The 105000-nt window shown below is 44.8% G+C and overlaps 9 protein-coding genes across 18 annotated transcripts in view; 4 read left to right on the top strand and 5 right to left on the bottom strand.

Moving 5' to 3' along the window:
- Positions 1 to 3603: 3603 nt before the first annotated feature.
- Positions 3604 to 16453, bottom strand: LOC130379538 (MICAL-like protein 2). Of its 5 annotated transcripts, XM_056586446.1 has the most exons (17): positions 15987 to 16453; positions 14363 to 14411; positions 13908 to 14049; positions 13581 to 13768; positions 13191 to 13327; positions 11840 to 12994; positions 11043 to 11263; positions 10484 to 10553; positions 9521 to 9606; positions 9346 to 9410; positions 8995 to 9118; positions 8780 to 8882; positions 8416 to 8489; positions 8072 to 8186; positions 6458 to 6504; positions 5284 to 5370; positions 3604 to 4939 (listed from the first exon to the last, which is right to left on the bottom strand). In XM_056586446.1, the coding sequence occupies exons 1-16, from the start codon at positions 16127 to 16129 to the stop codon at positions 5291 to 5293; spliced, it is 2799 nt and encodes a 932-aa protein (XP_056442421.1). In that variant the 5' UTR covers positions 16130 to 16453; the 3' UTR covers positions 3604 to 4939; positions 5284 to 5290. The 5 variants fall into 5 exon arrangements, with proteins under 5 accessions (XP_056442421.1, XP_056442420.1, XP_056442425.1 ...); XM_056586445.1 differs by having other exon boundaries at positions 3604 to 5370; XM_056586450.1 differs by having other exon boundaries at positions 3604 to 5370; positions 8995 to 9115.
- Positions 16454 to 18438: 1985 nt separating this feature from the next.
- gaa2 (alpha glucosidase 2) lies at positions 18439 to 30475 on the bottom strand. Of its 4 annotated transcripts, none has more exons than XM_056586439.1 (21): positions 30222 to 30475; positions 29663 to 29784; positions 28924 to 29511; positions 28456 to 28601; positions 28174 to 28339; positions 26079 to 26175; positions 25237 to 25356; positions 24401 to 24519; positions 24136 to 24267; positions 23939 to 24049; positions 23569 to 23682; positions 23377 to 23461; positions 22843 to 22960; positions 22555 to 22688; positions 22151 to 22302; positions 21751 to 21899; positions 21251 to 21392; positions 20994 to 21092; positions 20514 to 20678; positions 19980 to 20126; positions 18439 to 19663 (listed from the first exon to the last, which is right to left on the bottom strand). In XM_056586439.1, exons 2-21 carry the CDS (start codon positions 29753 to 29755, stop codon positions 19598 to 19600), a joined length of 2943 nt encoding a protein of 980 aa, XP_056442414.1. In that variant the 5' UTR covers positions 29756 to 29784; positions 30222 to 30475; the 3' UTR covers positions 18439 to 19597. The 4 variants fall into 4 exon arrangements, with proteins under 4 accessions (XP_056442414.1, XP_056442413.1, XP_056442417.1 ...); XM_056586438.1 differs by having other exon boundaries at positions 30286 to 30473; XM_056586442.1 differs by having other exon boundaries at positions 18439 to 19660; positions 30286 to 30473.
- A 952-nt stretch (positions 30476 to 31427) lies between these two features.
- On the bottom strand, positions 31428 to 37813 carry LOC130379558 (zinc finger protein 345-like). The gene is made up of 6 exons (XM_056586488.1): positions 37592 to 37813; positions 36010 to 36143; positions 34738 to 35681; positions 34421 to 34592; positions 33975 to 34109; positions 31428 to 32911 (listed from the first exon to the last, which is right to left on the bottom strand). The coding sequence occupies exons 2-6, from the start codon at positions 36122 to 36124 to the stop codon at positions 32205 to 32207; spliced, it is 2073 nt and encodes a 690-aa protein (XP_056442463.1). The 5' UTR covers positions 36125 to 36143; positions 37592 to 37813; the 3' UTR covers positions 31428 to 32204.
- Positions 37814 to 39286: 1473 nt separating this feature from the next.
- LOC130379586 (bifunctional apoptosis regulator-like) lies at positions 39287 to 48498 on the top strand. Its single transcript, XM_056586523.1, has 9 exons — positions 39287 to 39477; positions 41045 to 41344; positions 41940 to 42038; positions 42285 to 42378; positions 44141 to 44316; positions 44500 to 44644; positions 46210 to 46392; positions 46707 to 46903; positions 47202 to 48498. Exons 2-9 carry the CDS (start codon positions 41052 to 41054, stop codon positions 47392 to 47394), a joined length of 1380 nt encoding a protein of 459 aa, XP_056442498.1. The 5' UTR covers positions 39287 to 39477; positions 41045 to 41051; the 3' UTR covers positions 47395 to 48498.
- Positions 48499 to 48586: 88 nt separating this feature from the next.
- Positions 48587 to 54924, top strand: txndc11 (thioredoxin domain containing 11). Its single transcript, XM_056587265.1, has 13 exons — positions 48587 to 49181; positions 49692 to 49788; positions 50040 to 50159; positions 50308 to 50405; positions 50526 to 50655; positions 50909 to 51002; positions 51268 to 51380; positions 51620 to 51823; positions 52197 to 52965; positions 53156 to 53346; positions 53437 to 53549; positions 53648 to 53728; positions 54369 to 54924. Exons 1-13 carry the CDS (start codon positions 49057 to 49059, stop codon positions 54922 to 54924), a joined length of 2691 nt encoding a protein of 896 aa, XP_056443240.1. The 5' UTR covers positions 48587 to 49056.
- A 2128-nt stretch (positions 54925 to 57052) lies between these two features.
- LOC130379528 (uncharacterized) lies at positions 57053 to 86401 on the bottom strand. 2 transcript variants are annotated; one of them, XM_056586426.1, is made up of 65 exons: positions 86291 to 86401; positions 84437 to 84536; positions 84179 to 84200; positions 84016 to 84049; positions 83288 to 83410; positions 82494 to 82699; positions 81257 to 81360; positions 80593 to 80705; positions 80115 to 80501; positions 79706 to 79780; positions 79304 to 79539; positions 78824 to 78905; positions 78577 to 78720; positions 78107 to 78309; positions 77848 to 77957; positions 77390 to 77508; positions 76714 to 76890; positions 76579 to 76610; positions 76356 to 76453; positions 76203 to 76225; positions 76067 to 76088; positions 75926 to 75953; positions 75741 to 75825; positions 75225 to 75371; positions 74631 to 74842; positions 74211 to 74311; positions 73906 to 74021; positions 73234 to 73410; positions 73033 to 73070; positions 72828 to 72925; positions 72630 to 72652; positions 72514 to 72535; positions 72398 to 72425; positions 72204 to 72288; positions 71976 to 72122; positions 71247 to 71458; positions 70564 to 70667; positions 70134 to 70249; positions 69720 to 69875; positions 69359 to 69573; positions 69077 to 69162; positions 68860 to 68996; positions 68440 to 68565; positions 67874 to 68064; positions 67585 to 67673; positions 67367 to 67494; positions 66654 to 66772; positions 66225 to 66342; positions 65829 to 66050; positions 65531 to 65701; positions 65214 to 65357; positions 65069 to 65121; positions 64769 to 64898; positions 64569 to 64654; positions 64261 to 64390; positions 63803 to 63993; positions 63566 to 63656; positions 63246 to 63375; positions 62211 to 62401; positions 61435 to 61596; positions 60585 to 60721; positions 59936 to 60075; positions 59728 to 59822; positions 58853 to 59591; positions 57053 to 58758 (listed from the first exon to the last, which is right to left on the bottom strand). In XM_056586426.1, the coding sequence occupies exons 2-65, from the start codon at positions 84489 to 84491 to the stop codon at positions 58667 to 58669; spliced, it is 8373 nt and encodes a 2790-aa protein (XP_056442401.1). In that variant the 5' UTR covers positions 84492 to 84536; positions 86291 to 86401; the 3' UTR covers positions 57053 to 58666. The 2 variants fall into 2 exon arrangements, with proteins under 2 accessions (XP_056442401.1, XP_056442400.1); XM_056586425.1 differs by having other exon boundaries at positions 57054 to 58758; positions 79304 to 79542.
- Positions 86402 to 88399: 1998 nt separating this feature from the next.
- Positions 88400 to 93530, top strand: ears2 (glutamyl-tRNA synthetase 2, mitochondrial). The gene is made up of 10 exons (XM_056586500.1): positions 88400 to 88855; positions 89018 to 89173; positions 89345 to 89534; positions 89853 to 90003; positions 90417 to 90738; positions 91540 to 91648; positions 91887 to 92040; positions 92498 to 92628; positions 93046 to 93181; positions 93392 to 93530. The coding sequence occupies exons 1-10, from the start codon at positions 88540 to 88542 to the stop codon at positions 93485 to 93487; spliced, it is 1761 nt and encodes a 586-aa protein (XP_056442475.1). The 5' UTR covers positions 88400 to 88539; the 3' UTR covers positions 93488 to 93530.
- A 122-nt stretch (positions 93531 to 93652) lies between these two features.
- LOC130379564 (ADP-ribosylation factor-binding protein GGA3-like) lies at positions 93653 to 103595 on the top strand. 2 transcript variants are annotated; one of them, XM_056586496.1, is made up of 16 exons: positions 93653 to 93897; positions 94484 to 94568; positions 94901 to 94976; positions 95423 to 95521; positions 96142 to 96265; positions 96509 to 96609; positions 96761 to 96841; positions 96977 to 97114; positions 98113 to 98320; positions 98844 to 99041; positions 99342 to 99412; positions 99548 to 99666; positions 99963 to 100123; positions 100647 to 100816; positions 101060 to 101170; positions 101870 to 103595. In XM_056586496.1, exons 1-16 carry the CDS (start codon positions 93840 to 93842, stop codon positions 101978 to 101980), a joined length of 1911 nt encoding a protein of 636 aa, XP_056442471.1. In that variant the 5' UTR covers positions 93653 to 93839; the 3' UTR covers positions 101981 to 103595. The 2 variants fall into 2 exon arrangements, with proteins under 2 accessions (XP_056442471.1, XP_056442470.1); XM_056586495.1 differs by having other exon boundaries at positions 99548 to 99675; positions 101870 to 103593.
- LOC130380080 (cAMP-specific 3',5'-cyclic phosphodiesterase 4B-like) overlaps positions 102328 to 105000 on the bottom strand; it is a 22708-nt gene continuing 20035 nt past the window's right edge. The window contains exons 19-20 of the mRNA XM_056587264.1: positions 104147 to 105000; positions 102328 to 102351 (exon numbers count right to left, since the gene is read on the bottom strand). The exon at positions 104147 to 105000 is cut by the window's right edge and continues 466 nt beyond it. Coding sequence (XP_056443239.1) covers positions 102328 to 102351; positions 104147 to 105000 — 878 coding nt within the window. The remainder of the gene's footprint in view (positions 102352 to 104146) is intronic.

Raw genomic sequence — 105000 nt, 5'->3', positions numbered from 1 at the left:
CACACACCTCTGTGTCCCCCCTCTCTCTCTCACACACACACACATACACACACACACACACAGATAAACAAATAGGACGCACACTCCAAAGGAGAGTGAATGGCATTTATTTATCAGTTAATATAGAAGGGAATGAGTCCTCAAATGGGAACAGAGTGACTGGTAATTGGCTGTGAACAGGGAGAAGAGAGATACGGGCCTGCACATAACGAAAGGAGGAATAAGATCTAAGGAAAATGGAGATAATCATAAGTCCCTATGGACAGATTGAAGCCGAGTGGATTCTGTCATATGCTATCTCTCATTTATATGCAAATGCACGCTATTACGCGCACGAGAGAGAGAGAGAGAGAGAGAGAGAGAGAGAGAGAGAGAGAGAGAGAGAGAGAGAGAGAGAGAGAGAGAGAGAGAGAGAGAGAGAGGTGAAATAGAAGTAAAGAAGGATAAAAGAAGAGAATTCTGTTGCTGCTGTTTATTAATATTTCCAACTGCCACAAAGACACAGAGCCGCCAGTCTTACGTTTCAAACGTAGTGCTCGGGATCAGGTCCGTTCAGATGACGTAGCACCAGAGTATTCTCTCATTTTGTTTGTTACTCTCGGCAAGACAAAGCCTTGGAAAATGTGTATATGTAAACACACACCACACACACTCTGACACACACACACTCAGAGAGAAAGTCTGATGTTATCAATGTAATTCAATTTGGATTAAAGCTGGGAACCGTCTCTCTTCCCCTCTGCACACCCTGTCCCTCCTTTCCTGTCCGTCCCTCCTTTTGGTTTACGATAGCCACTTGACGGTTCCTCTCATCTCTCATCTCGTCTCTTTAGCGTCCCCCCCCGCTACTTCCCATCCCCCCCCCGCCCCCCCCCCCCGTCCGCGCAATTAGCAGCTAACGCAGCTACGAGCACATCTGAACAGACACCACTCAACTTGTTCAGTGTCTAGGGCCCTCCATCATCGAACAGATCATATCAAAGACAAGGAGAATGGATCTCGCCGTTTCAATTTCATAACTGTTTCGAAGCTGCACACACACACACACACACACACACACACACACACACACACACACACACACACACACACACACACACACACACACACACACACACACACACACACACACACACACACACACACACACACACACACTTATAACATGTAGTGGTTCAAGAGATGCTTTGATCCACCAACAGCCCAGACTTCCCTTTCAGAGAGACGTCATTAAGGAGCATGTTGGGATGAAGGGTGTGGGTCAGGGATGCTGACGAGACTGATGGAGATGCCACATACTGTACATGCATGTGTTGCTTCGTATGTGTGGGTTGAGTATAGATGTTTAATCAATACTTTACCTAAATTCTCCCTAATTTCAACGCCACTCCATTCATGAAATGAACAAAATAATAAAATAAACCATTGTGTGTATTTATCCGTGGAGAAACTCTGTCTGTTTGAAAGTATGTTTTTTCTCTCCCTCTCTACATACACACTCCTACAGACTCCTACCTTTCACCTCCTGGCCTTTCACAGGCACTTAGAGAAACACAAAGAGAGGGACTAAAGCCACGTCCTTCTCGTCTTTGGGGAAACATTATTTTTACCCTGCCTGTTGCCAAGGTGTGTGTGTGTGTGTGTGTGTGTGTGTGTGTGTGTGTGTGTGTGTGTGTGTGTGTGTGTGTGTGTGTGTGTGTGTGTGTGTGTGTGTGTGTGTGTGTGTGTGTGTGTGTGTGTGTGCAGCCCAGAAGAGACCACATGCGTGGGGTTTCCATGGGCGACGTAGAGGGGCAGCTCGAGCGAGTCCCAGAACAGTATTGTTTTTTTTTCCAGTCACATATTTACAGACATGGGATTTAAAGGGATCCTTTGACGGATGAAAATAAAACCTTAGAGAACAGTGCGAGGCAAAGTTGGGAGTCACAAATTCTCTCGTTACGAAAAAACCCTCTGCAAAACTGCATTTCTAACTATTTATTACAGCCTGTGTTGTGAATAAAACATACACATGTGGATATGGATGCCAAGGGAATATCTTGCGCACAAAAACAACAAAATCACTTCAAATGACCCACCCTATGTGGTAAGTATCCTTCACACATTAAATTGTTGACAACTCACTTCCCTGGTAACTCGACCACTGTCGGATTCACACAGTCTTCCCTTGGGTGCCACCCACCGCTGTTTTTCCACAGTCGCAGTCCATACATTCACACAACAGTGTTTTAAACCCTCTGACAGCACCCGCAGTCTTTGAGAGGTAGCGAAGGTCCTGTTTTCATTAAACGTTCAAGTTATTTACAATACATTTGAGTCTAATATGTAATTTATAGAACCTCATCATTTTGACACATGGGATATGTAAGCTCCTGCTTCTGACATGTTAAGAATGTATGCAATTAACTAAAACTAGCAATAGAATACTTTGTATGAAATAGGAATTGAACACGTTTGATTGTATGAAAAACGATTGAGGCAATGAAATTTGGATCAATGAATGAGTGAGTGAGGAGGCGCACGAATGAGTTAGGGAAGAAGACGGAATCGGATGAACGAGGGTATAGAAAAGTGGAGAAAGGAAGGATGTACTGTGGGTTATTCTGAGCACAGCTCTTTAAAAGGGGAATTGAACAGGATTCTTAAACATGTCCGACCACAGCTGGAACAGTGTGAATGGTAACATTGAGATCACACGGTTTTACGCGGTTGGAAATAGTCCCCATGTAATAACCGGGCTTCAAGCTCATTACTAGAGTCACAAAATGCTCTTTAGAAGCTCGCCTCGCTAAAACTCCTTAAGCCAGGAGCCCCTGAATATGTTCACTTTGTTATGCAAAGACCTCAGATGTATAATTAGGACCGAACTGAATGTGCACTTTTCAAACATCCTAAATGTAGGCCGTCCTCATTCAGGAACCATGTACCACAGGAATACATGTATTTTTGTTGTTTCAGGTTGACCCGACTGATTTTAACTGGTACGGACACGGTGTTGGAACAGTTATATCACGCCACAATGGAGATATTTAAAAACTGCTTGACGTATGACTGCAACATGTGTCGCCTTTATTGAGTGAAATATTGCAGTATTGGCTTCTCACACCAGGAGATTAAAAACAAGCAGGAAATGAAGGCATACTTCCTCACTATTCCCGAATTTCCCGGTATTATATTTATCTCTTTCCAACGTCTATTGCAGTGGGAGTCATTAAAGTAATATGTGTACGTAGTACACGCGTACAAGATTCTTGTTGCGCTTCATGTGCCGTTGTGTGTGCTTTCAATTGAGTCAAGGCTGCTCTTTTCCTTCCTAAATGTACTGCAGGCGTTTTGGTTCACAATGTTACCCTCAGTTGACTTATTTGGTTTTGATAACATTAAATAAAACTAAGAGAGAAACGCATGTATACATTTTTGTATTACACAGACACATGCATACATACATACAGAGAGAGAGCTAGAGTGAGAGATAGGCCTACATACATACACAATATTTATTTATATAATATATAGATACAAATATAAATAAACAAATGTATTATATATATGTTATATTTATATATATATAGTACATATATATATAGTATATATATACACCCACCTACACATATTTATATATACATATACAAACACATGTCATACATAGATATATAATATATATGTGTTTTTTTACACTAGCTTGAGACCTTTTCAACTGGGATGAAAGGTATATGCTACCCTCTGTTGGTTGCTCTATAGAACTGCATCCTATTCCGTACTGTAACGCTTATGAATCCAAGGCCATAAACTAAATACTCCAATGTGAGTAAACACTAGATGCATTAGTTTCATTGCACTGGTGATTCATCCAACGTAGTTTAAATATTCACTTAGACTCTTGAAAACGTATATTAAATCATGTTGACTCATTGAAAGAATGTACTACATTTGACTTTAGTTATAGTCCTACATACAATACAGTCAACATTTGTACGGAAGTCATAAAGATTATCGGTGGAAATTGTATTATACATTCATTAATACATCAAAACATATTTATAGAAATGTTTTTATTTTTCAATAAATTCAATAAAGACAATACTAGCACAGCAAAAAAAAAAACGCAGAGACCAATTATAGAATCACATCACTTTAATGGTTAAGCAATAGAACCCATTTCGAACCAGCTTTAGTGTACGACTTTGATCACAGACAGAGAAACAAACACGTTTCCTAAGTGTGTTCCATGGGCTTTACTTCTGAAGACGTAAAGGCATGATCATGAATGTGGTATTCTTATCTGTGCAATGATTAATAATAAGGAATAATGATCTTTTACCAAAAATATTTCCTTTTTTTTTTTTAATGTACCGTAAGCGCGTGTTTCCACCTCCACGGTCCAATGTGGACCAAATCAAGCAATAATCATCACGTTCTCCCACAATGAAGCAGTTAGTGTAAACTGTACCTATTCACGATTTCATATTCAATTCTGTTCCTAAAATATGTTGAACATTAGTACTCAAGTCTTTGAAAAAGAAAACTCCAAAACGTCACCTTAAAAACACTAACATGGAACTGAATATTCAGTCAAGAAAACGGATTATTATTATTTTTTAACAAAAAAACGGACTGCATTCGAAACAAAGACCTTAAAGCCACTGGTTGCTGAATCCTGTTATCAATATTAACAAAACCAAAACGCATACACATCTAACGTGGACAACGTGTAAAATGGTCTTACTATAATGTCCCTAATTATGGCTTGTTATATTATCAAGCGCTCCCCAAATTAATCAAGAGAGATCGACAAAATGCTGTTTAGCAAGACGTTTTTCAACGCTCCAAGTGTGACCAAAGTGAATACCGGTCGGGGCTGGGGCAGAGGGGAAGAGTTGGCCCAGGGTCGACGTCGAGTCAAAACCTCTTTCGCCCACTTGGCGTGATGTGGCGTTTTCTATACCGTTGGGAATACAGACGTTGTAACAAGCAATGGACACCGGATGGGTAGGCGTGTGTCGTGTTAAATAGATTGGCAGGGAACTCGGCTAATATCCCGGGCAGTGGAACCCAAGCACGCGGCAGTCACTGAGCCAGGAAGCCCTCAGCAGTGAGCGTACACACAGACACGCGCGCAAATGCACGCACGCACGCATTACGCACACGCACTCACTCAATCACCCACCAACACGTTACCGACAGCCAACCGAGCAGAGCCGGGGACAATAATACAAATATAAAACACTAGCAAAAAAAGACGGCCACATGGGGGTGGGCTGTGTGTCCGAACATGGAGCTCACCCCAGCTTCACTTCTTGGTGCTGTTGCTTCGCCAGAGGAACATCTTGGCAATGGGGGACTTCTTCTTGGTCTTGTCTTTCTTAATGTCTAAGAGAGGGGGGCGGGGGGGGGGGGGGTGGGGGGGAGAAGGGACAAAGTTACCACCAAGGAGAATAAAAACCCCATTGAACCGAGTGTGGTGAGAGAAGACGTATTTTACGATGATACGTATTCCAAGTGGGGCAACGACACGGGGAAACTTTGTTTAAACTTCATGAATACATTAAAAACCACAACGGCTTTAGTCTTTTAGCCTGTTGACACAGTTCACGCGGCGCAACATTAACAACCCTTTTGCTGAAGTTCAATAAATCACCTCAATTTCAGCTCTGCATTGCGAGTCATGAATTGCAAATGAAGGCGACTCTGGCTCTGTTCTATCAGAGAGGTCAAATTAGCCAGACACATTATCCCATCCGGCTAATAGGAATGCCACTAACACACACACACACACACACACACACACACACACACACACACACACACACACACACACACACACACACACACACACACACACACACACACACACACACACACACACACACACACACACACACACACACACAGGGAGGGAGTGAGGTGCAGGGACGTTTTTTTGTTTGATGCTTTTCCCATTAGTAGCCGCTATATTAAAATGAGATGGAAACGCCGTGGCGCCCACCGACCAAGCACGCACACGCGCACCACACACATACACACACACACACACACACACGCACACACACAGACGGCCACAGAATTCCATCTCCTTTCAATTAGAGAGCCTCCCTTTTAGGTCAGACAATGTCGGAATATTCTGAAATTTGCTGTACATCTGCTTCCACACACGTCAGCTAGATTTTACCGAACCAATAGCAGGGCCCCGGTGAACGAATGCACATCCCCACACTCTGATCAGTTGTCGTTTGCTCATGGCTGTGAATCATAAGGCAGTGAGTTTGTATATAGCGGACCGTTACGAGGCCTTCAAAACCATTTCAAATATGTTTGTAAATGACAAAATATGTCATTAAAAGGACTGTTAGCTTATAAACTCGACCATCGCCCATGACACCACATGCATTATCAGGCGGGTGGGTCGTCCGGACCCTGCTGTTGGGGAAACCCTGGTGGGGGAACTGAAGAGACTCACCCAAGTTCATCATCATCTGCTCCAGCTGCACGTCCTCGTCTTCCTCCCTGAGGGGTACAAAGAAGACGACAAGGTGACACCTCCAACATGCTGGCTGGGGACACAAGCAGCAGGGACTCGACGGATGGAAGCACAAGGGAGCCTTTCAGTACAATCAGACACTGCCTGCCGGACAGTTTGGGCCCATGGAGCCTTGGTAAAAAGCAAATCCCCGCCCGCGCCTAATGTAGTGCTGTGGAGTGGCCCGGTTCTCAGGATGGCTAACTGAGGGTTCTGTTATCGAAGCATGTCTCCGCAGAGAAATTCTAGTTAGGGCTGAATCAACCTGTGAGCCGGCACAGGCCTACCCCTGCTGCATATAGGTTCTAGATTAGAGGCTTACGCGTCTTACATGTTTCTCGTCCACCCTGCCCCATCTAACCCCGATTCTGTCGCTGGTTTGGTGTGTTGCTGTGATTGTTTCTGGACGCCTGGACACCCCTGAAGGCTATCAGCCTGTTGGTCAGCAGCACCCAATCACCATAGGCCATACTTTTTCATTTTTCTTCTAACCATCCCTTAAAGGAGGGATCCCCCCCTTCTGCATCCTTGCCAAGATTTCTTACTGATTAATTAAGGGAGATGTATCTTGCCCTTTGCTGGGCAGGGGTGAGGGAGTTTGATAAATATGTGGCCTGTCAAGCCATTGGAGAATGTATCTGCCTTTCAGGTGCAGGGAGCCAGTAGGCGGGGCTGAGAGGGTCGTCAGCTGATGCAGTGCACCTGCACAGGTGTGGCCTGCGGGCTACCCAAGGTGTACAACATCCCCCTGATCTCTTATGGTTCGTTCCTTCAGGACTTGTTTGGTATAACATCCCCATGGCACACTTTTCATTCATTCTTACGCGACACTCAACATTGATTATTCTGATATTGTATTATAATCTTCAGTCTTTTCTCAAATATATATCAAACGGGGCATTCCCATATTCCTGTATATGGCTGAGGATAGGGATCTTTAATCGCATCATTGGCGAACACAGACTCTGCCAGCATTAGTCAACTGTAAAAATATATGTTTCAAATCAACACCATGTACAGTATACTGGCCACTGTAAAAATGCTTATTCAAATGCCCTTCTATGAACCTCATTCACACACACGCGATAAAGTTGATAGAATATCGCCTTAAGGAAACAGTAAACAAGCGGAACTCGATGTAACATAGGCTGCAGATTCCCAGATTCCTGGCAAAACCGCGTGTCTTGAGCCCGTGAAAATCAGAGCCGACTCCAGCCCCGATTGGGACTCTTTATCGGTAGGTTTGTTGCCTAGGGGGTAAGGGCTTTTAGCAACATGAATCTGGATCACTGTAAAGACTTAGTTCTGCTTCCACGACGACGCAACGCAAGGGGGTTTACGGAGCCATTATGTCCTTGTGTCCACGGCAAGGGCCTCCCAAAAATTGTGACCTACGGTCAAGGCGACGCAGCAGCAAGGGCTGTGATTGGTCCTTTAACTAAAACCCGACATTGAGTTGCGTTGACGTGGAACCATAACTGAGCCTTGAGTCGCTTTGGATTAAAGGCCTCTGCTAGATGACTGAATAAGAGACCGGTCTATCTGTGCACCCACCTGAGTCGGTCCTCATCCAGGCTGTCCACGATGGCGCTCCTGTCGTTGACTATCTCCACCAGTTTAACCATGAGCTCCTGCTCTCTCTGCCGCTCCCTCGACGTCTTTGCATTCTCTGCACATGGACAAACACCCGAGCATGTGTTAGCTTAATCTCTCAGTGCCATCTATGCGCAAGTTGTTGTATTGTTTGACCACACACACACACACACACACACACACACACACACACACACACACACACACACACACACACACACACACACACACACACACAGACACAGACACACACACACACACACACAGACAGACAGACAGACAGACAGACAGACAGACATCTTGACCTGGTTTAGCCATAAGACTTCTGAGCTCCTGTTCGACACTAGGCTGCTGTTCTTCCAGGTCCTGTGTTTTTGCTCTACACAAAACACACGCACAAAAATAGACACACACACAAAAAAAATTACATTATTTTGGGGAAATGCAAGTTTGGGAAATAGGAAAATTCACTTCCTTCTCCCACAGAATACTGGGCAATAGATCTTCAGTCTTAAACCTATTATGTGACTTGTGGAGCTCAGGTCCAGTGCAACCACAGTCTCCACCAACACGTCTTGTTGCCTCGTCTGAGAACCTGAGTATGTGGCGCGCCAGCACTGGTTGAGCGCTAGTGTGTGCATGATTTATTTTATTATTTTCAGGACTCACATGTAGACCAGCTCTGACTCTCGGCGCATGGCCACCTGCTTCTCCCTGATGAGGCTGAACCAGTCAACCATCACTTCATCCATGGCAGCGTCCTCTACTCCCTCTGAAACGGAACCACAACCCGGTTACTCTCACCCCTGGCCTGCCCGTCTTTATGGGGACCACAGAAGTGCGAGTGTGCGTGCGTGCGTGCGTGCGTGTGAAGTTGACCTTACCCTCCTCACTGCGGCGCAGTTTCTTCTCCAGCTCCACTCCTCGTTTCTCCAGCGCATTGAGGCCGTCTTCGATCTCCTGCAGCTCCTCCATGATCTTCTCCTTGGGGATGTAGTCGGGCTTCTTCTGATCACACAGACAGTCACAGCAAATTTAGTCATTGATGTTTATTTTTTGCACGTTTCATGAAGATCCAGTGCAAACATGACGTCGCTGACAAATCGCAGGAGACCCCTCGGCCTTGAGCAAACACACGCATATTCATTTTTCATGCATTGATTTCCCGTCCTTTTTTAAACAATAGTTTATTGAGTCCTAGCCTGCTTCTACACGAATGTGAAGACTTATCTCACCTTTGTGGGCAATGGTTCTGGCTTGGTACCGTTGTCATTCGGAGCTCTGCTTCCATTCTTAAACCCTGGGAGAAGGTCAGACCGAAACACGAGTGAGAAGAGGCAAAGGAAGTGGGTTGTGGGAGGCGTTGGTGATGTGCCTGGGGAACAGAGACTGGCAGGACTCGGGGCTCACCGCTAGTGGCTGGATTAGGACCGGTCTTGGAGGACACTGAAGCAGGAGACGTTCCTTCAGTGGAGGGCTTGTTAGGATCCGAGATTCTTGGTGGAAGATGCAGAGAGAAATGGGGGGTGAGACAAAAATGCAGTAGGGAACGATTATAAATAGAAAAGGAAATAGTAACACATATGGAATTGTGAACTAAAGATTGCACTTCGTTTGAGGAATTTAATCTGCTGCACACTCTCCTTCACCCGTCAAAGAAATGTTTTGATGCAAACCAGCTGCTGTGTATTTTCCCGGTCTAACCAGTAGGATACAATAACTAAGAACATCCCAGGCTCATCGAGGGACACAACACCCTCATTGTTCTTTTTGGACACTTCAGGAGAGTGAACAGTTCACGCTGCTGCTGGATTTAGACTCAAAATAAAATCCTCCCGACAACAACCCAGAAACAAATCTTGCGTATGAATCACAATGTCCTCATGAACTCAGCCTCGACGGCTCCGGCTCCTCCTCCCCCCACTTCCTCCTCCTCATCGTATCTCCATGACACTTTTTTTTTTTCCATGCAGAAAAGAAAAAAAAAGCCAGAGAGAAGGGGGTCACGTCGGTGGAGGGGCGAGCAGCGGCCATATGCCGCGCCGCGGAGCGCTTTACCCACGGTGCACCGCGGCCGAGGGGTTGACAAGGCGGCCGTAGGGGAGGGCTCGAACTCGGACGACAGATCGTGGCGGGGACATGTGGAGGATCAGCGGGCCGCGGCCCTGCTGGGCGGGCTCATGTCTGGCGAAGGGGGGGGGGGCGGGGGCGGGGCCCGCGGAAAATAATCTCAACAAAAAAAAGAAAAGGAAGGCGACACAGACACGTCCACGTGATGGATGATTAGGCTGTCAGCTCACACTGTTGAGCAGCCCCCCCCCCCCCTTCCTCCCCTACCCTGCTAGAGAGACAAATGAGGCCGGGCTGTCTTACTTGGTATCCTTGGCGACTTGTTTGAGTTTAGACCTCCACTGGGCGGGGCCTTCGCTGCTCTCTGGTCCTGCTGGGGGAGGGACAGTGGGGGGGGGGGGGGGGGGGGGGGGGTTGACAGCATTATGGTCACACATCCTCTGAATAGAGTCTCTGGACATTGTAGTTATTGTATATTGTATAGTTAGTTGTATAATAATAATAATAATAAAGATGTAATAATTATGTAGAATCGTTATGCATATTGGCAAATCATGCACATAAACCAAATGACAGAATGTCACTTTGATAGCAACCAGCTGCTTGGGTTCGGAGATAGGAGTAATAAGAAGTCAAAGATTAGTAAAATAAAGTGAAGTGTATTCATAGTCCCTTTAACACAGGATGTCTGATTGTGGTTTACAACAGTAAAAGAGGACAGGATGCAACATGGTTCAGTGTCAGATAATCTGCCACTTTGTCTTTTGGTGCCAGAGAATACTGAAGCACCGAGCACCAAAGAGGACGCACCACTCTCCAACGACAGAACGATGTCAGAGTGCCTGTTGTCGTCAGGCGCTACCTTGATTGCCCGGGGAGGAGGTGGCGGTCGCGGGCCCCACGGGGGCCCTCTGTGGGGAGGGGTCGGCCTGCCATGGCCTGCTGCTGGCAGAGCTGCTTCTGTCCGGTGAGCGGTCCACGATTGGAGTCTGCAGGTCAGCCAGGATGGAGCTGCTCACCTTCAGCTTGACTCTCCCTCTGCTGGGCACCGGATCCTTTTTGGGTGTCTCCACCTCAGAGACCCTGAGTGGAGATGTGGCGCATTACCTTCCATCACCAGAAGAGGGCAGCTCAAACACAAATGACGGGTCGGCCACTTTAATATGCTAGGTAGAGGACTAAACTAGGGACGATCAACATAGGTGTAGCCACAAAACATGTGGTAGGTAGCCAGTGGTTTCATCGATTTGTGTCAAAGCAACAGCAATTGTCAATGTAAATACCCTTATTTGGTTTAGTTTACTAGCAGTGCCCTGTTACATACAAGTAACAGACCCATAATTAGTCTGATGATAGACACCTGTGTCTGTCCTACAACGATGCCTCTGTGAAAAGGGGAGTTCTAGTTAGGATAATATGGAGATGTTAAGGTTTCATATTAGACTAGATCTAGACAAAATTTTACCTGTACCAGTGTGTACCTGCATGTATGCACACAAACACACGCACACACACGCTTTAGAAGTCAATATCTTAAAAGGATGAAATTGTTTATCATCTATTTTAACGTAATTCAAAACTCCATAAATATATAAGATATATGCTGGTGTGAAATCTAGCCGTCTCGAGTGTGCATGTGCATGCGTGTCCATCACTCACCGTTCTGTGTTCAGGGTTGGCTTGGTGTCCTTATTGTTGCTTTCCTTTACCAGCTTCCTGGAGATAAGAGCTGCTGCTTGGTTCTTGTTGCCGTCAGGGTTCCCCCCACTGACACCCCAACCCTTAGCGGCTCTGCCCAGGCCTGGGTCTGCCCGCACATCACTTCCCTGATTGGTGACCGCCAACCATTTGTTCCCAGGGGACTCCTTGGTGGCTGCCTTAATGTCACTGCCTGCCGTCATCGCCCCTTCAGGTTCCTTCTGCAAGAACCTGTCCTTGGCCTGCTGGGTTCTCTGTGCCGACAGGGAGGACCGGGGAGCTGCAGTAGGCCTGCTGGGGTTGGGGGTCGTCTCCATGGGGAGATGGTTGATGGTGATCCTGACAGGGGTGGAGTCGATGGAAGTGTTGGTGGTCAGGGTGGGGGTGGTACTGATGTTGCTCTTGAGGGGGGTGGTGCTAATGGTTGGGGTGGGGCTGATCGTTTTACTGATAGAAGTGTTATAGGTGGTGGTGTTGCCAAGTTTTTGAACACCGGGCTTGTTGGCTCCAGTAGTGGATTTGGTGATAAGTGCAGAGGTAGACGGTGGGGCTGTATTGACTGGCTTTTTTGTTATCCAGGAGGGGGCGGGACTTGGAGAGCTGGGCCGTTGTGTCTTATTGGCTAACGCAGAGGGGGATGGACTTGGAGAGCTGGACCGTTGTGTCTTATTGGTTAAAGCAGAGGGGGATGGACTTGGAGAGCTGGACCGTTGTGTCTTATTGGCTAACGCAGAGGGGGATGGACTTGGAGAGCTGGACCGTTGTGCCTTATTGGCTAACGCAGAGGGGGATGGACTTGGAGAGCTAGACCGTTGTGTCTTATTGGCTAGCGCAGAGGGGGATGGACTTGGAGAGCTGGATGGTTGCACCTTACTGGGGCTCTTGAAGGGGGATGGACTTGGAAAGCTGGATGGTTGCGTCTTATTGTTTAACTGGGAGGAGACCAGACCTGGAGAGCTTGAAGGTGGTTTCTTTGTAGTTAGCCAGGAGGAATCAGAGCTGAAGGGAGCTGACGTGGATTCACTGGGTTCAGGGGTCTCAGAACGAGATTTATGATTGGATGAAGAGCCTTGTTGTAGCAAGTCCCGGAGTGGGGCGTTTGCTTTTAAAGTAGACCTGTGAGAAGATGGAACTCTTAGTTGAACCAAACATGGTTAGATGCAACAAAGAACAGGGAAACACACAAAATGAGTTGTTGCGTTCTTCACCAAGCAAAGGGAATTGCAAGGAATAGCAGTTCCCTGTGCTCGGTGATAAACACGACAATATCTTTTTTTGTTCAAACGACTGAATCGTAGGGAAGGGTCCTTACTTTGCACAGCTCCTATGATAGAGCTTCCCATCCACCATATGACGCTGTACCAGGTGAACGAGCTTGTTGCAGGACACACACTTATTACTCTGGGTCCCTGTTTGACGGAGCGATGGGTTCTCATGTGCCGCCTCCTTCTGACCCAGGCAGAAAAGAGACACAGAGAGAAGACGGATCCAGTCATCAAACAGAGGCGCTTATGAACATGACTCAAATTGACGTTTGAATACTATTCAAACGTTTGTATTGCTAGACCCGATTGTTGTAATCGCTAGACGTTATTGCTAGGCTGAATCGAGGGGTTTGGAGAATCTATTGACAAACCCTTTTCGATCCATTGAAGGTCCTTTAAATTGGAGGTGTATAGTCTTTGACATTTGAGGGACTTACCTGGGCTGCTGGGGACGGCCTCGCCGGCGAGGAGCCCCGGATGGTGACGGAGGAGGAGGCCGGCGGACCGTTCTTCACCTCAGGTTTGGAAGCGGGGAACGACCTAGCAACCACAGGCAGGTTCTTCTTCCCAGAGGGTTCGTTCTCCGAGATCTCCGCTGGTCGCTTGATACCAGCCAAACCACCAACTGCATGCACACACACGTGAATGCAGGCATTGGTTTCTACTCAGAGACCCTCAATATGTCAATATGTGTACAATGCATTTGAACCCATAGACACATACAGTATAGAAAGAGAATGGGGTCAAGAGAGAGGGAGACTCACTCGGGGATCGTCCGTGAAAGTAGTTGTAGTACTGGGAGACGTAGGTGAGAATACTGAGGCGGTCGGGAACCTTGAGGGCCACCATGTCTTCTGCGTCCAGCAAGGCTGGGATACCCAACTCCTCCTCTGCAACTCTGAACGCCTGGAGGGGAAGTGAATGGTGTTAAATGACAGTAATTATGGACCACAACGTGGCTCTATTGGGAGTGTTTACAACCACTCCCCCTGCTCTACTGGTCCATCAGGCAGTGGGCTAAAGGATTAATGGTAAACCCATCGTTATTTTGGTTTCATGTGACCTTGGTTCACATTGAACCAATGATAGGTAATGGTTTCTATTCATATTAATTTCATATTATGAAAAAAAAACATTTCTTAGAATATAGTAGTAACCTAGAAATGGTACTATTTGCCTGAGAAATGTATTAGTATTGATATTACTAATTAGACCTTACCAGTTGATTGTTTTCAAAGACATCATTCTTCTTCAGGGAATCAAAATCTCTGCAAGATAAACACAGAAAATAGGAATATAAAAACACTGATATGCATAAGTGATTGGTCCATACAGTTCCCTGAGCTGTTTTCACTTCAATGATTGCTAATTTCTCACTGTAATCTTCATATTTTTGCCAAACAGTAGTGAATTCAATCATATTTAGTTGAGACAAAAAAAATTAATCTTTGCAATATGTTTATTTTTCCAGGTTTAACACATTTCAGTTAATCAATACGATAAAACAAAAGAATGGCAACAGCAAACATGAAATGTGTCCTTAGGTTTATCACTAAGGACAGAAGCAGCCTACAACATAAATGTTACCATTTCAGGAAAAGGTATTAATTGCAAATCACCATTATGATAAAAAAAGCATGGCAATATAAAACATGAAATAAGCTCCAACAATATGATATAAACATGATGCATCCGTGTCCGTCTCATCCTGATGAGTAAGAGCAAAGCTGGATGAAGTCTTGAAAACATTGACTCCTCAACTAATATCTGTCTTCTCATTTCTGTTGATGTTTTCTTCTATGTCAACACTAGATGGAGAGACACAAAAGAAAGAAAAATGTTAATGGTAGCTTAAATTGGCAGATAGTTATTATATAGTTATATATGTAATATATAGTTATTAATTGTGTGTGTACTATATGCCATTAATCAATTGAGAGAGATACACAACACCTACAGTTCTGTTAGCTAGCAAAATATTGTAAGCTGGCTAGATATGAAGACGACTGACTTCATTATATAAAAAAAAGAAAAAAGTAATGAATGTTCAATAAACGAATCCATTTGATAACAAATGTATGCCAAAACTGTCAAAAGTAAATGAGAAACTCACCTGTCAGGGTTAGTTATTCTCTTGGTGAGTCACAACACTGTTGACCTTTGGAAGTGCACTCAACAGTAAACATCCACCAGACCATATACATGACTGTAGAAAATAAAAATAAATAAAGAAACCCCTTAAAAGTACCAGAGAAACCGGAGTCATTTTGAAACTCGGGAAACCGAATCTGAAACCAACAGGACATTGATAAAAAGTGGAGGAGGATCGCCTGGATGGAATAACGATGGGAGCATCCCGATTGCAAAGATAAGGAAAAGGAACAACTGCCCAGGATACAAAAAAAGCTAGCTAAAAGTGAAGAATGTAATATTGTCTTCCTTAACACCAAGCTCGAGTAATGCTTACGTAGGTCGTTATTTCCTAATAGATATGTCGCTTTTACTTTTAAACCAACCTACAACACGAACTTCGAAGCAACTTTCTGTCACAATGACACTACACTTTGCATGTTTTAGACTGTCAAAAACAATAGTTTTTAGTAGCAGTGGTAGTTAAATAAATCAAATAAATAAAAGAAACCCTGGCGATGGCCCAAGTGAGGCCATACAAACCAGTTAGATATATACAATATGTACATCATAGATTTAAACGAACATAAGTATTGGCTATGACGTTTACATCAACGCCGTTTTGTGGGAAAGTGAAGGAACAAAACAGTGGGGGATTACTCGGTTGAGGACTTTGAAAAGTTTGAATCGACGGGTCCTCGCTTGGTACTCACATGAGATCTGGTCTGTGTTTGTGTATCATGGCGCAGAACGCCAGTCCGTCCCTGAACGACGTGGTCATGTTAGTGATGGACACATCCCGGTATCCGTTACATTGGTTCTTGCACCACTGCTGGAGACCTTTAACAGCCGACATCCCGAACTAAAACTATACTCGTGTGAGCTCAGTGGGAACCATGTAGCCATGCCCTCACCATGGACAGTATGAAGGAGGTTCCCGCGGCAGAACTGAAACGGTTCCCGGCGTCCCCGATAAGTCAACTGCGTCCGGAAACCAGAAAGATTGGTGTGACAAATGAACATGGGGACGTCACCTGAAAAGGTTCGCGATGACGTCTTAGCATATGGGAGGAGTTCGGGAAGTACCGATACAATTCCATGTGGATTTTGTTGACTCTTCACTTGTAATTTATTTATCTGTAGTCTTCTTTGTTTGTGTGTGTGTGTGTGTGTGTGTGTGTGTGTGCGTGTGTGCGTGCGTGCGTGCGTGCGTGCGTGCGTGTGTGTGTCTGTCTGTCTTTGTGTGCGAGAATTTTTTTACAGAACCTGAACGCAAATGTTTTTTGTGTTTGTTTGTTTGTTTGTTTGATAGAGAGAGAGAGAGAGAGAGAGAGAGAGAGAGAGAGAGAGAGAGAGAGAGAGAGAGAGAGAGAGAGAGAGAGAGAGAGAGAGAGAGAGAGAGAGAGAGAGAGAGAGGGGGCGTGTAGCGGTGTGTTAAGGGAAACTGGATCACGTTAAGGTGTGGCTGTGGTCCCAAAGGTAGCCAGCATAACCTGCTCTGTCCTGTCAAGAGAATTGAGGGATGATTCCATATGCCTGGAGCTAACGACCCAAATATGGCTCTTACCATATATGTAGGGACTCAAGGCCTTTAATTCATAACACTAAATGTCAAGTGCAGTGCTTATAAAAAATAGAAACAATTCTACGTCCATAAGCCTAGTTGCTATCACAATGCCTCATTAGGAGTTCAATTGAAATGTATCGTGTTGTGCAAGCCTTTGCACAACTTGTGATACTTAAGTGCTGACTTGACTACTTAATTCTTGAGATGAACGTACAACATTCTAAGCAATGTGTTTGTGTTTAATTTTTAGGCCGAGGAATGCTTTTTTTCAACAGAATCTCTTCCCCCTCTCTCTCTCTCTCTCTCTCTCTCTCTCTCTCTCTCTCTCTCTCTCTCTTTTTCAACAGAATCGCCTCTCTCTCTCTCTCTCTCTCTCTCTCTCTCTCTCTCTCTCTCTCTCTCTCTCTCTCTCTCTCTCTCTCTCTCTCTCTCTCTCTCTCTCTCTCTCTCTCTCTCTCTCTCTCTCTCTCTCTCTCTCTCTCTCTCTCTCTCTCTCTCTCTCTCTCTCTCTCTCTCTCTCTCTCTCTCTCTCTCTCTCTCTCTCTCTCTCTCTCTCTCTCTCATACACACACACACTTAATCCTTTCTAAATCCAGACAGGAAATGCTCCAGTCAGCAGGGCAGAATGCATCTGACAGAACCCTGCTGCTGTCCTCTATGCCGTCCAGCATAGTCGGTCGTTAAATGATACATACGTCCCCCTGAGTCCTGCATCTGGAAACAGTTAGCCTGTGAACATTTGGTCCAAGCCAATGAAAACATGTCCACTGTGAGCTCAGATTATCAGTAGTGTGAAAAGCTCTGGCTCAAAGCTCTGGCTCCAGGTCGGCCCTCTCGGGAAACCAGGTCCAACATTTTTTTACTTTCACTTTGGAAAGTTTCAAAGACCAGGGCGATTGTGAAATACACGTGTTTAGAAAACCATTTGAAGAACACAACTAAACAAGTTGAGACACAATTTGTAACTGCAAGGCTCAGCCAAACCCTCGCTTATCATTGTTATCATGCAGAACCAAACCCTCTGCCATCCCCCCACTGCTGGGGGCAGGGCAGGTAAGCAGAAGAGTTAAGCAGACATAAAGTAATTTTTTAAATATTCAATTTAGTTATTATTGTCAGTTTTTTCCTTTCTACATTGAGTCTTCTTTCTGGTATGACAATTTGATCCAGTGAAGTTTGTCACCTCAAGACTATTGTCAGGGGTGGTACCTCAAAGGTGGAATGAGTTTCCTGTAGTATATGAATCTGTAATCAGATAGATCCCTTCCCATCTAAAAACCAATCTCCTTGGAGATGAACTGACTTGTGTGCTTCTTTGCTATAGCACTCGTGTTAAAACCTTACGACTTCCCTTGACTGATATGCATTACCAGAAAACCCAAACCTGATAGAGCTACTCTATCAATTCATCCATGGTTTTAGGAACTTGGTCATTGATGTAGTTATTGTAGTTTCTCGAATATTGGTTGGATGTTGTCGTTGTTCCAAGCCTGACCTGTGAATTACTTAGAAGAAAGTTATACATTTCAATACATATCATCTATATTGAGGAAATCTGCATGCAGTTTATATGAATTGTTGAGGTAAGAAATATGAGAGTACCAGGAGAACGTTCAGTCAGAGTAATTAAGTCTTTATTAAAATAAACTCTTCTTTACAATTAAGCTGAACACCATGGGTTTGAAATCACTTAAAGCACAGTTATAATTTAAACATCCCAAACGATACAGCACATAAAAGCACAGCGACAGCAATACTAGCAGAGGTTTGAAATCAGCCATTCGATTGACAACATCAAGACAAATGACATTCTCGCAATGCATTCTGAATGTAATAAATCGTATGAAGCATACTGTATTTCTAGTTTCACATTTGTTAAATTATTACATACAAAGCCACTTTCCTAAAGCAATGTCAGAACTTGGCAGCGGTCTTCCAGCCATTACTTAAACGAATACGTGTCAATCAAATTGCAAGGCAGCTCTTCAAAATCAGCAGGCCATCAGAAAGCCCTACATACCGCACTTCATCTTAAAGATTCCTCATCTTGGGTGTCACTTTAAGGACAGCGATTTAAAATAACTAAAAACGATTCCATTGCAGACTAACGGAGAATAAAAGAAGAACACGTCCTAGCCTCATTGTGTGTCATGCGTTGATGATACCTAAACTCTCCCCGTGACTCACAACCATCCATGACAAGCAACAAAACCATCCTGGTGAACTGGTCAAGAACTACCTCTTTTTTTTTGGTACCATCGGAAGACAACAAAGAAAAGGTTAAGAAATCTATGCCATTTCAAAAAGGCATCTACATGCTGCAATTTAAAATCAGTGCAAAACAGGCTCATCAAGAAAATTATGCAATCCATTTGTCATTCTAAGAGCCAATGTGTAAAACTATTAATACTCTCTTTGCTCTCGTTCCATGGTAAGGCGGGGGTGGGTGAATATGACACAACTCATTCAAACAAACGTATCCAATTACAATTGATTACAGGAATTGAGATTGCAGGCCTTTTTCAAACAAGGTATTTAAATCGGACAGAGATTTTGTTTGAAATCAACTAATTTAGGTTTCTTTAATTTTAAGATGTAGCCCAAAGTTATAGACGAAGACCGCCAGCTTGAAATGGTTTCACAGCAATTAACCCATTTGGTTTAAGCTCTGTTCCACTGCAAATGACTCAAATGTATTGTGCAAATATACATTAAGTACATTTTCTCTGCAGACGTAAAATGCGAACAACAGTGAGGTTACATCCAGCTGATGGTGAAGTTCTGACTGAGGTTCAGACCGAGTTCGGATACCGTCAACACCTGCTGGGAAGAAAGCAAAACAAAAGAAAGCCAATCACTTCCCAGGTTCAGTAGAAACAAGGAAGTCTTTTCAACCTGAAAAGTTTTATTACGTAATTCAAAAGAAAGTTTTGTTCAAGCAACGTGGACTGATAACATTCAATAGATACACGCCCTTAAGGAGCAATTAGGGTTTGGCATCTTGCTCAGAGATGCGAACAGGTGTGCTGTGTGGACACTAGTGTGGAATCCAAACCCCTTTAAGCTGGGCAGCGCGACACATCCTAGCCACAGACACGATGCAGGGGGGCCCTCCCCCCTGTTACTAACTCGGCCTCACCTGATTAGCTCTGTAGGTGAAAGCTGCGTCCTGGGAGTTGACCAGCACCCTGTCGGGCTCTGCCTTCACCCCGTAGAAGGAGGCAGACTCCACCGTTATGTAGGTGGCCTCCAGGTGGCTGCGGAGCACCTGGGATGTCATCACGTTCTGGAAGAACAAAACGAAAAAGAGTCACACCCTGATATCAAGCCTTATCGTCAACGTATTGCTCCGACCTTTGGACGCCGAAGCACAGTGAGTAAGATTGGAGCTCAGCAATGTTTCATATTCACATGAATCATTTACTACTTTTATCCATTTGTAATTTACAACTCACTTTTTATCATTTAACTGACACTTTATCCACTTTCACTTTCCATTTCTGAGAGATAGAGGTCATTAAGGAGCAGGTAGAGGTTAGAAAAATTGGGGTCAAGGATGGCTACATGTAGACTGCAAGGCCGGCATTATGTTTTAATCTTTGGGCTCGAAGTCGAACCCCACTGTACTGAGAATGAGTACGAAACACGGAGGGCGAAGAGCAGCACAGCGAACCTGGGTGACATCGAAGACGATGTAAGCGTACTGGTTGGTCTCGTAGGTGTCGATGCTCTCCCCGTCGTCCCAGAAGAGATCGCCACTGGCGGAGCCGTCCTCAGACAGAGCCGACACCAAGTGGAGAGGCTGACCACTGCTCACCCATAGGGTGATGTTGGGCCTCTACGCGCACACACACACACACACACACACACACACACACACACACACACACACACACACACACACACACACACACACACACACACACACACACACACACACACACACACACACACACACACACACACACACACCAAACACTGATCAATTCCTGATAAGGTGACAAACATGCAGTTTCATTTCCGCCTTCGCAAGTCATGATGCCGTGCATGTTTCTGAACCGATTGCAGTCATTAACATTTCTCTGCAATACTACAGCACCACACTCGCTTGGTGAACAACTCGAACAACACAGCCCCCAGGCAGCCTGATTACCTGCGTTGGTATGATGACGCCCTCCCTCAGGTGCAGGTTGATCTTGTCCAGGGGAGCTTGGAGTCGTAGCTCCTCCCCCTTACTGGGCACAGAGTCGCCCTGGGAGAAGAGAGGTGGTGGACGGAGCAGGAGGGTTTGAGAGCTCATTGTAAATAGGTGTGCACGAGTAAGGACATCATAAAGGAGGGGATTCCCTTCATGACACCGTTAACGGCGCCGTTGTTCTCTGGGTGACGGTGGGAATGAGGGAGACTCACCGTGTAGTAGTCGTACCACAGGCCCGCCGGGAAGTAGCCCACCACGTAGTCCACACCGGGATCCACTACCGGTGTCACCAGCAAACCCTTCCCCCACAGGAACTGCCTGTCGATACCGTACGTTTTCACATCCCCGGGGAACCTGAGAGCAAAAGTGTGGGAAACATTTAACTTAAAATTGACACATTATTTCCATCCGGTGTTGAGTGTGGTTAGCCGTTGCAAGCCGTTTAAAAAGTGTGCCTCTTCTGACATCGGAAGTGGGCGTGTCAACCTAGGTTCATGACTGATAGATGAGCAACGTTTGCTACAGTCCACTGGGTAGGCTGGTAGACTGATCTATCCAGCACACATCTAGGTGGACACGCCCACTCGCGATGGGAAACTTTGCCCATATTCAAAACGGCTTGTAACGGCTCATCGCACTCACACCTGGTGCTATAATATGTCACCTTTAAAAAGAAAGATTGATGATAATAATATTTGTAAGCGGCACTCACTCAAACATGAGTGGCCGTGCGACAGTGTGTCCCTGTACGTGTGCATGGTGGAAGAGTGTGTAGAGGATCGGGAAGAGAGAGTATCTCAGCAGCAGAGCCTGCTTCATGGCCGTCCTGGCAAGGGGACTAAAGGCTGTCGGGTCCTGGGGCTGTAGGGACGCACACACACACACACACACACACACACACACACACACACACACACACACACACACACACACACACACACACACACACACACACACACACACACACACACACACACACACACACACACACACACACACACACGAGTTGCTCAACCCTCGTCCCCCATATAAAACGAGAGCATGATGGGAAAGATTTGCCGTCACACTGCCCGTATGGTGTGGATTTCCAGCTCTGCCTTTCGCCCACTTGCCTTCATGTCTATGCCGTTGTGGTTGCGTGTAAAGGGGTAAAAGGCCCCGAGCTGCGTCCAGCGGACGCACATCTCCTCCTGCGGCTCCTCCCCGAAGCCGCAGATGTCGGCTCCCACCAGGGGGATTCCCAGAAGGTTAAAGGTCATGATACCTGGAGGAAGAAAAAGAAGAAAGCAGGTCGAGAGAACAGTGAGAAATAACTAAGCCTAGTTATTATTATTATTATACATTGTGACATCACATCACAACGAGCGTCTCCATTTTGGGAGCATTGGATGAGTCCTCTCAATATGGCGGAGTATCGAAAACAAAACATCCCATGATGCATTGTGATGGTCAAGCCCTGAAGAAGGAGAATTCGTGGGATACATTTAAATGACGAAAACATAAGAGGGATCCGGACCTGCTATCGAGGCATACAAGTCTTTCCACTGGCTCCGGTTGTCTCCCAGCCAGTGACCGGAGTACATTCCCTGGCTGGGGAACGAGGAGCGCGAGATCACAAAGGGCCTCTTGCCCGCAATACGCTGCAGAGCACTGGGGAGCATAAAGGAAGGAAATGGAGGAAAATAAGTGTGGGTGAGATAACACAATGGATGGTTTGTTCACCCACACACACACACAAACATGTGCACACGGAACTCGCAACAAATATGAATTCATTTTGGTGTGTGTTTGTCTGAGTTTGGACCTTGCAGAGGCCTTGGCCTCCATGAGTCCGTAGAGGCTGTGCACGTTGTAGTGCACGGAGATCTTCTGTTGTGCCGTCGCGCAAAGAGTTTTAGATCTCAGCAAGCCCCCTAGGATACCTACGACAGATACATTCGATTAGATTAGATTAACTTTGATGTCCGTTTACACAGAAATTTGTCTTGCATTAGACATCTCTTCAATCCTCATAGAAAGACATTAAGACAGCACATAAAAACATATACACAAACATTAGTCATAGAGTCCAAGAGTCCATACACACAGATACGTCCGGGGTATCACAGTCCAATAAATGAAAGGCCATAGATGTCTCTGGGGTGTGTGAAATGATATTGGGAGTGTGTAGTGTGTTTGCATGCGAGATGTATGTGGAGTCTACTTTACTCTTCTTTGTTGGTTGAGCAATGATACGGAATCAGGGAGAAAAGAGATTAACACTCAACGGTTGTGTTTTATCAGGCATTTAGGGCATATTAACTTGCATGGCAGCATGCCTGCATTTGCTTCTACTCACCCGGTGTGTACGGAGGATCTTCAAGACTGCTGGAAGGACAGCCATTGGTCGAGCCATCCAGGAAGTTAGACGGCTCGTTCATGTCCTTGCAGAGGATTTGATGACCAAGCCGAGAACAGTTTAGAAACAGTACAGTATAAAACCCCCCTGCATGATGTCAGCCAACTCTAATCCCCCGTGCCCAGTACTCACGATCCACAGGCCGTCGAACGCGACCTTCTCGTGGAACCTCTTGAGGTTGTCGTACCACCACTCGTGGGTCACGTCCGAAGAGAAATCGGGATATGCCGTCAAACCGGGCCAAACCTGACCAAGCAACAGCGCAAAGCAACTCATGACAAACGTGTAGTGCCTTAAGGAAGGTATAAGACCTGTAGTTGGCCCCTAGGAGCTGCAACATGGCCACCGTCCTAGACTACTACGAGAGGACGAGACAGGTAATTAAACAACGTCCCGGTAAATCGTAATAATTGCCCTCCCTACCAAACGCAAGGGCAAGGAGATAGACAAGCATCGGCTTGATGTAGAGGTGAGAGATATCTCAAAGAGGAGAGTGTCCCACCTTGCCAATGAGTGTGTTCCCATCGGAGTCATTGATAAAAACTCCTCTTTTCAACCCTTCATCATACGGCGAGTAGGAGCCTGCAGGCTCGGTACTGCTAATGCCCGGGTCCTGGAAGAAAAAACCCACATAAGTTATGATTGCGAAATAGGATGAAAAAGTAGAGTGGAAAAGTGGCAGGGATGGGGTTATTGTACCAGAATCATGACATAGCGCTGGCCGTGAAAGTGCAGATCTTTGACAAGTTCCGGCAGCGTGGAAAACCTTGAAGGGTCATAGGTGAAGTCCATGAATCGCTGCATGTAGTCAATGTCATTCCACTGGACATCCTGCCAGCCCAAACACAAACAGGATAGGAATGACTCATGGAATGACTGATTCGACTTGTTTTACGGGGGATAAGGAGATCGAGACACACAAACTAAAAGAACACACCAATGCTGGTCTCGTGCCCGTTCATACCTGGGGTATGCCATAGTTTCTCATGCTCTTGACCACATCCCAGGTGGCGTTGCTGGAGTCGTAACCCCAGCGACAGAGGTGGTAGCCTAAAGCCCAGTAGACGGGCATCGCTGGGCTGCCTGAGAAAGGAGATTAGAAATGTGTTTTAAAGAATTGATTTATGTGGAGGTTATGCTATGAATCCCCCATTTACTGAATTAAACTATCCACATAAAAAAAAAAGATATGTAATATAAGAAATGTACATTTATTTCAAGAGTTTCTCCTGCAGACCTGATGTGTGGTTTATTAGCTTTCCAAAGTCCATCCCCGATAAAATGTACTTAAAGAAATATTCAACATGCTTCTGCGTGGTTCGTCTGAATGTTACACGCACGCGTCAGGCCACAGCAATGTGACCAACAAGTTTTCAATTCATACCTACGAAATGCACCATGACATCAACGTACATTAGAAGGTGATTGATCAACCAACGATACAACACAATCTCTGCATAATGGTTTGCTTCACAAAAAGTCTGCCTTTTTTTTTTTTTTTAAACAGTGACTGGTGAACACAAATCCTATGTTGTGTATAACTGTCACAAACTTTTCAAAAACAGGGGAATTACAAGCTTTCAGTGTATATTAGAGTCAAAGCTACTTTAGATTAGCTGTAACCTGCTACTGACATGTTATGCATGTTATGGACGCGACATCTAGGTGGACGCTGTCTCGCGCCTTTGATTTAATCAACATGTACGGGAGAGGGCTCCGCAATAACGTCCCCTACTCCAATGATGCTGCAGTCCCCTGGTTGCATTGTCTATGTGCTGCAGCCGTAAAAACAAACCCCACCTATGACCTCCAGGTACTGCGAGACTACTGAACTAGGATCAGGTCCTAGGAACACGTAGAAATCCAGGATTCCCCCGATGGTGCGCCACGTGAGAGCGGGCGCGGGCTGGAGGGCCACGTCTGACCAAGCATCGGCAAGAAAAGGATTAGATCTTTTTTTATAGCCAGTGGGTGATTTCATGTTACATAAACACAGTCGTAACTGCAAGTTAACAGAAGCTTTACAAGCTTGATTACTTTGAGACACTGTTCATTCGAATGAATTCAATAGCTGACTGAAACAGAGAGGCAAATGGGAACTGACTCAAGCTCACGAGGTAGAGCGGCTTGACCTGTAACCGGAAGGTTGCTAGTTCAATCCCTGGCTCCTCCTAGTAAAGGGTTGAGGTGTCCCTGAGCAAGAGACCTTGCATGGTTGACTCTGCCGTCGGTTGTAAGTCGCTTCGGATCAAATCTAAGTCTATGGTATCTGGACCGCATTTTGGAATGTCCTTTTCTAACCAGTGACCACGCAAAGGGCTTTACAATATTTCCTTGTCGGGAGCAGTAGGGCTAGGCGTCTTGCTCAGGGACACCACGACACTCACACTAGGAGGAGCCGGGGATTGAACTTCCTCCTGCTCTACCCCCTGATGCTTGACCCCATGCAACCCGCTCTTGAGTCTACAGAATAACTGATGTGAAAAAAACAGCAAGTCAATTTTAAACTTTTAAACTTCTGCTTTTATCAGGTGATTCATCTTTTTTTTTACTGTGCACGAGTCATTTGACATGACTCAAAGGGTTCAAAACAACCAAGAGAGTGTAAAGAGAACACAGAGGCTTTATAAAAACCATATCACCCATGGCGTTGCTGTTCAGAAGGAAGAAACCATGAGCATCTCCGCCCTCCTCCATGGCCAGGTAGAAGGGATGGGCTCCGTACAGATTGGTCATTTCCTTTATGGGAGTCAAGAAGACAGGACAATATGTATCAGTGCCAAAGCCACCATGTGGTGGAAAATGGGAAAGACTGAGGGAAGATTCTGAATAATATTCCCCTATCCTCTTGTCTGTCACCGTTCTAAACAAATAAGACGCAAAGTTATCTATCTGATAATTATTTCATAATTCAAGTTATTCAAATGATCCGTCCATACCCTGACTGAGATGTTTTCATGTATAGATCTCAATAATCAGAATCAGCTTTATTGGCCAGGTTTGCGTAAACAAACAAGGAATTTGACTTCGGCAACCATTTGCTCTCCAAGTACAACATTCACTAAAAATATAAAAAATACTGTTAAGTAAACAGTATTACAAAACAATACACAACAATTCAAGAGATTGTAGAAATGGTGCAGTCAGTCAGTTAAGAGTCAGATTTAAGATTACAATATAAATATAAATACAGTGCAAGGCAGATCAGTGCAGAGGTAGTGTTAACAATATTTGAATTGTAAGTTTGAGAGATATACGTGAGGTACATCACAGTTGTTAATGGACCACTCGACCAGCTGGTCCACCTCCTGCCTGTAGGCAGACTCATCACCATCCTGTATCAAACCAATGACGGTGGTGTCATCTGCAAACTTGATGACTTTTACGGACGGGTTCTTTGAGGTGCAGTCATTGGTGTAGAGGGAGAAGAGGACACACCCCTGTGGCGCGCCAGTGCTGATGGACCGGGTTTTGGATGTGGTGCTCGTGGATAGTTAGCGCAGGTGGGGGGGATGGGGTTGAGTGTTGAGGGAACACCTTTTCCGCGTGACGCGTGTGATGGTGGGTGCTTTTCAAAACCTGCAGTAAAAGTTGTTCAGGTCGTCAGCCAATCTGAGATTTTCTGCAGGGTGGAGGGGTGCCCTCTTGTCGTTTGTGATCTGTTGCAGGCCTTTCCAAACTGATGCATGGTCGTTGGCTGAGAGGCTATTTTTTTTTATTTCTCACTGTAGCTTATTTTGGCTACCTTGATCTCCTTGGTCAGATTGGTCCTGGCCTGCTTATATAGGTCCCGGTCCCCACTACTTTAGGCCTCCTTTTTGGCTCGACGCAGCCTCCTAAGACTAGGAGTAAACCAAGGTTTGCTGTTGTTGTATGTGCAGAAGGTCTTGGTTTGCACACAGATGTCCTCGTAAAAACTGATGTAAGATGTTACAGTGTCAGTGAGCTCGTTGAGGTCTGTAGCTGCAGCTTCAAAAACGCTCCTGTTGGTGCAGTCAAAACAAGCCTGCAACTCCAGCTTTGATTCCCTTGTCCATTTCTTTACAGTCTTTGCCACGGGTTTAGATGTTTTTAGTTTTTGTCTGTAGGTTGGAATGAGATGAAGCAGACGGTGGTCGGAGAGACCTAGAGCTGCCCGGGAAACGGCACGGTAGGCATCCTTTAAAACAATGTAGCAATGGTCAAGTGTATTTTTGTCTCTGGTGGGAATCTTGATATGCTGTCTGTATTTAGGGAGTTCCTGGTTGAGTTTGGCGCTGTTAAAATCCCCAACAATGATGGCGAGAGAGTCCGGGTGTTTTTTCTCTGCGTCTGTTATCTGGTCGGCCAGCTGTGGCAGCGCGTCTGCTACGCAGGCTGACGGTGGTATGTAAACACCGACCATAACAAACGAGGAGAACTCCCACGGAGAATAAAAGGGCTTGCCGTTTAAGAAGAGGGTCTCTAGGTGGGGGCTGCACGTCTTTTTCAGCACTGTAACATCTGTACACCAACCTTCGTTTAAGTAGAAGCAGATTCCAGTTTCCAATAAAATGAATATGAAGCGAAAGGTAGAATCATCCTTCTCGGATTGCTCTAATATCAGTAAGGCAACTACACATAATTATAATGAAAATGCACACCTTGATATCCCCAAATGATTATCTACATCTCGGAAAAGCAATTCAATTGCAGATTGTTTGTCGTTTTATTTGGCATTACATGACATGCATGCGTGCGTGCAGGCTTGGTCATTACCACGGGAGGCACGTCTCTGGCCCACATGGTCAGGGTGGTCCACTGGATGTTATGAAGGAAGGTGGAGCGATGCTCCCCTAGGCCGTAGATAAATCTGCTGGGAAGGGAGCTGGAGAACTGGAGGAACTGATCCGCGTAGAATAGCGGAGCCACGGTGGTGTTAAGACTGGAAAAAAAAAAAAAGGGAAACTTGGGACTTATTATCAAAATATATATTATAAATAAATGTTATAACACACTATCCACACTTTCTCCGGATACTCCAGCGACGGACACACTCACAGTACTGTTCCTGTAGAGAGCCTCTTCACAATGAGACCAAACGGCTCTTTGGACAGCTCCACAGAGTAGGTTGGACTATCTGCCTTCGTAGTGGCATTTGGGACAGTAATGGGCACCTCAAATCTCGAGTTAGAGGGGTCAGTAATCTAGATATGAAAGAAGCACATGTGAAACAATAATGTCTGTCACTGGAAAAACAGGAGCCACATATTAAGAGATATTAACTATATTACTCCTATTGATCATTTCATGACCCTTTGTCCCAAGTGACACATGCATTGTTACTTTACAGAGATACATGTCAATGGGGAGCAGGCTGTGGTATTGGGACTTTATTTGGGATGCCTATAGGTGGGCTGGGTGCATTGAAGTTTGAACCCAGAACCTTTCAGCTGGGAAGCTGAAAGGTTCAACTGGCCTATCCCAGAGAAAAAATCTTGTTAGTTTATAGTTTGCAGCTCCACGCACCCGAACCCGCAACCTTGTGTTTGTTTCATGTCGTATCTCCAGGTGAAGAGTCATGATGTCTCCTGGGTAGTAGGTCTTGGTGTCCCTCACCAACCTGCCTTCTTCTCCGAGAGCTGTGTCGTTTACCGAAACCAATGAGTATGAACCAAACCCCTCGGGGTAGAAACACCAAGGGATGCCGTGTCTGCCTGACGGGGATGAAGAGGAAGAAGAGGTGGAGGAGGATGACACCGGAATGAAGCAGCAGCCCCTGGCCTCACACATCTCCCTGGTCACGACCGCACGACTCTCAGGATAACAGTCGAACCTCCAGGATTCAGCGATTACTGCACATGCCTGAGGATTCGGGACAGTCACTGAAAGAATCTGCTCCTTTGATCCTTGTGCGTCTGTCCTATTAGCAGAGCTGGGTGTTGGAGGCTTGTGTGGTTGATCGCTGGGGACCTTGTGTAGCCAGAACATTGTGGCCAGGAGCCAGCCAGCACAGAGCACGAGCAGCAAAGAGCCCAGCACAAGGAGGCCGGTCGTAGCCGAGCATGCCGGCCTCGGTGGGATCAGGGGACGCTCACACTCTTCAGGGTCCCTTACCTTTAGACACGATCAAAACAACACACAAACATGTCAAGTAATTAGTTACAATAAATCCTCGGCTAGTCTAATTGTCAATTTGGCAAACGAGAAGTAGCTTAGGATTGTAATTGATCAGACCAATAGTTAAATGATATTGTTGTTAACTCACCGATTCGTTTTCCTGAGTGAGAGCAGATTCCCCCAACAAAGCTGCATTAGAAAACCGCACATTTTCAGGGTCCAAGCGCTTGTATGAGACCATTGTAAAAGCCTCAGCTGATTTGCTTCAGTCTTGTTGTAGATCCATTTGGCGTTCAATAAAAAAAGAGGAATAGAAAGTATGAACACAGTTAAGAGCTTTACACAAAGACCCGAGAACGGAGATCCTCTATATTTGTAAGTGGTGGGAGGTATTGGCTAACAGGCATCAGCTGAGATGTAGCTTCGAACGAATTGCCAAGAATACCTCTCTCTAATGGTCAAAAGTGTACTTTTAGAATGTTATTACCTGCCAGATTGGAATTGGCGTCTACTGGCCAAGCAATGTCTCTATTATTTAAACATTTTTTTACCTGCCGAGTTGTCAAATATATCTGCCTTTAGCTGGTGGCTGGTACATTTTGGACCCTGATCGATTAAAATCAACTGTCTTGAGGTTAGCGTCAATGACAGTAGCAATGGCTGTGTTGTTAGCTAACGCTATCAACACGGTTGTTCAGAATACGTACCAAACATTGTCATGGCAGATTTTTTAAATATTCAACATGCAGATGAACATACTATCAGATTTACCGTATTTTAACCTAGAAACTTGAGTTTAATAGCTGGCCATTGCGCTGTCGGTTTCACACGCCATCGTGTGTTTACTTTTCCGGCGCGTTCAAGAACAATCGTATTTTTGCATTTCACTGCTATGTCGACCAACATGGTGAATTTCCTCATTCACCCAAACTAAATCCTAAAATAACGTCATTTTGGTGTTTGACCTGAAATAGTGGGTCACATAATCCTATACATTTAACCTGGCCCAAATCTTAAATTAAATGAACAAAGTTTTTCAAACGTAATGTAAATATGAACTCAAATGGCCCCCTATAGGTTAAAACCTGCCATTGCATCTTCTTTCGTTAATGCAAGTTGTGTGTTACCAGTGACCTTGGGTTGCCTCCAGGTAACATCAACCACACTGTCTGGCTATGATATATATATATATATATATATATATATATATATATATATATATATAACATGTTGACAATGTATAAATCCAGGAATCTTTTTAATTTACATTGAATTGAAAGTGTTTGAAATTGGAAACCAGTGCATTTTAAATATGAGTTTTGCTTTAACTGTTGAATTGTGGGTCATCGAGTCATCACAGTTGAGTCGGCCTACTTTGTTATTTGGGGAATCCAAGGTAGGAGCATAATGTGTGAAGGTAGAAGACCTTCCCTGCTTAGCTCTCATCCACGTGCAGCAAATAATAAATCTTCAATACTCACTCGATTTTGAATTCAGCTTGATTTGAAAATAATCTGTCTGTTGAAATATAACAATACAAAGTAATTTGTTCAACCACAAATAATCTTTTAATGAGTCATGTTACAATACAACTAACCAATAAATAGATAAACAAGTTATAACAGTACCTTTATTCTTATTTGTAGTATTTCAGTTTCAAAGGTTTTAGGGAAATGGTGTGCATTGCCATTGGCTTGCTTAGACTGGTCCAATTGTTGTGAGGCTGTATGCTTAAATGACATACCAGTAGTAAGAGTAGTAGATAAGTATAGTAGTACAGTTTTATCTTCAGGACGTTATATTATTGACCCTACATTTACATAATTCTGCAGCCTGATATAAACGAGTTTTGGGGTAATTGTACCACAGAATAACAGACTGCATTTGCTTTATCTGGGAAATCTCTGGGATCCTTATTTTTTCTATTTTCTATTAATATCCTTCTGTTTATATCCCATATTCAGAAATATAGATAGAAATTCACATTGGTCAGTGGATAATTATGAACATCACGGAAATCCTACGGCTCTTCAGGCAAACCAGTGTTTTATTGTGTTATGCTCAGCTTAACACAGAGGCTGATTCGTTAATAATCTCCCTGCCTATTACCTGTCCACAATACATAATTAATGCACAGCTGCCTGCCTTACAACATAGATGTATTTCATGAGACTTGGTGACTCGACTTGAAAGGCTGTTTTCAGATTACCATTGTTATGCCGATGATAGGTGTGTTTGTGACAAATACCTTGATAGGGAATTGTTTAATAATTATCATAATTAATATTATTTCACCTGCTTAACCACTTCCCCTCTCATGGCCTGGCCGACAATGTGACATTTACATAACTGATTCAATAAGAATAAAGTTAATAAAGCAAATTTGGATCAACACAGGGCATAACATAAAGGAAGTGATTCAGTTGATCAACAGAACATATATTAGGTACAGAACAGGCACAGATCAGACACACAGGCAAACCATAACTTTGCCATGTAATGTTTACAGTATTTCCCATATAGGTGGTTGCCACAGTTCTTAGTCAAGTCCCATGTTTAAAACACTGTGAGGCAGATTGCATCAATTATGGATTATGAAGGTCCAATGCCTAAAATCTTGGAAACTGTATGACCTTTCAAACAACAATCACCTTAGTTCTATTGTTTATATAAATGTCTCTGCATTCATCTCAGTAATGATGTTCTGTTATACTCATATCTAGCGGAGAGGCGGTGTCACTCTGGGAGGAATCGTCTTCGTTCTTCCCACTGGACGCCGCCTCCTCCTCCTCCTCCTCCTCCTCGGTGTGAGGCTGCCCGTGTTTGCGTCTATGAAGTCTGAGGCTCTGGGACCGACTGAAGCCCTTCCCGCACAGGTCGCAGCGGTACGGCCGCTCCCCGGTGTGCAGCCGGAAGTGGTTCTTGAGACTCGACGCCCTGGTGAAACTCTTGTCGCACTCGGGACAGTCAAACTTCTCCCCAAAGTGAATTTTCTCATGTTCCCTCAAGCGGCCCGACTGGTTAAAGCTCCGCTCGCATAGGGAGCAGCGGTAGGGCTTCTCCCCGGTGTGCGTCAGCCGGTGTCTGTTCATGGCCCCCGAGTGTGCAAAGCTCTTGCCGCAGTCCGGGCACGAAAAGGGCCTTTCTCCTGTGTGGACTTTTTGGTGACCCTTGAGCTGACCTTTCTGCGTGAACTGCTTCCCGCAGAGAGAGCACTGGTACGGTTTCTCCCCCGAATGAATCCGCATGTGTATCTGCAGAGCCGAGAGCTTGTGGCAGTCCCGGCCACACAGCCCGCAGCAGTAGGTGGTTTTGGTTTTGAATGGGCACTGTATGGGTGATGTGGGACCGCTCTCCTCAACGAAGACCACGTGACCGGTGTCCTCTTCCGTGGAGTCTACGGGGACACAGAAATGGGTCCAGGTTCAAGACATTGTTATCCTTTATAAGCTATTCTTTGATGTGCGTGTGGACTCTGTCCCTGTTGAATGCCATCACCTAGTGTATTCGATCCGTCCAATGCAGGATCTTATGGAAAGCATCAAGCAATCATTCGTTCTCTGTATTTTTACTCTTTTAAACTTTTCCTATACGTAAAAGTGTAATCGCTGTTTATACTGTAAGCAACACAGGCAAAGTCAACAGAAAATGTCAAAAACATATTACATTTACATGCATACATTTGGCAGACCTGTAGAACATGGATGGGATCCATTACCCTCTGTGAAACCTGTTGTTAACCAATTTGAAATACAGACATACTAAGGTGGTCTTTAATGGAATAGAGCGGTAGAACGGGGAATGGTAGAACAACCCGAAAAAAAACTGCTTATCTTGAGTTGCTCAACAGAGAATGACAATGCATTTGTTTGGGTATGTTCAAAGTTCACAAACTAAACTGTGCTGTCGTTCTCTTCGTCCTATTTCGTCCAAATCTCAGCCAGCAAAGGAAAGTGAATGCAGCCTTTAAACTAAAATCTGCAGTGACAGAGAAAGGCAAATTCACAATTCTTAATGTGGTTTTGATAGAAGGTTAATGTATAAGCGGTCAGAAATGCAAAAGTGTATATCCTTGTTTCTCTGCTTCACGTTTTCTGTTTCACTTAGGTGGTGCATGGGAGAGCAGCGGTCTCTTCGATGTGTTACCGCATCTACACTATCGAGTCCAACGTTACAACAAACATTGTTGACCAATTAAAACATGGCTCAGCAGTACACACGATGGTGTCTTCATCTATTTCAAACTTCAGATTACGGAAGACAAATTATCAGTGGATTCAACTATTTTCCCGTCACTGTCTATGAGCATGCCTGCATTCTTGTGAGCTTGCGTGACCCTGTACTGGATGGGTGTGTGATGTTGTGCCTCTTTTTAATAAAAAAAAAAAAAACATTCACACTCGTGAATATCATGATATGATACTCATACTGACTCAAGTTATGATGTTTTACAAGCTTACTATTGGCTTCTCCTTCCTGATCGTCCTGTTCCTCCTGTTCATCCTGTTCATCCTTGACTGTGATTCGGATTTCTGGGCTGAGCTCCGGGAGAGGACATTCTTCACAGCTAGAGCCATCAGGGTCAAGGCCCTCTACTGAGGAAAACACAGAGAAACACAACAACATTAGCCAAGGCAACCACATTGGTCCAGATTGGTCAACTCTAATGGTAGTAAATAATGATAATAACAATAACGGGAGCAGGATACTCTAGGGTAATGAGGGTGAGCAAGCTTAAAGGTTCTGGGTTCAAACCCCAATGTCCTTGAGCAATATGCCAACTTCTACTCGCTCCTTAAATACTAATACTAATCAAGCGACAAAATGCAAAAAAATAAGAAATACAAAAAGACACACACGAGTTGCTTTGGATAAAAGGATCAATAGTAAAATATTTATTAAATACCACATAGGGGTTCCTCTTGCTCCTCTTCTTTCACTATCACATTCACTAGTGGGCTGGAGGCGACGTCTTCCATCCGGTCCTCAATGACTTCAACCTCACACCGAGACCCAACGTCTGAGTGAGGATCCTCGGAAGAGGGGTCCTCGCTTGCCGTACCCTGGCTGTGCAAAGCCTATTGAAATATCGGTGGGTCGTAAGAGGTGGTTATTGCATCGCCTTGCATTGGCCTGGATGTTCATAGCATTTTCTCTAAGCATTGTGTAAAAATAAATGTCCCTGATAAAACAAAAAGTAATCCCGCGTTAATATTGCATTACCTCTGGAGAGCTGGAGCTCACCAGCTCTGGTTGATCGGTTTCCGCGGCGATAGCCGTATCCACCGAGACACCGGGGCTGGGCGTGCTTTTGGCCTGAGTGCACGAGCGCTTGTGGTTCCTAAGAGTTCCCGCTAAGGAGAAGTGCCTCCCGCAGTGGCCGCAGGCGTAAGGCTTCTCCCCGGTGTGTATCCGGGTGTGCCTCCTCAGCTCGCCCGGCGCGATGAACGACTTGTCGCACTGGGTGCAGCTGTACGGCTTCTCCCCCGTGTGGGTGCGCATGTGCGTGGTCAGGGTCCACTGCTGGGCGAACGTCTTGCCGCAGTCCGAGCAGCGGTACGGCGTGATGCCCGTGTGGAGCCGCTCGTGCCGCACCAGCGTGCCCGACAGGGCGAAGCGCTTGTCACAAAACGAGCACTGGTAGGGACGCTCGCCGGTGTGCGTCCGCCGGTGGTCGCGCAGCTCCGCCGCCGAGTTGCAGCTCTTCTCGCACTCGGCGCACGGGAACTTCTTCCTGGTGAAGCCGGCCACCACCTCCGAGTGCATGGCGTCCAGGTGCGTCTTCAGGTGCCAGTGGCGGGAGAAGCTCTTGAGGCAGATGGTGCAGTGGTACGGCCGCTCCCCGGTGTGGGTGCGCTTGTGCAGCCGCAGCTCCCCCTGGCTGGCGAAGCGCTTCTCGCAGAAGGGGCAGGGGAAGGGCTTCTCCCCCGTGTGCACCCGCTCGTGGATCATCAGCAGGCCCTTCTCGGGGAACCTCTTCTCGCACACGTTGCAGGGGAAGGGCCGCTCCCCCGAGTGGGTCCGTAGGTGGCGCTGGAGCTTGGAGGCGTAGGGGAAGTCTTTCCCACACACTGAGCAGGTGTGCGTGGTGGCCGGGAACTTCCCATTTTCGCATGGATCGAATGCACTTGACTCCTCATCCACGAAGCTGCTGCTGACCCGCTCGCCTGTATTAATGATGTGCAGAGAATTAAATGGGCTGCCATTGAAATGTGGGCCCATACTGTCTCCTGCTAACCAATAACCAGTAAATCAGCCTTATGTTTCTATTGGAATAGCCCTCTATGTTGGAGGGAATATGACACTAATATGTTTGATGGATGGTAGCCAAGGTAAATGGGATGAGGTTTGTTTAGCATTAGCATGCGTTTTCTCTTAAGAATGGCTAGCTCAGGAAAGATTTGACTCTGATTCTATAGATCAAAACTGCAACTTATGATGTTATATATACCTGTGCCCACTAGTTTAGCATTAAAGCAGATGCTTTCCACTTACTTAGCTGTGAAAAATCCACCTCTTCCCCGTCTGAGTTAATCAGTCCTCCTATTTCTTGCTGATCTTCAACCAGCAACAGGACAGGGCTCAAATCCTCGGGGTTCTCTGAGCCCATCGTTCAAATGGTGAATCACCTTGTATAGCACAGCCAGGGGTAAATAAATAACAGTCAGTCAGTGAAACTCAAGCATTACTGTGTTAAGATGTGATGTACAGAAAAGAAGCTTTGCAAGATCAGGTGGTGAGTTTAAATGCACACTGTGTGAATCAATACAAGCTGTTGATTCAGTGCTAAACAAACTAAGATGTGCACATTAAGGTTCTGTATATGGAACGAATAATTAAACTCCCATAATTAGACATTATTCTCACACACTAGGCCTACATTTGGTAAATAATTAAATTGCAATAAGATGATATTGCAATTTAATCTGACAAATATAATAATAATTGGTATGTAACACAAAATGTTACCTGAATTTTACATATCATACTCTCATGGAAGTTGAAAAGTTCAACAAACCTCCATAGTATTAGATTACTGAAGAAGACAACACAGCAAAGATCCCTGCTGCTATATAGGTCAATTATATGCATGCTATAAAGCTTATTATGAGAATGTCAATCTTATACAGTGTTTGACAATGCCAACAATGTCTATCAATTGTGTACAAGTGTTTAACAATGTTTGGCAATCTCAGACAATGTCAACAATGTGTATGCTTTTGTGTGTATCTGCAAATGTATCTGCAAGATAATTTCTTTTTACTCAACAATAATTAAATACGACAGATATTCGATAATAACGTTAATGACCACACAGTGTTGTGTTGTATACACTGCAAATAAACAAAAATATACATGTAATGAACTCAAGGGCGGGTGAGCTTCATAAAAATATTATAATGTGCCGCACGAATGTAAACATATCCCCATTCCCCGGAAACAATCATTGGTCATGATGACAACTTGTATCTAGGAATATTTCAGCACGGAACGACTGATCCTGCAGGAGTGATATGTGTTTAAGTTGTATTATTATACCCAACATTTGAATTGTATCGAAGGCAACTGTTAGAGGCGAGGTGACGAGTAGCAAGGAGCGAACTAGAGTCAGATACTTCCATCTGACATCTGCAATAGTGCTGTTTGGATTGTTAGATAGAGCGGTTTAAGTAGACATTATAGCCTGATCTTAATCTCTCGTGTCTTTAGACCCTGACTAATCATTTGTCATCGACAATTAAATCACCATTTAAATGAGTATAATCATGCTTAATTTCCCTTAGCCATCACTCCCTGTAACCTTATTATTATTATTAGTAGTAGATTTATGATTATAACCTAAATGTCTCATTCATAATTTGGACCAGCAGTTACTGCCCACATTCTTATGAAGAAAATCAGGTTTATGCGTTCGTATTTTGCGTCGTCAGTACACTGTCATCTTTAGCACTTCTATGAAAAAGGGACGGGCAATAGAAATGACAACATCAGAACAACTTAGGATGCTGTTCAATGAAGCTGACATATAAAAACAAACGCTAAAACTAGCTAACAAGACAATAGAGCTTTGACCAACCTCAACATTGATATTCCTTGGACGGAAAGTACCCGACTGACATGCGTTCACTCATAAATAATTCGAAATATCCTCGTGTCGTTTCATTTTTATTTGTTACGGTTACACCATATATTGGTGCTTTTAGAGCTATCCAACATGTTATCTGCAAAGCGTTGAATGGTAGGCAACATAGCTCTAGCATACGTTAGCATAACAACTTCCGGATCACCTTCTAAATAAAAGCCTTGGCGTTTCCCTGCTGATTCGCCACATGCTGTTGCGAATATCTCTCATGTGCGTTCTGCACGAAGTTCTTAGGTATATGAATGCAACAGTATACAATGCACATGTATTACACAGTAATTATTTGCCTGTAGACTTTACTTGCAATAATGATCTTGTTCAGAGCAATATATGCATTCCCCTGCCAAATATACAAAGCCTAAATCGAATCTGTTCTTTCAACATCAGCAGAACCCGTTGGATAATAGGTCAGCAAAAACAACAAACACGTCTAAAACGAGCTATATAGTTTAACATGTTTTCATCACAGATTGTAGATTTAAGCGTGCGTCCTTGACAAACAGTTACCCTTCCAAGGAAATAAAAACCGTGCATTAATAGTTGCATTTCTAATGCCAGCATCATCGATCATTAAATATTAATTGAAAATCTTGATATTTTTTGCATGATGAGCATGGACGTATTTTAATGCCAACTGCGATTCATGTTTGCTGTCCCATTTAGCTGTGGCTTTACACTATAATCATTTCAGATTGTGGTTTGACCACAGTGTAGTTTTGTTGAACTTTGTCATCTGAAATAAATCTGGTATATATATATAAATAAATAAATTGCTACTTTGTGATAACGGACAGGCATGCTTGCCTACACGTTCTTTACCTCCTTGCAAAGGATGGGTGTTGTGATCTGGTGCCACCTACTGTTCCAGATTGCGGGTTACTAGTTTCTGAGAGAATATACATTTCTCAAATGCAAAATTTGGTAATAATGTGCCTGAAACTGCAAATGCGGTGTGCCGTCAGTTTGAATGGTATTAGGATAAATTCTTCTTGCAAACAATGTTCATAGAAACATAATTATGAAGCTGTTTTGTTTCCAAAGTAAGAATACTTTGACAAAGAAAGAAAAAATATGGAAATGGCATTTTATTTTGTCACTCAATTATACTGAAAGATGTACTTTTCTTTTTTCAAACATTCTGTAGAAGTTGGCTATGACTTGCTATCTATGTATGGAAGTAAATATTGTGTAGTAACCAATGTACTTGTGGTCGCTTGTATTCTTAACTACTTAACTTTTTTATTTAACCCATGTCGCATGGATGTAGCCTATATGTATCGTTCTGTTCTCTATTGAAGTTTGCTCTTCATGTTATTTCCACTTCCATAAAAAAAATGGTTTTGCGCAATATTAATTTCTGTATGCATATTTAACATTGGTGTACTGGAAAATATATCATGAATTATGGATGAGCAGCCAAGCACACAGCTGGATAAGTTGTTGTCACTACCCGAGCTGTAACTCCTGCCTGATCCGTACTGTACATTTGCACTCAATGTCTATCACGTGTGTGTAGTCAGAGTCCAGCAGGAGGTACCGATCGGGTATGGACAGAAGCAGAGCCATTTATCCTCTCTAAATAGCTCTGAACAGAAGTAACCGGAAAGTTGGCGCAGGCGCGTTGAGTCCAAACACCATGTGACGTACTGAGTTTACGTCGTGCTGGTGCTTCCCCTAGCACTCTCAGCCATGGCGACTGTCAGACGGAAATATTCTCTAGCTAGCTATTCAACTAGCTAGAATCTCTCCCAAATAGGAGTAATAGATAATTAGCCAAATGTGTTTATACAGTTTGACCCTTCACAGAGACTACTTCTGAGGTAATGTACTTTTGACAAGGGAAACCAAGATGAAATCCGTCCCTGAATACGAATGAGCAGATTTGTTTTACGCTAACTTGATATTGTTGATAGTAGCTGGTAGGCTTTTGGGCCATTTACAAATCTTTATTCAATGTTTGTTTTTAATATGTGGTGGACCAATTTTATATCGTCACAAACCAACTGCTTCGTGTATAACGTATCTTTTACATGATTGCTTAGCAGGGCCTGTGAGATAATATGGAATTCAGGTGGACAACGTTGAGGGAATGTGCGTTAGCTTCCACAGTTCACGGTTTCCACAGCTAGACATTAGTATGTGATTTTGGTGAATTTAAACTTGGATCAGGTCCAAAGGCTGCCATGTTTGGTCGTGACAGGTCAGGGGTTATGGACGTTATAAAATCAAGTGGCGTGACGCATCAAGTTTCAAAGGGGTTTAGGAGCCTAACGTTACTGCTGGTATAGTGTATCTTATTGAGTACTCTTTAAAATGGGATAGCAAAGCATGTAAACAGGAGACTCAAAGCTCTTAATATTGTATCAAAGCTATGTTGTGTTGCTCGATATATGTATTTATCATACGCAACATATCAGAATTATATATATTTTTTTATATTTGCGCAAACAAGGAGAGTAACTTGGTGAGGTTGTTGAATGTAAGAGAGAGATTAAAACGACACCATCAAAGTCTTAAAGAAAACTTAAAACAATATATAGTAACGATATTTGTGTGTGTGTGTGTGTGTGTGTGTGTGTGTGTGTGTGTGTGTGTGTGTGTGTGTGTGTGTGTGTGTGTGTGTGTGTGTGTGTGTGTGTGTGTGTGTGTGTGTGTGTGTGTGTGTGTGTGTGTGTGTCATGGATGGGTGGGGGAGAGTTGAAGTCCCGGAGTAAGTTAGAGGCAGGTGGCTTGTTTGTGAATATGTTCAGGTAGCGTGACTCAAGCAAGGTTTTGGTCTTGATCGACTGAACCCTTTTGCCAAATGGAAGTCTGAAAGAGGGGGAGACCAGGATGGGAACGATCAACGATGCTCTATCCTGCTCTCTTCCTGGTCTTGTAGTGGTACAGTTCCAGAAGAGGCATGAGGTTGCAGCCGATAGCTTTCTCGGCTGACCGATGTATCCGCTGTAATCTGCCGTTTTCCTTGGCCGTGAACCATGCAGAGATAGAGGTTTTGAGGGTTGAGGATGACTTTATGATGGCCTGTAGAACTGGATAATCATTTTCTGTGGCAGGTTGAATTTGTTCAGCTGGCAAAGGAAGAACATCCTCTGCTCCTTCTTGATGTTGGGGGATGATCTCCTCCCACCTGAGGTCCTATGAGATTATAATCAGCTCCAAATTGTCCTGGCTGCACCAGGAAGCCAGTTGGCTCATTTAAGCTATTTTAGAAAAAAGAAGGATCATCCGTAGCTATCATTTGTTAATGTCAACAATTACTCAGCACGGTTTTTTAAGATAAGCTTCCAAATAATCACTAAACTCCCACAGTATCTGTATTTCATTCAATATGGCTGTTCTTTGGTCCAATGTTTCATATTTTATTCCTTGTCTTCGTTTCTCCAGAGTGGAAATGCAAAACTATCTACAGATGGAGACAGATGATTACAACCTTGGAGAGTTAAGGGCTGGCCCTCCGGACTCATCTCATCCTTTTGAGTCGAGCACCACCAGAAGCTCGATCTCAGAAAGTGAATTCTCATGTCACTGTTGTTATGACATCTTGGTGAACCCCACCACCTTGAACTGTGGCCACAACTTCTGCCGCCATTGTCTCGCTCTGTGGTGGGAGTCTTCACACAAGAACGAGTGTCCGGAGTGTCGCGAGAAGTGGCAGGGCTTTCCAAAAGTAAACATACTGCTAAGGTACATTTATCCAGTTCATCCACTTTATGTTAACCAAGAAATGTACTCTGAAATCAAAACCATCAAGCTCAGCTAATAGATAGATAGAGGAGATCAGTGTTTCATACACATGTATGAATCACGGTCTGTAATATCAAAACAATTTCTGGGGGATATTTGCCGAAAAGATTGACTGTTGACGTCGTATTCTCCATTGGTTTGATTTGAAAATATTAGGTCAGAGGTCAAACTTTTTCCTGGACACAGTTGATGTTGCAGGCATTGATTTATTTTGTTTACATGTGTATGAAGCAGGACTTTCAACTTATATTTGAACATGACCCAACATGACGGTTCCCCTTTAATTTGGCTCCACACCCTTTTCTGGGACGGTCAGTGAGGAATCCTTGGTAACAGATAACACTTATTTGTCAGCAGCTGACGTTCTATGCTCTGACTATTGTGTGCATGACCCTTAGTTGGAGTTTCCCAAACTGTTGATCTGTGTCCCATTCATAAAGGGGAAAATGCACCTAATTCACCGGTTAATTTCTGTTTCTTATGTATTGTTTTACTACAGAATATAACTGCTGAACAAGCTTTTTTGTCTTCTTAGGGATGCAGTTGATAAGTTGTTCTGTACAGCAGTGGAAAAGAGGAGAGCAGAGATCCAGGAAAATCCCAAAATATCCCGGAGTTTGCTGGCATTCCAAAGGTTTGATTTGTTAATACAAAAACGATCTCTCCCCCTTTGCCCTTTTTGTTTTGTTCGTATCACCGAATCCCTTTGACATTGATTCTTGGAAGATGCATGGCACCTTCACATAATCATGCTGCTTTAAACCAAATGCTTTTCCCTCAAGAGTGTCTTACAACTAATTCTTCACTATCACGTGCATTCAGACACCAAATTTAGCAATGGTATCTTTGGATGATGTGAAAATATTGTCTATCCTTTTAGGTATGGTGATGCACAGGGGAGGCCCAAAACCCCTCAACATAGAGGAGCAGGCTTCTTCTTTTCTGGAGTACTGACTGCACTCACATGCGTGGCTGTAAGTTGGTACACATTGACCCTTGACCTATTTTTTTTAATTAATTATTACTTTTTTACCATGAATTCATATAAAGACGTTGTTCAGGATTCAGTTATGGATAAATTATCCATCAGTCTGCTTGCTTTAAATCGGTGAACTGCAATATCTAAATGATGGCGGCATAGATTGGTGCAGCATTTGTTGGTTTAGTTTTGTTTATATATTTCCGACATAGTTTCCTAGTCCTTCAAACACTTGGCACTGCATGCCATTTGGACAGTTTGGTTAGTCCATGTGGCAGTAGGGAGCAACGTCTCTGTATGCCTAGCTTCGTGGCAGTTATTTATTTGCATGTGTGTGTGAAGGACAGTTTGCGCAGTATGCAAACAGATTACCGCACTGTTTCCCAATGTCATGAAATGACATTTCATTTGAATGTCCAAGAAAAATCACAACTATGAGTACAAGGTAGCCAACCAAAATACATGTCATGTATCTGTATGAGTATAAGAATTAATCACAAGATATAATGATTTAGTGAGACTGACGGGTGGACCTCGGACCCTCTGGGGGGTGGGAGAAAACCGTGTACTTTTTAAAGTTAAGTGCATCAATCTGGCTAGATCTATGAAGAACTTAAGTGCTGTTGTAAATAAATTTGTGCTCTAGTAAACAATTTTATCCTAAACACATTGTATAAATATCAATGGTGATGACAGAGCAAAAATATCGACCCAATCCCATCTCGGGAACAGTTGCATCTAAACATTAAAAACCTGTGTCAATTCATTGTAATTAAGCTCATAAATAACTCCCTGTTGAGAATTTTATATGTTGTTTTATGAATTTATTTTATCACACTTTTGAATTTGACCCATAGGCCGTTGACAGGTTTAGATTAAAGTTTGGGCATTTATATTTCACACAGAAAACCTCTACTATCGATATTATACTATTCATTTTCTGATCAAATGATCAAATCTGTTTACCAAATGAATGCACACAATGCTGGTCCGAACTCCAGAAAATAAACAGGAAAATTCCACTTGGCTTGCTTGCTCTTAATCATCAACAGGGTTAGGGGTACAGCCCCCAAATAGTTAATTTGGACCTTCTGGAACACTATCCTTCTTTTTGATAATTATTTTCAAACTTATGGTTTTAGCAAAATGAGTCTTCACCTGCAAAACTATTCTGCAACACTAGCCCCAAATTAAACTGTTAGTGAATGCTCATCCCTCAACACCAATTAAATAGATATACATATTTTTTTTATAAATTTCAGCTTTAAGATATTTGGCAACATTACAAATGTGTCCAGTTGCATCACTACCACTGATGCCAAGTCGAATTCAGAACAAATGTTTTCTCCCAACTCTTACCTGCTAGTTACTCGAGCTATCAGCAGGGGTCGGCAGCAGTATTATTTGGCCCCCAGATCATTTCAAAAACGACAACAACAATTATCTTTGTATTTTTTCTGTCATGAGCTTGAATTCCGCCTTATGTTTGTAGAACGATATGGCTTTAAAGGAGCAATTGAAATTCATTGAAATTAATTCAGCGTTCAGTGTCTCTCCCGACAAGGCTGTATGCTTTGGACTTACACAAATATGTCAAAGTCAAACTAAACAAAGACTTCAGTTAATGTAAATGACCAATGGATCTCTGCCTCCATTTGTGTCCCTGCCTGCCATCCTGAAGCCTCGAATAAAAAAGGCTGAACCCCAACTTACTTGCCGACATTGAGTCCCTCCCTTGCCTGCTTGTGTTTTGCCAGGTGATGCTCCTGGTGTACCACTGGAGCAGTAGTGGGGAGGAGGACCAGCATGACGTACTGATCAGTAAGCCTGTGTCCCGCTGGACCCCTGAGGAGGTGCTGTCCTGGCTGGACAACATGGGGCCTTGGGCACAGCTCTACAGGGGGCCCATCCAGCAGGAGAAGGTCAATGGAAGGTACTGGCAAAGGCAGACCGTTTCTACAAATCCTCACTGTTTGTTTTTGTTCGGTGCAGACGGCCAAATGGAACCTGCATGGTTGTGTCATTGATTTAAAATGAGTCATGTACACCGTATGTCACTCTTGATGTCACCGGTTGGTTAAAGAGTGCTAAGGGTGTACTGTTTGTCTTTCCTCAGGTTACTATTGATGCTGGGGGATGAAGAGTTATCCAAACCGCCCTACAGCATAGAGAACCAGGTCCATCGACGTGCCATACTGACTGAACTGGACAGACTGAAGATCCTGGGAGTCAAACCACCCCAGAACCTCTGGGAGTACAAGGTAGTCTGACTACATACTTCACTAGCTTCACTGTATCTTATCCACTGATCAGTAGGCATTCCATGCATATCTATTTTGAATTGTGTGACTTGGGGGAAATCATAACACACAAGACCTGCAGCCTTTAAAGTGATAGCCAGTGCGCAATGTGAAGTATGTCTGGATAATAGGCTTGCGCCACATAACGGCATCTCCCATGTAGCTCTCACGCGAACGTTGCCGATCGCACCATCTTCATAACATAATCCAGACACACGCAGTCAATTCACTACACGAAAGACAATAAACTGTCTGAGTCCTTATTTGTTAGGCAAATGTTAGCAACAACACCACTCCTTCCCGGTAGCTGTCCTTTTCTCTGCCTGCGTTTATTGATACTCGCAGAGCTTCACATAAATTTGCGTCACTTGGGAGTCGAACCCACCGCGCAGAAATTCAAGACTGACGCGCTACCTCCACTCTAGCACTCTGTCACTGAGACACAATGCGCAACAGTAATCATTGTCTACATAAGGTCCAAAAGGACGATCAAATAACGAACACCCTCTGATGAGAATCTGTATCTCTCATGAAGAACCCCAATTTCGAACCCCAATGTTAGCTTAGTTCATGTTGTTTCGTCATGTTAATCGCTAGTAATAGTAAGTAATTTGTAGAAATATAGCCTATCATCACAGACTGTAGGAATGTCACCCACCCTCCATCGCACAGATCCCTGAGACAAACGGCTACGCGCACACATGCAAACCCATAGCGAGTGACGTAGGACGTAAAGTCCCGCCCAGGTCGAAGTGGCGTCGATTTAGAGAGTCCCTTAAAGCTACAGACACCAGAAACAGCGCGTTCTGAAGGGACTGAAACAGAGGGTTTTAGCGGTAGGCAAGATTTTTTTTCCAGTGTTTTCTAGAACTCAAATACTATGTTTACTTGTTGGGAAAACACCATAATATTCCTCCTTTAAATTTATTTCACGCTCCTTCATGTCTAAAGCTGTGCTTATTATTCTACCAGTTGCTTCACATTTGCTTCACACAGTCACATTTATGAACGTTTTTTTTATAAATGTTTTCTCCGAGGCAGCCAATTTCTCCCAACCAGGCCTGGAATTTCCTAATTTTAGAAGCAAGACCACTTGACCTTGAGGGCACACAGGCCAATTGCAAGGGCATCAAGGCCATAAGTAAAATAAATGTGATTTTGATTTCACTGAAATGTGCTAATCCATTTCTAAAAACATTAATGCCTTTCTAAGGTTTAAGGTTTAGAAGACGTTTATGGTCACATACCATCACAATCATCGAAGCTTCGATGATTGTGGCACTAAAATGAACAAGTGATAATGAAAAACATCTTCAATTCGATCTATCAATTACATTTTAATCAGAATCCTTTGGGGATGGGGAATCAGGGAGGTTCTGGTGCTTCTTTGGCCCATACAGAATTTATCCTGGCTTTCTTTTGGCAACTCCAGCTATCCACCGTCTTACCACAGATGTTTAACTCTGATCCTCGGCAGGAGAACAGCCCTTTGACCTAAAGACCCTGATTTTGTCTTTCCCCGGCAGGCGGTCAACGCAGGGAAGTCTCTGTTCCTCCTCTACGCACTCAAGAGCTCCCCTCGCCTCACGCTCTTCTACGTGTACCTCTTCGACTACACAGAAACATTTTTGCCTTTCCTGCACACCTGCTGCCCTGCCATCACAGATGGTGTCCAATCAGAGGACAGCGGCCGCCTCATCGACACGCAGGTACCGCCAACTTCAAACGCCTGTCGTGTCATTAGGTATTCTAGTCTTTTTCTTTAGCCTGTTTGTATCATAAACAAGATAAATCATGCATCTAGAAGTTGGATCTTATTAAGTCACTATCTTGGCAAATCATTTGATGGCACATAATTATGTTGGTAAAATGTTGACTTCAATGTCAAAGGTTAAACGGCAATAAATGTGTTATTTGATTACTGTATATTTCCTAAATCCACATTTAACCACTTAATCATTGTGTGTGTGTGTGTGTGTGTGTGTGTGTGTGTGTGTGTGTGTGTGTGTGTGTGTTCTACTAGCAACCACCCGACCAGCGACAATGGTCCGAGTTTCTGGTGAAGTACGTGCTGCTTCCGTACCAGCTGATTGCAGAGTTCTCCTGGGACTGGTTGGCGGTCCACTACTGGACGTCCCGCTTCATCATCGTTAACGCCATGTTGCTCTCCGTCCTGGAGGGCTGCGCCTTGTGGAGGCTGTGCACCGGAGCCCGGATCAGGTACAGACAGACACGTCTTGGGAAGGGGGGCCCAGGGTAGTGTGGGCACGGGCTAGGGTTTTCACCGCCCAGTCTAAAGGTACTTGGTTTGATTCCCTAACGTCCAGCGGCTTATACCCGCTTCTAATGCCAAGTATCTGAATTCACTGTGAGACCCTTAGGGATGATAAAAATTGGATGAAAATTGTCTGCGGGATAAAAGAAAATGAGAAATAGTGGCGACTGTTATTATGAAGTTCTCTGTCTACCAATGTAACTGCTATAAACGATTCTTAACGATGCCTTTCTCCACCTTTAGGACTCTACCCAGTCGGATGTGGAGCCACTTCTGGAAGATCTCGTCGCAGGGCTTTGCCTTTGCCCTCATGTGGCCTTTTATCCCGCAGTTTGTGTGCAACTGCCTCTTCTACTGGGCTCTCTATTTCAACCCCATCATTAACATAGACCTGGTGGTGCAGCAGCTGATCCACCCGGAAACCCACGCACTGTGAGGGCCCAACGCATGCTTCAGTCTACACCACGCCGCTGCCACCCCACACGTAACATAAGAAAGGGCGTAGCAATGAGACCCGGACTAATATCGCTGCTTCAGAGGACGTGCTTTTGATTGCCAGTCATGTTTTGGAACCCTTGCGTGAGACGGATTTGGTTGGAGAAAAAAAAAATACTTTCTTGAATGATGCACTGACTACAGAGAAACAGTATCATTATGAGGAAGAGATGAACTTTCTACTACTGTGATCAACTTGCATAACGCACATAATGTTCAGCCTCAATGTGCAGCAAAACTATTGTGTTGATGGTTATTCATTTTGCCCACTTTGTTGGATGCTTATTGTCAACAAGGGGTGTTTGCTTAAAGCTAAGGACTTTGCAGCGTTCAGTTTTCTGGGGGGTTGGGAAATGGATCACATTGTCCTCAACCTGTTCCTTTTCACTTTTAATGACAAATGTCTTAAACATAGAGGTTTGATAGCGATTGTTTGATCTACAGGTAAATATCAAGTTCCATGCAAACATTGTTTAATGTATGTGTCTATTACCAAATAATATACATTATATCGACTGCCTATGCAATTTTATTTTATAAAGGGGGTTTCATTAAAATTGAAAAGAAAGCTGAATTTGGCTAGCCTTATCCTTGAAGTCTGGCTCTGGGTGGTAACCTTAGTCGATTTAGATCAGGTGCTTAATCGGTGTATCTGAAAACAAACCTGTAAAATATGGGCAAGGTTGTGTTGCATCTTCACGTAAACCTGAAATCGTAGTTTATTTAAAGGGGATGCAAACAATGGCATTTTAGTGGCCGTTCTTGAATGTTGAGGTGCATTTTACACATCTTTTCATTCTATGTGAAATTCTGCACTTTTTTTAATCAGTGTAAAATATGTGTAATTTAAAAGTATTTTAAGTATGTAGTTATTGCATTGCACATTTTTTTGAAAATAATTTCCTGCAAAATGATGTTCCATTTATATTTTGTGGCAAGCAACTAGAGTTATTATATTTTTTACATGATTTACACTCAGCATTGAACTGTGATTATGCTATTGCGAGTAATTGGATGTTGGAAACAAATAAAAGGTTTATAAATATTGATCAGTGGGTGTGCTTTTTATGGTGTTATGTAGGAGCGATGATACGTTTTAAAATCTCCCTCTTCGAAGTTAAACATGAGGGCTGTCTCCACCTAGTGTCAACGGTGCGTTCGTGTTGTCGCTACAAAGTAGGGATAGTGTAGCAGTAGCATCCTTCCATTAAACGCAAATGCCCAAACAATGTTTCTCCTTAATACGTTAGAATGATTATTATTCGGAAAACCATCTTAACAATAGATTTTAAATGAAACCATTTTTTTAGCACCTTGTCATAACCGTCGTTCAAAACAAGTTAAATTATATTTCTGCGGTTTTATTTAGTATCTACAAAAGGTGACTCTCCCTTGCGCCGGCAGAGCGGAAGTTATAAGTATACGTAGGTAAGAAAGGTTGGTCTATCCGTGTTCGGAAGCCTATTCCATTAACAGCAGCAATGTCCAATCCAGGGTAACAGGATAATATGTCGCTCAGTGGCCCTCCCCAACCTTTCAGAATAATGGACTTGTTCCGCACCACCTGGCGCGTATAAATGGGAGGCAGAGCCAAAAACCTGTAATGCTGCGCCGGTTGTGGCAGTCTCTTCGGCAGGTGCTGTTTCTGATGGCCCGGAGACCTGATCTTGTCTGTGGGGCTGTCCTGCTCAGTGTCCTTCTCATACTGGCTGTCAAGTTCACATGCAGGTAACAACAGTACAGCAAAACAATATCTTAGGTTAGCTAATTAACAGAGTAACTAGGCGTTGTTATTTAGCTTGTTTATGGCTGGTTTAAACAGCTTCCTGTGTATACTTGTTACTCAGTTGTAGTAATAGGCTATTCATAAACTACTACGCTATGCTGAACGACCCTCTAGTATTTCCATTGATTTTATTGAATAGTATATAGGTTATTATTTACTTTGCAGTGTGTTTTGCTATACAGGATGCACACATGCATAACTAATGAGTCAGTCTATGCTATGCGAGGCAGCTGTCAGTTAGCATTATAGACTAGAATTTATACATTCATGTATGAGTTTGATGTCTGAATATTCAGTACAATACAAACCCCTCCTTTTTCTTTCTGAGGTTCCTCCATCATCATCTATTTGAACCTGACTTGTCTTGTACATTTAGAAAGCAATGGAAAGACAAACATCAGTACTGGGTGCATGAATCCTTTAATTTACCAAAACTCTTTACTGTTTTTCAGCCGTGCTAAAAATGTCGTGGCTGCAGCCCGGCCGCCAGTGCGGTTCTTCTCCGCTGAAGCACCGGTGGTGGACCTCTACTTGGGCCAGTTGGACCAGGCAAGGATGCAAAAACAGCATTAACAAGATGTGGTGTTGCATTACAAATGATTATATAGAGTCTTTAAAAGCATACCACCATACACCAGAAGTCGGTAATGCAAAGCCCAAAAAAGGATTGTCTAATGTTTAGGGTGTTTGACTCCAAGCGGAAAAGGTTGAGATCCTGATGTCTTTGATGATACCCATACTCTTGCTAGATGGAAATGGGATTGGGCCTTATTCTCTAACAATAAAACCTCCCTCAACAGGTAGAGCGACTGAGGAGTGTGGCCGAGGTGTCTCTCATCTTCTTCTATGCACCCTGGTGTGCACACTCCATGGCCGCCCGGCACGAAGTCCAGACGGTGGCCAAGAAGTTGGCCAAACAGGTAGAGCATGGACATGGAAGGGAATAGAGGATAATATTATCCAGCTAGAGTGGAGAGCCAGCTATAACAGACAATAATATAATTGATATGGGTGCTGTAAGTTTTGTTTGTTTTTAACCTCACTCTTTTTGATCAAACAACCACACAGGTGCAGTTTGTGGCTGTCAACTGCTGGTGGAGCCAGGGAAAATGCCGGAAACAGAATCGTTTATTTCAGTACCCAGTCATCCATCTGTTCTACAAAAGGTAAAGCAGAAGACAACAATGTTATTGCAGTTTATTGTTGCATACAGGAAATGTATGCAATTCATACTTCTCTTTTTTAATGCGTATTGTTAACGTGCATCTGTGATGTTTCTGTTCCAGATTTGGGCCTATCGACTACAGAGGGCCCTTTATTGCTGCCTATGTGGAGAGCTTTGTGCTCCGAGTGCTCACACCGCTAACCTACCTACCCTCAAGGGCCACGCTGAAAGACTTTCTCTCCTACCACGAGGTGGGTCCCAGAGTGATGGGTCACGTCCATTTAGTCTAGCTCTAGACATAGAAGTCCACGGAGTTATTTCCTCCAAGGGCTTTCTTTTTACCATCATTTTCTTAATCTATACTTTAAACAAACACCTGCCATCGATTTACACAGAGGTGGTTGCTTACCTCTTTGCATCAGGCTCTCGAGTCGCAACAAAGATATTCAAAACGTGCGTTTTAACCTTTTTCTATAATTTGCCTTTCTCTCTTGGATCTTCTAGCCAGGGGTAGTTGGATTCTTCCAGTTCAATTCCTCTCCTCAACCCCCAGGGTACCTCACCTACCTGTCATCTGCCCTACAGGCCCTCAAGAGGGGTAAGGCCAGCTCAAATCTACCCCTTTGAACTGGTTACTTTGCAGTACAAAGCTCTTGGACTTGACCTTACAGAGCTGTTTCTACCGGTTATTTTTATGGTCCCTTGCGTCCCTGGGTAAGACCTCAGCAGTGATTTAAATATCCATAGTCTTGCTGTGTATTAAACTCAATGTCAGCATTGATTGATTGAGGTACCGCTCCTTTTTTTAACTCTACTATGTGTGTGTGCACGTGTGTGTGTGTGTGTGTGTGTGTGTGTTGCAGATTTCCGTGGTGGCACACGTTTTGGGGTGGTGACCAACAGACAGGTAGCGGAGGCCATCTCCATCCAAGAGGATCAGACTGTTTACCTCCATCGGCGATTCAACTCTTCCTTGGTAAAAAAAAAAATAATAATCGAATATTTTTGAAGAGGCTCTCTTCAAGTTACAATAACATTGTCTCAACAATGTTGTGTTTCATTGTGTTTTTTTCTGAGAAAAAAAAAATAGTAATACCAGACAAATGCATCTTATTTAATACTTGAATCATAGTATCGTGCGGCCGTACAGCATCGAAAGCCCAGCACGGTCGTGCCCTTTGCCGGCGCGCTGAACCCAACGTCTCTCCTCCGTAGATCTTCCCCCGTCGGGAGCAGAACTTCACGTCGGAGGGCATCTGTAGCTGGGTGTTTCAGCACCAGGAGAGGGTCCTCCGCTGGCTGCAGCCCCCGGGCACCAAGTCCACCCTCCTGGAGCAGGAGCTGACCAAAGGCCCCGCGCTACTGCTCTTCATGCCCCACAATCCCCTCAGCGCAGAGCCCCATCCCCATCTGAAGCAGGTCAGTATCAGATGAGTGGATATAAGTAATAATAACACATTTGATTTTAAAAGCGCCTTTCGAGCTGCCCAAGGACAATGTACAAATAAAGTGCATATAGTCAATAAAAGGACATACATAGTCAATAGCAATCACACACATGATCAGATAACACTGACAATATGGACATAAAAGGGGATGTCCATTTCATATTTCTTGCGCCCCCTCTTCTCAAGTTCATTACTGTGGGGTTTCCACTAACGGGTCGACCCTCGCCTAGTCTTCACCAATCATCGGGGCACATTTAAAACAATCCAAAGTCCGCTGATGGACTTTGGCTTTAACACCCCCCCCCCACCCCCCCGTGGCTCCGTGGTTTCACGGTTTCACCCAGGTGGCGGACATCGCTCTGCGCTACCACAGCTGCGACCGAAGCGAGCGCCGGCGCTGGCCCGACGCCGGGGTCTCGGCGGGCTGCCAGTCGGTGGTGGTGCAGCCGGGGTCGAGCCGCGCCGACGGCAGCACCACCGTGTGCGAGCTGTGCCTCAACACGTCGCGGCCCGGCGCCCGGACCTCCGCCGCCACGCCCTGCTCGTGCCTCTCCAGGGCCCGGGGAGGGGGAGGAGCCCTGCTGCTCCTCCACCGATCGGACGGGGTCGCCGCGGCCGTTCCCGCCGTGGCCGCCGGGACCTCGCCCACCACCTGTAGCAACTTCCGCTGCGGCTACGACCCGTTCAGCCTGTACAGCGCCTGCTGCCGGAGGAGGCAGCTGGAGCCCCACGGCGCCCCCCTCCCTCCGGCGACCGACGCAAGTTCCGAGGATCACGGTGCGGACTTCGTCCCTCCCCCTTCGTCTCCCTCCTCCTCCTCCTCCTCTTCTTCCTCCTCCTCCATCCCTCCATCCTTCGGCGAGGCGGTGAACATCACAGGGCTCCGCTGCCGCACCAACAAGACGCTGAACTTCTACGTGCTGGACGTGGCCTTGACCTGGCCCCTGGCCGCGAGGCTGGGAGCGCCCGGCAACGCCAGCGGCTCCCGGCCCGAGGCGGCCCTTGGACAGGGGGGGGGCCGAGACTGGTCGTTTGCCACCATCGTCGACCTGAAGGATGAGGTCCACTACGTCCTGGACCACAGCCCGGCGCACAGCCTGGCCGAGGCCCTGGGTAAGACTAGGGCAGCGTTTTGCTATCTTTGGTCTCGTTTTGTATTGACAAGTCAATGTCAGCTGTGTGTGTGTGTGTGTGTGTGTGTGTGTGTGTGTGTGTGTGTGTGTTGTGTGTGTGTGTGTGTGTGTGTGTGTGTGTGTGTGTGTGTGTGTGTGTGTGTGTGTGTGTGTGTGTGTCCGTCTTCCAGAGGCCTTCATCAGGAACTTCAGCGCTCCTTACAGCCCCCTGCAGAGGCATCTGGTGGGAGAGACGGGGCCCGGCGGGACGGGCCCCACAGCGGGGTCTGGGCGTCCGTCCCAGGAGAAGCCCCAGAAGCGGCCCCTCATCGTGGAGCTCACCACCGCCTCCTTCGGCCCCTCCATCATGGAGGCCGACAAGGTACACCGGGAGCGGGGGGCCCCAGTACAGTACCATCTCATGGACGCCATTGGCTGTGTGGAAATGTTTTGTATTGTGTTGTTCCTCAAGGACGTGCTGGTGTTTTATTACACCCAGTGGTGTGGTTTTTGCACTGCTCTCAACCACGTCCTCATCCAGCTGGCCCGGTTGTTCCAGGGAAACGGCACCATGACCATCGCGAGGTAGGTTGTGCCGGCTCGGACGTGTCACTGTTGGGAGAGGCCGTAGTTGTGGAACGTTGCGGTTTAAAACGCGTGTCAAACGCATGTGCTCTGCGCAGAGTCAACGTCGCGCGCAATGACCTCTCCTGGGAGTTCATGGTGGACCATGTTCCGGCCATCCTGCTTTTTCCCAGACACAGGTGAGAGACACGCACGTACACGCACGCACACACATAAGGAGCCAAGAGACAGACTTTGTATTTGTTTAACCAGTTAGGTAAGAAACCTGGGGGCATAATACTGCAGCCTCTAGCTTGAAGGAAAGTCAATGCTTAGACTTGAAAATGTTCAGTACTTGTAAACCTACAAAACACGCAGAGGCAGTGTTGACTGTCTCTCTCTATATAAGATTTAGGTTGATCTATTTTTGGACAGGGGTGACATAATATCTCAACAGCAGCACTGATGTCATTTGATAGCTAGCTACTACTACTATGAACACGGCGTGCTGTTTAATCTTTTCGTGTTTGGTTTTAAAGGTCCCATATTATGCCACCAGATGTGAGTGTGATTAGCCGTTACAAGCTGTTTTTGAAAATCTGCCTCTTCTGACATCACAAGTGGGCGTGTCCACCTAGAAGTGTGCTGGATAGATCAGTCTACCAGCCTACCACGTGGACTGTAGCACACGTTGGTCATCTGTCCGTCATACATCTAGGTGGACACGCCCACTTGTGATGTCAGAAGAGGCAGATTTTCAAAACGGCTTGTGTCGGCTAATCACACTCACACCTGGTGGTTTAAAATGTCCCCTTTTTAATGATGATCCCACTCATCCAGGAAACACCAGAGCGTCAAGTTCCCCAGCGACGAGCTCATCACCCTGCCCAACCTCCTGCGCTTCCTCCTGAAGCACACGGGCCCCGCCCACCGCCCGGGGGGCCTATCGGGAAAGAGCCCCACCACTGAGGGGGCCCCGGGACCCGGCCCCGGCCCCGCCCCGGGACCCAGCGTCCTCCATGCCGAGCTCCACCTGCTCCAGGACGAGCTGCGGGCGCTGCACCTCGCCCGCAAGCGGCTGGCGCTGCAGCTGGCGCGGCTGTGGCAGGACCACCAGCCGCTGGTCCTGGAGGCGCGCGGCGTGGAGCTCCACCGGGAGCGGTTGAAGGAGCAGCACCGCCAGAAGAGCCGGCAGCTGGGCACGGCGGTGCGGCGGCTGCAGGAGCTGGCGGACGCCTGGGAGGGCCACCTGGGCCACGACGGCCCCCTGCTGCGCGCCCTGCTGGAGGCGCTGCGGGAGAGGGCGGAGCGGGAGGAGGAGCAGGAGGTGGAGGAGGAGGAGGAGGAGCGGGGCGAGACGGGGGGCGCGGAGAAGGAGGGGGTTCATGACCAGTAGGGATGGCGTTGGGGGATGGGGGGGGGGGGAGGGACGACAGGGAAGATGGGGGGTCTCCACGACGTGAAGGCCTGGAGCTGAGGAGGTATAGGAAGATTAAGAAAAAAGAAAAACATGTTGTTTTTTTTGGGTTTTTTTTAATGAAGGGTCGGTCTTGTGCGAAGTGGAACTATACAGCTGCTACCAGACGACGGAAATGAGCAGAGACCGCCAAGTGGAACACTTAAATAGAAGAACTCTAGGTCATGCTTCAACGGCAGTAACACAGATTTCTTTTGTTTCTACGGAGAACCGTCAGACGCACTACGAGGGGCAACCGACCAAAACGGATCACAGTAGTCCTTCATTTTCGTTTTCTTTTCTTTTTTCTTCTTCTTTTTTTTTTTTTAACAAAGCCAATGTAACTCTATAAGCCAATAAAGGTTGGAGGAAGTAACTAGAGCCGCCATTGCATTACAGAGACGCTGCTACCAAGTCCATAGCCTTCCTTCTCATATGCCCTTGCCGAGTACTGTGCGATCTAAACGTTGATTCAGGCAACCGATCCCATTCACGACAGACTCTTTTCACAGGGCGTGTCGTCGTTGGACCGTAGGGGGTAATCGCTCATGACACCGATCCTGGGTCTGTTACATAGAAACACTTGTGTTTGTCCTGCGACGACGCCTCTGTGAAAAGGGTTTATTGAGAGCCACTAATGAAGCTGTTATGTATCAAATATATAATATATGAAGCCTGCTCTTTGTTTATGGTTGGCCTAGGGGCTGTTGAACTAATTAATCACACAGTTTGAGGGGATGACTTTTATGACACATTTTTTTCTTTGGTAAATAAATCTATTTTTACATGAATGTCTGAATCACTAAAATGTGCTTGTATTTCTACTTACCGTAATAATTCAGGTTTGACAAATTGCAATTGTTTACATGTAAAATATTGCTGTTTTTATTGATAAAAAAAATACTTGATTTCAAGTTCAGTTTGCTCTCGTGTTTAATGGGAATTCTGAACAATATAAACTGGATGAGATCCAACTCTTTCACCATGGGTTCCTTAATTTTCCCGATAATGGAAGCTTCCAATTACCCTATCCACCACGGGGTGATACTTGGTGCATACATGACCCCAACCACAAATATAACACCAAGTAGGCCGATATGCGTTCTAATGTCATTTCATTTATTTCAAACATTTTGGAGTTTTCTCAGAATTGGCTTATAAGTGAGAGAGAAAGACCGACAGATATTCATTCAAGATCCAGTTTCAAAAAGACAATGATCGAGACGTTATGTGGGCGTGAGTGCCATGGACCTATTAAGTGAGTGCAGCCAGGTCCAGCGCTCCAGCGACTACATCCTGCGGATATCAAGGATCTCAAATTGGTGACGGTAGTCCGGATGTCGTCGCGAACGAGTCGCCTCCCGTCTGAGAGCTGATATATTTTTTATTAATTTTTTGAAAAATATTAAAAGACCATAAGGTTTTTATATTAACCATGTAAACGTAAAATGATTGTATTCTGGATAAAATAAGATTAAGTACAATTACATTGAATAATTTAAAGAGATATGCCCACACATACCACTCATAGCTCAAACTTTGCTAAATGTTGCTGAATTATTAAAACCAGAAGTGGTACTAATTGAAGAGCTGTTGGGAGTCAAATGTTCTGGCTCACCAAAAAGAGTCGGAATTCCAATCAATAGAAGGTTGGTAGGATTCAGCCATGATACTTTCAGAGATGTGGCAAAAATAACACGTGGTCAATGTGAGCAGTGACTGCCCGCCCTATACGCTGAATACACAAGTGCGTCCTTCATAAGCCAGTTGTTCATTGCAGCTCTTGCCTGAGCTGGCAACAACTCAGGGTAGATTCAAGATCCCTTCTAAAACGGTTGTCTCTCCCTCTTGTGGTGGTTTGCATTCAAAGCCCAGTGAGAGAATGCTTGTAGTTGTCCATAGTGAATGTTGATGTAATATACAGTTAAATGCAAAAGATGACAGCAATTGCATAAAAAAAAAAATCGTTATCCATTTATTGATTGTAGCTATATCTGGTTGGAAAAATAATACCTTCTATTAGGTTCTATAGAACTGTACTTTTATTTGGTTATAAATTATATTTTATAACCATCTATATAAAATAAACTGTGTTCTGGCATAAATTACAAAAAACATTTGCAGATGAGTCTGCGCAAGGCCAATGAAGAACATTAATCCTATCATATACTGTAGGGTGATTGAGAGGCATTGCAGCCTGTCAGCTGTGATATTGAGTTGTTGTGTATTACTGTTGTAAAATTGTGTGTTATTGTTTTTATACTTCAGTGTTAGGTTTCCCTTTTGACAGAGATGTTATTCTCTGTTTCCTGCCCAGGGACTACAGATGAAAATGAGCTTATAGCTATCTCTGGTACTGCTAATGAGCTGTGCATTGTCCCTGCTAAATAAACAAATAATAATAAATAAAAAAAAACACAGTGTCCAGCCATTGCAAGCACTGGGCAGAGACGTGCAGGACAGATCGCCTTAGTCAAGGAAAGGAAATGTGGCCTCAACCAATTATTTTCCTGGCAGCATAGAAAAAGCACGATTTTTTCTAGAAAAAAAAACAAGCTTAAGTACAATTACAGTTTCTTTACTACGTTTTCAATGTGAAGTTTAAAAGTTAAACGATCATCGATTAAAAAAACTGGATACGGTACTGTGACACTATCTGACTGCCCTTCAAAGTTTGAATGTTAGGAAGAGAAGCTAATGTTTGCCTGGTATTAGAAAACAACAACAATTTAGTTTTTGCAGCAATCTACACCAGTGTCAGATCAAACAACCAGACTGTAAGTGCTCATGTCCAAGGGTGGCACCACAACAGTTAATCAAAAGTATTGCCGTTATAAAAATGAAACTGTGCCTAACAAACATTTTGACCCAGTTGTGGGACCCAAAGACTGGAGGAAGTGCCTTGAAATGCATTTTATTTTAAATTTATTTCCCCCTATTTTTTTTCACCCTGATTTTACTTTCAAACCATGATTTATTTGTCAAAGTGCATTTAGTTTTTCACATCACATATATCTTAGTTTTTTTTCCATTCTATGCAGTTCCCTTAAGGGGCTCCGTAAATTCTTTCCTACCTTGAACAATAACCAAGGCGTTGGAGGGCGCCGGCTTTCTCCGATAGTTTTGGAACTGAGAATTGCCTGCAAACGTGCCAGTTTTTCACGTTTTGTATTTGAATAGATTAGAATATTAGAATATATTAGAATAGAGTAATTACACAATTTGACTATTTTTAACAGTCAAGACAATTTTAATAGTGAATTATTGAATCATAATTTAATAGGCTTAATCTTTTGCATTACATTTTCCATAACACCAACATTTTTTTTATATAATTAAACACTTTTCATAAGAAATGGAAGTACATTTTTATGAATTATGGTCCATATCAGAACATGACTTATCCATTTTTTATTTATAAAACGTTATGCCGACTATACATACACAAAACTGACTCCTGTGGAAAATAAATGTGCATCTTAGATATTTTAGATATACTATTTAAGTTACAGCCTTCCTACTTCGGGCAATCCCTCATCATGACGTAAAGCATATATTGAGGAAATACTAAGATGCAGTCTTGATTGCGTCACATATACCAAAATAGACCAGTAATAGGGATCCCTTTTCCTTTTATAATTTCATTACTACCCGGAGTGCCACGCTATACTTGAGTGCCGTTTCAGATGGACAGGATATGCTGGGATGTGAGGAAGACGAGGAGGAGGGTGAGGAGGCAGAAGATGTCTGGCCTTGTGCCATCACCACCGGAAGCTGAAACAGAGACGTGCAGATGTTAAAGAAACAGACCATCAGGGTAGGCCTATCAACCAGCCTTTCATCCATTCACATCAATCACATTACTTACCTGTAGTGGTGGTGGTAGTGGTGGTTGTCGTGGTGGTTGTCGTGGTTCCACCCGCTGGGGCTACTGTGGTTCCAGCAACTGGAGTACCAGCAGCTGTGGTAGGACCTGCTGTGGCTCCAGCAGCTGTGGTTCCACCTGCTGTGGCTCCAGCAGCTGTGGTTGGACCTGCTGTGGCTCCAGCAGCTGTGGTTCCACCTGCTGTGGCTCCAGCAGCTGTGGTTGCACCTGCTGTGGCTCCAGCAGCTGTGGTTCCACCAGCTGTGCTTCCACCTGCTGTGGTTCCACCTGCTGTGGCTCCACCTGCTGTGGTTGCAGCAGGCGTGGCTCCACTGGCTGCTGTTCCAGAAGCTGTGGTTCCACCGGCTGTGGTTCCAGTAGCTGTGGTTCCACCGGCTGTGGTTCCAGTAGCTGTGGTTCCACCGGCTGTGGTTCCAGTAGCTGTTGTTCCACCGGCTGTGGTTGCAGCTGTGGTTCCACCGGCTGTGGTTCCACTGGCTGTGGTTCCACCGGCTGTGGTTCCACCGGCAGTGGTTCCACCGGCTGTGGTTCCGCCGGCTGTGGTTGCAGCAGGCGTGGTCGTTGATGCCACGACACGACCTGTGAGTCCCGAAACAAGGCCATCGAGTTCTGTCTGTGACTGCCGACTAGCCCAGTCTTGGACCACAGGGTCGTCCTTATAGGCAGTTAAGTCGTCGGTGTTGGATCCCAGGAGACCTCTGACCTGGGGCACAGTCAGGCTCTGCAGACAGAATAGTGCAATGATGTTCACGCACACAGACATAAAAGACGCGATACGAACGACAGCGACTATAGACCTTATAAGTCTGTTAGTGAGTTTACTCTTGCGTGATTTGGTTTGACCACACGTCACTTACCGGGACAACTTCCGGGTCCAGGCTGGTAAAAGTAGGTAGGTCCATGTTAACACCGGAATCAGCCAAACGGTTGATGTAGCTCGAATCAGCACCACCTGTGAGCCAGAAATTACGGCGGCAAATTGTATGACCTATTGTATCGGCTTACTTTCGTGGTGTGCTCCCTCTTAATTGGGTGCGAATTGCGCGTTTGTGGAGGTTTACACACCCAAATAGGACGTGATGAGCTGGAACTCGGTAATTGGTACCATTACAGCCCGGGTCGCGCTGAAGGCTACCTGCGCAATGGTAAACAGCGCTCTCTTGTTCTCTATGCTGCAGTTGGTGATCGTCAGCTCGTTGGCATTTCTGCAACAGGAGAAAACAAGAATAAAAAACTAACGGTTTCACTTAACATTCCAACCTCAAAATATGTTTTTTGTACATTGACAAAATAATTGTTTCTAAAGAAAACCTAAAGTATTTGATTCATTGTGCTGGTATGTGATTGACGAGATGCCCCCATTGGTCAGAATTCAAAAATTGCCTCAAACAGAGGCAGGCACAGTTAACCAAAACAGATAGTGTCATAGTGTCACGATTAGCTTTTAACAAATAGCTGTATGAAGGCTATGGCCTTTGCAACAATTTGAACTCAAATGACAGCTCTTAAATCATACCTAATCTTGTGGATCTTTTTAAAAATAATTAAACACAACATTCAGATGTCTGAAAGCAAAGCACGACATGGAATGATGAATATTTGTGTCCATCTTTTCTTTTGTAACATGATATGCTTGTGGAGTCAATTAATATATCCAATTTTGCTTTAGTAGAACTATGAGTCCACTCAAAGCCAGTTAGCACTCCTCAGCTACCTGATGCTATTTGCAGAGATGTTCCTTAGCACACTGACGCTCAGAGCACACAGGTTGGCTCCTCCAATTTGGTTCAGCTCAGCAGTACCCAGACTGTTCCCCGGATGTGTCAGATACTTAGAGATGATAGCCTCAGCCTGACGAAGTAGAAGAAGGGAAACACAATGTGGGAAAGAATATTAGGGCAGATAAGGGCCCCAAAGTGATAAGTTAACTTTTATTTGTTTGCCAATGAAGATCTGTTTGGATCTTCATTGCCAAGATTGTATCTTCATTCAAGCCAGCTATTCATCAAAATTAGCTTGAACATTAAATTTTTTCTGTCTGGGATTTGGGGAGTACATCATATCGTAATCAAGCGGGCTTTAAATCTGAATTGTAAAGAAATGAACTTAATAACATTCAAGCTAGCAATTCAAAATATTTGTCTTTAATCTTTAACAAAGATTAATATTTCAACTGAATCGTCAAGAAGGAAGCTTCTAGAACAGCTAACGATAGGGCTTGTACTTTATAATGCCTCATGGGTTCTTCTTGTTGGTGATTCTCCGTCATTTTGAAGGGACTCAAGAGAGTTGTCGTAACCATGCTAATCCAATGAGAAACGCGGTGGCATTTTCATACAACACAATGTCTTCCCATAATGACGAATCATTTCACTGTTAATTGGTCAACAGTGACCAAAACAAAATTACTACTAACATAATAACCAACATTCCAATGCTCCTATGCTGCCAACATGGAGGCGGTCATTGCGACGTGACATAGAGACATACAAGCCCTTCTGGTCAAAAGTGTAAAGAAGTTAGCGTCCCCCACATTCAAGATGACTGTTAGTTGTGCTGCTCACCAAGGTCGGATCCCACTCCCCATTGGCGGTGTTCATCAGGTCGGACAGCGTGTCGATCTGGGTGATGTTCCACATGCTGATGTCCTCACTGGTGGCTGTTCGAGATGCCGGTCCGAGGACCTTGACCTGATCTTCTGGGATGGACGATGTGGAAGCGTATGCCTGAGGGTGGTAGAGCCAACATTAGCACAGGTTATTTTAAAGGGGTTGTTTTGTTGAAGGATCGAATCAGCGCTGTTATGGGTGGCTCAGCTAACGCGCCAACCACAAAGGGTGGAGGGCCTGGTAGCAACCCAGGATTGATTGCGACCTGCGTCCATGTGCTACATCACCTCTCTCGATCAACCCACTTTGCAGTCTTTGCAATCTCCTGTCCGTGAAGCCATAAAAGGCCCATAAAATATATAGTAAAGAAAAAAAAAAAAAACTTAGAGCACAGTACATTCATACACTTGTGATGATGGATTTGATATGAATAATACGTAACTCAATTGCAAACATATTTCCTGGGATATCTGCCAAGAGGGTCCTTTGACAGCAAGATCATCTCAGATAATGCGTTCTATCTGATCCAGTCCAATTGCACCAATGATCAGCTACAATACAGTGAAACGTTCAATCTGTGTCTTCATCAGCTTGGTTTGATTTGCTGGTACGAAAATTAGCTTGACTAATTAGGTCGAATTAGGTCGGCTTAAGGTCGACTTCCAAGTCAGAACATCACCAGGTCATTGTCTTCATGGCAACAACAACAACCAGCCAGCCCAATGGCCTACCTCTTGCAGCTTGTCGAGAACGATTCGGAGGTACTCTGTGTCATCCACTGCCTGCGTGATGGCAGCAAGGTTGTCTCTGGTGGTGGCCGCGCTGAGGCAACTGTTGAACTGGGCCGCGGTGGTGTAGTCGAAGGGGAAGGTCGCGTCGCTGATGGTGACCTGCGTGATCGCCCCCGAGGTGCATTCCTCGTCTGGAATCAAAAGGACACCAAGGAAATATGAAATAAAGGATGCTTTTATGTCCCTGTTTTTATGATGTTGTTGTAATTCAAATTATTTAATGTTTTTTGAGTACATTTCTTGGAATTTACTTATTTGTATTCTGTTTCTCATTGTCAAGCCACTAAGCAGGCTCCATCTATTCAGTGCGAAAGCGCTCTAACCCCATTATCTTTATAGTGAAACAAACTGGAGCTATAGCGATTTGCCTTTGTTACATGGAGAGAGCTTTTTAAAACATAAAAAGATCATATACTCCTATGCTGTATGGGTCAGCATAACTAAGTCTAAATTAAATGTATTATTATTATTATTATAACATATATTGTAACCTTTTTAGCTTTACATTAAATAAATGATTTGTTTATTAAGGACATGCAGTTATAATAGAGCATTTATGTGACAGCACAATTTCTTTTCAAATTGTTTTCGCACGATCTGATTGGCTGGGGTTTTTGAGCGTGTCTACCTACCTACCCACCCGGCTAACTTGTCCCATAAACTCATTGCGAATGACTGGAGTCTTCCACAAGGCTTGGAAGACCTATGCTAAAGCTAGCAAGCTAGTTATGTGTTGTGTGGTTTTGAAGGAGTATAGGGGTGGGATGTGTTGGTTGGATGCTGGATAATCGCCTGCGCTAGCTTTTAGAGACTAAGGCCCAATCCCATTCCTACCCCTTACCCCTTCCCCTTACCCTTCCCCCTTACCCCTTACCCCTTACCCCTTCCCCTTACCCTTACCCCTTCAAAACAAGGGGGAAGGGTAAGGGGAAGGGGTAAGGGGTAGAAATGGGATTGGGCCTTAGATGAACGTACCAGCGGCCCTCGTTCTCCGACTTCTAATGGAGGCCCTTATTTCTCTTTTCATCCTTCTTTTCCTTTGTCGGCTCACTCCATTTTCTCTGAGAGTTCTCAGGAAGGTTCTGAGGAATCTCCTCTTAGTTCTCTGAAAGTGTCAGGGAAACAATGGTAAAACTTCCGGCAAACGAATGGACATTGCTTGAGTTTGCATCCGGCTTTGTGCCGCTTTATTGTCTGTTTGATTTTCCGTTACAAAAGACAAAACTCTATACATTATCGGGAACCTTGAAATGCACACATATAAAAAACCATGACTCGTGTGTCACATGACATACCGTGTCAAACTCCTCATAGAATGGTTGCGTCAGGTAGAGTGGTAGTATTTCCAGGTCTTCCAAAGTCTGGCCATTCCATGTACTAGGAGCCCTGAGAACAACAAACAAACAATCAACAATAGAAAAACACATCAACAAAAAATAGTAAAGAACATGCCCCATATGGCTCAATTTAATATTCCTATTTAAGCTAAAAAGAAACCTGTTTTAGGATTTAGGAATGTCCTTCTAGATTACCCATAGGTGGTGTTCCCAGACAATAGCAAGGTCTCCATCGCAGTCACTTGTTGGCTAGTGAAGTCTTTACAGTTTTTGAGCTTCTCCAAGATCGACGGGTCTGAGTTTTCGATGACTGAGCGGTCAAGAGTGCAGCACATGTTCCCCAGAACCATCACGTTGTTCTCACTCAACCCAGTGCCCGTTATGCCCTGACGAGAAAATAAAATAGATTATATTACAGAGTCAAATAAGCATAGTAATATCTGCCAGACATCAGTAAAGCTAGAAGACAGAGAAATACATTTGTGATGACGTTTAATATAAAACTTCAATCCAGTTCCAAAAAATATCAAATATCAATGGACTATATAAACAATTGTGAGTGTGGTACATTTATCACATGAGATGACTGTAGAACACAATAAGTGTCCCTGCCTGCTGTGCTTGTGTTGTCTGTATATTGTTACTGGACGTACCAGACAGCTCCTGGCGTTGGTAAACAGTTCCGCCCGCTTGAACTGGAGTGTTGTTGAGAAAACAGAGAAATCTGCCTCTGCCAGCTCTTGAAAGTATGACTTGCAATTTGCTTGTGGCACCAAAGAATAGCTTGAAATCGAAAACAAAAAATTTGAATACATGATGCAATATCAAAATTAAGCGTTGATCTTTTCTTTCTGCTCGTTCAACAAGATCTTGCGGAGCTCCCATAAGTGGTAAAAGCTTTGACAGGTTTTTCTCTCGTCGTTCTCCGCCCAAAACGTTCAGGATTTAGGGGTGGACTCACTCGTAGTAGAGCAGCACATCAGGCGGGTAGAGGTTAAAGCTGGTCACATCCGTCTCATTTTTGATAAGGTTGTACATGCAGGTCAACTGGAGTGAGGCAAGCAAATACAATCGCATGGTCACCTCCCGTTGGGATAGACAACATCATTCCCTGCCATGAGTGGTTGTATCTGTGGGTCTGTTCCATGTGATCCCGCCTACCTGGGTCTCCTGCAGTATAACCCTCTGCCTGCCTCTCCTTCTGCAGGCCCTGACCAGTCTAGGGATCCTCGCCTTGGTCAGAGTCACTACTCGGGTGCACGTGAATCCTGCGAGGAGGGAAGAGGAAATACTACAAACGCACACACACAAACACAGATTCAGACAAACACACGCAAACAAAGATGAAAACGCACACACAAACACACACACACTCACATAAACCCAACATTATTGAGCACTAAAAGCTACAGATTAATTGCAAAAAAAATACAGAACATTGGTTTGAATTAAAAATCTCACTTGTTCTCTTGATTTTGCATTCCATTGGCAACCGTGTCAAAGAAGAGCACCGCCTAAAGAACAAAATACTTTTTTACTTTTTTTCTTCTTTTTTTGATAACAAATCTGTAATCAACATAGGGGTTTCAAATGTATTGGCTCCTACCTGCTGCTTCCTCCATGTCTTTCTATTGAGTCTCATGACAACCGTGGTGCTGCTGAAAACCAGAAAGAAGCGTGGTATCTCGGTCGCCAGGGCATCTGGTACGTTGTCTATGATTGCCGTGCTGCTACTGTTGACAGATATAATCTAGCGTGACAGGGAAGAAGTGTGGCAGGTATGACTGAAGTTGTCCAATCAATTTGAAAAATACCTGACCGACAAAACGCGATCCCGTGGCGTGTTTGTCCTCAGGCGACCACATGATGAGCGAAGGCTTGAGTTATGCAAAAGGTGTTATTGGCCGGAGCCTCTGCCTCTACCTGAGCGACGAAGGTCTGCTGGACGATCGCTGGTGCGCTGATGAAATGCGTTAAGAACGTGGGATCCTGGGAAGCGCTGATCAGCTCTGTGCCCGAGATGCTGCCGAAGACCGAGGAGGGAACGCCGACCACGAGAGATCCCAACACAGTTAACGTTGCTTGGTTGGTGATCTGGAAGTACAGAGGGACAGCATTCAGAGCATGACTATGATAGTAGTGCAGCTTTAAGTTAGCTGTTAAAAAAAAAACAGCACTTACAACAACACTCTCCGCCACACCCAACCCCACATCCTCATACCTGTAGCTCCCCTGAGGACGTCAGGGCCTGGACGATTGCCAGGGCCTGGCCTTGGTTCCAGCCAGTCGCACTGCTGAGGACTCCGAGGGAGGCCAGCAGAACTTGCGGACTAGCGGTGTTGATCTGACCGGCGGAAATGCTAGTGGCGCTCTCTGCGCTCAGTGCGGCGATGGCATCTGTCGTGAGGTCGTCGCCAAAGTTAGCGGCTAAGGCAGCAGAGATCTACAGGGGTTCAGGACAGAGTCTATGAGCACATGGTCATGTCTGTTCATAGTAGCCCACTGCTTCTCAAAATGTGTGTATTTTTTCTATGACGGTTTTATTTCCGTGAACCCGTGTTATACGGTGCATTGGATATTTCCGTTGCTTTGACTTTGTTGTGCTTGAAATTCATACCTGGGGGTCCAGATCTGTGCAGTGAGTTGTTAGATTGTGCAGAACTATGCTACTCTGGACTGCATTCAGTTGGCCAAATGAACCAGCTGGAGCAGAGCACCGAAACTGGAGCGGGAGTCTGTAGACAGTGGAAAGAGTAAGAGAGAGAAAGAAAGAGAGAGAGAAGGAGAAAGAAAGAGACAGAGAAAAAGAAAAAGAGTGAAGGAGAAAGAAAAAAAGAGGAGAGAAAGAAAAAGCAAGGAAAAGAATAAAGAGAAAGAGAGAAAGAGAAAGAAAAAGAGAGAAAGAGAAAGAGAAAGAAAAAAGAGAGAGAGCAAGGGAAAGAAAAAGAGAAAGAGACAAAGAGAGATAGGAAGAAAATGAAGGAACATTTTCAATGGGAGAATACTATTATCAACAGCTGTGGATGCGTGCTGGACTGGGACTCACAGCAGGGGGTTGAAGTTGCTGTCTTGCTGGTAAAGGAGCTCAGTGAGGAAGGCGGTCAGGTTGACGGGCAGGGACGACTGGTTGAACAGGGCGAGGTTCTGAACGTTCACTGTGAACACCTAAAAAGATATGATGATATGATGACCCGACCTGAGTTAGATCCATCTATTGATCTATTACCTCACATTCATCGAACCAATCGTCCTCCATCCATCCATCAAAGTGATAAGTTAACTTTTATTTGTTTGCCAATGAAGATCTGTTTGGATCTTCATTGCCAAGATTGTATCTTCATTCAAGCCAGCTATTCACCAAAATTAGCTTGAACATTAAACATTTTCTGTCTGGGATTTGGGGAGTACATCATATCGTAATCAAGCGGGCTGTTAATCTGAATTGTAAAGAAATGAACATTAATAACATTCAAGCTAGCAATTCTAAATATTTGTCTTTAATCTTTAACAAAGATGAATATTTCAACTGAATCGTCATTTATCATCGTCCATCATCGACAATCCATCCGTCATCCGTTTCCTCATTCATCCTTGTGACTCCATCCGTCCTTCCCACATCCATTCATCCATCTCCGTCTACACCATCCATGCATCTGCATATACACCATCCATCCCTCCTCCCATCCATCCGTCCATTACATCATCCATCCAACTATCCTCCTCCTCCATCCATCCACCCGCGACGTACAGCTCCAGTACCTGTACAGGGCCGAAGGTGTTGAGGTCGTTCAGCGTGAGGAACAGTGTGAAGGCCCCGATGTACTCAACGAACCACGCCGTGGAGTTCAACTCCGGGTCACTGGCGTTGTAACACTTGGGCACCGTTTCTGCCAGACGATTATTGACGCTTCATTTGAAAATCCAACAAATAAACAAAGACTGCAGTGCAATTAAGAACGTTGCGATCCACGACTGACCTGAAGTCAGGTAGGACCTGATGACACCGTACACATCCCGGGTGGTAAAGTCAGCGTCGGCGTAGTCGTGCGTCGCCAACGTGGAGACCCTTAAAAACCGAAACATCCTTTCAATGACACATGGGATGGTGCTCCTATCACAAACACAACATACACTCATCTAGCAGGACCTAGATGTTCTAAAGAGCCAGAAGAGTTCAGCCTTAACAGACCGACGGCCCAGTGGAATCATTGCACCCTGGAAGGCCAGCCTAGCCCACCCTCAGTGACGGTCGTATGAAAAACGTACACTCTTTGGAAGGCCAGGCAGCTGGCGTTCTGGGTGGCGGCGGAGGTGAGAAGGTCCTTTGTGAGGAAGCCCAGGTAGTTGGGGAGACGCCGATCGAACCAGGCGTCGACCTCCGACCTCTCCGTGCTGCTCAGAGCCGTGGGCCAGACGCATGGCAGCGTCTGACGCCCCACCGCCTCTGGGAGGGTCTCCTGTGGTTGGGGATGGCGTTATTTGTAGGTTTGTAGGTTTGTAGGTGTATGTGTGTGTGTGTGTGTGTGTGTGTGTGTGTGTGTGTGTGTGTGTGTGTGTGTGTGTGTGTGTGCGTGTGTGTGTTTGTGTGTGGTGTGTGTGTGTGTTTGTGTGTGGTGTGTGTGTGTGTGTGTGTGTGTGTGTGTGTGTGTGTGTGCGTGTGTGTGTTTGTGTGTGGTGTGTGTGTGTGTGTTTGTGTGTGGTGTGTGTGTGTGTATGTGTATGTATGTATGTGTATGTATGTGTGTGTGTGTGTGTGTGTGAGCACAATGGCACGCGTGTTTGTGCTTGTGTATTGGTGTGTGTGTGTGTGTGTGTGGGGGGGGAATACGTACAGTTTCCAGGAACACGGGTGTGTTAGTATAGAGGCTGTAGAGGAGACAGAGATTGGCTCCATCGTCCACAATGTCAGGACGCCGTAGCAGCTCTCCAAGTTCAGAGGGAGGCATGGAGTTCACCAGCTAGAGCGAAAACAGAACACATGGAGGAATGCACTCTCCGTCCAGGCATCGTTCTCAGGTACTGAGTAGTCATGTGCGGGTTGGGGTCGGGGTAGGAGCCAAACATCAGTGGGGTAGAGGGTGCCACTCAAATGGCCATAGCTCTACGCTTGCTTACATTATTATCTAAGAATCAGATGCTCAATCAGACACACACACACACACACACACACACACACACACACACACACACACACACACACACACACACACACACACACACACACACACACACACACACACACACACACACACCTCAGGCTGTCTGCTCTCAGGCATGAGTGACAGGAAGGTTGTCAGGTTGGGGTACTGGAAGCCCATGAACCGGCCGTTTAGGAAACCATAGAAGCTTTGGTTGTTGTTGTTGTCATAGCAGCGGAGTGGGGTCGGCTCTAGAATCAGATGTTTAGAATTTACTCATGAGTCCACCAAACTTGATTTTCTCGGTTTAAACCGTGATTGTGTTGGTTACCTCTCAGCAGCAGGATGATTTGGTCTTGTATATTATTCAGTGTGTAGTTATTCAGCGTTGAGATTTTTGAATTCAGGATCCCCACTCTGACGAAGACAACAGACAATATCTTAACTGCCTGTTTACCGTTCGGTTAAAGGATTGCATTCGTCAAGCTTGAAATATGGCAATTCAGTAACGCACACTTTTATTTGTCAATTTGCTAAAACAGTTAATAAATAGTTTAAGACAATCGTTTCACTATAACGATATGTAGTTCCAAGCCTACTGCTAGACTCTTACCCATCTTGTTCTGTACTGCAGTTCCTCCCGGCCACCAGACTGAAGAAGGGGGCGACGTGGGACGGAGACAGGTCCACCAACAGGGGGCGCAGTCTGTCGTTGAGCCAGACCAGCACCTCCGCATCGCTCACCGCGGGGTCGGAGAGGTTGGCGCGGTCAAACACTTGCTGTAACATGGCTGCCCTGACCGGGGAGGGGAAGCGATCCTCTTGACCCTGGAGAAAGTCAAGATGTTAGAAGAAGTTAAAAGCTGAGTAAAGAGTGTTTTATCTACCCATATTAATGCCATACTGTACCATACTACAGTACAGTACAATGGTTTATGATGCTAACTTGTGCATGGTTTATGATGCTAACTTGCCATTATTGCAGGCGAGACGTAGTCAAAGAAGTCGTCCAGCTGAGAGCTGGGGACACGGCCCAACACCATGTTAACCTGGTCGGGCGTGGTCAGCAGTCCTGGGGTGGAGGACACCTCTGAGAGCTGTCTCACTGTCAGATAGGGTAGGGCTTCCAGCTGCACGGAGACACACACACACACACACACCACACACAACACACACACACACACACACACACACACACACACACACACACACACACACACACACACACACAGACCACACACACACACACACACACGCACAAACACATTACAGGTTTAGGGAAACTGTCAAGATGGATTACAGTGAAGAAACAAACACAACAAATCTGTACTATTCTGTATATTTTTCATTTCAAAATGATGAAGGTAATTGCAGTATTGTAGACGGACCGGATCGAAGTCTGCGTTCAGCATCTGCAGGCCGCTGACAGAGATCAGCGCCGAGAATCCCCCAAAGTTGTTCAGCAGCCATTGTCCACTGGTTGTGTTATCTGAACAGTTTGGATCTGCGCCAGAGGATACACAGGCCATCAGTGAACATAGATGTGATATACATTATAATGAAGAACTGCCTATGGCGGTCAGAGTCATAAAACTGGTCCAAAATATGTTCCTGTGTTCATCGTTGTATTAGCAGAGAACAAGCCCATGAAGACAAATAATAATTACATTGGAATAAACAATGACAATACAATACATTGATGTCATTGTACATCATTTACATTATGAAATCACTTTAACATCGACACGTTAGTTTACCAACCGCACAGTTACTACACTACTGTATCGTATTAATTTTGAGTGATATTCCTAATCCCACCTTCAGTGTGGTTCCTGGTGAGGAAGGGCCTGATGAAGAAGACGTTGACATTGACCTGGGTCTCGAGCTCCATGGACGGCTGGTGTTGGCTGAAGATCTGAACCCTAGGGGACAAGAGGACCACGTTGCTGAACCACTTGACGCAACAGGAGGCAAAAGGCCCAGCGCCAGTGGACAATGAAGCTCAATTCTATTGGTTAAGCTCTATTTGTTTATTTCGATTCTACTGACTAAGCTCTATTCGACCCGTTAAGATCTATTGGTAAATGTCTATTCTATTGGTTAAGCTCTTTGTTATTTGTGTAGCTTTACTTGTTAATTTACATTATATTGGGTAAGCTCTATTTTATGGTTAAGATCTTCTATTGGTTAAGCTCTGTTGGTTAATGTATATTCTATTGGGCAAGCTCTATTCTTTGGTTAAGCTCTTCTATTGGTTAAGCTCTATTGGTTAATGTATATTCTATTGGGTAAGCTATGGTTAAACTCTTCTATTGGTTAAGCTCCATTGGTTAAAGCACATCCTGTTGGGTAAGCTCTATTCTATGGTTAAGCACTTCTATTGGTTAAGCTCTGTTGGTTAAGCTCTGTTGTATTGGATGTCTTGTTTACAGTACAGTGATGTATTTGCTCCAATGGCGCCCTGGGAGGCTACCAGCTGAAGGGTAGGGGACGGTACTCACAGGGCCTGGTAGGTGCTGCAGCTGAGGTTCTTGGTGCTGAGGCAGGACAACGTGTCGGGGGAGATGGCCGACAGGAAGGGGCGGAGTCTCTGGCCAAACCACAGGCGGATGAAGGCCTCGCTCTCATAGATTTCCGGGGGGAGCATTTGCAGCCGGACGTTGTTGATGGCCTCCAGGATCAGGGAGGTGGCAGGATAGCTGGGGTGGAAGGTCTGGACACCGGGAGGGAGCACAAGGTTATGTTCCATTGTGATACTAGGTTCCATTGTGATACACTCAAATCCATCTTTTTCTTGGACATGTTGTTCAAAAGTTTGGGGTCACTTATAAATGTCCTTATTTTTTAAAGAAAAGCACTGGTTTTTTTCTTGTGCAATTTTGTTGGCACAGCTGAATTTTTTCGAATCAAAGTGTGAGTTTTCATGGGAACCATGAAATTGTCTGAGTGACCCCAAACTTTAGAACGGAAGTGGATATACATTAAAAAAAACAACCCCTGGGTTTCCTGGAGATATATAAGCTAAAGGACAGCCCTTCTATTTCGGCATTAAGGCAGACACTGTGATCCAGGATCAGCCAGGCTTTTGAGTCATCCATCCCTAGTCTCATGCCTGTAGAGAAACATTACTAGACTAAAACCCTCACTAGACCATCCTGCCCAAGGCCGGTTCAAACTATGGATGAAGCGTCGTTCTTCTCCTCGTAAATACGTAGCACGAGCACGCTCACCATGTTGGCCAGGAGATCCAGAGCGGGTCCCAGAACCTTGGTGGTCTCGGAGAAGAGGAGCTCCCAGACGGCCAGGGGGGCCCGCGACGCACGGGAGTTATTGCACGTCAACACGGCTGCCAGGTCCTCCGCGGCCAGGTCCGGCAGCTACAAGAACCGCAGCGGTTAGACAGCAGAGCGCAAGGAGCGTAGGATCGTCTGAAGGTTTGTGTTATGGAGAAAGTTTACCGATGCGCAGGCGTATTCCTCGACGCTGAAGTCACACACACTTTGGTTTATCTTGCCCCGGTCCAGGTACTGCTGCAGCAAAGTGCTATCGGAGGGAACAAGGGACAGGTTTACATGGGTTGCTTTTTATCGATCTGGATTTAGGAATAGAAGTGGATCGTGCACTGGTCTACTATGAGGGTGAATTCATGTACCTGTTAACTTCTGCACAAATGCTTGTTTCTGGGGAGGAAAAACGATCAATTAATTTGTGATCTATTAATACGAGATGTTTGAGGTTAATTGAATGTTCAGATGTTTGGCTAATTACCATTCAGAACCAGGACGGGACACTGGTAAAGAGACAGTTTTAGGGTTAGACATCTTACATTGTATCTTGAGCCTTGATGATACCAAAAATACTAAATCCAAAGGACAGACACTTACTTGTCCGCTGTATATGATGCAGTCTATAAGAAAAAAAATGGAAGAGGTCTGTATTTAGTCTGAGCATGATCACAACTATACAAATAGATTCTGATTCAAAAAAATGCCCAGTAGCATCATTGTCACCATATAGGGCCGAGCTCTATATTGTGACAATGATGCTGCTGCTATTGAGAGCTTCATTTTGAGCCATCGGACCTCTGGGTATGTGGCTGAAGAGCCGCAGCTTGCTGTGGTCGATGGCTGCTGCTACATGCAGAGGCACCACGACCATGGCCCGGTCTAACTCAGTGAAACTGGAACACAAAAACATAGTATGTTCATTAGGTTCACCCAACGGCTTCCTGGTATTACTCGGCAGCGATTGCACGTCTTTACTGTCCAGAATTTAAACATGACTCACATTGTTCTGTATGTCGAGCAGGAGATGTTTCCCTCGAGCTGAAGAACAAAAACATGATTTTTAGCGGAAGCTTTTCTCCAAGACGACATGGACAATGACTTTGGTCAGATACACCTCATCATCATCGTAATCAGGTACGGGTCAGCCCTCTTAATCCAAGTTGCCTGTGGACTCTTCGAATCCAAACCCGGCCTAAATCACCTGTTCAGACAAGTCGACGAGGCGGTCGAGGACCTCCAGGAACCGCCTGTCCCCGGGCGCGGCGCGGAGGAAGGTGAACACCGCCTGGATCACCTCCCGCTGGGGCTCGGGGGAGAGAGCCGGCAGCAGCAGCAGCTCTGCAGTCTGCCCGGGGGACAACAGCGGCAGGGCCTCCAGCTGGGGACCAGAGAAACAGGCGTCCAGACAAGGCTTGGATATACTGTCTATAGTCCTGGTTAAACCATGGCTTATAGAGGGGTCTAGTTATGTCGATTTATGGTCCTGGTTGAACCACGCCATGGCTTATAGAGGGGTTTAGTTATGTAGATGTAAAGATGTGGTTTAACCAGTCCATGTATAGTCGTGGTTAAAGTGACTTCGGATAATAATCATAAATTCCTTCCCATTACTGGCCCCTTTGGACAGTAAGTGAACTGCAGCCTGCGCGCTCCATAGGTTAAACAGGGCTTTTCGCCATTATATGAGATTAGACGTCACATCCTTCCCTATTCACAAAACCACCCCGGGTCAAATATAACAAGCAGTCCCTAGGCGGTTCTACACAATATGACCCGGGCAACGCCTCGTTCTTATTGAGGCTTCTAGAGGGGTGGGAGAGCCGTGAAGTGTTCCCCTCCTACACTATAGTCCCCAGGACAGGATCCTACGTACAGGGGAGAAGGCTGGGTTCAGATTGAGGAGATCCCCCAGGGACAGCAGGGCTGAGAACCGCCCCAGGTTCCTCTGCAGCCACTCTGTGCTATTGAGGCCGGAGACACAGCCTCTGTCTGGAGGGGGTGGAGGGAGTGGGAGAGTCAGGGGAGGGAGGGAGAGAGGGAGAGAGAAAGGGAGGGAGTGGCAGGGGTGATCATATTAACAACATTTGAAACCATCTCATGAAGAAAGGCGTCTCTTGACGTACGTCCGGCGGTGGGATCAGAAGGCCTGACCGAGGCAGCCGGTGGGGCTGGGAGTACCTGGGTCTTGGCGGGAGAGGAAGGGAAGGACCAGACGTCGCAGCACCGTGTGCTGCTGCTCCGGGCTCATGTTGTCAAACTGCCCGCTGAACGCCTCCAGTCTGGCCAGGAGACAGAGAGGAGAGAGCTCAACACACCATCCATTGGATGGATCGAATCCATCTTATGTCCGGGGTCAGTTCACACAAAAACAAACAAACTGAAAAACAGGATTTGTTGGCGGCAAAAGACTGAATTGCGACAACCCGTTTTAATGTTGATAATGGAGGATAAATATTTTCTATTGTGTCTCAAAAGAACAGAAGGGTGAGGCCAAGTAGAAGGGAAGGGAGATAAAGAATAGAGACACAGATTAAATCAAAACTCTGTTTCTTTATATCGCTATACACCAAGGGAACACCAAGAAAACCGCTGTCTTACATCTGCTGGTAGGACTGGCAGCTGAGATTCCTGTCGACGAGGCAGTTGAGGAATCTCCCGGACGCGGACGGCAGGAACCCTTTGAGGCGTCCGGAGAACCAGAACCTCATCAGGTCCGCGTCCCTTAGCTGCTCGTCGCTCAGCAAGCCCACTCTCAGCTCTCCGATCACATCCAGGACCTCAGCGGCCGATGGGCCAATCATCACCGTGCTCTGGAGAACAAGAAGCCAAGGATCCCAAACACAACAAGGAACAAAAGTCAGATATTCACAATATATATCAATATCACAATAAGAGTATGGGAAATGTGGGTTATTTAGGGTGAAGAATGGGCAAGAATGTGTTTCACAGCAGGGGGTCCCATAGGATAAACTATTTTCTGGGTCTAGATTAACTTAATAATAGGAGCTACTTTAAGTGGATGCAATATATATGTAATATAAACTGTTCAAGTTCAAATCTATTACACATGGAGAATTTACAAAGTAACATTATATAGTCCAAATATAATGTTCGAAATTTGATTGTGAAATTTGATTTTGGCTGTATTCATAAATATACACACAGCATTGGTCAACCCGTCAGCCTACTGACCATGTTAGCCAGCATATCCAAGGCTGCTTCCAACACGGGGAGGTGCTTGGTGAGCAGCAGCTTCCACACCCTCCTTGAGTGGCTGTGGTTACCGGGCAGATCACACTTCAGAAGGGCCACCAGCTGACCGCCGGTGAAGTTTTCCAGCTGTGTAATTGGATGCAAAACGATGGTGATGGTGAGGCAGCTTTGGTTATTCACTCAAACAAACGACTATACACCACGCAATGCGTGCAACAGCTTTGTACCCTTAAACCCTGCCATTCTCGTTCAAATAGAATTTAGCCCCTTTAGTACCCTATTTCTTCCTTCTAATCAACAATTGCATGTTCTTTTTCCTTTAAATCTACCCCTCAAATATATTGCTGCAATTCAGATTTATCGTTATTTAAACTCTATTGATTTCTTGTTTTTTGGCACTTTGTATTGCATTTTTGCACCAAAAGCTTAAATAAAGTTTTAAACGTAATTGATAATACACTTCAATGCAATGGAGTTCCGCATTGATGGACATACCTTGGCGCATGCATATTCCTCCAGGGGGAAGTTACAGGAAACAGCCATTGAGTCTGACATGCTCAGGTAAGTCTGCAGCCCGGTGCTGTAAACAGATACATGAGTCAGTGGATTGAAAGGAGAACAAGTTTGGGGAATGTTTCAGATTGCTGGTTAAGCCAAAATGAATACAATCAATAGGCCACCTGTTAACTCCGATGCAGATGTGTGAACCTGTCCAATGACAAGGATAAGGAAACGATTAAATCACATGCAACTCTGCTGTCCATCATAATACAATGAGAAATGATAAATTGCAAAACCGAATGTGGCTTCATATTTCTTACCGTTGAACTGGGTGATTGGGCACTGTGGAAAATAAAGTGTAAAATGTGTGAGATTGAAATGGAATACAATATAGCAGTGATAGTTACAGTTTAATAGTAGCTGTACGATGGATTGACAATATACAAGAGATCTCACCGTGACATTCTGTGGCAAACAATCTATCCAAATGCATCGAAAGATATTTCGTTAGTACAAAGATAATGAACGTGAGGAAAGTCTGATGGCAAATTTTGTTAGCCAAAATGAATGTATTTGTGTGTGTGTGCATGAGTGTGCCCTGTGACTGACCTTTTGGGGCTGCTTGTATGAGTTTATCGATGTGCTCATAAGTGAATGGTTCAAACAATGGATTTAAGGATTGCAAAGCGGCGTACAGACGCTCAATGCTGGCAAATGAAAACAGAATCACTGATTAGAATATATATTTACATCTTTAATTCTCATAATGTTTAATCGGCTTAATCATCGAAGGGAAGTCATTTGAAATTGTCCAAGGTCTCAAAGTACTCACATGAGTCTTATCACAGCACAAGGTGGGTTGACCTGCAGGAAAAAGGGATTTTTATAATATTATAAATATTGTATTCTTTATTTAATAATAATAAATTCCCATATATAGTTATACATAATAGAAGATCTATCTTACCTCCCTGGCCAGCATGGCCGTGTAGTGCACAACCTCCTGGAACTGGTGCTCCTCAGGCGCCTCCAGCAGGTAGTCAAACACAGCGTTGACGATGACCTCCTTCCCCTCCGGGGAGGGGAGAGGCAGCACCAGCAGCTGGGCGGTCTGCTGGGGGCTCAGGATCTCCAGGGTCTCCAGCTGGAGGACAGTGGGAAGAGACATGTGTTGTCATGGGCTCGGAGGCCGTGGAAAGGGTTTAGGTTGGTTTTCGATCAGGGACTCAGCCTCTCTTCCTCCCTTTTAAACATGTTTTGAGGATTTATTTTGATAAATGATTTGCCTAAAATCTGTTTGATTTGTATTTTGAAGTGAATTTTTAATCACTGACATTGGTTATATATTTTTACTATAGTTTTGACACATAAGTGTCCTTGAACAAAAAAACTGCAATGAAAATGAAAGTATTGTTGTTATAATTATAATTATAACAATTCTAATAATTATTATTATGCATCAAGATGACTACTGTTATTATCAGCTGAGAGTGAGCGTGTGTGTGTGTGTGTGTGTGTGTGTGTGTGTGTGTGTGTGTGTGTGTGTGTGTGTGTGTGTGTGTGTGTGTGTGTGTGTGTGTGTGTGTGTGTGTGTGTGTGTGTGAGTGTGTGTCTGTGTGTGTGTGTGTGTGTGCGTGACTGACTGCAGCGAAGCTTGGGTTTAGTTGGTACAGCTCTCGTAGGGAGGCAAACACGGAGAAGAAACCAAAGTTATCCTCAAGCCATTCTTCGCTGTCCTCAGCTGATGAAACACAATGAGGATCTACGGAGACAAGAAACAAGCATATACATACGGGAGTCCATAAAGCAAGGGAAATAAATAAATAAACATAAAAAATATAAATAAATCCTTTGAGCACTTTTGCATTGATTATATAATAATTGTTGGTGCAGCTAAAACAAATCTACGATGGATGATATAAATATATTGTTGAAAATCTCTCTTTCTGGGGAGATGTGTCCTATATAAGCATCTTAGAGTATCATATTAAGCGCTATATAAATGTCATTTATTATTATTATTATTATTCTTTTGTAACTTGAGGTATCATTTGCATAGCTACCAGGTGGGTTGCTGTGACAGCTCATAGGCGTGGCTCACCTGTGTCGTTGTGGTTTAACAGGAAGGGGAAGATGAAGTGCTCGTACACCATGGGACTGTGCATCAGCTCTGGGTCCAGGCGTGGCATGTGCTCACTCAGCTCTTCCACGCTGATGTCCACCGGAGGCAACAAAAGAAGGTCATCATACCTCATCATAGAGCAGCCTTTACATCAGTCATATAGGACACAACAGTATCATATACGGTCAATTAAACCTGATGATGACGATGATTATGATGGTGTTGATGGACCACTCACAGTGCCTGGTACACGGGGCAGGTGAAGTTCTTCATGCTGAGGCAGGTCAACAGGTCCAGGGGCACGTCGGGGAGAAGGGGCAGCAGCTTGACCCTGAACCAGAGGCGGACGAAGTCTGGGTCTTCCAGGTTCTCCGGGGCCAGGACGGGGGAGTCCACCTGGTGGAAGAGCTCCCTGAAATAGTCCACCACCTCCTCAAAGTCCTGGGATGGCAGGGGGGGGGGGGGTGGGGGGGCATGGTTATAACACAGGGGGACGCAATGAAGTGCAATGTAAGAGGAAGTGCCTGAACGAATCACTTTATCACTCACTCACACAAGTAACTGCAATTGACTAGATAATAATGTAACCTGTATTGACATTAAAATAAATAATAGACGATGCACTTTACGCCTCTTTGATGTCAAATAATGAAACACATGTCCCCATCAAAGAATTACAAAAGGTGACACTAATAGGTCAGGTGTTACCGTGGTAGCGAGCTCCTGGACCAAAGAGCTGAGGCGGTCGGTCATCTCGGCCACCAGGGCCATGATGCTGTCCTCGGTCAGGGAGAGGTGGCTGGAGCTCATGCAGTGCAGGACGTGCGCTACGTCCTCCACAGCGTTGGTGAGCTGGAGGGGGGGGGGGGGGGGGGGGGGGGAACGAGCGCCACGTTAACACACAGAGAGGGGCGGTGGGGAGGGAAGCCTTGTTGTTTCTGAGGGGTCCACTCACCCCACACTGCGACTGGAGGCTGATGCTGCAGGTCTCTTCCAGCTCAGAGAGGGTGTCGTTGGCCATGCCGGAGTCCAGGTAGCTGAATAGCAAGCCCACACAAGACACAAGCGCACGCACACGCATGCACAAATGCGCACACACAAACACACGCACGCCACGCACAAGCACACGCACACACACAAACACACACCAGATAGACATCGGTTACAAAACTCAATACAAAACACAAAACACGCGCAGTAATACTTTTTCCCAGAATAAATGATAATATCAACATATATAATAATAATAATAATAATAATAATAATAATAAAAGATAAAAAATATATAACAGCATTACACGAGAGATTAAATGAAATCCAATATATTTTTGATTCAATAAAAAGAAAGATACATATTAGAAATGTCAAATCAAAATAACAACACCAAACCCCTACCCTATCTATCAGAAGCTCTAGACGACAGTGGTCCACTCACAATATGTTATGGAAGGCCAGCTGGATCTCCTCGCTGATCGAGTCCTCGCCTGGCTGCAGGAATGTGTGCAGAATGGGCAGCACCACTTGGCTGTACCACTCCTCCACGGTCAGGTTGAAGATCTCCTCTGGCGCGGGCTCATATCCAACCTGTGGCTGGTAGGAGCTCACCACCTCGGCCAGAGTCCAGTTCAGCAGCAGCTGGATCAGAGTGGTGCTCCTTATCTCCGACACATCCTGCTGCATGGGGGGACACAACGCTGACGCTTAAAGTAGAGTACGCCGTAAACATTATCCTGTAGGGATCTATGCAAGTGCGTGAGTGTGTGTGTGTGTGTGTGTGTGTGTGTGTGTGTGTGTGTGTGTGTGTGTGTGTGTGTGTGTGAGAGCTTGCAGACAGTACCGTGTGTGTGAGCGAAACAAAGTCTGACACCAAGTGGCTCAACGGTTTGATGGCCTTCGTGAGACCGTAAACAAACTGTGGATAATAAGGTGGGAACACGTTAGCGACAACTGAAGTCAGAACCGCCAGGAATCACATTGTCACATTCGCAGGTCCCCCCTTTTTTACAGAGTGGTTTGAATACAGTTGGCGAATTTACAAAAATTACACGAGACAAAATAAAATAAAATAAAAATTATAATAATTACAAGATAAAATGGAAAGATGGTATTGTAGAAGTGTTCCTAAAAACTATATTTAATTTTTATATAAATATTATATTATATCATATATATTATTATTATTATAGATATATTTTTTGGGAAATATATATACATTGTTTAAAGTTATAAATATAAATTAGCAATACCTCGCCAAGGGTAGGTGGGGATGAGTCAGAATAATCATATTCGTGATTATGCGAATACCCATTTCCAAAATCATCACTGTCTGGGTATCCCGACATGGTATAATTGTGGTCATGTCCATAGCCTGGGGGTCCCGGGGCTGACCAGGGGCCTGAGGTCACGATAGGTCCCGCGGGATGGCCAGGTGCCAGGGCTGTCCAGTTGCCCGGGCCAGCCCAAGGGCCTGAGGTCGTGTTGGGTCCCGGCCGAGGCCCAGGGTAGTGACCCCGGCCTCCCTCCATCAGGCTGTTGAAGACCAGGCTCAGGGTGCCGTTGTCCAGGCCCGCCACCTCCGGCCTCAGCAGAAGCTCCGCCTTCTGTTCGGGGCTCAGAAGATGGAGAACCTCCAACTGCCTCGGGGAAATGGAGTGAGGAGCAGGTGGGTGAGGCCCGACACACAGACATAAACACACACACAGCTCCAATACGGATTTAGCTTACGCCGTTGAACACCATGTTGAGCTGGGAGAAGTCCATGATTCGCGCCATGGCCCTGAAGGCGCCAAAGTTCTTCATCAGCCAGTCCTCACTGCTCTCCTCTGGCCTCGCGCAGCCTGGCTCACACACACACACACACACGCACACACACACACACACACACGCATACACACACATTCACACGCACTCACACATTCACACACACACACACACGCACGCACGCACGCACGCACGCACGCACGCACGCACGCACGCACGCACGCACGCACGCACGCACGCACGCACGCACGCACGCACGCACGCACACACACACACACACACACACACACACACACACACACACACACACACACACAAACACACAAAAACACACACACTTACACACACACACACACACACACACACAAGCACACACACAAACACACACACACAAGCACACACACAAACACACACACGGGCACAAACCGACAAATTAAACACTACAGTGTAATTAGTTGAGTAAGTTACACAGTAGCTGCTTTGTAAGTGATAACCATAAAGGGGTGTATTGCCATGTGGAGATAGTAGTGGTACATATACATGTACATATACTAGAGTGTAGCAGTAGAGCAGCAGTAGCAGTAGAGCAGTAGAGCAGTAGAGCATAAGTAATGTCATGGTTGTATACCGGCTATTCCTTCTCCGGACAGGAAGGGGTACATGAAGAACGTATAGATCCACTTCTGTCTGGCTGGGTTCATGTCAGAGAAGTGCTGGCTGAACTCTTGGACGCTGGAAACGAAAAGAACGTAGCGGTGTGAACACACGTGCCCAGAAGTGTGCAATGGATTGATGCTGTGTTGGCTGTACACGGCATGTACAACAAATACATTGATTTTGAATGTTACTGCATAGGTTATTACAATCATATTCCAATGTTATGGCCAAAATAACAAAAAACTAGCTTAATGGTTCGGCTGTAAGCGTGTGACAACACAGGGAGAGACAGACAGGGAGAGACAGACAAGGACAGGGAGAGACAGATAGGGAGAGACAGATAGTGGGAGAAAGACAAGGAGGACAAACAGCCAGAGACAGACAAGGAGAGACAGACAGGGAGAGACAGACAAAGAGAAACAGAAAAGGAGAGACTGATAGTGGGAGACAGACAGGAAGAGACAGACAGGCAGAAACAGACACCAATAAGATTCAGATTGAAAGCCAGACCACAGCCCGACCGAATGCTCAGGGCTGAACGGGGAACTTGGACGTGTGGGAGCACTCTGAGGCCCAATCCCATTTCTACCCCTTACCCCTTCCCCTTACCACTCCCCCTTGTTTTGAAGGGGAAGGGGAAGGGGAAGGGGAAGGGGAAGGGGAAGGGGAAGGGGAAGGGGAAGGGGAAGGGGAAGGGGAAGGGGAAGGGGTAGAAATGGGATTGGGCCTAAGGCCCAATCCCATTTCTACCCCTTACCCCTTCCCCTTACCACTCCCCCTTGTTTTGAAGGGGTAAGGGTAAGGGGTAAGGGTAAGGGTAAGGGGAAGGGGGAAGGGGGAAGGGGGAAGGGGGAAGGGGGAAGGGGGAAGGGGGAAGGGGGAAGGGGTAGAAATGGGATTGGGCCTAAGGCCCAATCCCATTTCTACCCCTTACCCCTTCCCCTTACCACTCCCCCTTGTTTTGAAGGGGTAAGGGTAAGGGGTAAGGGTAAGGGTAAGGGGTAAGGGTAAGGGGAAGGGGGAAGGGGGAAGGGGGAAGGGGGAAGGGGTAATAATAATAATAATAATAAATGAAATTTATATAGCGCTTAATATGGTACTCTAAGACGCTTTACAAATTGGCCTATCAAAACTATGACAGACTAGGAATTAGATTAGGGTAGAATTGGGATTGGGCCTAAACCAATGAGAAGGATGAACAGCCGTACACAGCCTGGTAGGTGGTGCAGCTGAAGTTCTTGGTGCTCAGGCAGGCGAGGAAGTGCTTGGAGACGGAGCGGAGCAGCGGACGGATCTTGACCGCCAGCCACATGTGCACCAGCTCCTCGTCTTGGTAGACCTCAACCACCTCCAGGGGGTTGAGCTCCAGCACCCCCTGCAGCTCCAGGAAGGGCACCCCGGTGAGGCTGGACCTCTGAGGGGAGGGGACAGAGAGAGCGGGAGGCTTGAGGTTTCACCTCGGGATTTGAATCCCGCCCTGACTTCATGCAAAGTGACCCACAGTGAATTTGGAGCTACATGCCGTTTATGAGAGGCTATTCTGCTAGGGGTTATCGTCGGGAACCAAGCGTTTTACGAGTTGAACGAATGTTACCTCAAGACAGAAAGCGGCTGATGTCATAGTAGGTTTAGATATTGTATGGTAGCCTTTGCCACAGTAAAAAGGCTTAAACAAAATAGGTAGTGTCATATGCCCTAGCCCCAAGGGACTATTGTACAGTCTAGTGATTGGAAAAAAAAAAGCAGCTGATCTCTGATTAAAAATAAAAACGAAATAGAGTTTAGGAATTTATGTTTCCGTTCATATCATGGAAACTCATAAAACATAAAACAGACAGAAACCTGTTTGTGCGGCTGTCTTTGCCAAGGTCGCTCGGTTTAGATTTTGAAGCACAACTGATTTGAAACAAAGGAAACACAATGCCACGGGGCCGCATTCCGTGCGTGCGCCCTTATGATTGCATTCCTTCTACGGCCGGGGTTGAATGTAAAGTAAGCGTACCATGAAGGTGTACAGGTCAAGGGTGGCCTCCATGATGGCTTTCAGCCGCTGCACGTGCTCCTTGCCTGTGTCGTTGGCGGGGAGACCGACGCACTGAAGGAAGCGACAGGGTCCGTCACACGCCTGGAGGTAAGGAGCAAAGGACCAACATGAATCACAACCCCAAAAAAAAGACAGGTCATTTGTGGTGTTATGTAATATTATGTAATTTTAACAACCCCCTGTTGTTAATATTATTAGTAGAAGGACAATTCATTGGACGTATTATTAAGTATAAAACGCTATAGATTAAGGGGTGGCTACATTAGATACATTTGAATATGATTTCAAACCCATTTGAGCCATTCCTGGTATCACTAGCAGGGCAAATGATTTTGAATGGTATATTTGGCCAGAGCTTAGAGAATAAGCAAAGCAAGCACGGTGAGCACACAAGAAATAAAGAGCCAGAACAAACACGGAGCCGCCATTGTCTTGTGCTTTGATCGTTCATCGTCAATACAAGAACAGAAAGCAACTCCTCAATGAAGCATAACTTCGCACTTGTTTTTACCTTACGTGTTTTTACTGCACTTACTTTTTACGGTTCTTTTGAACAAAACGTAAAACTATTTATGATTTATCAAAAACAAAACGATACACATGTGGCTATTTTGTGCGTAACTTGACAATTAGAAGAAGAACTTCAAAAAGGATAGAAAAATATCATACGGAAAATGAATACTCACTTCAACACATGTTTCTTTTGTACAGGTTCCATTGCTGTGAATGTCCACGAGCACATGAGGTTAATCGAGGCACCATGACACTTTACCCATACCTTTTCAATAAAATGCAATGATTGCTTTGTCCTACTTATGGCTGCTCACTGTAAACAATGTTGAATCTCACCTGCTGGGGTACAATTCTCCTGCTACAAAAAAACAAAGCAAAACAGAAAAAACAGTTGATTATTATTACTATACTCAAAGGATTTCCTTATGTGGAAACAAAACAGTATTTTTTTTTTTTAAAGGTGTGCATCAACTACTAGCATTATGTCAATCCTCCATCTCTTTGAGAGGAAATGCTCTGTGCTCTGGCTCAGAAGAAGCTGTGCACAGGTCCTTCTCTATGGTAAGGTGTATACATATCTAGCCTGGTCCTCACCCCGACAGCCTGCCCACAGGTACACAAGCAGGAACACATGTCCTAATGTCAGCATGTTTCCAGCGTTCTCATGGGATCTTGCTCCGGGAAATGACAGTCACTGAAAGGGAGCACAACAGAACTCTCTTAGGGCTGACTCGTCACACCCGTGGCTGTTGGTTTTTGCCGTCGTTAATGGTTCTGGGTGTGAAGCCCCATTTGTCCGTAGTCTACCTGCAGAGACAACCTTAGCCAGCGATATGTCTCACCCCTCTCAAACCTGCTGTTTCTTGACCAGTGACCGAAATTCACTGTATTTTTGCATTGGATCATAGAGTCGGCATTATATAAATAGACACTTAATCATAATTACAACCACATTGGAATGTAAAGTTGAAATTGAGCTCAACACTAGTTTTTATCCAAAGCGACTTACAATGAGTACATTTGACAGAAAAAAGAGAAATAACTAAATAATGCTTTCGGTACAGTAAAGATATTCATAGAAACAAGTGCCAAACACTTACAATTGCTATGAGTTAACCCATTCCCTGTATACAACAAAGATTGCTAGGATAAGACGCATCAATATGCTAAGTACTGTTTGCATTTATCTGTAACGTTCAACACAGCTTTGCGTAGAAAGGTTCTCACTAGAGGCTAGTCAGAGGCGCTCTGTGATAAGAATCAAGGTGTGCCTATTCATCAGAGGCATTTGTTGTCCTCAATGTTAATAAGGCGTGGGCAGCACAAGTCTGGTTGTATAAAGGTGATGAGAACACAGATGGGTGATTTAAAAGAATGCTGAAACCCTACCTCAGACTTACCGACTCACGCAACAGGCAGAGGAAACAAAGATGATGTCTAGCACCACAGTGTCAATCACTGAGGAGATATTTTTGACAATCATGTCAACCTTGGTCTACATATTTTGTGTGGATATAGTATTTTTTTTTTGTTGTTATTTTCCACTATCACATTTTCTCCCTTTCATGCACACATGCACACAGCCCCATATGTGTGTACGCAAACACACACACACACACACACACACACACACACACACACACACACACACACACACACACACACACACACACACACACACACACACACACACACACACACACACACATACAGACACACACACACAGACACACACAGAAACACACACACACACACACACACACATACACACAGGTAAATGTTGTTTGATGTGACAATCTGTGCTCTCTATGTTATCTAGGTCTTCCCCAAAATGTAGGCTAGTATATAACTTACTTATCATGTACCATTGATAAATATACAATACACAATTTTGTCATTTTCCTCCCTTCTCCTCGATGAATCTGACTGCACTTACACATTAAATGTCAAGCTGACAACTCTTTGCCGTCTCTGCTCTGTCTTACCTATGACTTCCCTCTGAGAAGGCTTTCACCGAGTACTTTAACTATAACAGGAATGAACGCGTGTTAGCTCCATGTTTTCCCCAGAACTTAAATTCCCAATTGGCATGTTGTCGTGGAGGACTCCCCTGACGCACAAGACAGCGATATCCTGGCAACAGCATTAGGACACATAGATGCTATTTATTACTGTTTAGACACTTAGACATCCAAAGAGAAATAGAATGATTATTCTCATTTTCCTTTGAATTGTTCGTGATGACCGATAATAATACAATAGCAGCAACAATAACAACAAATCGTAAAGGAGCAACACTTGAAATGGGAAATAATTGACATCTCAGACAATATATTTTATACCAGCACAGTGTCACTTATCACACATATTCTCAGTGACACACACACACACACACACACACATACACAAACATATATATATACTCATACTTTACACAAAAATGCTCACCTTATCTCCTTGAGAATTGCTGCGTATGTCTTTCAGCACAGCTTGGGTAACTTGCATTGATTCTCTGACAGTTGTGTCTCCCTCGCTCGCTCTCTCTCTTTCTCTTTCTCACTCTCTCACTCAGTCCCTCTCTCGCTCTCTCTCTCCCCCCCCCTCTCTCTCTCTCCCCCTCTCTCTCTCTCTCTCTCTCTCTCTCTCTCTCTCTCTCTCTCTCTCTCTCTCTCTCTCTCTCTTTCTCTCTCTCTCTGTCTCCCGCCCCTTCACCCTCAGTGTCACCTGAGATGCAGTAGAACCAGGAAACAACTTGTTAAGCGACAATGATATATGAAATAAAATAAATGAAAGAGAGAAAATGGGTAAAGCTTGGCCTTTGTATAAAGTAACAATGGGATCCATAGTGGGCTAGGCCAACACCTTAAAGTCATTGTACAGGACATCCAAGCCTTTAGCTTTGTGAAGAAAGAAGCAAGCTTAACTTCACTTAATATTTCTTACCTTGAATATCAGGTTTTCCAAAATGCCCAGTCACAGTGTAATGAACTTTCACATACACATCTATAAATCTGGTTGGACCGGTTTTTCAATTAAGTGGATATTATCCTCTTTATATGAGGTCATGTTTACTAAAATAAATACCCTATGTGTCAAGAAACCCAGGCCAGTCTTGACCCAATGCGAGAAAGAGGATAATAATAATAATAATAATAATAAATTAAATTTATATAGCGCTTAATAAGATAGGATAGGATAGATCGATAGGCAGTTTCCTCTTACATTTCTCGATGTCAAATGTTTCATTATTTTGTGTGTTGGTGTTAATCTCTGGGGTGGACGACCCCCTGTGGATATTACATTTGGGAAACACTAAAACAATATAATGTCGATCAGAGTTAGATTTTAAGTATACAAATCAAAGTGCACATTTAACATTGTACATTTTCCATGGGAGATGTTTTCTTGTACTAATATAGAAACCATGTCAAAGAAAATGGCCATTGCCAAAATACCAGCCGTAATAACAATTATTTGTCTTTATTTGTGAGTAGGCTGTTCACTCAATAATAGACATGTCCAATAGACAATAACATGTCTATTGGACATGTTAAAGGGGACATATTATACCACCAGGTGTGAGTGTGACTAGCCTGGATAGATGACTCTACCAGCCTACCCAGTGGACTGAAGTAAACGTTGCTCATCTATCCAGCACAGATCTAGGTGGACCCGCCTACTAGTGATGTCATATGGGGCAGATTTTCGTAAGCTTGTAAGGCTAATCACTCTCTCACACCTGGTGGTATAATATGTCCCCTTTAATCCTCTAATAAACAAGCGTATTTTTGTCATAATAATTGTGTTTTCTCATAAATAGCTGAATGGCGGCACGGTGGCCTCCCCATACTAAATCCCTACAACGTATGGGATACATTAGTTTAAAGGGCATGCCTTGAAGAAGGGATTATATTGAACCATGGCCTGTTCATCATGCATTCATCCTTTTTTTTATCTTTGTTAACTCTCTTTTACCGTTCTCTCTCTTGTTTGTTCTTTGTTGTTTTTTCTCTCATGCCTTCATTTCACCTTTGTCCCAGAGTACATTCTTTCTTTTGTTAGAATTTGAGTCACAATTTAAACACGCCTATAGGCAGACATATCCCTATAGCCTATTTTCTATAACATCAATGTCAACATCGGGTGACTTGAAAGCTCACTTGACCTTGGTAAATACTTAGCGATAATAACCTTAGCTTAATGTGAGAACAGATAAAGACATCCACAGGCAATTTATGACTCATTATCATCTGGTTTAAACAGAAAAGAAGAAGAACCAGTTGTGTCACTTCAACACCTCCCTCAGGACATAGTCTGAGGGAGGACAAAGATTACCCCTAGTTAGATTTGTGATGTTCCTACATTCTTGATTGATTGCCACCACCACCACCATCACCCTAGAGTAGACTGTCAGTGAAATCAACAGTAATATAGAAAGCCTAGTTCCTCCCCAACGTCCAACACTGAAGCACCAAGGTCAACAGCAGAAGAAATGTCCGCCAGATGGCGGTATAAGCTGTAGAAACACCCGGCACGCCATGACCTCTCGCGAGGAAGAACGGGTTCGCTCTGAAACTACATGGTCCGGGTAAAAACAACGATGCGTCCTAAATCGAACTATTAAATGAATGAATTAAGACAATAATGGAGCTCGACTGTAATGTTCGATAATACCTAAGCTGGTAGCCACGTGGTGTATGTGTGTGGCTGTGTTCACTAGCGCAAGTGTCTCTTCTTGTATGACCATGTTCTCGCTGTCAGTCTCCGCGGTGACTTCCAGGTGTCATCTCTTCACGGCGTTACATCGATTTGTCCTGACTAGTAACGCCGGGCTAACATACTCTTCTACCTGCATCGGATGCACGTCGTTGACGAATACACCGTTTAAGCAGGAGTCCAAAATATCAGCCGTTAGGAATTTATGTACAGACCAAGACTGCAACGTATCTGAGAAAACATGCCCATCCACAGAAAACGGTGAAGTCAGAGTGAGGTTTGCACCGAGTCCTACAGGTAAGCTTCCGGTGTCAAAAATAACAAGACAGCTTCAACTGTTATTAAATTGTTGTTATTAACCATAATCAATTCAGGGACAGAAGCATCCATAACAATTAAAAAAAAGTTGGATACCTAGTGCAATATAATGACTTAGCGAGGTCTGTCGACACATTGCAGGGTTCCTACATTTAGGGGGTCTCCGCACTGCTTTGTACAACTTCATCTTTGCAAAGAAGCATGGAGGAACTTTCATCCTCCGCCTTGAAGACACGGACCAGAACAGACTGGTACCGGGAGCAGACGAGGCCATAGAAGATATGCTGGAATGGGCTGGTAGGATCCTGTTGGTTATTACTGCTCAGTCTCTCAACCAATCTAAACGATTATAAACTATTGCTCTATTAGTATCGTTAAAATTTACACTGCCACAACGTGAGGTGATAATTGGGTTATTTCCGTGCCATGCTGGAGCCGTGTCTGCTGTGTCTGTAACCGTTGGTCCAGGTATTCCTCCAGACGAGAGCCCTCGTCGCGGAGGTCCGCTGGGCCCCTACCGACAGTCCGAGAGACTGGAGCTATACACACAGGCCGCCCTGGGCCTCGTGGACGCCGGTCACGCCTACTACTGCTTTTGTAGCACGCAAAGACTGGAGCTTCTCAAGAAGGAGGCGCTGCGCAGCGGACAGACGCCCAGGTAAACACTAGCCCCATGCAGCCCGCGCGGTCCGTATGGACCCTCATGGTAAGGTGGTTGAACCGATCGGTGTACTTCCATTGTAGAGATCAGATCTTCATATAGAGGGTACTCGTATGTACTTAAACCTTCAGGGGAGCCCGACACACTTTTTAGCCCATCATTTAGGTCAGACTATTCCAATCATTGGAGGCAATCTGTAATCCATATATTGGATCTTTAACCAGAACGGGAGTGAGTTGATATCTATAGGAGATATTTTGTTACTTCAGTGTTGTCAGTGTGTAAGTGTGGCTGATGTTCCATCTCGCTGGGCAGATATGATAACCGATGCCGACACCTGAGGGCGGAGCAGGTGCAGGAGAAGCTGTCTACGGGAGGTCCACGTGTGATCCGCTTCAGGCTGCGGTCTGGGGTCGAGCCCTTCCAGGACCTTGTCTTCGGCTGGAACCAGCATGAGGTGGCCCAGGTGGGAGAGGATTGTGTTGGACCTCGAGGGAGGTGTGAATGAACTACTGTGTTTAATGTACCACATTTTATGTTTTCAATATTTTCGTAACATTATTAATACTTGAGGCTGACTATTCTTATTCCTATTAAGATTTTTAACGATGACTCTACAGCTGTTTTTCACAATGTGCATCTTGTATTTTGATACACAACATACCAAGATAATTTCCTTCTTTTTACAAAATCCCATTCAATGAATCCCATTGAATAACGACGGCGGAGTCAACCCTACAGGGCGACAGCCTGTAATTACCATTCACGTTGGTTGTCAGTGCCTGTTCAGTCCCCTCATCTCTGGTTCCTCCTCCTTCCTCTCCATCCCCTCCTCCTCTCTTCCTGGTCCCCCCCCCCCCCCCCCCCCCCCCCCTGCAGGTGGAGGGCGACCCCGTGGTCATGAAGGCGGACGGCTTCCCCACCTACCACCTGGCCAACGTGGTGGACGACCACCTCATGGGCATCAGCCACGTGCTGCGGGGCTCCGAGTGGCTCATCTCCACCTCCAAGCACCTGCTGCTGTACCGCGCCCTGGGCTGGAGCCCGCCGGCCTTCGCCCACCTGCCGCTGCTCCTGAACCGGGACGGCAGCAAGCTGTCCAAGAGGCAGGGGGACATCTTCATCCAGCGCTTCCAGCAGGCCGGCGTCCTGCCCCAGGCACTGCTGGACCTCACCACCCACTGTGGCTCGGGCTTCGCCAGTAAGTGAGGGAGCGGGTGGGGGCTGTTGTTGTTGTGGTTATGGTGGTTATTGTGACTACCTGTGTCCACTGCTCGACAACAAGCCGTTTTTTTGCTCGCTTATGTGACAAAAAATGGAGCTTTGCTTACAAATCAGGATTTGTTTAAAAATGTAGTTAAGCAATGTATTATTCATTTCAATTAATAATACATCTCACCCAGTTGCGCGGGACACTTTAAGGGAAGTGATATATGATATCAAGTATTCAGTCTGTGGGGACAGCACCATCTGTTGTCAAACAAAGATTATTGCGATTGCCAATTCTGAATGGCTGCGATTTAGGCCAAGTCATGGTTCTCAGTTAAAATGAGATTGATATGTGACATCGTTTCAGCTATTATTAAACCAAAGGGAAACTGCATGACTCACCAATGCATGCTGTCTCTGTGGGATGAATAGAGTGTCTGGTATCGCATTAACAGTCCACATTAGGGATCCCTTTGGAATTCACTCCCCTCCCACATCAAAGTCTCTCCAACCCTCTCTTCTTTCAAATCTGCCCTCAAAACATACCTTTTCACACTAGCCTTCCCCACCTAACTCCCACCTTATTCTTCATGTTTAACCTCTGTTTTTCTTTTATTCCTAGTCTGTCTTACATAGTTTTGATAGGCCAATATGTAAAGCGTCTTAGAGTACTATATTAAGCGCTATATGCATTTAATTTATTATTATTATTATTATTAGCCATGGGTGACACATTGTGTTTTTTTATTTATTTACTAACGCGGACTTATGAAATGCTTCTGTCACCATGCAGCTAATAGAATAGGCAGGAAGATGGAGGACCTGATCTCAGAGTTCAACCCATCCAAGATCACAACCCACTCTGCTTTACTTGACCTGGAAAAAATCCCAGAGTTCAACCGGTGAGTCCGCCTTCTGTCTCTCGCTCTCTTTCTTACAATCTGAAAGTCTAGAAAGCTAGACTTTCTGTCTAGCTTTCTTTCTGTTTTTGTGTCAGAGCTTGTCGTGACTTCCCATGGCAAACTGTTTGATTCATTTTTGTACTGTCAGGTGTGGCTTCTCCCGAGCATGCTTAACTTCAGCCTTGGTTGACATGTGCCAGTAAGCTCTTTATTTGGTGAAACATTTTCATTTGCTTAGAATCCACCTCGAGCAGCGAATAGAAGACGAGGAGCAAAGTGATTCGCTGGTGAAGGATCTGCAGGAACACATTCAGAAGGCCTACGCAGAAGAGATCCAGGACAAAGACGTTCTTCGTGGGAGCTACATCACTCGCATCCTACGCCTTCGCAAGGTAAACACGCTTCACATGTTTTTACCAGAGAATCAACAGTTTAAGAAGAGAGATAAGGTGCCTTCTGTAAGATGATTCCCACCCTGAATGATTAGCCTACCTTGTGGAGAGGGGGGTGAAGATTCACAAGAGAGTTTGCGCACAATGACAAAACAGCCTCCAGATGGGATTCAATAACATCAAAGTCAGCTTTATTGTCATTTACAACAAGTGTACTAGACAAATAGAAGAACCGAAATTTCGTTCGTCTCTGACCCGCGGTGCATTAAGTATAAAGGATAAAAATAAAATGTGGTATTTGGAATAAAATTAGATAAGTAATATTTACAATAAATAAATTAACAAAGTTGGAAAGCTTGCGTTCTAGCAGGCAGCCCCCAAATGGGATCACTAGCATAGCAGGATCAGTGGTGGCTGTTTAGACCCGAGGCTTATGTTGCCTGTGTTACTTCTGCAGGGCCACATATCCTCCCTCAAGGAGCTGGTGACCCCGGGCTACTCCTACCTCTGGGTGCGCCCTTCTGTGTCCTACCAGCAGGTGGCAGCACTCACCTCAGAGACCCAGCACATTACCTCTCTTTTCCTGAGGTAAAGTACTGCTCCTAAATGATTTTTTTTTTTTTAACCAACATATGTTTACATGAGGAAGCTGCTTGGACCACACAAGTGTATCTGAAGAATCTAGAGGCATGTATGATATGCTGGGGTGGATGTGTGTATTCCAATCTGTGCCAAATGTGACTATTTTGGATTCCCAGACACTACATGAAGGTTGTACCTCCTTCCTAATGACATGTATCTGATTCACTGTACGTCACTTTGGATGAAAGGGAGAATGACTAAATGGTTCTAATAAAATCAGCGCGTGTGTGTGTGTGTGTGTGGTGTGGTGTGGTGTGGTGTGGTGTGGTTTGGTTTGGTTTCATCACAGGATCCCATGGTCTTGTAGTCACCTGTGATCTCTGAATCAGATCTGGTCTGTTTCTTGTTTTCCTTTCCGCACAGGTTCATTGAAGCGCAAGGGGAAGAGCTGTCTGTGGAGGCTCTCAGCAAGGACCTGAAAACTCTGGCTAAGAGCGCCAAGGCCACCAAATACAGGGACGTCATGAAGCTCTTGAGACTGTCCCTCAGTGGCCTACAGGTATCATAATGCTATTATAAGTGAATGATGCTGAAGTTATACAGACATGAGTGACATTGTAACAGCTTTATCATTTGACCACACTTAAAAGTTAAATTTAAAGTTGGATCTTGATTGTTTTATCGTCATGTCACAGGTACCGGTACATTGTTATACTGTCTAATCGAATCCCCCAATTCCCCTCTGTTTGTGTGTCCTGTGGCCATGCAGCAAGGTCCAAGTGTAGCGGAGATGATGGTGTCTTTGGGACGCAGGGAAGTCATTCATAGATTCCAGAAACTTCTCCTTCTCTCACCAATTAGCTGAAATATCCTCAGCATTTGAATAGCCTGCTGCAATTGTGTACATATTTTACAATAAAATGATTTTGTATAAAAGTTCGATTCATGATTTATTTATTTTTTAGCTCACCAAGTTCTGAAAGATTGTAAAAAATATATATATTTGACTTTGAAGGGCGAGTTTTTTTTCTTTAGAAGGGAATCGATTCGCATGATCCTGACTAAGCAGATAACGAGTGTCACATGTCGCTACGCATTGCTGCGCTGGGCTAGACAAGGACAACCCGAATAGCAGTTTGATAGCTGTACACTGAGTCCACAACCAGAGAAACTACGCGTTGTGTGTAAATAAAACAAGTCTGATCCCCGACAAGAGTATGCACAACGGCTCCATGGCGAAAAGAGACGGAGAAGAAAACCTGGACTCATGGCTCAGTAAGTGTCGGCTAAAAAAACATTTAAAAATGAATAAATGATATGAAACGTTAGAAGACGACTATAGGAAACGATACTTTCTTGGGTACGATTGCTTGGTTTCGAATGCACTCGTTCTCTATTAAACGATGTTGTTGTTAAAACAGTTTGTATAGTGCATGTGATCGGTTTGTTTGCATGAGTTATAAAAGACAAATTTACGCCAGACGACGGTAAAAGCCATTTACGAGTGAACAGGAAGTGTGAGGTTTCATAAATAACGGTGGGCAACAACAGTCAACCATAATTGGGACTGCATTTGCTACCTTTGATCACACACTCGACTATGCAACTGTGTAGTACTGTATAGCCTACCTGCGTTCAATGGTCACCAAGTGTTGTATGCGTTGTAAATCATACATTAGGGCCAATCGCACAAAGCACGTGATTTAGGAGGGTTTGTTTATGTTCCAAGTTGTTTAAGTTAAAAGTTGGTTTATGTTGACACACACACACACACACACACACACACACACACACACACACACACACACACACACACACACACACACACACACACACTGCTAAACTCCTACCTTCCTTTCAGATAAAGCCACAGACCCCAATAATATTGAAGACAGGTGGGATTGTATCCAGGAATTCTACCAACTTGTCAACCAGGAGACCGATGGGTAAGAGAGGTGTCACAGAGTAAACTTGTTTGAAATGAAGGGGCAATTTTGATGTGACCACCATTTTGAGGTTTAGAGGACATAACGAACCGGCAATGGTTCTTACTCACTCATTACTAGTTTTTCAAAAGTTACTTCCAGCCAAAAGGATAGGCAAAGGGGGTGTAGAATGAAATGAACATGAATGAAAGCCAACCTTCTCATACAGTACTCATGTCATACTCTTAATGGGTCCTTTTAACTCCTTAGTTATGTCCTCAATGGATCGGAGTCCCTTTTGTGTTTCCCCATGGCGTGTTTCCAATCTGAGTGAGCTGTCGCTTGTGTGTCAGTCCTCAGGTAGCGACGCGGCTTCTGGCCCACAAGATCCAGTCGCCCCAGGACAACGAAGCTCTGCAGGCTCTCACCGTGAGGCCTCACGCCACATGCAACAACACCCTTTATCCTATCTGGAGTCCAATGCTGAGCTAAACCTTCTCTGTTCTTCCTTTACCACTCCAATTAGACCTTGGTTTACTCATTACTTAAAAAAACAAAAAAGAAAACTAGTGGTACTCTTGTGTGTTTTGGAGACATTTAGTTCTTGTTTTTACAAGTGGTTTATGCTTTGGCCTTTATGAGTAACCATCATCACATGACAGCCATGACATGCTTTCATGCGCGAAGAGCAGTTTCATATTATTAGTAGTGTTTAGAGAAGCTCTTGACAGTGTCAGGAAACGCCCTTATTGAACTTGTGTTTGTGTGTGCGCGTGCATGAGTGTGTGAGCCATACACGTGTCAATTGAAAGAAAAATGTCTGTAATTTCTTTTGCTTGTAATTTGTTAGATAATTTAAATTTCCTGCATTTCAGATTCTGGAAGCATGCATGGACAACTGTGGCAGGAGATTTCAAGTGGAGGCCGTTAAATTCCGTTTTCTCAATGAACTCATCAAAGTGCTGATTCCAAAGGTCACACATTTTAATTCAGAGCAATAACAACAACAATAATAATGTTTAAATTTGTATAAATTGAAACATTATATAACATTATATAAGTCAAACCTAAAGTAGGCATTTCGTTTTATCGCAACCTCAAAAGATTTCACTTCTCAAAGTTCGTTCCAGCATATCTGCTTAATTTGTCTATAGACAATGCTAGTTATTAAACATATTCACACATTACTCAATAATAAAGGGCTTATATGGGAATCTGTGAATAAGGCTCTTTTAAAAATTGTGTACAGCTGAGCTGACATGGTTCTGTATATTAACCTTTGATGTTAATAACACATACATGTTTGCTTGTAATGGTTAAACCTGTAGCAAGCATTGAAAAGGAGTATTTAAGGGGGGCTGAGGAGGGCTTAAAGGAGAGAAATGTGGTGTTGACCTCCATCCAAAAGTTTCTGGGTTCAACCCTCATCCCTGCCGTATGCATGTACTTTCAGCAGCGCCCCTGAGCAAGATGCACAACCCCTACCTCATTAACATATACACTTGCTTTTGATAAAAATGCAATTAGTAATAGTTATGAATGAGACTGCATGTTATTGTCCCCCTCTCTCAACCTGTTGGTTCTACCTCCACAGTACTTGGGCAAATGGAGCTCAGACAGGGTGAAGGAGCGGGTGACTGAGGTGCTCTACGGCTGGACTCTGTGGCTCAAAGAGGAAGCCAAGATCCAGGAAGCATACAGAATGCTTAAGAAACAAGGTGTCAACACACACACACACACACACACACACACACACACACACACACACACACACACACACACACACACACACACACACACACACACACACACACACACACACACACACACACACAAAACACAAATCATCACTGACAGCTGTGAGATACTGTATTCTTCCGACATGACTACGACCTTTATTCACAAAGAAAAGCTTTGTTGTTCTTTTTAAAAAAATATGCATTTGTCTGTTGTTTTTTAAGGTATTGTTAAAGAAGACCCTACATTGTCAGACCGAATTGCGATGCCCCCACCATCAGAGAGAACCAAAGAGTCCGTCTTTGACAAGGAGGGCAAGGCAGAGGTACGTGTGTGTTTGTGCCTTTTGTGTGGTTCAAAGTTTGTGTACTTAAGTATCACAATCCCTAGACACATGTGCACTTTGCCATGAAACTCTCTAAATGTGAATCTCCAAGTCAAATATATATGAAACTGCATTGTGACGGCGTCCCCAGCTCTTAGCCAGGCTCCTGAAGAGCACATGTCCCGAGGACCTACAGACCGCCAACAGACTCATCAAAAACACCATCAAAGAGGTGAGGGTCCCCCCACAGCCCCCCTCCCCCCCCACCCCCCACAGAGGCGGCGCCGTCGCCCTATTGGCTAAGGGTTTTGAGCGTCACATTACAGCTAGCCCGGTTCATCTGAGACGCTGTGTTCTTGTGTCTCAGGAGCAGGAGAAGGCAGCGCGGGAATCGAGGCGTGTTTCGACTCTGAAGGAGGTGGAGACCAGCGTCTCCAAGCTGGGGGAGCTGCTGGCCAAGAGCAGCAGGACTGGAGCCCCCGTGCAGCACAGTGAGGAGCTCAGGGTATGGGTTGTGTTAAAAGAAAAAAAAACATTGCACAGGCCAGGGGTTCCTATGCTTTTTTCCTCCCGCGACCGTTGCAGTGCTTCCGCTCGATCCGACCGCACACTCGCTGGAAACGCTGATCACGGCAGAATCGGTGGTCCTTTTGTTTAACACATTGTTTAGGAAACGCTGGTCTAGGCTGTACGCTGTCATGTTTATAGTGACTGTGAGACCCTTGAGGAGTTTGTACAGTATTCGAAGACCCTTCAACTGTAGCCTTCATGCTCTTGATGCAGTAGTTATTACAAGCCTAAAGTATATCCAATTCATTGTTTCTAAGTAAAATCATTGGATAAAGTTATTTTCCTACCACTCACATTTCTGGCATTAAAACATTTTTGGACATTTTTAGGCCTGGATTCATAAACGCACTCGGTCAAAGCTTTTTTTATTTCGGTTTTAAATGACAGTGGGTTGAAAATATCAGTTCTAGTATTAATAGATCACAGTGCCGCATTTGATTAGTTTGATTCGTTCATAACATATTGATTTAAAAGGCTGGAAAACTGGGTAGGGCTATCTGGTTCAGCAATAAATTACTATATTGGGATACATTGTTTCCATTGGTGACTGCCTTTCATATATTAATACAAGTTTGGCTATATTTTTCTTTCAAATTAATAAAAGTAGGCTAGAGATTTCTTAACTGACCTTCTGATCTACATAATAGTGAGATAAGTTGTGTGATGGTTTCTAAAGCTTATTTCTGTCTTATTCTGGATATTTATTTATTGTTGTTTGTTTAGCTTCACATGACCACACAACTGTTGGTAGCACGGAGCGAATCCTTGTTATTTATATATACGTGTGACATCGTTTGTTTGTACGTCTCTCTTTCATAAATCTGTTTCAGTGTTGTTTCTAAACAAGCCCAACATCAACCCCCTGTTTATTATTGTGATATTTATTTATTTTGTGTGTTAATCTTTCTACTTGTTTCCTCCTGTAATCTACAGGTGTTATACGAGCACTGTGATCGACTCAGACCTAGCTTGTTCCGGCTAGCCAGCGAAACGACAGACGACGATGCGGCGCTGGCGCAGCTTCTTGCGGCTAACGACGAGCTAACGCAGGTGGTGACCACCTATAAGGAGAGGGCGGCGAAGAGCGAGGGGGACCAAGCTAGTCGAGGAACATCACGGAGAGAGGAAAATACAGTCTATGGTATGTTTTAATATAGCCACTAGGCGCAGTTCTAAGGTTTTTTCTGTTCCAAGGTAAGGTTTATGGGTTCCAATATGTTGGGTTTTAGGGGTTGGTTTTCTATTCTGGAGTAGGGTAAGGGGTTGGGTTTAAGGGTTTCTTGCTTTGGTTCTAGGGTTGGGGTTAGCAGTCGGATATTCTAGTGGTTAGAGTGTTTGACTCCCAGTCCAAACCTTCGGTTTAAATCTCTGCTAAATGACTGAAAGAATTGTCATTCATAGTTACAGGGTTTTTCGAGAAAGTTTTTTGCGTTCGATGAATGTTTTCAAAGTGAAAACTTGTATATGATTCCTACAGACATCATGTACTTGTCTATTACTTTCTGAAACTTGAACATACGTACATTTGGTTGTATCTCTAATATTGATCAATTGTATGCTCTTGCAGAGCTCAGTCTTACTTGGGAAGTCACTTTTGGCAAATGATCTCATGTAAAGGAGATGTCTCATTTAAATGTGATGATGTGCCTCTCCTCTTTCTGTAGCGCCACCCACCAGTCCCAGGGGGATTCGAAGCTACCACCTCATTGACCTGTCCGCCCTGGACGCCCCACCAAACCAAAGAACAGCAGAATCCCCCCTCTCCTCCTCTCCTCTGTTCCTCCTCTCGTCCCTCCCTCCCCCTGCCCCCAGTGGGAATGGTACCCTCCCCTCAGGGGTTGACCTGGAGCTCATTGACTTAGGTGAGGAATCTGTCCGACCATTAAAACATTTCATTTGAGAAATCAGTAATGTAGAGGTCATCATGTATCGCTGCTCAGTGTGATTATCTTCTTTCGACACGTTAAACCCCAAAGCACAATGCTGTATCAAAATACTTTTTGAATTTCTGGGTCAAAAATAGACTTGAGTCCTAGACGAAGTGGGCGTCAAAATACAGCCCTGCCACATTTGCTCTGCTCTGTTTGAAAACATTATGATTCTATATATATCTTGGGACTTGCCTCAAACATGAGACAAAATGTGCGCTCCTTGTGCTCCAGGCAAAACTGAACATGCCCAACCCTGTCGGACGGAAGGGACGCGGAATACATACTCTAAAGAACTACTGCTGGTAAGGAATGAATACAGACCATTACAAAATACATACTTTAGATAAATACTGCTGGTGCGGCCTGAATGCAGACCATTACAAAATACATCAAGAGCTGCACTCATCTCCTTCAACCAGCTTGTTCGTGTCTCTCAGGTCAGCAGAGGACTTCGGATGAATTACGATGATGCATGTGGAGGTGGTGACTACTTCCTCCCAGCTCAGAGTGGCTCTAGGGCAAAAGGCAGCTCTGGGAAGGGGGCTGACACCATCTGGTACGCTGTGTATGTAAACCGAGAGGGATATGACTGTGTATATATATATATATATTATATTCAAATATCAATGTCTGGCAAAGTTGCTTTTTTACCCGTAAACTTTTAATTAAAGGTACAGTGTTAAGGATTTAGCGGTGAGGTCGTAGATTGCAACCAATCGAACACCCCCCTCAACTCTCCCTTTCTAACTGCATAGGTTAATCGGCCTTTAAGGGACTCATTTTTGTCGATTTGATTTGTTTTTTTTCGTCTTAAGTCGTCTAAATACTGACTCGTATCTTTAATCCTGACAGCTCATTCATCCAAAACCCACCATCTGCTGTATCAGGACTGCCTCTCACGCTGCAGTGCCAGCCCCTGGACGGCCCTCTGTCCCCAGGGGAATCAGAGGGCCGTCGGCCTCCTCCCCAGCCCTGTACAAACACCCACCTTCCCATGGATGCAGTCAGGCCCAGTATGTCCACCTCCAGCTTGACCCATTCATTAAGAGTGATTATTAGAGACGGGTGCCTGTCGTTCACGGTCGTATAAGTACAGCGTTAATACAGCCACAGTGCTCTGTAGGGTGCTGCAGGGATAATGCTGTTACGCAGCGATGTTACAACTTTATTAGTTGCGGTGCGAACAAGCTTGCGGTGTTGTGTTAACCCCGAGACTAGAATGTTGTTTTGGTGTGTCAGACAAGCAGCTATGCCCACAGGCGGCATTATTACAAACATAATGACTGCATTTACATTTACATTAACAGTTACATTGTAATGTAATGTAAATGTAAATTGAATGGCCTCTATATTGTGCATGGAATTCAGTTTCTTTGCGGTACAACAGTGGAGTATAAGTTTGCAACGATTGAAGATTCAATTAAAGAGAATAAAAGTTAAAAGAATAAGATGCACGTTTAGATATCAACAATGTCATGAATAGGTAATGAGTAACAAACTTACCAAACCGGTCTCCGCCTCTCTCTGGTCCATCAGGCCAGCTGGAGCCCCTCCCAGTGTGGGACCAGGCCGGGGTGCACGTCTCCCTCCACTTCCCCCGGGACCCTCCAAGGGAAAATCCCGGCGAAGCCGTGGTGGTTCTCTCTGCCATCAACACCTCCTCCCTTCCTGTGAGGGACTTCCTGTTCAAGGCCGCCGTGCCAAAGGTTGCCGAAATCCTCCAAACCAAACCACATTTTTTCATCCAAACGAAAAACAATGATGATTATTTATTTTGTCGCAGAGTCTTTGCGATGATGATCTGTGCTCCTAGATGACTTTCTGAATGAAATGCCATTTGTTTGGGATTCCCCGGGATAAAAAGGGATTTCTTCTCAATAGTCATCTATTTTTCCTGTCTCCCCCTTTGTGGTGTTTAAATGTCTGAATGACAACTCCTTCTCCTGCAGGGCATGTCCGTGAAACTCCAGCCTTCCTCTGGCTCACAACTGCCACCCTTCAACCCTGTGCTACCTCCAGCAGCCATCTCCCAGGTTCTCCTCTTGTCCAACCCCCAGAAGGTAAGCTGTGGCCCCCGTGGCACCACAACACACCCCATGCTGAAGCGTGTATCCATGGCTGTATCAATTGGCCTTTCATGTGTGAGAAAAGAAGGACGAATATTTTACTGAAGCAATGAAGAATAGCCTGTGGTTGTATTTTGAACTCTGCCATTATGGAAAGTTCTTAATCATCAAATTAGACCCATGACCATTGCCAGTTATGTGTCATGTTTTCCGGGTTATGATTATATGTTATAGCTATGTGACTAACGGACGCATACTTTATAGAGCAGAGGTTAGGATATGACTACTGTGATTATATGCTGCCACTCGGTTCAGGTGATTACTTCCCTTCTAAAATGGGGAATTGAATCAAATAGATTCATTTTTGTAGCTAAATGCTAGCTTTCATAACCTCTGTTTTAAAATAGAGACGTATGAGCAGCTCATTAGTAGGGTCTGACTGAGGAAAAGTGTTATACCCTAATCAGTGCTATGATTTACCCAGGCACAGCACAGGGCACACTGGTAGACAAAGACATTTGTCTTGAACCAATAATTGCTGCTGCCTTACTCTTTTGTAACCTTGCTCTCAAAATGTCCCTCTCCCTCTCCCTCTCCCCCCCCTCTCCCTCTCCCCCCCCTCTCCCTCTCTCTCCCTCTCCCTCTCTCTCCCTCTCCCTCTCCCCCCCCCTCTCTTTCTCTCTCCCTCTCCAGCTGAAGCTACGGCTCCGCTACAAACTGGCACTGTTGCACGGCGACCAACCGCTTAGTGAAACAGGCGAGATAGAGAGCTTCCCTCCCTGGACATCTTTAGTGGACGTCTAAAATTAGAACATACTGAGCTCCTATTATTTATTATTATCCTATTTTTTGTTGTTGCTGAGCTTGTTGGCTGAGCTTACATCACTTTTGCCGATAACCTTGATATTTTCATAAATCGACAGTGATTAAAATGATGCAGGTTGTGAGTCATTAAACTGACACATGCGCAGCTCTCTACTGTGGGTTGGAGCACTGCCCCCTTTACGGTTTTTATATTCTCTTTTCTAATATTTTCTACTCACGCCTGTGCCTCCCACATGCCTGCCCACACTCACATTGTTTTGGGTTTGTTTCCAGGATTACGTTTAGCGTATGCCGAGCCAAATGCTTTCGATACGTTTAGATTCCTTTTACTTGGTTTCGTTTTGGAAGAGCTGAAAATCAGGGGAGAAGTGAGAATGAAAGTGTTCTGTATTTAAAGTGTTGTGTACCTGTCGTTATCCCTGTAAATGTAGAACAATTTAGTATTAATGTTATTATTAAAGGGAAAAAATATTTCTGTTTTTCTATGTTATTTCTACGTGGGGTTCAAAGCTAATCCATACACGTCCCGAAATCTCTCAGAAAACAGTTTTTTGGGTTCAAAATACAAATACGGGGACAAATATGGAAGTGAAAAACCATATTGGAGGTGCATGGTAACTTTGTTGACCAATCATATTTATTGTGTGACATCAGCAGATTAAAATACATGTTCACTATATACATATTTGTAACAGAGGTGTTAGATAAAGTGCCAAAAGCTTCTTCTTTTTTTTTTACAATAAATAAACAAAGACAAAATGGGGAATGGCGGAAGACCATCACACCGGTTACCCTGGTTCCAGAGACCATGTCTCGACAGGTCAAAGAACTCGGTCAGAAGGAACTGATGGCGTATTTCTCTACGAAAGTGGCTGTGATTTGTCATCGGGACTTCATCCATGATGTCGTTGCAATACCTTGTTTAGGGTAGTATATGGCGGTTCCAGTTTGAGCTGAATGTTATGAGTTAGCCTTTTCTTCTTGAAGATCTGTGTTTATAACTGGACAAAAAAAAAGCCCTTGATGTTGTTATCCCCACACCATATATAGCACGTTTTATCATGACGTTATAGATAGAATGGTTTCCCATATCCAACGGCGTGACGTATCAGTTGGAATATGTGACTGTTGCTCTGTTCCCAGACCAGGGCCTACCCAGCAGTTTTGATTCCAAAGGAAAACACGGAGAGTAAAGACAACAGACTATATATATTCCAAAGACATTTTTTGCGTTTCTTTACATTTTTCCGACAAAAATGGAAGAATAGTTAGTATCCATGTTGTTCAGTATTCAAACACCAACATAAAGAGTCTTTAGTTTATGTGCGCGCGCGCGTGTGTGTGTGTGTGTTGTGTGTACACATGTAGGCCCACGTACGTGCGTCACTGAGAACGAGACAGCAATAGTCCATGACATCTGGAGGTTTTTTCACATGCACTTGTTTGCATGTGTGTATTTTGGACCAGGGGTGCTACAAAAGTTTGATAAAACTCACTTTCAACCCTAATTCCCTATGGCAGTGATGTATGTAGAGTAGATGCTAGGTGATGCAGCTCATTGGTCTCTCTGTCGTAAAAGATTGACTTGTGAAACACTGTTTTTAAGTTATTACCAATCCATACAGTGCATAGGCTCCAACATTTATAGCATTTGAACACATTTAAAATATGGTAAAAATCAGTTTTTGGTGTACAGTACATGTTTTTCTGTCGCTTGTCCGCGAAATATATCTCGGGTGACGAATGATATATTTTCTTTCAGTTGCCCACACGATTTGTCTTCCAAACGTTTGTTGTGTGTGCTACAGCACACACAACAGTATGAAGGCTGTGTTTCGGAGCATATAAGGTGTAAGGGATGTTTCATTCCTCCTTGCGTTCGTACATTGCAGTTGATTCAGTGTTATCTACAGGTAACATGTCTCTCCCACTCGTCTCTCATTCTCTCACTCTTTCTCTGTCATTCTCACACTCTCACTCTCTTTATCTCACTATCGACTGCCATCATGTGTCCTTCTATCCATGAAGTCTCCACAAGAGTCTCCCCTCACGGGTTATTACTTTGATCTTTTGTTGTGATTCCACAACCAGCTAACTCTCCTCTTCCTCCTCCTGCCCTTCATCCTCTGTCTCCCCTTCCTCTACCTCCTCCGTCTCTGAAACCTCGCCATCGTCCCCTAACTGCTCCTCCAGCATGTCTCCCTCTAGCTCCTCTTCTGCCTCCTCTCCCTCTACCTCCTCTTCTTCCCCCCTGCCTTGATCCGTATGGTCCTCCCCCTCCTCATCTTCAATCTCCTCCTCTATCTCTTCCTTGTCTAGATAATCTTCCCTGTCTTCCTCCTCCTCATCTTCCCTCTCCTCCTCTATCTCGTCCTTGTCTAGATAATCTTCCCTGTCTTCCTCCTCCTCATCTTCCCTCTCCTCCTCTATCTCGTCCTTGTCTAGATTATCTTCCCTGTCTTCCTCCTCCTCATCTTCCCTCTCCTCCTCTAGCTCTTCCTTGTCTAGATTATCTTCCCGGTCTTCCTCCTCATCTTCCCTCTCCTCCTTTATCTCTTCCTTGTCTAGATTATCTTCCCTGTCTTCCTCCTCCTCATCTTCCCTCTCCTCCTCTAGCTCCTCCTTGTCTAGATTATCTTCCTTTTCCAGATCACTTTCCTCCTCTCTGTCCTCCTCTTCACCTTCGCCGTCTCCCTCAAGCTTTTCTTCCTCCTCCCTCTCGCCTTCGATCTCTCCTCCTTCTTGCTCGTTTTGCTCATCATCCCCCTCTGCTTGGTCCTCCTCCGCCTCCGTCTCCTCGGGCATCTCTCCCCCATCCTCCTCGTCATTGGCCACCTCGTCGTTGAGGGGCTCCTCCTTCTCCTCCTCCTCTTCCGCCCTATCGTTCCCACCTGTGTCCTCATCTTCTGCTCCGCACTCCTCTGCATCAGGTTCCCCTCCTTCCTCCTCCTCCTCTTCTTCTTCCTCCTCCTTGGCGCTCTCAACGACCACCTCCTCCC

The sequence above is a fragment of the Gadus chalcogrammus genome, chromosome 3 (genome assembly GCF_026213295.1).
Source record: "Gadus chalcogrammus isolate NIFS_2021 chromosome 3, NIFS_Gcha_1.0, whole genome shotgun sequence".
Classification (NCBI taxonomy): domain Eukaryota; kingdom Metazoa; phylum Chordata; class Actinopteri; order Gadiformes; family Gadidae; genus Gadus; species Gadus chalcogrammus.
The sequence above is the reverse complement of the archived record's forward strand: the minus strand, read 5'-3'. Positions and strand labels throughout refer to the sequence as shown.

Excerpts from the sequence above, each read along its gene's own strand:
- LOC130379538 (XM_056586445.1), bottom strand. The coding sequence starts at position 16,129 with ATGTCGGCTGTTAAAGGTCTCCAGCAGTGGTGCAAGAACCAATGTAAC. Across the intron at positions 13,328-13,580 it reads GGCCGTCCCCAGCAGCCCAG|AAGGAGGCGGCACATGAGAA; the intron begins GTAAGTCCCTCA and ends TGCCTGGGTCAG. Across the intron at positions 9,411-9,520 it reads TCCTAATCCAGCCACTAGCG|GGTTTAAGAATGGAAGCAGA; the intron begins GTGAGCCCCGAG and ends ACCTTCTCCCAG.
- LOC130379564 (XM_056586495.1), top strand. The coding sequence starts at position 93,840 with ATGCACAACGGCTCCATGGCGAAAAGAGACGGAGAAGAAAACCTGGAC. Across the intron at positions 95,522-96,141 it reads TCAAAGTGCTGATTCCAAAG|TACTTGGGCAAATGGAGCTC; the intron begins GTCACACATTTT and ends CTACCTCCACAG. Across the intron at positions 98,321-98,843 it reads AGAGGAAAATACAGTCTATG|CGCCACCCACCAGTCCCAGG; the intron begins GTATGTTTTAAT and ends CTCTTTCTGTAG.
- ears2 (XM_056586500.1), top strand. The coding sequence starts at position 88,540 with ATGTGTGTGGCTGTGTTCACTAGCGCAAGTGTCTCTTCTTGTATGACC. Across the intron at positions 89,174-89,344 it reads AGATATGCTGGAATGGGCTG|GTATTCCTCCAGACGAGAGC; the intron begins GTAGGATCCTGT and ends CCGTTGGTCCAG. Across the intron at positions 92,629-93,045 it reads ATTACCTCTCTTTTCCTGAG|GTTCATTGAAGCGCAAGGGG; the intron begins GTAAAGTACTGC and ends CTTTCCGCACAG.
- LOC130379558 (XM_056586488.1), bottom strand. The coding sequence starts at position 36,124 with ATGGGCTCAGAGAACCCCGAGGATTTGAGCCCTGTCCTGTTGCTGGTT. Across the intron at positions 34,593-34,737 it reads TGAGCTCCAGCTCTCCAGAG|GCTTTGCACAGCCAGGGTAC; the intron begins GTAATGCAATAT and ends ATATTTCAATAG. Across the intron at positions 34,110-34,420 it reads GCAAGAGGAACCCCTATGTG|TAGAGGGCCTTGACCCTGAT; the intron begins GTATTTAATAAA and ends TGTTTTCCTCAG.
- gaa2 (XM_056586439.1), bottom strand. The coding sequence starts at position 29,755 with ATGGTCTCATACAAGCGCTTGGACCCTGAAAATGTGCGGTTTTCTAAT. Across the intron at positions 23,462-23,568 it reads CGTTCGACGGCCTGTGGATC|GACATGAACGAGCCGTCTAA; the intron begins GTGAGTACTGGG and ends ATCCTCTGCAAG. Across the intron at positions 22,303-22,554 it reads CTTGTATGCCTCGATAGCAG|GTATCATGACCTTTAACCTT; the intron begins GTCCGGATCCCT and ends TTCTTCCTCCAG.
- txndc11 (XM_056587265.1), top strand. The coding sequence starts at position 49,057 with ATGCTGCGCCGGTTGTGGCAGTCTCTTCGGCAGGTGCTGTTTCTGATG. Across the intron at positions 49,789-50,039 it reads ACTTGGGCCAGTTGGACCAG|GTAGAGCGACTGAGGAGTGT; the intron begins GCAAGGATGCAA and ends CTCCCTCAACAG. Across the intron at positions 51,003-51,267 it reads CCTACAGGCCCTCAAGAGGG|ATTTCCGTGGTGGCACACGT; the intron begins GTAAGGCCAGCT and ends TGTGTGTTGCAG.
- LOC130379528 (XM_056586425.1), bottom strand. The coding sequence starts at position 84,491 with ATGCTGACATTAGGACATGTGTTCCTGCTTGTGTACCTGTGGGCAGGC. Across the intron at positions 75,372-75,740 it reads AGGAATATGCATGCGCCAAG|CTGGAAAACTTCACCGGCGG; the intron begins GTATGTCCATCA and ends CCAATTACACAG. Across the intron at positions 64,655-64,768 it reads TTATACTGCAGGAGACCCAG|TTGACCTGCATGTACAACCT; the intron begins GTAGGCGGGATC and ends GCCTCACTCCAG.
- LOC130379586 (XM_056586523.1), top strand. The coding sequence starts at position 41,052 with ATGCAAAACTATCTACAGATGGAGACAGATGATTACAACCTTGGAGAG. Across the intron at positions 41,345-41,939 it reads AAAGTAAACATACTGCTAAG|GGATGCAGTTGATAAGTTGT; the intron begins GTACATTTATCC and ends TTGTCTTCTTAG. Across the intron at positions 46,393-46,706 it reads GCCGCCTCATCGACACGCAG|CAACCACCCGACCAGCGACA; the intron begins GTACCGCCAACT and ends GTGTTCTACTAG.